The sequence below is a fragment of the Schistocerca americana genome, chromosome 3, assembly GCF_021461395.2.
Source record: "Schistocerca americana isolate TAMUIC-IGC-003095 chromosome 3, iqSchAmer2.1, whole genome shotgun sequence".
Classification (NCBI taxonomy): Eukaryota; Metazoa; Arthropoda; class Insecta; order Orthoptera; family Acrididae; genus Schistocerca; species Schistocerca americana.
In genome coordinates, this window is record NC_060121.1 from 243,963,813 (window position 1) to 244,107,991 (window position 144,179).

General features: G+C 42.1%; 1 protein-coding gene across 1 annotated transcript; it reads left to right on the plus strand.

Annotated features, from left to right (window-relative positions):
- Positions 1-23,135: 23,135 nt before the first annotated feature.
- LOC124605554 (peroxiredoxin-like) lies at positions 23,136-64,379 on the plus strand. The gene is made up of 7 exons (XM_047137312.1): positions 23,136-23,299; positions 24,113-24,158; positions 39,382-39,523; positions 48,774-48,909; positions 49,079-49,207; positions 58,119-58,224; positions 64,091-64,379. The coding sequence occupies exons 1-7, from the start codon at positions 23,246-23,248 to the stop codon at positions 64,174-64,176; spliced, it is 699 nt and encodes a 232-aa protein (XP_046993268.1). The 5' UTR covers positions 23,136-23,245; the 3' UTR covers positions 64,177-64,379.
- Positions 64,380-144,179: the final 79,800 nt, after the last annotated feature.

Consider the following 144,179-nt stretch of genomic DNA (forward strand, 5'->3'; position numbering starts at 1 on the left):
GCAGTAGGTAGCGGTACAACGCATCTAATATGAAAAACGTATGTTTTTGGGGGTGTCCGGATACTTTTGATCACATAGTGTATATATCCGACGAATATATATATATATATATATATATATATATATATATATATATATAATTTTTTTTTTGTGGAACTGTACGGCCGGACGGAGAGGCCGAGCGGTTCTGGGCGCTACAGTCTGGAGCCGAGCGACCGCTACGGTCGCAGGTTCGAATCCTGCCTCGGGGATGGATGTGTGTGATGTCCTTAGGTTAGTTAGGTTTCATTAGTTCTAAGTTTTAGGCGACTGATGACCTCAGAAGTTAAGTCGCATAGTGCTCAGAGCCATTTGAAGCATTTTTTTGGAACTGCACGTTAATGGTATGTGAATGAGAATATACTTATTACATGAGTGAAATTTGAACTAGAGATAGAAATAGCTTTTGGGGACAAGCAACAAAAATCTTCATAGCAAAAGAAGAATAGAAGCATAGATGGGAGTATCAGCACCTACATGACAAAAAAAAAAAAAAAAAAAATGGTTCAAATGGCTCTGAGCACTATGGGACTTAACATCTGTGGTCATCAGTCCCCTAGAACTTAGAACTACTTAAACCTAACTAACCTAAGGACATCACACACATCCATGCCCGAGGCAGGGTTCGAACCTGCGACCGTAGCAGTCCCGCGGTTCCGGACTGAGCGCCTAGAATACATGACAAAAGATGGCAGTAATTATTCAGTAAGAGAGTCATCAATATTTGGCACCAGTGACAGTGCACCATGTCACCAGGTCACAATTGGTCGTGACTGGCCTGAAGAACATTCTGGACAATTCGAGAGAATGATATGAATCCTATCGAACATTTGTGGCATACAATCGAGAGGTCAGTGTGTGCACAAAATCCTCCACCAGCAATACTTTCACAACTGAAGACGGCTATAGAGGCAGCATGGTTCAATATTTCTGCAGTGGACTTCCAACGACTTGTTCAGACCAAGTCACGTCGTGTTGCTGCATTGCACCGGGCGAAAGGAGGTTTGTCATGGTGTTACGAGGTATCCTATGACTTTTGTCATTACAGTATAATCCTAACATCCAAACTGGGCTGCAGTAGCGCTAATTATGGCTCTGTTGCCCTACAGGGAATTTACATGTAATCAAACAGTACTGGAAACGGCTTGAGGACCTCAAAAGCTTTAATAAATCGAAAATGAATAAATACTGTGGCGGCAAAACATTAAAATTCCTTGGCCCCTTTGGCCTCAACAAATAGTTTATTAATTTACCAAACAATTACACTATGACCCTGCGCACTATGCCCCTTACGAGAGCTTCTACGTGAATGCCGTACAAATGATGGCTCTGTGGTCTCAAAACAATTTACATCAAATTAAGCACTGAGGTTCTTAGGCCTGTAAATATGACTTTATCTAAGTTATGTACCAATATGAGTTGGGATCCATTACCCAAAAAATTCTGTTATAAGTTCATATTCCTGTATTTGATGACCAAGACAAATAAATCCTGAAAGATTAAAATCCATTAAAATTTATGTTTTTGTTCAGTGGGAGAGGAAGTCGTCAGTAGGGACGGCTCACAGTTAGTAGACACGCTAACAGTGGTGACAAGCATGCAATTTCATTCAGTTGTTATTGGCGCACCCTACGGTCAACTACTGTGATAATATTGAGTGCTTATATTCCCTGATTTACGTGGTGGGTCGACATCTCGCTCTTTCTTTGTCTTTTCACCTTGTTACCCAGCTCAAAACACTCCTTTTTAATTTACAAATAATTTTCGACTTCAGTCCTGAAACATACAATGATCACGAACGTAATATACGTTTAATTACTGTACAAAGAACAGATTTTCCTAGTTGTACACTACAAGATCCAAGAGTTTAATACATATACTTCCTTGTCATACCTGTATTGGACTCAATACTACCTTTGTTCCTGCTATTAAGAACTTTTCGCTTGTGGACGGTATTACTACTGTAAGAATTTTTAATCATTGTGGGGCAAACTTCCATCGGACGGACATCGCAAACACTGCGAACAGTATATTCAAATAACAAACAGACAGCCACCCATTTTCTTATTTCTTGGACATATGTACTTTTACGTGTGGTGGCGCGTTACATAACTATTTTTCCTGAAAAATGTTGCTCAATGCATTTCGCTGCTGAAGTACAAAAGCTTGGCGCTTTTCCTCGCCCGACGACAAAACTGCGGCGCTCTCTGGCTACCGTCAATGCATCCCACTAATCAGCAGAATCACACAAGGCCTCCCTGTCGGGCAAATAAATCCAACTTCTCGTGCAATACCCTCATTAGTGCGATCCTTTCAATACTGCCTAAAGCGGCTTAAATCTCCCGGAAACTCGCCCACATCATTATTCCTCACATCTGCCTTCGCCCACGGCTGTAAATATGGTTATATATTGAACAAATCTCCTAAAGTGCAAAATGTGTCGTCTACCTTAAGATTTTCGACTTCTGGTTGTCTCAGTTGCCACAACGTTAGTGTGCGTAATTTTCCCGACTCGGTAAGGCCCAGATCGTGCACAGAAAAATTTGTGGCTGATAAATTCGTTTTCTCGTGACCTCCTTCTTGTTTACAGTAACATTTTATCATTCAGAAACGCTCTTCTCTTCGGTTATCTCATGACGGCTCATCATCTCAAACAAATATTTATATTATGCATACACAAACATGTCCTCCTAATAATGATTCGCATCTCGTCATCTCCTTTACAGCGCTTCCAGCGAACATTATATTTTTAGATTTTTCTGGCGTCTCATCAAATCAAACAAATCTCCATTTTCTGCACCCGCTCAGGTGTTCAAATACTAATTTTTCATTGATCACGACTTCTTCTATTGCACATCCAGTATTCAAAATACCTTTTATCTTCTCTTATCGCACCTCCAGTGCTCACAAAATATTTCCAACCTGCTTAATTTCTGAACTTACGTTAGCTAAAACTTATCAATTTACAAAGAAAATTCCTGCGACAGAATTTCGTGTAACGGCAAAGTCGAGCAATCGGCTGTCGGCCAGTTTCGCTTTATCACACTATGGTTACATGCTGAGATTCGCAGCGATCTCAGTGTAAGTATTACCATCTTTGTGTCAAATTTTCTTGAGGTTGTAGCCTGCTGCACTTCACTGGCTGATTTCGACAAATGAAACAACAGGGAGGCGCGTGGAAACACTTGTCAGTAATTCGCTAACCTTCCTGTACACTAAAACGCTACTGTTCTTCGTATTTTCATTACCAAATAATCCGTTCACTTCCACAGTCACCCGATGTTATGTCTTACTTCTTGCGGCAGGCTACCAATCCGTTTGCAACATTTATATGAAACACTAATATTGGTTCTAACCGACGTATAAGCGCTACAGGTCCATCTGCTATTCCTGGTAACGGAATTGGGTTTGCAACAGGCACAACCTCTACGATTTCGTTAACTCTTTCTGTATCATTACTGTCCCGATCCTCTCTTAATACAACCAGCTGATTCAGATCTGCAGTAGGTGTAATCTTGTCTGCTTCATTAACCGTTTCTCTATCATTATTTTCCTGGCCTGCTTCTAACACAACGACGTTTGGTAAATTTGATTCAGCATTAATTACTTTAAATGGAATTAGTCATCTATTTCGTGGCTAACTCGCACCGTATATTCATCACGTACATCAACAGTCTCCTCTTAAACAACTTGAACCTCCTGCGTTTCAGTGTGCTCTTTAGTTTGATTTGCAGGCTCCTGAACAACTGTGACCTTATGTTCTGCTTCAATCTGTTCTCTTCTATTATCATTAGCTTCCTGTTCCTTCGCTACATCTGAACTCTTTTCCAGCAATTCTAATTCCACATTTGCATTTTTAACTTCTTGCGTTGCTCTACCTGACTTAGCTTTGCCGTTAATGATCCAGTCCTGAATGATTAATTCCGTTCGCTCCTAAGAATTCTTTACTTCTTCCCCGTTATTTTTGTCTAGTTTTTCCATTCATTCGTCACACGCTTGTGCAAGACCGGTGACCTGTTGTTCTAGTCTCTTAAGACGATCGTTCTGTTCTTTAAATTCATCTGCAATACTCATGAAACGCGACTCGTTTTACTCTTCTGCCTTCTTAAAATGTTCACCTGTCCTTTTAATTCCTTCTTCCATCTTTTTGTCCGGCTCATTCGCCTTTTTGTCTCTTTCCTCCTCCTTTTTTGACTGTTATTCCACCCATTTGGACTGTTGTTGGATAGTTGGCAACACTTGATATAGTGACAGTGTAGCATCATTTGAAACTGTAGAACACGTAGCGGTATCAGCAACACACCGTGTAACGTTTTCGCGGCCAGCGGTTGCTGAATCATCCGTTGCTTGTGAAACTGTCACATTCTCTTTCACGTAATCGCTCTGTTTCTGCTTGTTCTACGTTATTGTGTAATTTAACGGATTCACGATTAGTCAATAATGACTCGTTAATATTACATCCCATTACCTCAGAACTTGGTGAACTGTCTTGTTAGATCTCTATATTAAGTTCGCGATTTACATAATAAGTCGTTTCCTGCACTCTACCGTCGTCACCATCTCTAAACTACATGCATGCACACGGGTTAGCCTTGGCTGTACCAAATACTGACATTAAAATCACGCATTTCCCCCCAAATAACTAAACTTCTTTTCTACACGCCACGAAACCCAATGAAGTTTCTAACCATATACATAAACATATAAAAATTATTTCCCCAAAAATTACAATGACGAAAATTCGGGACAATGACTTCGTGGTTGACCCATCAGCTTCATGGTGGGTAATGCTTTCGGTATGGTTCTTCCATTCTGTCTCCATGGCCAAACACAGCCAGTTGGCTGTGTAGTGTCCAGTTCACTCTGCTGAGCCTAAATTTTGAGACTCTTCTGCCTTCTTTCTGACACTGCCCTATGTGAAAGGTGAATCCATTTGCAAAAATTGTCATTAAATTGTAATTCATCAACCACTTCTCACTGAGTAGTGTCTGCAATGTTAGAACGTGACACGTATCTTTATTTGCATATACCAGTACATTAGGAGAGGTACTGCAGCTGTGCTCCTTTCAAAGATACACTTCAGCTGAAGCATTTGGGTGAGGCCATATTTTATCTCATCAAGCTCGTATTTGGTGTGTTTTATATTATGACCACATTATAACTCAAGTCATGCAAATGCGTAAATGCTGTTCCAAAACACTAGCACATTGAGGATCTGTCAGATAATGAGTTACCAGCGTTAAAGTTTTCACGAGGCATATAGCACAGGCAAAATTATTTGTTGCACGTCGTCACTGTGGTGTAGTGGATAATGTCCTCAGTAGTGGATGAAAATGTGGATTTGCAAATGTGGAAGTTTTGGTTCACATCTTGCCATCTTATTATTCACCTTCAGTTCCTGAGAGCTTCTGAAACTTGTCATTGACAACAATTTATAAATTAAGCATGAAACACTGACATGTGAGTGAATGTTCAAAACACGTTGATTATCTGGTAAAAAAATTCCACTCATCCTCAGAACAAAAAGCATGCAGACTGATACGTGTGGCAAAGAATTTAAAGATGACTTAGTCTCACTGTGAGCTACCTATAAAGTACATGTAAAATAAGACTTACAACCCAGTTGCTTCATGAGGATTCTGTTCCAAACAAGAACATCTTCAAATTAAGCAGACAAAATATATTCTGGTACTGGTGCAGGCATATTTCTAGTGGCATTTTTTTCTAGTTCTTTCGGTTACGCGGCACCCCCGTCAGAGGTCCGAGTCCTCGCTCGGGCATGGGTGTCTGTGCTGTCCTTAGCGTAAGTTAAAGTTGGATAAAGTAGTGCGTAAGCTTAGGGACCAATGACCTCAGCAGTTTGGTCCCATAAGACCCCACCACAAATTTCCAAAAAGAGCTGAAATCGCCGGCCGCGGTGGCCGAGAGGTTCTAGGCGCTTCAGTCTGGAACCGCACGACTGCTACAGTCACAGGTTCGAATCCTGCCTCGGGCATGGATGTGTGTGTTGTCGTTAGGTTTGTTAGGTTTAAGTAGTTATAAGTTCTAGAGAGCTGATGACCTCAGGTGTTAAGTCCCAAAGTGCTCAGAGCCATTTTTTAGAGCTGAAATTTCTAAGTTTTCGCGCAAGTTAGAACATACTTCACACAATAGCACATTTATTTAGCAGTAAGGGAACTTCTCCTTAAGTATATCTGTGATATACTCCACTGTGTAAATAAATGGTATGTTGTTGACAGGTTCTCACTTTCAAAGAAAGAAAATAGTTGTAATTTTTCACACAAATTGGAGAACAAGCTTCACACAACAGCACCCTTATTTAACGTTGGAGCTTCTTAAGTAGGCTACTTTTAGTGCTACGTGTTGCTATGTAAATAACAGTAATAGGGAGATGGGGGATGGTACAACACTTTTGATATCAAATTGATATGCAAATTAACTAAATTGATCAATTAACTACCCCCCAAATACGCCCATCCCCATCATGTGCTCTTCTCAGTCTGCACGTGGGTCCCAGACCTGTCCCCCTCCCTCCCCGTCACCCGTCTCCGCCCTCCCCCACCAACCCTACTGGCGCGAATATCGAATTTTGGTGGGAATTTCCTTGCCCAGGGCTGTGCTGACGTCCCACCCCAACCCACTGCTCTGGAATTGGCGAGAAGTGAAAAATGGCGGTCCCCCTCCCTTAACTTGAACCATAGTCCTCCTCGATGGAAAGCTCAAGTGCACGCCCTAACACAATTAAAGCACTAGAGGTGACTGGAATTTGCGGGAAATTAAAAATGGCAGTGCCCATTCCGGGGCTCATACCCTGGTCCTTCTGGACGGAAAGCCTAAGTGCGCCCCACAACACATGGGAAACTGCTCAGATATAGGGTGGTTAGTGTGCTTTATTTATTTCGGTTGGGACACTGAAGTAAAAATCGTCCGTAATTAAGTAATTGAACATAAAGATTGGGTCTAATTATACAGCTATATTCATAACGTTACATAAGGAATGCCTAAAATCGCAATATAGTTCAAAAATTGACGACGCCATACAACTGGTGTAATCCTGCTGGGAGAAAATTTCATAATACCACTCGAAACAAGTGACAGACAAACTCAAACTCTACCCTTCACGTTCAAGCTGGCGGGAAAAAAGCTGGGGTGTAAAGAAGTATCTTTATTCTTTTTGGTGGGAAATATGTTCAACTGACGAGATGCTAGTGTTGGACAGAGTGGAGTTTAATATGTGTCTTACCTGTAGGCATACAGCTGAGGACTGTATCTATCGCTGTTTGACGTGAGAGTCCGCTACAGACACTTGCTCGACAATCACCCTGCAGCCCAGGTTATCGAAGCTAATACATGCAACCACAACTGGTGCAAAAAATGTATCACTGTTTTAATTACACTTCGAAATTGTCATGAAAAAACCGGCACTCGTAATGAAAAAAAAATGGTTCAAATGGCTCTGAGCAGTATGCGACTTAACTTCTGAGGTCAACAGTCGCTTAGAACTTAGAACTAATTAAACCTAACTAACCGAAGGACATCACACACATCCATGCCCGAGGCAGGATTCGAACCTGCGACCGTAGCGGTCGCTCGGTTCCAGGCTGTAGCGCCTAGAACTGCACGGCCACTCAGGCCGGCTCGTAATGGATGGGTCGTAATTAAAGACACATACTTGGGAAAATCGTGGTTCTAAAAGACTGCAGAGAGGGCAATAGTTGAAATTTTCCTAGATGGGCGCCCACGAACTAACCAACTTGGAGGCAGTGTTCCCCAGTTTCAACCCCTCATTCGTACCCCCCCCCCCCCCTCTCATCACTGTAAATAGGTATAGATCCCTATTCTCTCTTGCCACTGGTGGTTCACAGAGTTCCTTCATGTGACATTGAAATACTTTTGTACAATCTGTTAAATGTATTTCTCGGAAAGACTACACCTCCTTGAAATAACAACGTAATTTCGGAGAACTCTCCAGATCGCGTTTTCAAACGGTCAGCAGTTCTGCCAATTGCCTCGCGGCTTTTCTGCGGCCCGAGTTTGCCGCAGTCTCTGACCGCCTTGAGCCGACAGTCCTTCGCGAACATAAAAGCATGTGTAGTCAACTAAACAATAGGAGATAAAAGGACCGCCACCCAGAGTGCAACTTGTTCGCCTAAAATATAGTGACACAGCCCCATCCCCACAAGTCACACCCGTGGTCAGGGGACGCAACTGTGTTGGCAACCGCACACAGACTAGGCCTGCCCCCAATGCCCCCAATACGTCTGTCATTCTGCAATGGAGAACACTTTTATTTAACGTCAACTAAGTCTTTCTTGCAATCTGCTAAAGGTATTTCTCGGAAAGAGTGGACCCCTCTGGAATCACAACGAAATTCCAGAGAACGCTCCAGATGGCTTTTTCAAAAGTCGGCTGCTTGGAAAACAGGAAGCCCTCCGCCTAAAGCGACCGCAGACCCCAGAACAGAATCACACTGCAGTGTCTTCAGTACAATGCATCCCCGCGAGCATGTGGCTGGCCGGTCAGCGTTATAGAGGCCGACAAAAGCTACTCATACAGTATAGAGCACGCCGGCATCCCTCAGAACAAAACCGTGGTAATGAGGGCTATCCTGACTGCAGGTTGTTCGTCTAAAAGAACATCCGCGACCTCCTAAGGAACTCGTCTAAAAGGACAGCCGCGGCCTCCTAAGGAACTCGGCCATTACGCCATTCTGAGCACTGCTCTGTAGCATTTGTATTTAACATTAACGCATCTCCTGTAATCAATTATGTATTAAAAAAGGAAAACACAACTTCAAAATCGGTATAGTGTTTACATTCAACTGCAGGGTGCAATTCGTATCTAATTATTTTGCGACATTCAATGAAGTGCACCGCCGCCGATTACAGATGATCAAGAGAGACACGTCCACCCAGCAAAATCTTCCACTATTTTGCTGCGAAAATTACCGATCACCACAGAATGTCCTCGTTATTTCGAAACCATCGTCGGAGTAAAGAAAAAGGGAGAATTTAAACTCTGTAGAGAAAACGTCTATGTTAAGCAATTTCTTTCACCTTCATGGACAAATTACACGACTTGAGAGCGTCTCTCAAGTGCAAATCAGTGTCTGTAAATGAACTGCCATGCCCGTGTGTTTTATAAACATTTCAGGCACGTGAAATAACATCAGAGAATACAGTCGTTCACGCCATTGGCTCACATGTCGGAAAAACCTCAATCAGTTTACTTTCGACAACAAGAAGCTATAATTAAGAGGACGTAGCTGTTTTGTACACAATGGCAGGTCCCATTTTACCAATGCGATGCCACATCATACTAGCATTTGCGAAACAAATCGTGAGAGTCTGTCTCGCCCTGTGTAGGTGGGAGATTGAAATTTTGTTAAAAGATGTCGACGCAACGAAAAAAAAACCGCCTGTCAAGAATCATTCTGTGGTGCCCCAGCCATCTCTTCCACCCACCAGGCAGTTAGTTACTGACGTCAAATTGATAGTCTAATCAATTAAAGTGATAATGAGAGTCACTTTGCATGCCGAGTAATTTTGTTTTCAGCAGTCGTATAACACTCACCAGGTAGGTCAAATGGAGATCATTGGAGGGAAGATGATATTCTTTCCGAGAAACGCTATTGGGAACCGACATTTGAAGCTGATGACAGAGGGATTGTACAGCCCACAACATACATTTCGTGTAAGGACCGCGCTAATGAAAACACACGATCATAGCGGCTATGTTACCGTCACCCCACATAAAAAGCAGTCTTGGGTCTACAGGCACACACAAGAGTCACTGACAGTGTTACTCTTCCTGGTAGAAATGCTGCCTGTGATTTGACTAGACCCAAGTTAGTGTTCGAGTGTGGATCCGCCATGAGTTATATATGAAGCGATGTTCGGATGTGGATGCACAATATGCCACATCCGGGATAGGGTTAGCAAGTGGATCCACCAAGCGTTGTATCCAAAGCGATATTCAGAGATAGATCCACAATGTGTCACATCTGGGACAGGGTTCAAAGGTGAATCCATCACGTGTTACGTCCGCAGTTGTGTCGCACGTCCAAAGTTGGATCCACCAGCTGGAGGAATGGGTCACTGGATCCATCTGCGACACAGACATCCAGAAAATAGAGCAAACGCACTGCAGATGAAGAATATTGGTGGCGGTGACTGGATGCAGTCGAGAACAGTGCTATACTATGTTCTCCAATCAGAAGACTAGTGCATTTGCACTAGGTGTTGACAACTGTAACACATTTACAAGCAATTTTAAAATACGTGGCAAGAAGCGATGTCATGATCCTGTGTACAGAAGGGACAGAAAATCGATAAAATTACGAAAAATAATGAAAAACACGTATAAATTGAGGGAAAATACCCCAAAATAAGCAGGAATTGAGAGGACTGAGTGGGTACTTGCATGTCTTCTACTTGGAGGAGGAAAATTCTTGTCCATGGGAACTAGTACGTGACAGAAAGAGGAATACGAGAAAAAGTTGACATGAAAGCAGCTGAAACAAGGGAAACAGTCATCTTTTCGTCGACGGCGATAAGACGGTGTGGGGTAGAATGTTTAACGTGGATGACCACCAGATGTAGAGTAATAGATTTATGTATGTTGGGTCTCAAGCCCAGGTGTGACCCCGAAGTTCTTGGTAACCGCCTTACAAATTTTTACAAGGGTAATGCCAAAAATAAGGTTTCCTATTTTTTTCTTTTATAAATACAGAACTCCGTTTGCATGGCAGTTGGTCACACTGTTATGAAGAGTGGTTCACGCGCTGCGTGTAAACATGCGCACGCCGCGCTGAGGCGCTCAGTCTTGGCTTGGCACACGGGAGTGGAAATGCGACCTCCCACTCCTTTATCCGCCATGATGAATCTCGAGCTGTGACGTCACCTGGCAGCTACTGCAGTTTGTTTACAACGGTGTCGCTCAGTGTTTCTATCGAAAGTGTGCATGTGAGTTCGTGTTACACGTTAGTTTGTGTGTAATTGTTGTCCTGCCGAGTGTTCAGTTGGAAAGGAATTGTTCCGTGAGTTTTGTAGCTTAGTTCTTGGAATTATGTCTACAAATACGTCGTATTGTGCAGTTGCTGAATGTAGTCATAGTGGACGTAAGACTGAAGCTGTAATTTATCATCGTTTTCCAAAAAAAGGTTGAACTACAGCGTAAGTGGATTGCTCGTTGTAAACGAGAAGACAAAATTAATGTTAATAATGCAAGAGTTTGTTCTGAACATTTTTGTGAAAGCGATTACAAACGAGACTTGCAGAATGAATTGTTAGGTCTACCTACACGGAAACTGCGACAGGTTAACGCTGTTCCGTCTCTAAAAATACCAAACTGGCACGCAAATATATTCGAAGTTCCAGGTCCTAGCACCGCAAATGTTACCGGTAGTGTTCTAACAGAGAGAGAACGTCGCTGTGACACTAGAACAGTAAAAAAAAGAGTTCTCTCAACGTTGAATACTTTTTCTCCCAAGAAAAGTAAGCTGGACAAATCCAACAACACAGAAGCTTTTACTGATCCGCTAATTTCACTTAAAGACCATGAAATTCAAGCACCGAAGAAAGAATTGGTTAGTTTGAAGATTAAAAATGTTCGACTGGAACAAAGAATTAAGTCCATGAAAGAAGTTATAAAGCAAGCTACATCTATAAAACGTAATGTGTCTGACACTAAGAAGCACAAATGTGTACGCTTGGATGTGAGAAGTACACTTTCTCAGTGTTTCACACCAGGACAAATTCGTTGTCTGTTAAAGAAGAGGTAGCAAGTAAAGTGGTGCTCAGAGGACATTGTCTCCTAAAGCATATGCCTACCTGAGGAGGAAGAATTATCCTTTTCCCTGCAGGTCAACACTCCAGACATGGACGAAACAGTTCAAGTGCCAACCAGGTATTTTGAAACCAGTTTTGGAGTTAATTAAAGGTAGGTCAGAAACGTTCACATCATTAGACGCGATTGGTGTCCTAAGCTTCGACGAGATGAGCATTGACGGTCGTGTGACTTACGATTCGTCCGACGATGTAGAACTCGGATCACACAACAATGTCCAAGTCGTCATGGTTCGCAGCTTGTTTTCAAAATGGAAGCAGCCAGTGTATTATGACTTTGATGTTGCAATGTCTAGTGATTCGTTGCAGAATGTCATAAAAGAAGTTGAAACACCAGGAATCCGTATCGTAGCTGTTACGTGTGACATGGGACAAAAAATATGAATGTGTGGAAGCAACTTGGTGTGTCTACATCCAAGACCTTCTTTTCAAACCCTGTTGATCATAAAAGAAAAGTCTGGGTTATTTTTGATGTTCCACATTTGCTTAAGTTATTAAGAAATCATTTTCTTGATGACGGAATTACTTTGCCTGATGGTACTGTGATTACAAAAATGGTTATAGAAGATCTTCTTCGACATCAGAAAGGCGATCTTTCGATCAATCACCACATATCGGAGGTTCATCTTAACGTTAGTGGACGTGATCGTCAGAATGTCCGAAGGGCTGCACAGATATTTTCACATCGCACTGCCCAAGCTGAGAGATATGTTCTGCATAAAGATCGCGAAGGAAGCTTCACTGAGCTCGTGAATAAGGTTTTCGATGTGCTGAATTCGAGATACCCTCAAGATGAGAAAGCTCCCCTTAGAAGTGGTTACGGGTTTAATATCAGAAGCCAGGAAAACTCTCTAAAAAGATTTCTTGAAATGTGTTCTAATATGCGAATAGTAAAATGAAACAGTCTTCTCCCGTTTCTGAAGGGATTCATTATATCAATAAATTCATTTTTTGGACTTTACAATGATATGAAAAATTCCGGAGCTACTTATATATCGGCAGCCAAACTTAATCAAGATTGTCTGGAAAATTTGTTTTCCAGAATCCGTGGCCTTGGTGTCTTCTACAACAATCCCACTCCTTTCGAGGTGAAAAACAGAATTTCGTTTATTGTTACTGACTGGAAGTGCAATGAAATACCTTTGTCTTCTGGTGCTTCGACTTCAGAGGACAGAAATGAGAATTCTGCTTCTGAAAACTACCCGACACCAGCTGATGAAACTGAGGAAGATTTTGCACATTTTCTCTCGAGTGATTTATGTATAAGAGTAACTGATAAATCATTTGATGTCGCTACAGATGACGAAAACTTGCTCTTAGATTTCGAGCTCAGTGATTCAGTGTGTACCAATGAAGACGTGAATGATGATGCTTTAAAATATCTAGCAGGATATATAGCATTCAAGTGCAAAAACTTTGACAGTTCTTTGGGAAATACAGCAGGGCAGTGCGTTGTTGATACAGAATAAAGTCTGAAGCAAGACTGGATTACTATTATTTCAGAAGGGGGCCTCATTTCTCCCTCTACTGACTGGTTTGCTGAAATACGTGAATTAGAAATTATATTTGCTGCTTTTCATGGATCAAATATTTCTCATTATAATAGAGTGATGGCAACCTTGTTAGATCATATAAGTGCGAAATTTCCCGAACTTAATAGCAAAATAGTTCAGTTATATGTCAGAACAAGAACTTTTATACGGATTAGACATTTAAACAAAAGAGCCAAAATTGATGCAATGAAACCGAACTGGTCAAGGAAGAATCGGCTCTGGTCAGCGTCGCCTTCAGCATCTTCGGTGTAGCTTCTGCATCAGATTTGTAAGGTAAGTTCGAAGATTACTATCTTTTCATTTACAAAAACATATGTAAAATAGGCAGTACCCAACTGTAAAACATTTACCGTAGTCAGATGCCTAAAACACGAGCATGAATGCGGATGCGAACATCGGCCACTAGTTTTGCGTGGCGATATATCATCATTGCTACGAATATTTAACGTATTTCTTTCGGAAACCTTGTATATAATATTAACATGAAGTGTGTTCACCCCTGTGAGCGCGAAACTTTAAGTTACATGAGAAGAGAAGAGTCATGAAAACAGTTATTTTGCAATCTCTCATATTGTACAAACAGAGATTGCTGCCATCTGGCTGCTGGGTGACGAAACAAGTCGCTGGCCAATGAGAGCACACTAAGCCAATCTGGCATACCTTTTTTATTCTATGTTCCTTGGCTTGGCAGCCGTTGAGGAAGGAGCTCCCGTTGGATGTTACCGCCAAATGCGACCTGCACGCAGCTATTCGGTTTTTGAACGCAAAGGGCACTTCGCCAATTGAAATCCACCGCCAATTGACGGAAGTGTATGGTGAGTCGTGCATGGATGTCAAAGATGTTCGTGAGTGGTGTAGAGAGTTTGCACGACGAACAAAGGAGCGGGAGACCATCAATTTCTGGGGAGACAGTGTTGAAGGTTGAGCAAAGCATGCATGAAGATCGGCAGATCACCCTGGATGATCTCTGCACGTTGGTTCCTGAGGTTTCCCGAAGCACCGTTCACAGAATTTTAACGGAAACCTTGAACTACCGAAAGGTGTGCGCAAGATGGATGCCACTTGTGCTGACTGAGGACCACATGCGGCAATCAGTTGATAATTCCCGCACATTTCTTCGCCGCCTTGCATCCGAACAGGACAACTTTCTGGACTCAATTGTCACGGGTGACGAAACCTGGACACACCACTTTACGCCTGAGACCAAGCAACAGTCACACCAGTGGCGGCATCCTTCTTCGCCAAATCCGCGGATATTCAAACAAACACAGTCTGCCATTAAAGTCATGACAACTGTTTCTTGGGATCGGAAAGGGGTATTGTTGGTCGACATTATGCCCACTGGGACCACAATTAACGCTGACAGGTACTGTGAGACTCTGAAAAAACTCAAACAGGCATTTCAGAACCGGAGAAGAGGAATGTTGAGCAAGGGCGCACACATTCTCCATGACAATGCTCGCCCACACATCGCTCGGCAAACCGTTGCTCTCCTGCAACAGTTTCAGTGGAACGTAATCACCCACCCACCTTATAGTCCTGACTCCCTAAGTTAAAAGAACATTTGGCCAGAAAGCGATTCAGTTCCAACGACGAGGTGAAAGAAGATGTTCATAACTTTCTGAACAGCATGGCGCCGAGCTGGTATGACATGGGCATACAAAAACTGTCACAGTGTCTACAAAAATGCATCGACAGAAATGGTGATTATGTCGAAAAATAGCTAAATGTTCAAGCTGTACAATGATGTAAACCATTGTAGAAATAAACACGTCTATGCACTTATAAAAAGTAGGAGACCTTACTTTTGGGATTACCCTCGTATAATGTGTCCTTAGCTAAAGAGCGTTGTATTACCAGCTGGCTTGACTGCAATATACAACTACAGCATGGATCACATGTTTGACCCCGTGCAGGACTGTTTAGGTGTTTTAAACCCTAACAAACAGTATTTGGAATGTGCTTCTCTGTGATCTCCACTAGTCACAGCCCTGCGGTGTAATCAAACAAAAACCGTACAAACAATTGCTGTGTGGCTTTTTAACAACATTCTACTGCATGTCTATTGCGGTAATAATGATAAATAGAAGTTAACTGCTATCATTGATGCTTTCCTGGAAAAAAGAGCCACCTGCCTCTAAACTGACATGGATCTGCATCAAAGGATGATACGAAGTGGATGGAGTGATAGGCTGAGAGGGGTTGTAGCGAGGTATGATTTAATGGTAGACTGATGATGCATTCTAGGGAAAGGGAGATGTTGCTGCATGCCATTTATCACGCATTTAACCATTTTTTTCCGTTGTGCTCTCGAGGTGTATCAGTTGTGTGGTATATCCTGCGGCTGATTAGTCTGCAACGGCGTGTTCTGTGTGAGTGAGTAGATCACCTGCGATAGTTAACAGCAAGCATCTCCATACCACAGTCATCAGAGGGCTTCCAACGCATGTTTGGTGGTGAACCATATCTATGAATGGAAAATCTGGTTCGGCATCTAGACAAACGAATAGGTGTGCGAAGTGCTCCATTTCTCTGTCACATCTTGCACATAAATCGAATCTTCAGTTTCATATAGGTATGAAGCGGCTGTTACTATACTTTTTATGTTCGTCCTATCCAAAATGCATTCTCGTGGATCATCAGGGAGGAGGCAGGACGTTTTAGTAGGTCGGTGTATAAAATGCGCAAATATTATCGTAGAAGATCAAGCAGCACGTGGGTATGTCAGCAATATGACCACATACATAGGGAAAATTGTGGAAAAAATATGGAAATAGAATCGCTAAAAGTCGAGGAAATGTTAGTATGATCACGAAAAATTGACGTGGTCTACATAAATACTGAAGAAGTCATATGACATATGTAAAATCGCGAAAACCTAGTAAAATCATGGAAACTAACTGAGAATACATAAAATTAGAGACAAGTGCCATGAAAAAAGTACTTAGCAAAATCAATAGAATTGCATATTCTGGAGGAGGAGAATAGGCTGATGTTACTTGTACACACCTAAATAGTGGAGAGGGGAGGAATTCTAGAGGCGTGGCGTCAAGGCGAAACGGCAATAATATCCTGCTCATGAGCAATACAACCTAACATTGGGCCATGACTCCTGTGTGCAAGAGGAAAGTTACCAGAGGTGGTGGTATCCTACGGTAATACTGTTACATCTCCTCTGGCAACTGATGATGGTGTTTATTTCTTCGTATGGAATTTCTGCTACCGACGATCATTTTATAGGGTTGTTATTAGCGTATCACAATTTCCGAACCGTACTCAGGCTTGAACTTCGTAAATAAGATGCGGCGTACACCTCTGGAAACCTATGTAGTGTTTGTATTACAAAGAATCGACGTTTTCTTTGTTGTGCAAGGTAGTAGTTTCGTGCTTTGCTGTTTCTCACCATAGATTACGATAGAGAAACTTGCAGGGAGAATGTTCGTGATGCGCTGTCAATATATTTTTTACATTGGAATATTTAACAGCATTGCATTCCACATAACTAATTGGCCGGAAGCCACGCCGCTTTAGCATTACAGTGTGTTTTAAATGAAGATCCGTGTAGCCTTAGGGATGTATGTGTTTATGTTCCACGATCATTTCTCTCTTACTAATACCTTCGCAGTACAGACCTCAGACACTGGAACAATACTTGTGGATTGATAGCGCAGTTAATGTACGTGAATTGCTTCAAACTCCGTCCGTCTGGACTTCCATAATGCATAAACAACTCTTTTCTTCTTAGTAACCGCCTGTTATGTCGTCACAACACTCTCATATCTACTATACACCGATAAGGGGTGCTAACCTCCTCGACATGCCGGCATCTGGAGAGATCTTGTACACTTAGGTGGGAGCTATGAGCAAAATTAGTGTGGGACAGTTTTAGCTGAACTTCAGTTACGGATTTGGTTCGCTCTGTTCCTTCATGAGTCGTGGAATGTAGTGCATATAGTAGCCTCCTACTTCTGGTCAGCTGGTCAATGTCACAGTTACAGGGAGTGTTGGTCAAAGAGAATGCTGGTAGATCTTTCAGTCTCCAGCTTTGTCTTAAGAATTCAAGAGTTCCCTGTGACTCCGATCCGCATACGGAACTATGGGAAATCGTAATCGTAAATAACGCGCTATGGTCGAAGTGTTAGAAATATGTACACTCATGCTCATAAATTAAGGATAATGCTGATACATAGTGAAACAACGCTCTGGTGGGCGGTTTGTGGGTTTAAATCACCTCGGGGTATGACCATGCGGTGGATTTGACCTGTGGTCGTCTCACAGTGCCGCTGGCAGCAGTCCACATATGCAGAGGTGTGTTGGTGCATGTCAGCGTATGGTGCAGCGAGTAAGTATGCAGACGTTTCCAGACGTGCTAATGTGTGTTGAAAATGGCTCAAAGAACACATATTGATGACGTTATGATTGTTAGAATACGAGGGTGACTGGAGGCTGGTCAAACACAGCAGGTCGTAACACGGGCCCTCCATGTGCCACAAAGTGTGATCTCACGATTATGGCAACGATTCCAGCAGACAGGAAACGTGTCCAGGCGCTGCAGTAAGGGATGCCCACAGTGTACAATACCACAAGAAGACCGATATCTCACCATCAGTACCCGCAGACGGCCATGGAGTACTGCAGGTAGCCTTCCTCGGGATCTTACCTCAGCCACTGGAACAGTTGTTTCCAGACACACAGTCTACAGACGACTGAACAGACTTGGTTTATTCGCCCAGAGACCTGCAAGGTTAATTCCACTGACCGCTGGTCTCAGGAGAGCCCATAAAGCCTGGTGTCAAGAACTACATGGTCGTTGGAACAGTGGTCCCAGGTTATGTTCACAGACGAGTTCAGGTATAGTCTGAACAGTGATTCTCACCGGATTTTCATCTGGAGTGAACCAGGAACCAGATACCAACCCCTTAATGTCTTTGAAAGGAACCTGTATGGAGGTCGTGGTTTGATGGTGTGGGGTGGGATTATGATTGGTGCACATACACCCCTGCATGTCTTTGACAGAGGAACTGTAACAGGTCAGGTGTATTGGGACGTCATTTTGCACCAGTATGTCCGCCTTTTCAGGGGTGCAGTGGGTCCCACCCTCATTCTGATAGATGATAATGCACAGCCCCACCGAGCTGCCATCGTGAAGGAGTACTTTGAAACAGAAGATATCAGGCGAATGGAGTGGCCTGCCTGTTCTCCAGACCTAAAGCTCATCGAGCACGTCTGGGATGCTCTCGTTCGACGTATCGCTGCACATCTTCAAACCCCTGTGACATTGCAGAAGCTCCAACAGGCACTGGTGCAAGAATGGGAGGCTATACCCCAACAGCTTCTCGACCACCTGATCAAGAGTATGCCTACCCGTTGTGTGGCCTGTGTACGTGTGCATGGTGATCATAGCCCATATTGATGTCGGAGTACATGCACAGGAAACAGTGGTGTTTTGTAGCACATGTGTTTTGGGAGGGTTTTCTCAATTATCACCAATACTGTGGGCTTACAGATCTGTGTCGTCTGTGTTCCCTATGTGCCTATGCTATTAGCGCCAGTTTTGTGTAGTGCCACGTTGTATGGCACCACATTCAGCAATTTTCCTTAATTTATGAGCGTGAGTGGAGATCAATGTAGGACGCTGTCTGGTATACTTTGGTATATACATGTTCGAGAATTAAAAATGATTGGACATACTGCACAGTCATCTATCTATATTCGCAATCTTGTATATTATACTAGCAAAGTAATGGAGGGGTGGTTTAGCGATGACACAGAAATTGGGAAGCACGCTGCCACCTCATTGGTCAGTGCTGAAATATAGAAAAACTTGTAGAATTGCTAAAATTGTTTGCATTACCAACTGTGGTGCTTATTACAGTAAATCGACAGCGTCTCCTCCATCCCACCTGTCCACTGGTACGCTGTTGACTACCTTATGATAATAAACTGATATCACTTGTTTGAGATGGAGAGAGAGTCTTAGTGGGAGCAACACCCTCCTGGAATGGCCTGCACCAAAACAGTGATCGCGTACATGGCTGCAATACGACGGATCAGTCGAAACAGGGCCTGTAGACATCTAATAGCACGTCACTGAGAAAGAAGAGTTTAAATGAAGAGGTCATCAGTCACTATTGGACAGCTGTTTGGGAACACTCCTCAACGTCGCAAAACTCTACCAGTTTCCGTAAGTCACAATGTCTTCCACATTTTTTCTGTTAATAAGAAACACTGCCTCTGTCTTTTATTTCAATCATTCTGTGTGTATCATGGAAGTAGCAGCAACATAATTTACACCATGTGATGTTCAGCTTTCGGTGAGATCCAATGGATCGAGACATGCTAATGTTGGTTTAGTATCTGTCACAGATCGAGGTCTGTGACAGATGCTAAACCAACATTAGCATGTCTCAATCCATTGGATCTCATCAAAAGCTGAACATCACATGGTGTAAATTATGTTGCTGCTACTTCCGGTGGAAAAGACAAAATTATGGTGGTGTTTGTAGTTGTATTCATGCACTGCTTGGATTTGTTACAGCAGAAAAAAATGTATCAAGCAACAACAGAGGCACCCTGTCTTCCGATTGATAGTCTGTGGGATATGGTCCTCCTAAAGCACAAGTGACGATACTTTACACTGATCTGTGGAAACGACTTCAATCACGAGTCGCCTACTGCAATAAACAAATACCTGTATATTTAATAGGATTGCTACATATGGTCAATGCCGGCATGCAGACTGTACTTGTTTTCGATATATCAGAAGACAGGGACGCATTAATATGTTATCGAGTTCTCTAACGGATGACAGTAGCAGAGTTTTTATAACTCGTAGCTTTTCTCTGTTGGATGTTATGAAATAACAAGGTGGGAGAAAAATTTTAAGTGACAGACATGAATGCTCAGTGAGAGTCGCATATCTCTTTCGGACTGCAGTATCTGTATGTAGTTTGGAGATGTACCGCAATGCAGCAGCAAAATCCTCATCCTTCTTCCGTGCCCCGTATGATGTGCAGTCTTCCTCATTTTCCCAACAGGAAACACCACCATAATTGCACGTACTACCTTTTCTACTACCCCATGTTGCAGGGAAAAGCTTTGTTTGGCGCCGGCCTTACACACTGTACACAGTTGGCAGAGCTATCAAAACATGTTCCCATTTCCACCAAGTGGTCAAAACGCGGTCCTGTCGCATAAACTCAACTCGCCCTGTTTCTCCACAGGCTGCCGAAGGTCTCAGATATAGCACTTTCTGACTAATGCTCGGGTCTGACTTAAATTCGGACGATCACATGGACAAACCCGCAGAAAGGGTGGGGCAGCGTCTGAGGAGCAGTAAGCAAGACGCAGAGAGACTGTCTAAAAAACAGCACTGGAATTTTTGCTGTATGGGATCCTTAGCAGGTAGGTTCGGAAAAGGTGACTCGTTTGGGATTATGAGAGTGGCACGGATATGATTCACCAGTGGCTGTAACCATTAAAAGACGTCTTTACAGGATCCAACACAAGTATGTGGTTGAATAGATAGACTTGATTCCAAATTATAGACAGGATTTCTACCAGAAAGCGTAACACAATCAGCGAGTCTTGTGGGTGATTCTAGACCCAATACCGCTTTTTACGCAGGGTGACGGCAACATAGTCGCTAAGATCGTATGTTCAATAGCACGATCCTTACAATAGAAGGTTTAAAAAAAAAAAAAAAAAAAAAAAAAAAAAAAAAAAAAAAACCGCTGATTGGAGTGAAGTGAACAATGAGTCTAATGACAGCTCTAAAATCGACTATTCCTTAATAAGTTTGAAAACAGTTTTTCAAAATAATAATTAAGTGTAACACAAGGAAGTCATCAAAGTAATCACTACAGGTATTAAAGTACCTTCAAGATGGAAAAGGAAAATCTACAAATTACCCAGAACGAGTAAGAAAGCTGAAGTATTTTCATGTTATATACAGTATTGTAACATTTAAGAAAATGTTTCACACTAATTCATGAGTATGAATATCTTGCCATAAATTGGCAGATTAGATGATAATATCAAATCAATACAGAATGCAGTTAAAACAGACACAGGGAAATAAGCCTTGAATATGGGACTATTTCTACTAAAGAGAAAGGCCACATTAAAAAAGACATTTGATCTGCAGTGGATATTTTTAATAATTTCTTATCAGAAGCATATGAGAAAATCTGTTCAAGAAACTCAGAAGTGAAAGCAAAAATATACAACAAAGAATCAGTACAGAGGAGATTTAACAGAATGAGCATTTTTCACACATTCCCATCTGAAATAAACAAGATTATCATAATCTTCAAAACTAAAAGTTCTTAATGAGTTAGGAAATCTCCAATAAGATACTAAAAAGTTATGGTCCTGTAATTTCTTATGTGCCGAGCCACATGTGTAATAAACAGTTCAGTATATTTTGGTATACACTTTGAACCACATCATTGTTAGGTCTCTCGATAAGAAAGATGACTTCACTGATCGAGCCTCATATTTTACATCATTGTTCAAAATTAATCAGAAGATAGTGTATTCAAAGATTGTCACACCTGTCCAGTAATTGAATACTTACTCAGTCACAGTTTTGATTTCACAGAGCTACACTACAGATGGAAGCTGTTTAGGTCTTCACTGAGCACATAACAAAATTTGTAAACAATAAAACATCCTCGGTTGGGATCTTCAGTGATTTATCAAATGCATCTGTCATCCTAATATTCCGTTAGGTAAATAATATTTTTATTGGTTGCATGGTTCAGCACGCGCTTGGTTTCGTTGCTGTTTATGGAATGGGGTACAGAAAGTCAATCTAGGATAGATGAATGATACAGCGATGCGATATCGTCTTTATGAGGCAAAATCGCAATGAGAATCCACTGGATTTGAGCATGGTCCCATTACTGTTCTTCCTCTATGCTCACGATCTATCACTTTATTTGAATGAGGAGGCTGTCAAGCTGATCAGTGAAGCATCCACAGAGAAAACATTAAATGATGTTTTCATTAAAACTATTGATCGGTTTGTTATAGATAGAAAAGCTTCAAACTTTTAAGAAACCTGGTTTGTCTAGTTTTTTACTGTCAAAAATTTCCCACGTACATACAATGTAGCCCATTAAGTTAACTGTAGGCCTACCTATAACAAATAATAAACAGTGCATATAGTTCTAAGCTTTTGGGTGTGCACATTGATAAAACTGTAGATTGAAAAAAAACACATACTAGACATGCGAAAACACTTAGGTATGGTTGTTTTTGCCATAAAAGTAAGTAAAAACTGTGAGCACAGTAAATTTGCACATTTTTATTCACTGATGTCCTACAGTATAAAATCCATAGACAAAAATATTTATTGCATAAAGGAAAGTACTCCTATATATTTTCACTATTAATTAATGTATTCTCATTCTATTGGATGTACGCTATATTGTTAATTACTTGTATTCTTAATGTTGTATTCTTTCTATTCGCGGCTGCTAAACGATTAAGGTCTGGTAATAAACAGCGATAATATGAGGATGTCCATTCCATATAATTACTGTTAATTTATCCCATAAATTATTTGGCTGTCAGGCTCTTGGTGTATTTCGTTTGGATGTATATTATCTATATCTATTTGAATTCAGTAATGAGATATCGACTAAAGTTACATTTTATCGATATGCGGCATATGAAATTCTGTCGTCAGTAATATCGCAGGATCGATGTCGGTCGTCGGAAGTTGAAGTGTAACTGCATGACTTTTGAAGAGTTGTGTGGTTGTTACAACTTTGTTTTTTTAAAGTAGTGATTTTTTTTAACATGGCTGGACTAATCAAGTGCATTGCGACAAGGATTCTGCTCTCTAATTCTACGGTAAGTCTAGAAAAGAACAGCTAGGGTACAATGTCAGACACCGGTCTTCACGCATTTCTTCATTCATTTTATGATTACATGCCGATCATATGTTACGAAATTAGATTTTGTCACTGCGTTTTTATTTAATTCATGGTAGAAATACATAATCTAGACCAGGATCTTTAATTCTATCGCCCCAGAGATCACATTGCTACTTCCAGTGTGTGTTATTAACCACAATAGTATTTGACCATTTTTATTTCTCATGTTGAGCTGACGTAGACTTTCCTTCTATTCAGAACATTTGTAAGTTGAGTTCCTAACGACGATTAGATGTAGCATTAAGAACAAGTTGTACGACATTTTGTTGTATTTTAGTTCGAAAAACCACAAGGCAATAGTAAATTTTATCCTGAGGTCACTGTTACTGTCGTAGTTTGAGTCGGATAATCCTTTAACTTACCAATTGCAGATGTAACTTGACTGCAGTTTAATCGGTTAGATCAAATAATTCTAACTAATAAATTCCAATTTACACGAGTATTTGAGTGGTATATGTAATAAGGAACACAGAGCAGGTAACTTCAATCTCAAGTCACCTTTTCTTTACTTACAGCAGGAACGGAATGGATTTGCTTCTGCTAGAATAACACCAGAGTCGATACTAGTTCAGACAGAATATAGTAAGACAGAATAAAGAACCAGTTGATATGTGCTGAATTCTGTTGTAGTGAAGTGCAGTTATACCCGTATTCTGACACTTTCCTTTTTGTCCACAGAATAATCCTGTCATAGATAAACTACATTTTACTCCTTTTTTTTTTCTTTCAGAAATCAAATGTGATTTCTTCAGTGTTCAGCCGCAATATACAACTGGGTAAGTGTTTTGCTTTAATTTCTGAGTTGTGTATGTTTGAAGTTGTATTAAACAGATCTTGATGTCGCCAGTATGTAAATTAGCTGTTAGTGAGCTGTGTTCAGTGAATGCTTCGTTGCTGTTTTCAATAAAAACAGCAGCTGATAGTATAAGAGAAGCAGTGGTTATTTTTAATGTTTCAAAGTACCTGTTTTCTTTTAGTAAACATATGTAAATCAGTCAAGAAGGAACTCCCGTAAGTGTCAATTAGAGTAAGTTTGCAAGATCATCATGTTATTGGTTTACTTTACTGAAGGGGCTGGTAGCATGTGCCTATTTGTTCCTGGTTATGCATAATTTGACTTACGCTTTATCTCTGAAGGCTCTCATTTGTAAGGCTGCTTCTGGCATACCCTTGAATGGGTAACTGCTGTCTAGTGTGTGGTTGTTATAGAGGAAGAAATTCATCAGTAACTTCAAATGTTGATTTAGGAAGTATCATTCTATCGTAAATGACGTGACTCTCATGGAGGTGGCTGTAAAAGAAGCTTTCTTATGGGATAGTATGTTAAGAGAATAGTCTTATGTTATTGAAGCACCAAATGACACTGGAGGAACCACATACCAAGCCAGTGTAATTTTCCCGTTGGTCGTTCTCTAAGTTTAGGTTTTATCTCGAGCAGTAAATGCTAAATATTATTCTACTCATGTTTAATCAACTGTGGATGTGTCAGTTTGTGAATGTCTTCACTGAATAATGTGCTAAAGCTTCTGACATACATACTTGCAGTTATAGGCTTCAGATTCAGTACTGTTGCTTCTGAAAGAATATTTCCAAATATAACTCAGTTTGTGAATCTCAACTTGACAGTTCTGTCAGTTTTGATTAGAGTACAATCTTCATATATCTTCTGATGTCGATCACATATTTGCTCAGCTTTGGCTTTTATTCCTCGGCCAATGATACACAAATGCACAACCAGGTAATCTCTCTTGCGGAGTTAATACTGCGATTGCTGTCTCACCTTGAAGATATACGTCATTTCTTAGACATAGCTTGCATGTGAAAATAAACAATAAATTTGCACAGTAGTTGTGATATCCTATACAGGGTGTCCAAGGAGGAATGGTCAATACTCAGGTACATGACAGGAACGATTGATTGAAGCAAAAGATTCATATTGACGTACGCCCTATTCCAAGTGGTTTATTTTCTGTATTATTCAACACACAAAGGTTTACACATGTACACACATTCAACAGTTAGTAAACATTACAACATGTGTTTTCTAAAGTATCAATTGAAAAATGCATATTTTTAACACATTCACCTCTAAGCCTTACTGCACATCACATTACAGCTGTTGTAGAGTTCACAAGAAATTTTTGACCACCCCACTGTCAGTTGCTGCCTCTGCACATCCCCTAATGAAGGCAGCAGTGTCCATGTTGCAGCCAGGCAAATCATCTCATTTATTCACCTTTCGTTTGTACACCTCGTGCTTCATCCAACCCCAAAAACAAGAATCCAATGGCATAATGTGTGGCGATCTTCGTGGCCAGTAATTTGAACTACCATGACCAGTCCAGCAATTAGGGTAAGAGCATTTGAGATGTTCCCCCACATGTCTAGTAAAATGTGAAGGGTCTGTACCATGCGGGAAGTACGTTGCAGTTTGTGTGGCCAAAGGAATGTACTAAAGGTGATCAACAAACGAATTTTCCAAGAAATGCAAGTAATCTGTCCTGTCATTCACTCTTGTAAAATGACTGGACTGAACATATTACCCATCATGCAGCACCAAACACTGGTCTAAAACCAGATCTGGAAATTAGTTTCCACTGTAACATTTGTATTATCCTGAAGCCGTCAATGATTATTAGATGTGGATTCCATTTCGTGTAAGCACAGCTTCATCAGTGAAAGGTATTATTGGAAGTACATGACAATTGACATTTGGCTGGTGACAATTCTGTTTGTGTGGCATTGTTGCAAAGTTGAAGATTGTGGTTGAAATGCATACGCGAAATGCACAGGTAATGTTTTCCACAAAAGTATTGGTGGGAAATTAATATGGTGAGCATATCTTTTTGTGCTGGTAGTGGGACTGGTGCAACATTTCAACAATGTGTTGCTGTTCCAGTGCACTCTGTTGAACTGTATTTCAGAAGAAAAAATGGGGACTTTAAAGAATACCTTTTTCGTGCAGTTTGCTGAAAACTCTGGTAAACACACTATGATCAGGAATTCAATGCGATGGAAAGTGCCAGTGGTATTCTTCAACAGCAAGAGGAGCACTGCGATCGCAGGTGCCATAAACATACACTATATTTGCATAATCTTCATTGTTTTAGATATGTGGCATTTTAGCCAGTGCATGTACAAGCACAGTTAACCAAAGCTTCTCTTTGATACGCTCAATGTCTTGGACTACTGCACTCACAATACACCAAGGAGAACTATGCATTCCATAGATTAGTTTAATGGCAGAAATAACTCAAGTCAAAAGGTTGAAAGAATGAAGTATGTTGGGCTAGAATAAAACATGAGATGTTGGATGGGTAAAATGCATATGTGCATGCCACTAGCCAAAACAAGTGTATATTAAATGTGTCCTATCTTGGAAATCATTTGGAGTAGAGCATGCATCCATATGAAGTTTTTTTGCTTCAAACGAGTGTTCCTATCATATCTCTGAATATTGAATATTGACACCTCATGTAATAAATTATTATATTGTTTGTTAGTATCATTCATTGGAAAGGTAAATATAGGATTACGCATCAACTGGGACTTTTGTGGAAGGTTGCCAGATTTATTGAAATCCTTAACTTCAAAGCTATATTCCACTACCAGATCAGAGACATGTTCTCAGTCAGTTTTGTAAGAAAATGGTTTATGCTTCAGAGACTGGAAGCATGGACGCAAAAATGCAGGTTTCAAGTTTGCAATTGAAAAAACCAAGTGTGTTAATTTAATTTTATAAATCATAACTACAGTGAACCAGAGCTAGATTTTAATGGCAGCATTTTTCATTTAGATCAGTCAGCTAGGTTCCTTCATCTCATTTGAGAAAAGGCTCACCAGTAAACATCAGAGTATATCTGTGGTACAGTTTGGTATGTAGAAAAGTTCTGTAGACAATAGTTTTTAAAGCATTGTTCCAGTACTGTCTACACTAAAAGTGTAAAATTTATGGCTTGGCTTAAAGATTTTGCACATAGTGCACAATGTTGGCAGGCAAGTGGGATTTACTGAACAATTCCTATCCCTGGCCTATTTATTGAAATGGGTGAACCTTTACTATTTGATAGCAGCTGTTGTTGTGATGTGCAAGCACAACTACTGCTTGCTGCTTCACTTCTCAATGGTTACCCTGTTCGTGTCGAGTCCCATAGAACTTTGAATTCCCCCACTGGTGTAATTTACACCAGGCTGCTCGACGGTCTCACCAAGGCCGAAATCCAATCTTACCTCTCTGATCAGGGTGTCATTGCTGTCCATTGTGTAATGAAAAAGGTTGATTCCTCCTTAGTGCCCACCTGCACACTCTTTCTCACCTTTGTTGGAATGGTGCTTCTGTCCAAGCTCAAAGCAGGCTATGAAATTATCACAGTCCGGCCGTACAGTCCAAACCCAATGCACTGCTACTAGTGTCATCGTTTCAGCCACACTAGAAGGTCTTGTTGACACCCAGCCAAATGTGTCAGCTGTGGTAGGGATGTCGACGAGGCCAGTTTTCCACCTCCTTCTCCCCATTGCCCATTGTATCAACTGTAATGGCGGCCATGCTGTCTCCTCTTGGGATTGTCCCGTGTATCTTGATGAGCGGGCTGTTCAAGAGATCCAGGTAAAGGAAAAGGTGCCTCACCCAGTTGCTCGCAAGTTACTGGCTAGTCGCAAACCCTGCATTCTCCCATCTGGCACCTATAGTTCTGTTCTTGTTACCCCTCGCTCCATGAAGGACATGACCACGCAGACGTGCAGCCTCAAATTCAGCTCTGAGATTGTGAAATCACTCGGTGTCAAGGTAGCATAGCCATCCGTCCCATCCAACTTTGCAACAATGTGTCGAACTCTGGCCTCAAGGGGTGCAGCCACCACTACACAACCATTAGGCCAGGAAGGACAGAAGTAGTACTCCCGTTAAGACTTCCTCCGTCACTCCAGCCAAATACCACCCAAGTCTTCCTCTAACCGGAAGGGCTCGAAGAAGTCCACCAAAGCCAAATGGTATTCTCCTTTGCCAACTTGAAGACCCTCTTCGCTGGTGTCACCATGTGGCACCCTAGCCTGGCCGGCTTCTGTATCGCCGGTGTGCACCACCAACCATTTAATAGCGTTGGACTCCGCAGACCGACTGCACAAGGAAGCTGATGCTTCTGTGGACCCCCATGGAGAAGACTCCCTGCTTCTGTGTCCTGTAGTAATGACTACACCGGCTGTCACTCGACAGCTGCCGAGTTGACACCCCTACATCTCTTCCTCATCATGACTCTCCTCCAATGGAACATTTGCGGCCTTTGGTCTCACAAAGAGGATTTACAGCGGCTTTTAGCATTGCAGCATCCACTTGTACTTCACCTTCAGGAAACAAAATTACGCCCTCATGACTGCTTTGAGCTTTCACTTTACCTCCTGATTCGTTTTGACCTTCCCCCTGAGGTTGGCATTTCATCTCATAGGGGTGTCGTGCTGCTCATGCAGGGATGACATCCATAGTCAACCCATCTCTGTGACTAACTGTCTTCAAGATGTTGAAGTTCACCTTTTCCTTCCCCAGCTGACTTTTTTCCCTCTGTACCATTCATGTCCTTCCATCATTTGATGTCAGCAGGGCAGACTTCCTTCAGCTTATTGGGCAGCTACCTCCTCCATTTTTGGTACTCAGTGACTTTAATCCGCATAATTCCCTTTGGGGTTCTCCCAGGACCTGTCAGATAGGTGCCCTCTTCGCTGACCTTCTTAACCTACTTAACCTCTTCTGCCTTAACATTGGAGCACCCACTTTCCTTTCTGACTCCTCACACACCTATTTCCATTTGGACCTATCATTTTGCACTGCCCAGCTTCCCCATAGTCTTCAGTGGTCCATTCTTCCTGACACCTACTCGAGCAACCATTTCCTGTGTGCTCTTCATTTGCTGACTCCTGCCCCATCTGCATGCACGCCCAAATGGCAGCTTTACTCCTCCCCGGTGACCTTCGAAGAACAAGATTTTCCCATTTGTGATGACCAGGTGGACTATCTCACCAACATTATCCTTACTGCTGCAGAATGTTCCATTCCTCGCACTTCCTCTTTACCATGCCGTGTCCCTGTACTGTGGTGGACTGAGGCATGCAGCGATGCGATTAGCACACAGGGGTGTGCTCTCCGCGTATTTAACCATCATCCTACAGTGGCAAACTGCATTCGTTATAAACAGGTGCGTGCTAAGTGTCGTCATGTTCTTCGGGATAGCAAATGAGCTAACTATATTTCATTCACTAATTCTTTTAACAGTTCCACCCCTTCCTCTGTCGTGTGGGCGAACCTCCGGCGGCCCTAAGGGACCAAGATCCATTCCCCAATTTTCGGCCTCACACTAGCAGACAGCGTTATCGTAGATCCTATTGCTATCTCCAATACCTTAGGCCATCATTTAGTGGAAGCTATCAGCCTGTCTTCCTCCATCGGAAGTGAGTGGAGGCAGCTTGGGCGATACCCTTCTCTTTTCCGAATTGTGAATGCTACAATTCCGCCTTTATTATGAGAGAGCTCGATCATGCTCTCAGTTTATCCTGATGCTCCGCCCCAGGGCCGGACGCGATCCACATTCAGATGTTGCAGCACCTTTCTCTTGCGGGCAGAAGGCACATTTCCCAGATGCTGGCGTGAAGCCAGCATCATACCCTTACCTAAGCCCAGTAATGACAAAAACCTTCCTTCTAGCTACCGCCCCATCTCTCTTACCAGCTGTGTTTGCAGGGTGATGGAACACACGATTCATGCCATGCTGGTATGGTGGCTCGAATCTCAATTTGCTGACCAATACACAGTGTGGATTTCGAGCACGGTGTTTGGCAGTTGACCATCTCATTACTTTGTCCACTCATGGCATGAATGGTTTTCTGTGGAAATTCCAGACTGTGACCATGTTTTTCAAGTTGGAGAAGGCCTGTGACACCTGCTGAGAACTGGTAACCTCCGTACTCTTTCCACGTGGGGCTTCCGTGGCCGCCTGCCCTGTTTGCTTCATGCATTTTTAAAAAATAGTTTTCAGGGTGTGTTTGGGTTCTGCCTTGTCAGACACCTTTATACAGGAAAGCAGTGTGCCCCATGTTTCTGTCCTGTGTGTCATGCTCTTTGCTAGTGCCATTAACCCTGTTATGGCCTGTCTCCCACTGAGCATCTCTGGCTCCCTTGTTGTTGACGATTTTTCCATCTATTGCAGTTCTCCACGGACCTGTCCCACTGAGCGGTGTCTTCAGCGGCGTCTCGATCATCTTTACTCGTGGAGCATCAACAATGTCTTTCATTTTTCCACTGACAAAACCGTCTGTAAGAATTTGTAGTGACACAAGTGGTTTCTCCCATCATCATTACATCTTGGGCCTGTAGCCCTTCTGTTCATTGAAATTACGAAATTTCTGCGGCTCATGCTCAATAGGAAACACTCTTGGTCCTCCCAAGTCTCTTATCTGGTAGCCCGCTGTCCGTGGTTCCTCAGTGTCCTACATGTCTTCAATGGTATTGCCTGGGGTGCCGATTGAACCACCCTCCTCTGTTTGTACCAGTCCCTTGTCTGTTCGAATCTTGACTATGGGTGCTTTGTTTATGCGTCTGCACACCCATCCATCTTATGCCATCTCAACACTATACACTATCATGGCTTCCACTTGGCCATGGGCCTCTTTTACTCCAGCTCAGTTGAGAGTCCGTATGCTGAAGCTGCTGAACTACCACTGTCCTACCATCGTGACTTTATCCTCAGCAGATATGCATGCCGTTTGTCTGCCACATGTGACTACCCTTCTTATGTCTCCTCCTTTGATGATTCCTTAGATCATCAGTATGGGGCTCGTCCCTCTTCTCTGTTACCTCCTGGAGTCCTCTTTCAGCACTTGTTACAGTGGCTTAACTTCACACTACCTGCACTTTTCCCGGTGGGTGTGAACCCTTCACCACCTTGGCTTCGTGAAGCGGCCCATGTTAATCTTGGCTGTCATTTGCTTCCTAAGGACACTACTCCAGCCTTGCTCTATTGCCTTCAGTTTCAAACCTTTGCATGGAACTTCGTGAGTGTACCTTTATATACACTGATGGCTCTCAGACTGACCGTGGGGACAGGTGTGCCTTCATCATTGGCACCCGTGTCTTTCGATATCGGCTTCTGGCACACTCCTCAGTATTTGCAGTCGAGCTTTTTGCCTTGCATCAGGTCACGGAGTACATCTGGCGACACAGCCTTCCTACTTGTGTCCTCTGTTCAGACTCACTCAGCGCCCTCCAAAGTCTGTGCACTGTATACTGCTCATCCCTTGGTGCAGTGGGCCCAGGAAAACTGTCACTTGCTCACTCTTGGTGGAGTCAATGTCATGTTTCTGTGGGTTCCTGGTCATGTTGGTCTGCCAGGAAATGAGGCTGCTGATGCTGCTGCCAAATCTGCGTTCCTAGTACCTCAGCCTGCGAGTACCTATATTCCCTCCAATGATCTCTGTGTTCTGTCTGTCAGGATGTGGTGCCCCTTTGGTATCGCCAATGGTCCACCCTTCACAGGAATAAGCTCCGGCTTATTAAGCCTCTCTCAGCGGCTTGGACGACCTCTTCTCGGCCCTCCAGCTGGGAGGAGGTTATTTTAACTCAGCTGCATAGTGGACACTGCCTTTTTAGCAACCGTGATTTGCTAACTGGTGCTACCCCATCAATTCGTACACATTGCACCCAAGTGTTAACCGTCCGCCACTTCCTGAGGCAATGTCCATTTTTTGACCTTTTACGTTCCCGTTTGAGTTATCGGCCGTTTTAGCAAATGGCACTTGGACTGTTTACCGTGTTTTACTGTTTATCTCCCAAAGCAGTGCGGCAAAGGCCATTTAGATTTTAGTTTTGGACATCCGTTTCTGTATGGTGTCTTTTTTGTCCTTTTTCCACGTGCCTGTTTTTAGCCATCTTCTATTGTCAGTTGGGAGTGGCGTATCGCCATTTAACTCCTCTCTGTCTTCGAGTTCTATAGTTTTGACATGGGCACATGTGACCCCAGTTGTTTTTGTGCTCTAAAACAAAACAAAACAAGCTGATTTGTTCAGTCTCCAGCATCTGTCTTTGTTCAACATCCAGTAGGAAGACTGTCCCTGAACTTCCCATGAACCACCAAACCATTAAGAGTTCTGGGCAAAACAGTATTTATTAGAGAACAACACAGAAGATACCATTGTTCTCTGTTGTGCAGCAAGCAACCACCTCAGGTGATACGGAGACCAAGATAAAGTTTCAATTACTTGAACACAAGAAGTTGAATAAGACATATTTTTAGTATCAGCATTTATATCATTGTAGCAGCACTATAATGACTCAGTGGCTTACATGGAAGACTACAAGCAAGGAGACTTTACCTGGCTCTTAAATTGCTTTCCCAGACGGTGACATAGGGATTCGTCTACCAACAAAATTCAGTGTGTGCGCTACAAAGTTATCTGCATTCATATGGCTATTGAGGAGATAAGTGCACGTACAAAAATGTTCCTCTTTTCCTCTGGCTCCCAGAGTGCCCTGCCAAGCGTCTAGAGAATCTTATCCAGCAGGGAACCTTGCCAAGAAAATCAAGGATATGCTCTGCACAGGCAGGTCAAGGAAGTGTCACTCTGTTGGGTATCTGGCCATGTTGGAATTCATGGTAACGAGATTGCTAGAGCTGTAGCTATACAGGCTAGTAAATAATTAAGTCACATCATGTGACGGCACTATTGGCTATATGGGAAAGAGGGTTGTTGGAAATGAGTGTAAATAAACGGGGCAGATAAGCAAACGATGACATCTTTACATCCAGCCACTCAGATAAAATCCTTCTTTTAGGCCACAGCCTGTTAACTGCTGGTTTCGTCCATTGCCATGGTGGGCCTCATCATGTGATGTCTGTGGCATGATTATAACAGTGTCCCATACTTAAAATGACTATCATTTGTATGCTGATAAGAGAGCATTCATTCATTGGTTGGACTGGAGACATACCATCTGTTTTAATCAATGGTTTTGTGAGTGTAGCACAGGTTTTACATTTTTGTGAGGAATGATTTCTCCTCTCTCAGTTCTAAGGGAGTAGATTGTAATGATGGAGTGGCAGGCTTTTTTATTATGTATATTAGTGATCAGCGAGTCCTATAAATCTGGACCAAGCCTTGTCATGGCTGAGGGCCCAGTACTCAATGGTCCAGATGACCACTGCAGAGCAGTTTATTTCTAATAGCTAATCGCTTGGTAAGAGGAGAGAGAAAACCAGTTATTCGGCATACTGAGAGTTGATGTGAAGAAGATCAACGACTTCTGATGTGAATGAATATATTTACCTCAATGGCAAAGAAGATGGACAAGTCATTATCTCCTGACAGTGATACCTCAACGGGAGTAAAAGCGGAGAGAACGTACCTCAGTATGGCGGAACTAGTGTTAGAGGCAACTCACCGAGCAGAAGAAAAATTCACGTAGCGTCTGACTTGCAACAAGTGGCTACATGGTCAGCATCTCTACATGTTGATGACAGCTGCAAAAATAAGTAGTGTCTGTTGTCAAAGTGATCAGCTACAAAAAGGCATCTGTTGCCATATTGGGCGGCCTATTAAGAACTATCTGGCAATTTGACCACAGCTATAGCATCCCATAAAGGGGTTAACACGCCTTCCTAATTTACTTCCAACCAGGACATGATTGTAAACACTGAATGGAAAGTTACTCCAAGAAGTAAACAATCCTTCATCACTGGAAACAGTGATGCAGCTAGGCCATCAAATTGTGGAGAGCCTAGAACATTTGTAAGGAAGAGTTGGAGCTTCCTAGAAATTATCATACAGTGTAGGCTTTCGCGGCCAGTATTGTCTTTACTTAGAACGTCCAGGCTGATAGGCCATGATTGATGTATAAAATTCTCCCGACATTTCTTCTCCGACTGCAGGAGACATTGTCTAAGGTTAGGCGGCGAACTGCTGGAAGTTTTAATTGCTTCCTAGAACTTATCACACGCAGCCTAAGAAAAAACATCTGTTAGGCACATTGAACATCAACACTTTACTAAAGACTGGGAAATTTAACTATTGACAGATTTGTTAAACAGATGCAACACACACATCCTAGCACTTCAAGAAACCAGATACACTGATGAGAATGCATTTGAAACCGATGGCTACAGGATTTATGAAGGACAACCAGCCATAAAGAATAAACAAAGTCACTATGCTTGGACAGCTTTCCTGGTCAACTGGAATCTAACACAACCCATAACAAATTTTACATCACCATCAGAGCGAATATCACTTCTCTCATTTAGATCGGCAAACAAGGGCTATACCATCATAAATGCACATCCACCTACCAACAATGACAATGAAAGTCTAACAATTCTGGGAAACGCTAGAAAATAAGACATCAAAAATACCAAAGCACCACATAAAGCTACTCGTAGAAGACTTCAGTGTACAGATTGGTAGAGAAGAGAAATAAAAGGCAATAGTAGGAAATTTTATAGCACTCATATGCCAGTAAGAATGGGAAAAGGCTCATCAACTTCCACAGACAATTTGGTTTAAAAGTAATGTCAGCATTTTAGAGAAAATTACCAAGGAGAAAGAACACCTGGTCTTCTCCAATACACATTTAGGCCCATATCAACTGGATCATTGTGCAATAACCAAACAAGAATGTAGAGAAATAGTGAACATACAGGTCAGTCAGAAGAGGATCTAGGCATAGATTTGCACCATTTTTTAACGGAGATCAAAGTCAAATTTCAATGTAAAAAACCCAAATTTAAAAATCTCCATAGAATTGACACAAAATATTGGTCAAACAACAAGAAGTAATTTGTTAAAAAGCTTTGCACAAAGATGATGAGAAATTGGCATGAAGTCAGAGAAGCAATCATAGATACAATGAAAGAACCAGGATGACCACAAACGAGAAGGAAATATAGGTGGTGGAATCAGGTGATGGAATAAGATGTGATGAAGCAATAGGGTGTAGACTAACCAGTTGGAAAAACAGAATGCTTGTGCAAGAAGGAAAGAGCCTGGAACTAATTCACTGAGACCATAAAACTGACGGCAAAAATTATTTGACCAGAGAAACGGAAATGTGACAAAGTGATTATTGGATATGGATACAGATTTCAGACAGAATGATACTAGGGATTTCTACACAGTTTTCAGAAAAGAAATAACAGGTTACAAGCTGATGAGTCTACACTTCAAAGATTCAACAGGCAAATAATTACTAACCATGCAGACAACTGTGAGTTGCTAGCAAAATACTTCAAACATCTTCTAAACTGCAAGGAACCAACATGACGAATAATTTGCAGGCAACCTCAAAAGGAAATTCCACCTTTACAACCACTGTCATTGCATACAATTGTACAATATATTGGCCAGCTGAAAAACAAAAGAGCACCAGGTAAAGATGAGGTTTTAGCTGAGATGTAGAAACAGAGGGAAGTGGGCAGGTGAAACCGTATGAGGTCATCAAAAGATTGCTGGGAAGTAGGAAGAATACTGGATGACTGGAAACAAGCCATAATCCGTCCACGACATAAGAATTGTGACAAGACAGACACCAACAATTACTGAGGCATACCGTTGTTTCCAGTCAGCTACAAAATTATATCCAGAACTCTCCTGAACAAGATAGAAGATTAAGCAGAACACACTATTGGGGAGTAACAAGCGGGGTTCAGAAAAAATAGCTTGTGCTTGGACTGAATTTTTAACTTGAAAGCCATCCTCAGGATCAGAACAACATGGAACCTTAACTCAGTCATTACATTCATTGAGGTAAAAAAAAGGGTGTATGATTCTGTGGACAGACAGACAGACAATATTCGAAACATTGGAAGCAGCACGTATCAAGAAAACCAGCAGATTGTTGAACATAGACTCAGACACAACTTCAAAAGTTAAATTTCTAAAGGTTTCTGAACCTTGTAGAATTAAAACAGATGTTCGACAGGGTGATGGGTTTTCACCGATTCTCTTTAATGGGCTTTCACTGATTGTCTTTAATCTGGTCCTCATGAGAGTAAAATAAATAACTACATGAGAAAAACATCAAAGAAATCCATCTAGGACAAGGAAGAGAGAGATTTGAGGTGAAATGTCCTGCTTTTGCTGATGATATTTCAGTAATTTCTAAGGACAAAACAGATGCAAAGATAATGATAGAAACAATTCACGAAATTGTAGCTAAAACAGGATTATTAATATATGAGAAAACAGAATATATTGAACATAAACACAACAGAGAGAGATTGACAATATGGAAACATCAAGAGAGTTGATAAGTTCAAGTGCTTGGGAGATCAAAAAAAGTGGAATTAGCATACAACCTCATCCGAAACTGATATAATAAAAGATCAGTATCATTCCAGGCAAAAATTAAACACTACTCAACAGTAATTGAAGCAGCAGCACTTTATGGATTTGAATGCCTAACACTGAATAAGAGGTGAACAAGAAGAACTGGGAAATAAAGAAATGAAAATGCTCAGAAAAAAAATTAGAACCAACAAAGATAACAACTGGATGATGAGAAGAAATGATGATCTTCACAGAAACGTAGAAACAATCACAGACCCAATAAGAAAGAGGAGACGAAAGTTTTACGGTCGTATTTACAAAATGAATGACAGTAGGCTAAACAGTCATATTTCCACAATGAATGATGATAGGTGAATGAAGAATATTTTTGATTTCATTTCCAAATTAAAAAAAAACACAATAGGATGGCTGGAAAACTTAACGTCACAGAAGACACTGTACAGAACAGGGAAAGTTTCTGGCTACTGATCAATGCTGAAAAATTTCATGACCAACAATGAAATCCACAACCTAGGGGTGTGATATTAGATGAACAGAGGCAGGCGAACAGGCAACACATGAGGTAGTTCTGTGAAAATAAAAAGATTATACCTTTGTCTTAGGTTCCAAGCAGTCTGTAATTGGCCAAATTCTGTAAGTAAAAAAGTCTGGGTGAAAGCTATTGACTTTTATACAGCAAATCTTCATTTCACAAAGCTGAATTTTATGTTAAGACTGCCACAATTTTGTAAACCTGTGATGATATTTTCTTAAGCGTGTGATGACATACACTCATGCATATTTTTGTTCTTTGTTTTAATACACCTGTTATTTAATTACATTTTTAATTATGTAAGAAGTAAAGGTTTACAAATTATAGACTTGCTCGACCGAAATAATTCTTAACTTGATGCAGTAGTGAGCTGGGCAATAGTGGCAGAGGTAGGGTTTCCCTTGTAGGTCTGTTCGGGAAGCGTGCCCTTCACCCCAGATGTTCTCGGACATTGTCGATATGTTATGTAGGTGACACCTCAAATTTTTTTGCTGTAGATGTTGTCGTGTTTTTGTAAAGTTTTTAAAATATTTGAAAGTGTTATTAACAAGAACGTCTCCACACAAAAACCTTTTTTATTCTTGCGGTCAGCCAGGCCATCTGCTATGTTATTTTAATATCTTCCAGTGCTTTTTTCCCTAGTAATGCATGTTTTCCCATTTTGGTTTGTTGCTTTCGTTAGTATTCGGCCTTTTTACTTTCCCTGACTCCTTTTGGGACAGGTTTTAACACGAGACCTGTTTGCATGAGGAAGAAGGGACTGATGACCCTGTAGTTGGTCCCTTTACTCTCCAAACCAACCAACTGAACACAATTCCAGTGCAGCTTCAGTTAATGTGTCAGTTTGTGTTTTGGTAATGTTTTCATGTTAGTTGCATGACCCATTGGACATTTCTTGAGGCCACCATATTTATGATGTCATCAGTCCACCAGTGCAGAACATGTCATTTACTGATCTTCTTGTATTTTCCACAGAGTTGTTTACTTGCAGTTTTTACTAGCTTTTTCAATCTATTTTGTACGAGTTACATTTTTGGTAATTTTAAAGATTACTTGTGAGCGATGTATATCGAGCATGCAACTGTCAAGGTGTGAGATTTTGATTTTGTTTAGTGTTAACAACAACAATAAAGATTTATCAAAAAAAGTGACAGTAGTTTAACTTACCCGCTCGTGGTCCAGATCTTCATAATTGACAATTCTTCATTTTGTGTGTGCATTTGGGGGCAGTCCTACTCACTGTCCAGTCTAGCTTTATCTTTCACCAAGTTTGATTCACAGCAATCCACGCAATCCCTAATATTGTGATTTGGCAATAAATCAAGTCTAAATCATTTTCCACAGTACACAGTCTCAGAAATAATTCCTATCAGGTAATAGTCATGCAAGCTGACAGAACCAGCATCACTCTTCTCTAGAACAGTGCTGACAAGATGTTCTGTTGTCAACAATACTGTAAACAAAATCATGAAAATTGCCACATTTTGTGTTTGTATGAGAAGCAAAATTCAGTTGGGCAGAGGAAAAAAAAACCTGTTGACATTAAAAGACAGATTGGCTGGTCAGTTGTTAACTTCAGGAGGTGAAATTCCAACTAATGGTAATAGAGACATTTAAAATTGGAAAATAGTTTTCTTTGTTGTCTAAACTTGGATGTTCCTTCCTCAAGGATGAAAGAGGGATTGAATGTGCAAGGTAGGAAAGGAGAAGCAAGTCAATAATAACCTTACGTTGTGAGGGATCAAACTGTTGTGTAGATTTGGGGAGATGAATCTTTCCTTCCTCTCATCCTCACAACAGGTGGGTCCCTCACAGCCCAAGGTTATGACTGACGTACCTTTCCTTTCCAACCTTCCCCATATGTATTTTGAGAGCTATGCTTTGTAGATTTCTACGTTGTCTATCAGCAGTATTTGGAATTTCGTCTCCTGAAGGTAAGCTAGACCAGCCAGTCTGGTTTCTTGTAATTCTTCTGTAATTGTATTAGTTCTATCTTGCAGTGTAAAGACAAAAACAATTTACACTCTTAATAATTAGATATTAATTACAAATCAGTGAAAGAGATAATAAAAATGTGGTCAGAAAAGTAGTTGTGGTACACAGATTAATTAGTGCACAGTTAAGTTGGATTGTTTCCACATTTCCAGGTGCTACTAGTTTTGCACCAAGAGTTCAGGCGCCAGCTCCAGATTTTCGTGGAACAGCTGTTGTAAACAGCTCTTTTGAAGAAATAAAATTGGCTGATTACAAAGGAAAATATCTTGTACTTTTCTTCTACCCACTCGATTTGTAAGTATTATATGTAATTAGTTTATTATTACAACTTAAGTGATTTAATATAGGGATACTAATTTAATATTTTAAGCAATATTTCTGCTTTTGAAAAGAACAATAATTGTCATGTTCGGTGCAGGATGTGATAAGGAACACTGGTTTGAAAATAGTGTCAACAGGAAATGTGTTCTAACTTATGTAATTATTTGTAGGGAGCTCCAACAACAAACTAGTCGCTCCTCTCTTACCCCATCCAATTCACTATCCAAAAGAGAAATGTCTGGAATTAGCTTATTGGGAGGAGTATGAGTAAGCCTATCATTCTATGAGGTCACTTCCCAGGAGGCTCACCACTCTTGGGTGAGTTCGTGCTTGGGTACCGAGGGGCCCCAGCCTTTGCAGCATCTTTACGGTTTCATTTTGCATGTATTTCCTCCTGTTATTCTTTTTCCCGTCCCTTGCCTGGGATATTTTTGGGAATGTGATCTGTATTTTCAGTAGCCTGACATGAGAATAGCCCTTACACTGTTTCTTTCTTTTTTTCGTTCTCCATCTCCTATCCTTCCTCTGCATCGGCATTAGAGGTTCCTCTTTGTTTCTTCTTCCTCCGTGTGCTCTCTTGAAGGCTGGCCCACGCACCTGCCACATAACGGGTGACTGGGTAATGCGTAATTCCCAGCCCTGGGTCAACAGGTAGAGTTCACGTGTACCCGCTTGTACAGGCCTGGCCCAGGGAGGGGTGATTGTTTGAGCTGTTACCTTACCAAATTGCTACTTAGCCCCTTTGTGACGAGTTTAGGAGGTGTGACCTGAGGTGTGAACAATTACCTCCTCTGCAGGGGCCCTAGTTGGAAGGAGCAAGCCATTGGAGATATTGGCAATCATGGGGGATTTTCTCACAGGGAGCCGTTCACCATCTCAGTCTAGATTTTTAAATGCAAACAGAATGAGGCTAAAGATTTCAAGACTCTCCTAGCTGCACCTTGCTTCCTTGTGGTATCACATACTGAAGGAGGTCATTCCTTTGCTACGGTTAATCCATTTATAGTTCAGAAATGTTTAGATGCAATTGCTGGCCTTGTGAAGTCCTCCTCTTGTTCATTTAATGGCACATTGCTTTTGGAGACGAATTGTGATTCTCAAGCCCGCAACTGTTTGCAACTTCTCTCCTTCACAGCTACCCTGTTTGTGTTCAGGCCCATTGAACACTGAATTCTTGACATGGTGTTATTTACACTACGCTGCTCGATGGTCTAACCGAGGGAAAAATCCAGACTTACCTCTCTGATCAGGGCGTCACTCTAGTCCATTGGGTAATTGCAACCTTAACACACACACACACACACACACACACACACACACACACACTCTTTTTCTCATATTTGTGATAGGATAGGCTATGAAGTAATCACAGTCTGAGCGTACATTCCAAACCTGACATGCTGCTACCAATGTCAACGTTACAGCCACACTTGAATATTCTGTCGAAACACAGCCAAATGTGTTACTTGTGGTAGGGATGATCACAAGGGCAATTGTCTGCCCCCCTCTGCTGTATCAGTTGCAATGGCGATCATGCAGCCTCATCTCGAGAATGTCCTGTGTATCTCCAGCAGATCTGGGCAAAGGAAAAGTGCCTTACCCTGTTGCTCGCAAGTCATGTTTTACCATCTGGCACTTACAGTATTGTTCTTGCTGCACCTCACTCCAACGAAGGACTCAGTCATGTAGACATACGACCTCAAATTCAGCACCACGGTTGTAAAGTTGTCCACATCTTCGCTTCTGGCGGCAAAATCACCTGCTACACAACCAGCAGGCTAGAAAGAACAGAAGGAATACTCTCGCAAAATCAAACAAAGGCAAATGGCCTTCTCCATCTTTTCTGACTCGGCGATCCTCTTCAACGGTGTCATCGATATGAGGGTACCCAGTCAACCTCCATTTCGCTGGGGTGCACCACCAACCATTTTTCTGTTGTGGAATCCACAAGCTAACCCAGCGAGAATGCCAGTTCCTCTGTAGATCTCACGGAACAAGATCGTCCAGCTTCTGCACCCTGTAGCAGTTCGAAGGCTGGCAATTGGCAGCTGCTGAGGTGACTTTTTCTTTTTTTCACCCCATTTCCCCATCATGACTCTCCTCCAATGAAATGTTTGTAGCATTCGATCCAACAAAGAGAAATTACAACTGCCCATGGAATCGTAGCATCCACTTGTTTTCTGCCTCCAAGAAACAAAATTGCATCCTCATAACCACTTTTACCTTACTCAGTTCTTTTTGGTCCGCTTTGAACTTCCTCCTGAGGATGGCATTCCATCTCGTGGGGAAGTCGTGCTGCTCATCAGAGATGACGTTCATAGTCAAACTATCTCACTGAACATCCAGCTGCAAACTGTAGCAGTCTGCATTTTCCTTTCTCACTCCACCTTTTCTCTTCAACGTCTACATCCCTCCATCACTTAGTGTCACCAGTGAAGACTTCCTCCTGTTTTGTGGTCAACTCCCTCTCTCCTTTCTGCTGTTTGGTGACTTTGATGCACACCATCCCCGCTGGGGCTCTTCCAGATCCTGTCCATGGGGTGTCCACTTGGCTGACCTTCTCAGTTGACTAAGCATCATCTGATTTAACACTGGAGCACCCATATTCCTTTCAGACTCCACACACACCTATTGCCATTTAGGCCCCTCATTCTCCAATGACCATCTTGCCTGTAGTCTCATGTGGTCCATTCTCTCTAACACGTACTCAAGCAACCATTTCCCATGTGCTATCCGTTTGCTGACTCATACCCCACCTAAGTGTAAACCAAATTGGCAGCTTTCTAAGGCTGACTGGAGGCTTTATTTCTCCCTGGCGATGTTCGATGAACAATATTTCCACAGAATGTTCCATTTCTCGCACTTGATCTTTACCGCACTGTGTCCTGGTCCCTTGGTGGACTGAGGCATGCTGCAATGTTATTCGCGCACGGAGATGTGCTCTCTACATTTTTAACCATCATCTTACAATGGTGAACTGTATTAATTATCAACAGTGCATGCGCAATGTCGTTGCATTCTTCGGGCCACCAAAAAAGGTAGCTGGATTTAATTTACTACTTCTTTTAACAGTTTTCCCTTCAGGAATTTTTAAGAGACAGAGCTTTTAAAGTCCTTGGGGCTTCTGCCTTGTTGGACACCTGTATCCAAGGAAACAGGGTGCTGTCCTGAGCATTGTCCTCTTTGCTGTAGCCATTAACCCCATTATGACCTGTCTCCTGCCTGGCATCTCTGATTCCATTTTTGTCAAAGATTTTACGATCCATCCATGGACTTTTTTCCTTGAGCAGCACTTCAGCACTGTCTCAATTGTCTTTACTTGTCGAGCATTGACAATGGCTTTCGCTTTTCCACTGACAAAGCCGTTTGTATGGATTTCTGGCGGCGTAGTGGGTTTCTACCATTGTCCTTACATCTTGTGTGTGTTCTTTTGTTCGCTGAAACTTTGAAATTGCTGAGGCTCGTGTTTCATAGAAATCTTTCTTGGTCATCCCTCATGTCTTACCTGGCCGCCCACTGCACCCGGTCACTCAATGTCGTATGTGTGCTAAGCAGTACTCCCTGTGGAGCAGATTGGACAACTCTCCTCCATTTGTTCTGATCCCTTGGCCATTCAAAACTAGACTGTTGGTATTTCATTTATGCATGTGCACATCTGTCAATCTTACGCCATCTAAATACAATCCACCATTGTGGAATCTGTTTGGCCACTGGTTCTCTATGCAGAAGCAGGGGAACTACTGCTGTCATACTGGTGTGGTCATACCAGTGTGGTCATACCAGTGTGATGTTCTACTCAGTAGGTATGCAAGCCATTATGCTGCCTTGCCCAGCCACATGTCCTATGCCGCCTTTTTTGATGACTCCTTTGACTGCCAGTATGGAGTGTGACACTCTTCTCTGCTGCCCCTAGAGTTTGCTTTAGGCTATTGCTTTGGCAGCGCAACTTCATGCTATGTGCTGCTTTCCCAGCGGATGGGAACACCTCTCCACCTTGGACTTAATCCCCTTCCTAAGGAAACTACACCAGATTTGATCTATGACTAAGTTTCTCGATTTTTGCATGGAACTAGTGATAGTACCTTTGTGTACACTGATGGCTCTTGGCCTGACTTTGTGTGTCAGTTGTGCCTTCGTCATTAGCAATGATGATTTTCGGTATTGGCTTCTATCAGTATTTACAGCAGAGCTCTTCATCCTGTATCAGGCCACACAGTATGTGTGACAACACATCTGGCCTGAATTGCCGTGTCCTTCAGAGCCTCTGTGTGCTGTACACAGTCCATCCCTTAGTGTGAGTTCAAGAAAACTTCCACTTGGTAACTTATGAGGGAGCCACTGTGATGTTTGTTGGTTGCTGTTCATGTAGTCAGATGGGAAATGAGGCTGCTGATGCAGCTGATAAGGCTGCAGTCCTTTTACCTTGGCACAAAAGTTCTTCTGTTCCTTCCGATGACCTCCTTGTTGCCACTTGTCAGCAGGTGGTGAAACTTTGGTCTTCCCTTCATGGATACAAGCTTCGGCAAATTAATCCTCTTCCAGCTGCTTGGACAACTTCCTCTCGGCCCTTTCACTGAAAGGAGATCATTTTAGTTAGGTTGTGTATTGGGCACTGTCAGTTTAGCCATTGCATATTTGTCTAGTGGTTATCCCCCACCACTTTGTACTCATTGTCATCAACCTTTGACGGTTCACCATTTTCGTGAGTGAAGACCCTTTTTATAACCACTTACTTTCTAAAGTATGTTTGCCATTTGAGTTATTGGTCGTTTTAGTGAACAATGAGTGCGCTGTTTTACTTTTTATTCATCTTTAGTTCAGAACCTCCGTTGTCTCTATGGTGTATTTTATGGACCTTTCTCCATGGGGGAAGTCCTTGTCCGTAGCTCTTTTTCCTCCCATTAACTGGGCTGAACGTTTAGTTGTTTCTAACTCCTATTTCTTATTAGTGTTCTAAGGTTCTGACAGGGGCGCGTATGACCTTAGTTCTTTTTGTGCCCTAAAACAAAAAGAAAAATTATATAAGGCCAGAAATGAAATGTTGGTGGTTTGAATGTTGTTCAAGAATTAGGAAATCTGAAGAGAGAGATTTAGAATATGACGAAAGAGAGAGATTTAGGAAATGACGAAATGGAATGGACTAGAAAAGATGTGTTTATATGAATGTGTGGTGTCTGTCCTTTCTGTTACGTAAATTGAAGGTGGAGGGGTGGAGGAGGGGGGGGGGGGGGGGAGGAGAAAGGGAGGGATGGAATCATTTATATCAGTTGCATCAGGACTTAATACGGGATTAGTGGTGACAAGTGAAAATGTGTTGCAGACTGCGGCTTGTACCCAATTCTCGTGCTTAGTTGGCAGTCGCATTAACCTCTGCGCCATCCAGACACAATGTTAGTGCAGATATGTGAACTATCTTGTCACGCTCCCTGGCCAACTTACATTCGCACCTAATGCCACCTGTCCACAGTATCTGTCCGTGCCCTCCATGCTCTTTACTTTTACATTCCCGCCGGAGTGTGAACAAATTAATTGTATGGTGTCTGTTCTTTTGGACATGTTGATGGGCAATGAACCCACACTCTTCACTGCGGATGCACATTTTCTTCTGTCTCCGGCAGGGATCTAGAATTACTGAGCATGGGGGATATGGGCGGGGACTGTGGATAGTGGGAATGTGAGTCGGCCAGGACACGAGCCAAGATAGTGTGCACATTTACGGTAAACACCATATCTGGATAGCGCAGTGGTTAATCCAGCTGTCTAGGAAGTAGGAGATCCTGGGTTTGAGGCCCAGTCCGGGACATATTTTCACTCGTCGCCACTGACTTCAGTAGTTTCTTCCCTTTCCTTTCGTTTCTCCCCCCTCAACCTTCAGTATGCATGAAGATCCTTTTGTTTTAGAGGCTGAACAGGAATGACCTTGAGGACCAAGTGTAACAGGGCCTATAGTCTTTATGGATTAGCATGTGGAGTGGAGGGTGGTTTGCTGAAGGAGCTATGAGACTTCTCAGGCTGAACTGAATTTAATACTAACAGTGACTGTACTAGCTTTGAAACCAAAATCAAGAGGTAATGTTGACAAAATGAAGCATAATGGTGAAATTGGGGGCCAGTAAAATTCTGGTCCTTCATTCCCTTTTAACAGCCGTATAGACAGACTGCGGTCAATAGATGCTAAACAGAAATGTGAAGAACTCAGTAGGGGAGAAGAAATTGTAGTGTAACTTCATAGATTATTGCAGTGATTACACAGTCAAGACAAATTTGCAAAGAATTGGCAGTGTGGGTCCATTCATCAGTATGATGTTGCACCCAACGTGGCCTGAATGCATGAACTGATTCAGTAGGGAAGGGTTTCATAAAGCTGTTGTATCCTCCCCTGAAGCAAGTTTGCCTGCAACTATTGTAACTGATCCTTGATATCCCAGATACTGACAGTGGGATGGAGTTGACATCTGAGCTGGTCCGACATGTTCTATTGGAGACAGATAAAGACATTGTGTAGATGATGCTTTTCAGAAAGTCATTTCTTTGCCCCTTGCTCCAATAATTTTAGACATTCTGAAGGAACACTTTCAATCCCATGTGCCTCATTTGATCACAAGTCTTCCATAGCTCAGTCTGTCTCTGACTCTACTACTGGCTCTCTTATGTCATCCATATGAACTCTAGTTCTTCTGTCACATCCTCAAACGATTCCTCCCCTTCATAGAAACCTTCAGTGTTCTCTTCCTAGTTATCTGCTCTTCCCTCTGAATTTAACAGTAGAATACATTTTTTACTTTTAATGTTGACATCTGTGCTTTTAATTCTTTTAATTTCACTCTCTGTTTTGACTTTTCTGTTCACTGAATCCATTTCTGTTTCAATTTTTCCCTAACTTCCTATTTAATGGCTTGTATTGCTATATTTTTATCTTTCTTGAACAAATTTGTACTTCTTCTTTCTTCTATTTGATGTATTTCTTCTGTTTCTCAGTCTTTCGCTTCTCTCATTGCTCCTATAACTCTGTGTTCTGCACCATCCTCAAATAGTGTTCCAGCTATCCATGAATACTAGATTTTCATCTCCTCTTACTTACTGCATCACATACTCAATATCTTCATATACTTTCTCTCTCTGTTCATGTTCTGCTTGCGCTTTTGGCAAAGCACTAATATTGTTGGCATTATTTTGCTGTTGATTCTGACAAGAACAATCCTATCATTGAACTGTTTGCAGTAACTCACAATCTGCCATACCTTCCTACTCCCATTATACCATTTTCTTCTTCTGTTGTTAATACCCTACACTCATCTGACCGCAAATCCTTAGCATCTTTCCATTTCACTTTACTGACTCTAACTAGGTCTAGACTGAGCCTTTGCATTTTGCTATCAGTTCTTCCAGATTCCCTACCAAGTACCTCACTCAGACTTTTAGAACATTATCCTTTAGTGTGATTTTCAATCTTTTTCCCACAGTAATCTTCACCATGGCAGTCTGCTCTGATATCAAAATAGATGACTAATCTGGCATCTTTTGCCAGTGAAGAGTTCATTATGCTTTCCTATTACAGACCACTTGTGCTGTGGGTGTATATTATTTTTAATGCATTAGTGTCCATTGCCTTCTGCATCCTCATATTGTTGATCATTGCTGATTCTTATGCCTTTTAGGGCAGTTTCCCACCCACAAGGTCAGGGAGGTGCTCCCTATCTCCATTGACTTCTCCGCCCTCTTTGACAAGGCCGTTGGCAGAACAAGGGTGAGTTCTTATACCAAAAATATGTGGCTGCCGTTGCTGATGATTTTTATTCATATTTTAAGCAGTGGCTAATATCAAATCAAAGTCTGAGATTACTAGACAGTTACTACACCGGTTCTAAGGTGACAAACTATTGAGATAACAGAAGAATTAGTCAAATTCTCTGAAATTGTTATGAGGCTGATAAGGAAATATTTGCATTTTATTTGACTCCATGTTGTTGAGCTTTCTGTGTAACAGGTCAACCAAAAATATGATCAATTTTCTTCATTTCTTTCGTCTATGTGTTACACACTTTTAATTTCTTTATAAATAGTTTATATTACTGCGTGTCAAAAGTGAAATGTAAGATATTGATATGTGAAGTTTGCGAACTAAAATTTCTATCCTCTTCAGCTCTTACTTAAGGTAATGTGTTTGTGTTACTGTGTATGAGGCTGCCTCCTGCATCAGGGGGATGCTGTAGTTCTCATTCCAAGGTCGAACTTGCAACTTAAGTCTCTTCCTCCCTCTCCCCCCCCCCCCCTCCCCCCTCCCCCACTCCTCCACCCCTCCCACCAAGTGTGTGAGATCCTTAGCTTCTTCCCATTTCACTTCACTGACTCTATAAACACTATATATTAACTTTCTGCTTAAAATAGACTACTTGTGAGTTACATTCTAGTGTTTAGATCAGCTGCAAACCACATTGCATGTGGGTCAGTAATGTCAATGATCAATTGACTCTGCCAACTATTGAGTTCTAAAATCTTGAGCATACTGCAGACTGCATGTATGTGAACAGGGGACTGTGGCTTTGTTTGCTTAGATTGGAAGATAACCTGTTCTTATTGAGATCACTGCATTATGGTGGTAGATTTTGTGCTTTCATATCTTCTTAATCTTTATTGCTGTTGATTTTTGTGACACATTGCAGATGTTGTACTAGATCATGAAATTTTTCATACTAGTATTCTCCTACAAGAAAGATGAAATATCTAAAAGCAGCAAAGTGTTTGTTTCACTATACCTAGAGAGAAAAATTGTGTGCATGTCTAAGAATGTAAGTTAAAAAACATTTGTTCATGAAAATTCTTTCAGCAGTAAAAAAGAGTTGGATCTGTATAATGAGAAAATGATTTTTGATGTTATTTAGATCTTGGAAAGAAAATGCAAAGAATAAGTAAAAAAGCACTATTTACTGCCTTCAAAATATTGTTTGACATGTTTGTAAATATATTTTTTCTCGGGAGATAAATTTGGTTTTTTGATACATCTGGATGACTCGTCTCCTATTCCTTCAGTTTTCTGGCGTGCGGAGAATTTACCTTACGTCATTTGCCAAAAATTTTTGTCTGTCATCAATAAACATCATTGCTTGTCCCTACATTGTTAATATATTTCAGTTTTTTTTTTTTATGAAAAGGATGGTCCCTCTCAGTTTCACAAATGCACATATGTTTATGTAGCAGTTTAATGTATGTTTAATTTTTTCAGCACATTTGTATGTCCAACAGAAATCATAGCTTTCAATGAAAGGATACAAGAATTCAAATCACTGAATACTGAAGTCATAGGTGTATCAACAGATTCACATTTTAGTCATCTAGCTTGGATTAATACACCACGAAAGGTAAGAATTAAAGGAATAATTTCAGTTGCTTGTCTATGTGTGTGTCTGGAGGAAATGGATTTCGTTAGATTAAGGAGCTTGTAAGACATGAAATAAACCATTAATTTTCCCAGTTTTCCGGTTATGGTTTCAACCATAATATATCAGAAATTGTTATATTCTGTTCCAGGCAGGAGGTTTAGGATCGTTAAACTTCCCACTACTGTCAGATTTCAACAAGATTGTCTCCCGTGATTATGGAGTGTTGGTTGAATCTGAGGGTGTTGCACTAAGAGGACTGTTCATTATTGACCCACAGGTAAGGGTTTTGACCATTTTTTGAGATCAGCAGTGTGCACAACTTGCTGATTTGTTGAAAAGGCACCTGAAAAATCTCAAGATTATGGACCAAGGTTAACTATCACTTATATGAATTCTTTTGCATTTTGAAACAACTTCTTTGATCTACAGTTTTCGAGATCCTTCTCTGATTGTAATTTATTGGAATTCCTCGTAATGCTGTAGAGTCTATCAGTTTCCTTCTTGTCATTGTATGAGTATCATAAGTATATAAGTAAGTTACAACAACAAAATGAATCGATTATTGATAAAACTATTTAATTGGATACATAAAAAATCTGCTCACCAAGCGGCAGCGGAACACATACATAAGACTGTTAGTCTCTTGTTTGTGTGTGTGCTCTGCCACAGCTTGGTGAGTAGATTTTTTATCAATCCAATTAAGTAATTAGTAAGTTAGAATCTCAAAAAATACTTTGATTTGTAAGAAACTGCTACACTGCTGCCTACATAAGTGGAAGAGGTGTGGGAGCACTGAATATTTTTTAACATAATTATGTTACAGTAAGGCAGCTTTAAGAGCCAGATTTTATACAGAAAATATTTGTAGGGACACAGGTGCATTCTGACTGTAAGTTCAATAATTATGAAATTCAGGTTAAAACAGAAATTAAGATGGAATGTGGATAAGTTTTAACAACCTGAAATTGTTAACAGTTTAAATGTTGGTATTCTCAAATTACTAACCAATATAGGGAAAAATTCAATAGAAGATTAAAGGGTAGTTTGAGGGGTGTAATACTTAACGCAGAAGAAAAATTAGCCAAAAAGATGAAAGCTATTAGAAACTCCTGAAGACACACCAGGTATTAAATTTAATTGATGAAAGGAGAAAACATAAAAATCCAGTAAAGGAAGCCAGCAAAAGGGAATATAGACTGTCAGGAAATATAAAATAGCTAGATGAGACTGAGAAATGCAAACTAGTTGAAACATATGTGCCCATGGGAAAGATTGATGTTACATATTAGATAGTTAAAGAAACTTTTGGAGAAAAGAGGAGGAGCTGTATGAATATGAAGAACTCATATGATAAGGTAATATTAAGCTAGAAAGGGAAGAGGAAGTGGATGAAGATAAGGGGGGAGATATGAAACTGTTAGAATAATATTTTAGAGCATTGTAAGAATAAAATCAAAAAGCAAGCTACATTCCCATAGAATTATTAAGTTTATTGGGATAACTAATCATGCTTATCTGGTATGTAGGGTATGAGACAGATGAAACATCCCCAGACTTCAAGAAAAAAAAAAGATGCGCAGTACCAAAGAAGGCATTGGTGGAAGGTTTATAATTGAACCATCAGTTTAATGAGTCTTGTTTGTGAAAAACTAATGTAGATTATTTGAGTAACAATGGAAAGACAGAAGCTACATGGGGAGATGAGAATAGATTCATGTAAAAGCTAAGAACAGGCGAGGTGATATGACCCAACCTTAGAAGATAAATTTAAAAAGGCAAACCTACATCTCACGCACTGTTGAATGAATTATGAGGGTCGTTCAATAAGTAATGCCCCACATTTTTTTTTTCAAACCCCTTAATATACATAGACAAACATTCTTGTTGGTGCTTCACATTTGATGTTTGTTCTGTGTGTCGGTGAAGTTTTGAACTGTTCTGGCAGATGGCAGAGCAGTAGTACAGTGTCAAAATGGTGTCTAAATATGACTCACAATATAAGCAGCATGCTGCTGTTCAATTCTTGTGTGCAGAAAAAGAAACCGTGGTGAACATCCATAAACGTTTGTGTGCAGTGTATGGCGATGTTGTAGTTGATAGTAGTACAGTCGGGCAAAGGGTAAAGAAAGTTACAGCCTCAGAAAATGCAGAAACAGAGCTCCATGATCAGACACACTTGGGACATTCTGTCACAGCCACTACTCCAGACATGATGGATCGTGTGGATGCCATTATTTGTGCCGACCGGTGCAGCACAACTCGACAATTGGCTCTATAGTTGTCAGTCAGGGTTGGAAGTGAGTCTTTAATGATCAAGACTCGTGGATATTCTAAGAGGTGCTCATGATGGGTTCCATGAATACTCACAGCGGACCACAAGATTCAAAGAAAGGCCATTTCAGCTGAATTGTTGGAGCATTTTGAGACTGACGGAAAGGCATTTCTGTCACAGATCATTAAGGTGGACGAAAGCTGGGTGCACTACTTTGCGCCGGAAGCAAAAAAGGCAGTCCATGGAGTGGCATCATCCTCATTTACCACAAAAGGAGAAATTCAAGACAACCCTTTCTGCCAGAAAAGTCAAGGTGACAGTCTTCTGGGATTTGTGATGCCGTCATTCTTGAGGATGTGATGCCAAGAGGGCCAACCATCATTTCAGAGATGTACGTGAAGACTGAATAAACTCAACAACCATTTCTGACGTGTTCGATCAGAGAAGAATCCAACAGAAATCTTTCTCCAGCATGATAATGCACACCCACACACAAGTCTGACAACCTGGGAACACATTGCCAAATTGGGTTGGACATCATTGCCTCATGCACCCCACAGCCCAGACCTGGCAGCCTCGGGTTTCCATTTTGGGCCACTTAAAGATTCTCTGCGGGGACACACTTTGAAGATGACAAAAGTGTCAGTCATGCAGTGAAAACATGGCTATGCCTACAGGACAAGCGCTTTTACCAGCAGGGATTACATGCTCTTCCAAAACATTGGCATATGGTCATAGAACGTAATGGAGACTACGTAGAAAAATAGGTCATTCACAAGACATGTTGACGTGTTGTCACCAAATTCTGACTCTTAACAGTAAATATGTTCTGAGAAAAAAAAAGTGGGGCATTATTTGTTGAACGACCCTTGTAGATTAGGTCATCAGATACTAAAAATAGACCAGTTTTGCTATTGGTTAGTATTGTTATTGAGGATACCAGAAGTAGAGGGAACATACAGTGTAGACTAGGAACAGCAAGAAAAGCTTTTCTGTAAAAGAAAAATATGTGAATATCTGTTTAAGTGTTAGTAAGTCTTAAGAAATAGTTGTCTAATGTGTATCCTTATATGTAAGCAGAACATGAACAAAAAAGACGAAAAGAGAAACTTTGGACTATGGTGCTACAGAAGAATTCTGAAGATTTGAGAGGTATTGAATGAAAATGGATGAAAAAGAGTTTAAGACACAATTTGACTAGAAGAAGGGTTTGAGTAGTATGACATTAGGGATTCGTTAATTTGGTAATGTAGGAAAGTGTGAGGAGTTCAAATTGTAGCTGGAATCATAGGTGTGACTACAGTTAACTGATTCAAGTGGATGTAGGTTGCAGTAGTTGTATGTAGATGAAGAAACATGTATGGGATAGACGAGCATGAAGGGCTGCATAAAATTAGTATTCAGATTGAAGACCACAAAAACACCACCACCAATATGTGGTGGTATAATTGCAAGACTGTGTAGTTACGAGCTTGTCCTTGAGTTTGTTCTTTGTCAGTATACTGATACGTATAGATTCTCATTTATTTGTATTTTGTGTTCATACCTGCTCTTTTGTGCAAAATTAACTTCTGTGTAATGCGCCTGAAGTGTCCCCCCATGAACCATGGACTTTGCCATTGGTGGGAGGCTTGCATGCCTCAGCGACACAGGTAGCCATACCGTAGGTGCAACCACAATGGAGGGCCAGACAAATGTGTGGTTCCTGGAGTGGGGCAGAGCCTCTTCAGTAGCTGCGAGGGCAACAGTCTGGATGATTGACTGATCTGGCCTTGTAACTTAAAGCAAAACGGCCTTTCTGCAAAGAGCTGAAAGCAAGGGGAAGATACATTCCGATTTTTCCTGAGGCCATACAGCTGTACTGTATAGTTAAATGAAGATGGTGTCCTCTTGTTAAAATATTCCAGAGGTAAAATAGTCCCCATTCAGATATCCCGGTGGGGAATACTCAGGAGGATGTAATTATCAGGAGAAACAAAACTGGTGTTCTGTGGACTGGATTGTGGAATGTCAGAACCCATAATAGGGGAGGTAGGTTAGAAAATTTAAAAAGGGAAATGGATAGGTTAAAGTTACATGTGGTGGGAATTAGTGAAGTTCAGTGGCAGGAGTAACAGACTGATGGTCAGGTGAATACAGGATTATAAATACAAAGTCAAATAGGGATAATGCAGGAGTAGGTTTAATAATGAATTTAAAAAAATAGGAATGTGAGCAAACTACTATGAACTGTATAGTGAATGCATTATTGTAGCCAAGATACACATGAAGCCCACACCCACCACAATAGTACAAGTTTAAATGCCAACTAGTTTTTCAGATGAGGTGGAGATTGAGGAAATGTGTGGCGAGTTAAAAGAAATTATTCAGATTATTGAGGGAGACGAAAATTTAAGTCTTAGGGGGACTGGAATTTGATTCTAGGAAAAGGAGGAAGGAAAAGTAGTAGCTGAGTATTGACAAGGGGAAAGGTATGAAAGAGGAAGCCGCGTGATAGAATTTTGCATAGAGCATAATTTGATCACAGTTAACACTTGCTTTAAGAATCATGAAAGAAGGTTGTATAAATGGAAGAGACCTGGAGACACCAAAAGGTTTCAGATTCATTATGTAATGGTAAAACAGAGATTTTGGAACCAGCTTTTAAATTGTTAAGACATTTCCATAGGCACATGAGGACTCTTACCACAAGTAATTGGCTATGAACTGCAGATTAAAACTGAAGAAACCGCAAAAGAGCAAGAATTTAAGGAGATCGGACCTGGATAAATTGAAAGAGCTGTAGGTTTTAGAATGTTTCAGAGGGAGTGTGGGAACTGTTGACAAAATGAAGGAAGAGGAATACAGAAGAAGAAGAAGAATGGGTAGCTTTTAAACATGAAATAGTGAAGGCAACAGAAGATCAAGCAGGTAAAAAGACGAGGGCTAGCAGAAATCCGTGGATGACACATTAAGCATTGAAGGTGCGTCTAACATGGTAATTGGGTACTTTTATAGGGAGCGTCCGTCAGGAGCTGTAGTGAAGAGATACTGAATTAAATTGATGAAAGCAGAAAATACAAAAATGCAGTAAATGAAGCAGGCAAAAGGGAATAAAAAGTCTCAAAAATGAGAGAGACAGGAAGTGCAAAACAGCTAAACAAGGAATGCTAGAGGACAAATGTAGGGATGTAGAAGCATATATTGCTAGGGGAAAAGATAGGTGCTGCCTACAAGGAAGTTAGAGAGACCTTTGGAGAAAAGAGAACCACATGTATGAATATCAAGACCTCAGACTGAAAACCATTCCTAAGCAAAGAAGGAAAAGCAGAAAGATGGGAGTATACAGAGGGTCTATATAAGAGCAATGTACTTGAGGGCAATATTATGGAAATGGAAGATGACATAGATGAAGATGAAATGGGAGATATGACAACTGCATGAAGAATTTGACAGAGCACTGAAAGACCAAAGTCGAAACAAGGCCCCAGAGTAGACAACATTCCATTAGAACTGCTGACAGCCTTGGGAGAGCCAGTCCTGACAAAACTCTACCATCTGGTGAGGAAGATGTATGAGACAGGCGAAATACCCTTAGACTTCAAAAAGAATACAAAAATTCCGATCCCAAAGAAAGCAAGTGTTGACAGGTGAGAAAATTACAGAATTATCAATTTAATAAGTCTCAGCTGCAAAATACTAACACAAATTCTTTATTACAGAAGAATGGGAAAACTGGTAGAAGCCGACCTTGGGGAAGATCAGTTTGGATTCGGGAGAAATGTTGGAACACGTGAGACAAGACTGACCCTACGACTTATCTTAGAAGATAGATTAAGAAAAGGCAAACCTACATTTCTAGCATTTGTAGACTTAGAGAAAGCTTTTGACAATATTGACTGGAGTACTCTTTCAAATTGTAAAGGTGGCGGGTGTAAAATACAGAGCGAAAGGCTACCTACAGTTGGTGCAGAAACCAGATGGCAGTTGTAAGAGTCATGGGGCACGAAAGCGAAATAGTGGTAGAGAAGGGGAGGGAGACAGGTTTGGAGCCTATCCCTGATGTTATTCAATGTGTATATTGAGCGACGACTACTACTACTATTTGTATTTTCCTCTTTCCTCTTTGTACTTAATTAATTAATTAATTAATTAATGGTTGGTGGATGATCATCCAACTTGTCATGTTTTTTAGTAAGGTCTTCCTGCCACCAGTACTTTAATAAAAACAGAATTATTTGGTCTTGTCTTATCTTAAATAGAATGATATTTTCTAAAAACTAGAAAAAGTATATGCAGATTATCATTGTATCCTCTGAAATTTATTTTGCAATGCAAAAGATGTGTTGTCTTCATCATATCATTACATCTTCTGCTCCTCCCCCTCTTCGTGATCCTCTTGCTGCTGAAGCCCTAGAAAGCTATGTAGCAATCATAGTGAAAGTTTTGGAGTGAATCACTGTGCAATGTGGAAAAGTGGTAAGGCGTTGGACTCACTTTTGGGACTATGGTGGTCCTTCCCAAATAAGAGCCTGTGCTCGATCTTTAATGATCTTGTTATTAATGTGACATTAAAACCTAATACTGCCTTGTTATCTGAATTGAATCATAGATTGAAACATCATTTAGGTTCTGAAATCCTTGGACACTTACTATGTGGGTTTAAAAGGTGATAGTTCACTGCTAATAACCCACCCACTAGAAACAGTTATTCAAAAAGTGTTTTGAGGAGGCAGCATCTAGTAGACATTTCATTTAACTATCCGGAGGCTTGTGATTACTGTTTGAAAGCATATCTTTTCCACTAACCAGCTTTTTACATGGAGTGTCTGAGGTTTCTGTCTTTATTCTGTACTACTTTCCCTGATATTTAAGGTCTAATCAGTGATATATCTTCTGATTATGAGCAACAGAATGATGTTCAAGAAGGTAGTGCTGACAGTATGGTAGTTTTCTAGTTGTTACTCGTATTGTTATGTCCACGGCAAGGACAGCACTTAAGTGTTCCTAATTAATAGATGACATTGATATTTCTAGTTATGGTTTTAATATGGCATCTGGTATTTAAGAGGCTGGAACAGTGATCAAACATACTGACTTTTACTCTTAAACTGAGAAATCAGTTGCATTCATTTGTAGTTGGTCTGCTTCTTACTTCTGTCTTTTGTGAACAGTAAATGACAGACTTAGTTACAGATTTTAAAATTAGTCAAGTTTTTGTGCCTCACTTTTGTTGGCTTATGATGTTGCTACAACTAAGATATAGACCAATTACAGTCCCTCATGTCTTAAAGCTGCAATTAAATGGAGATCAGACACAGGCTATTCAGTTCAACTGTGAAAGTTTTCATGATCCTTATATAATATGGAAAGCACAGTGGTTGGTATGTCTTAGATCCTAATTCACGAAAATGCTAAATGCAGCAAACTTCAGCAGACTGAAATTGACCACAAGTGTATTTTCAGTTAACTCAGTTCCCAGACTTTGCACTGAGGCTACTGAGTTGCCATTTTGCATCTACTAGTAGTGCTTCATGGAGTGAGAGACCATTGTCCAACTTTTTGTGGGATGACATTCTCACAGTTTCCAGCCAGATATGAGGCCATGCAAATCCATGCAGAGATCAGGTTATTAAACTGGACACCGCATGTTAATCATTTGCACCATTATTTGTGCAGATACCTAAATTTGTTACCTCGGAAGCAGAATTATATTAAATTCTCCAAAATTAAAGAAACTGTGTGATCCTTGACGTAGTTTTCAACTTTTTCTGTAATAGTTGTTTGAAAGTTAGTATACACCAGTGGATCAAAGCAAGTGACTCCCTTGACTATTTCTAAGTGACATGCCAGAGCAGTTAAGACAGTTTGCTTGTATTTGAGCAGTGTGTGTTCAAATCTTTGTCCAGTTATCCTGCTTAATTTAATGGCAGGTGCCTCCACAAGGTTAGCATGTTGTGTTCTGCATTATTGACTAATTGTACCAGAACTCCAACTCCGATGTTCTTGATATTATTGGAATGTTAAACACTAATCTTTTTTCTCTTCATTCTTCAGTCATTTTCGTTTGTACTTTACTCACATCCCCCATTGAATTTTGTGTTCATAGTACAGAGTCATATGTGATCATGAAGGCCCTAAGTGAAACAATGTGTGTTCAGAGGCAGAATTTTTCATTTGTTCTAATCCTATAGTGCTCTAAAAGAGCTGAAACAGATGTTCTTAGTAAAGAAAATGGACAAAACCTTCTGTTGCTACAAAATCAGAGAAACGATGTATCTCTGCCACATACCGGAGCATATTGGAGACCACAGAAATAAGCCACATGATGCAGCAGTGGGTCTGAATGGGGTATAGAGGGGCAAAATATGTCATTGTCCTACAGGCTGTCATTTCACTATTGAGTCATTAGAAGATTGGAAGAAACTGTAAGTGTTGAATAATAAGTTGTGGTTGTTTTAATAGTCATAAATTCCTTATTCAGTCGGACAGGACAGTAAGACCGATGTGATTCCACATAAGACACTGTTCCCCTGTGGTTGCATTCATACTCTGCCGAAGGGAAGGGAGACCAATTCTTACAGCTTGTGGAGTGTGAATTGTTTGACAGACTGTTTTCTATTGTTATGAGAGCGTCTGTAAATTTAATTCATAATTGCCCACTGTTTAGATTCCTTCCTCCCACTTCCTCAAATCCTGTGCTACCTAGGTTTATACTATTTTGTGTCTCCATGATGTCTCATATAGTCAGTGATCTCAAACAGAAATAGCACTAATGCAATATTTCACTCTCAAAAATGTACTTTACTCTGTTTTGGATTTTTATTGGTTTCAGTTGTTTGTATAAAACTGAAATTTAATAGACTGATGATGAATTAGATTTTCTATATAAGTTTAAATTATTACGTGTATTAACTGTGTTTATCTAATCATACAGGGCATCCTCAGGCAGATTACAATAAATGATCTTCCTGTTGGCCGCAGTGTTGATGAGACTTTGAGGCTGATAAAGGCATTCCAGTTTGTTGAGAAGCATGGTGAAGGTAAGAGGTTTTTAGTTTACAAAGATTTGTTTCTGTATCACTTGTTTATGAGTTTCTGTGATTTGATGTAGAGTGGGCATAAATTGATTACAAAATGTTTTACTTAAATAAATTTGCCATGATTTTGTTTGCACAGCAGCAATAGCTTTTATAATCAATGTATATTGTCTGAGTATGTGCAGATGTATGATTATCACATCAACTGGATGCTTTGCAAGCAGTTGGCTGTGTTTAAATCCATGGTAAGTTTTAAAAATATAGGCCACGCTAAAAATATGGTTAATCATGAATCCAGGCATGTATTTCTTGGATTAAGTGAACAGTCACTTGGCAGTCAGCATGTGGTTAGTAGGGACACTGCAACTTGAGTTTAGACTACCTGCAGAAAATCAGGTCTAGATTAAGTTCCAGGAAGTTCTGTAGAGGACAAAAATGGCATTTAAATTGTATTCAAAATTTGAGAAAACAATTCTGTACTTGCCGAGTGATTTTGAGTGCTTCAACAGTGGTCAGTGATAATGAAGTAGAGGTCTCCTGTAATGAAGCCTTAGTCATAACATGGACAATTATAAAACATTTCAATAACATAATTTCCATTAAGTTGTACTGTTGAGATGTTGTGGAAAGGGTTTTGTGGCTTAGATCAGTGAGGTTCTTTCATTATGTAACTTTTAGATTCTGCATTATCTTAGTGCAGAAGTTTGTCATTAACAGATCTGCTGAAATATATTACAGCACTTTGAGTAAAATTGAAGTACTTCTAGAATTCTTCCGTTTCTGGATGAATTCAGTATTAGCCAAATAATTATTAAGATTGCCTCAAGAGGTAGAGAATTCGGGTTAGCTCATACTTCATCTTTGATGATCTTGTTGTCACTATGATGTACAACTCGCTGCAAGGTCTGTTAAAAGCTGTTTTAATATTTGTATTCAACTTTGATTTTTCGTTTTTGTCTCTTTCTAAGTTCTCTTCTCCTCCACACATCTATTCCAGTGGTGTTTACAATATCATGCAGTTCTAGAAAGCTTATTTTGGAATGGTGTGTTCGTTAATGTCATCAATGTTATAAACAAGAGGAAACAACATGGATTGGGTTCTGGGTTATGATTTGTAGTGCAGAAGTATTGGGAAATGAAATATCAATGGATACTGTACCTCTATGTCAGGATAAATTGCTTTGTTAATGCGAAAAAAGGAATTTTCAGTGACCTTACTAACAAGCTTTTGGGAAATATCAAGGGATAGATACTTCGGACAAATGTGAAAGAAAAACGCACTGTGCTGCACCTTCAAAGACGGCTAACCACTTGTTATCTTCACAGATCCATATGGCTCTGCCATAGGTTCCTGTTAAACCATGTAGTGGTGGTGGTGGTGGTGGTGGTGTCTATAAATGCTGATACGAGTGTTACATATGCCTGTAATGGCAGATATCAGCTAGCTAGATGTTACAAGGGGTTACAAATCCATTTTATATACTGCAAAATTAATGTTCTATATCTGCAAGATATATGAACATTGTAAAATATTTGTTGTGCTGAAGGCAATTAGTCAATTGTGCTGAAGTATAGACTCTAGGTGCCTGTCTGGATACAATAGTGAAGTGTTGACAGATTGCCAGCATGCAGTCTCAGAAGAGAATTTGTATGTTACAGCAATGCTTTCTTTTCAAAAACTTTGTTGGGTTCAGTAGCAGAGTTTTTTCTTTGACAACATTTGAAAGTTTCAACATTTTTTGAATAATATAAACAAGTGTGATGTTAGTAAATATAATGTAACTGATATGTTTAAAATGAAAATATACCAAATATTGTAAAATGATGAAATAAGATGAAAATGATTGTATGTTACTTCTAAAATAATGACGAATACTAAAACTGGCAAGGAAGGGAACATTAAAACTGGCGAGAAGATAAAATGTTTTCACTGTCCTTGTCCATTGACTGTTGTTCTATAAGGGATTTAAAAAAAAAAATGGTACACTGTCGTGGAGACTCTCATTGACTTGTGAGCTTTAATTTTTATTTATTTTTGACACAATCAGATAACCATTATACAATACCAAAACTGATTTCAGCCAGTCAGCAGTCATCTTTAGAGTAAACATTTTTGACAACACTAAGGAAATCGCTAGCAGAATGTGCCCTTAGTCTGAAGATGACCACTAGCTGTTCGAAAGCAGTGAAGGCATTGGGAAGTGCTCATTTGATGGTGTCGAAGGCATTTAAATAGAAAACTATTAGGGCTTTATTGAGACTCCAGTCTTTCAAAAGCATCTGTGGAATGAGTGTGGTCTTTGGGCAGAATTGTTGTGTGTCCTCCTGGTTGGCCAAAAATTGCCAAAATATGACTCTGAAACTTGGTTTTACATCCTTCTCAATAGAGGACTTCACACTGGCCACAGCAAACCATTCAGGAGATGGACAACAATGAAAACTCATAATTTTGGCTTCTATTCTGCAAGCCATTTTCTTGATTCTTTCTCTTCAACTGTGGCTCTAAATGATGTGTTTGTTACACAATTCTGTGTGGTATTAGAATACTGAAAAATTATGCAATAGGAATTGTACTTCCTTGCACACTACATATGAAATCTTCCAATTATCTGATGTCTTAGGAACACAGGTGCCAGCTGACATAAATATTTGTTTTGAATAGTACCTGTTAACGAAATTTGCGAACTGAGTGAGGTGGCACACTACTCTCCAGTCATCTTGAATTTGATTGTCCATTGTTACCCTAAAATACTACAAATAAATTCTTTAAGGGACAACTTCATTTATCTCCTTTCCCAGTCGTCTCAATTCTGGGTTCTAATAAGATTTATGTCAGTGAGATGTTAAACTAAAAATTTTGTTCCTTCAGGTTTTTCTGATTTTGAAGTGGTACACCATAATGAGAAACTGAACATTGTCTATATATGAGACAGTATGTAATTTACAAATCACCTGATGTTCACTCTGTCTTCAGGTGTGTAATTGAATACGTAGTTTAAAATAAGAATGCAGAAACAGTCATTAGTTATGAAGTAGGATGAGTTTAAAATAAAAGCCTACAGAACCTGGAATTTGACCATAACGATCACCACCATCTTGTACAGTACCCCATCTCTGGTAGGGTTTGCTTGGAATGCTTCTCCAGTCATCCTACCACTTTTATGTTGCTATTTTGAGCCAGTCTTCTCCCCTAAGCCAGTATCCTCCCCTATTTCACGTATTTTCTTCCACTCCATTTAGTGAGATGTCCTGTTCTCTTCACCTTGATCTCTTGCGTTTTATCTTCATTTCATGCATCACCATTTGATTTACCCTCTGTATAAATGTTTCATTTAAAAAGCAACTAAAGTATGTAGCTTCCTTTTTTCGTGTAACATGTTGTTGAAATCATGCTGTGACTTATTACGTTTTTTAAATACAGCTTACAGGAGAGGATCAAACCTTGGAATGAATTTAACAAAATGTTATAAATTTGCTTCTTAAATAAAACCCTGATACTGAGGATAAAATGAATTAACTTAAGCATTTTGAATGAAAAAAATCCCCTGCAGTTGATCGAATAGAAAAAATTATGTAAAAGTCCATTAAATTTATGTTGTAAGAATTATTGAGGGACTTTTAAAAAAGACTACAGCATATTCAAATCATATAAATTTTGTTATTAGTCTTTTTTAATAACCTCCACAGTAAATTTTTTCTGTCTGTGGGAAATGAGAAACATACTTTGCTGTCATTAAATGAGAATTTTTTGTCGTTCATTGCATCACCGTTCAAATATGAAACTCTTACATACATAAATATTTCATGTTGTCACCAGAATCAAGCCCAAATTCAAAATCAGGATTGTAAGTAAAATACAACACTTGGCACTGAAAGCACGTTTCTTATGAACACCAGTGTACAGCCAGAACAGAACTGACTTCGAGGATGGAGAGTGCAGCTATTTATAGAAACTTTGCATAGTTCAGAATGCTGATACTTATAAAAACATCAAATATTCCAGAATTTACAAACATTAAGATAATCCAAGAACCTTAGAGAAATGGTGATTATAACAGATAATTGGTAATGGTCAGATTTGAACTGGCTACCTGCAGCACGTGAGACACTCAGTGCACTGTGTGATGTACTTGCATCTTCAGCTCTCATGTTCAGTATATATCATCATACTAAAACTGTAATGGTCCGGTGTCTGTCTAAACTGTTCATTGAATCAGAATTTCTTTAAAATACTCACAGGCTTCTTTCTTTTCAAAATTTATTTTTCTTCTTTCTTGTTACTGTTACAAAATTAACTATAAAAATTGTAACAACAATGTCAAATATTCTAGAAACTTCAAATTACATGTAACTATTTAGCAGGTAAAATATTTTTTGGTGAATGAAGTTGATATCCAACTTCTTACTCTCAAATATTTTTACACCATAGAAGTATATTGAAGTTTCATCACCAGAACTGTCAATATTAAAGTACAATATAATGCCGCTTCTGTGTTCTGTAACTAACTTTTTCCTGTTGTTTATGACATTTTTATCGCTCCCATCAAATTTTCTATTTCCACAATGTTAATTAACACCCAATTTTGCGTCAACATGTTTATAATTTTCCTGCAATGTACACTGTATGAAAAAATGTTTGTGGAAAAAAACTGACGTAAAATGAAGCTGGCATGATCTTGGTCATCAAGTAGTGTTTACAAAAATGAATAAAGATATCAAGACCAACATAACCATTTTTGAACTGTCTCTACAGTGCATGCACAGTTTTGTGATTGTCGTAATCATCGGCACACCTCTGTCGAACCATATTTAGTGTGTTTCGTGTTTTGGCTGCTTTTAGCACTAGTTGACAGCTTCATTCAGTTTGCGTTGCTTAAATGTTTTTGGTTTAAACACAGTGCGAATTATGTATGTCCTCATGCTGAGCAAAACGTGTTTCAAGGAGTTATTCTCATTGTTAAGTGCAGTATTTACATATGTATTTTTTGTGATGTTACACAGGGAAAAAACAATAAGAGTGATAGCTTGCATGTGTGGCTTTCTACATAACTGAGGAAGCGCAGTGCCGGATAACCTCAAAACGACAACTACAGTTCAAGAGATGCAGAACAACACATATACAAACACAACCAAAAATACTTATGTAAATGTTTGCACTTGATATCGAGAAAAAATTCTCGAAACACACCGTGCTAAGCGTGAAAAAATATGTAACTGATGCACTGTTTCATTATTTAAATAATGAATGACAGCTGCAGGCGTTCCAAAAACCTCGGTAATGATGTATGAAATGGGGTCAAACGTTTCTGCTTCCCAATAATTAGTTCCCATTTTATGAGTGGTTTTTATAAGATAATAAACCTTTATTAGATAAGAAAAAAGTCCCTGACAAGAGTATTTGATGCCTATTATGCGCATATACATGAAATATGAAAATGCGAGGGGGTATCCTATACATAACTTTTACAGCTTAAAACATTATTCCCCACATTTTGCACTTTTTGTTTTGTTTTTTAAGTCCCTTGAAAAGTGTAAAAGTGGGGTTTCACTGTAGTTGAACTATTGCTGGAGGACATAGGTTGAGGCTCAATGAAGCATTCAGCATCCAAGATATTGTGCTGGAATCTATGTGAGGTTCAAGGAGGCAGCTTTTTGGTGTTTTGCTGTGAAGAGCATGAAGTGAAATGCTAATGATGTTACTTCAAAGTATGTTACTTATAGAATTTGAGATTTTTTGTGTTTAGTATGTTCGTTGTGTTCCTTATATTCTATTTTCTGTTTCAGTTTTTATGATTTGATTGTATGTCCATCTTGCGAATTAGTCACATTCATTGTCTCTAATTTCTTTCATTATTTTTTTTTTTTCCAGTCTGCCCTGCTAATTGGAAACCTGATTCACCAACCATCAAACCTGACCCTGTTGGTTCAAGGAAGTACTTTGAAAAAGTTAATTAGAAATGGAAACACCACAACAGGAATACATTTTGTAAGCTTTGTCCAAAAGTGGTCAAACATCCTGATTTGCGGGATTATTTTCTCAATGGGTGCTACTTGCCAACATATGTTGTGATGAATATAAACTTTTACGAAATGTTGATACACTTGTTGATATGTTTTGATTGTTTTTAATTAGTAAAGAAATGTGCTCACTGTTTGTATATCTGGTAGTTTTTTTAATTATTAGTCACCTTATTCATGACTGAGACATTACCTTAATAATTCCTTAAAATTTCATTAAAAATTGATGCTAAAAATTTGTATGTGTACACAATGACTTGAAAACCCTCTTGCACTCATTTGAAATCTGCATTTGTTATCAGCCATCATTGAATTGAACAGTGAACATGATTGTCCTATCTGGTGTACTCTGTAATTCTCCCTGTTTTATTTCTAGTATTTCACGTAATAAACACACTCGTTCTTTTTATAGTAGTATGCTGTTGTTGATTGTACTGTATTGACAGTTTGTGTAATTATTTCATGCCCTATGGTGCTCTTTATTTCACTTCTGTTTAACTTCTAAATTTATTCTATTTTAATGCATAATATCTTAATAAAGAACCTCTTCTCTTTTATAATATGCACATTACCCAGCTGTGGAAATCTTTTTCTGCAGTATATGAGCTTTATTCTCATGTAGCTTTTACGCCAGCTTAGTTAATGGATAGAAGTTTCAGTATCAGGACAAAGAAAACTGGCATTCTACAGATTGGGTTGTGGAACATCAGATCCCTTAATCAGCCTGGTAGGTTACAAAATGGAAAAAGGAAAATGGATAGTTTCAAGTTAGATATAGTGGGAATTAGTGAAGTTTGGTGGCAGGAGCATTAAGACTTCTGGTCAAGTGAATGCAGGGTTATAAATACAAAATCAAATAGGGGTAATGCAGGAGTAGGTTTAATAATGAATAAAAAATTGGAGCACAGGTAAGCTACTATGAACATCATAATGAACACATTATTGTAGCGAAAATAGACACGAATTCCATGCCTACCACAATAGTAAAAGATTAGCTCCAGAAATGGAGTGATTGAAGAAATATATGATATGACAAAAGAAATTATTCAGATAGTGAAGGGAGACGAAAATTAATAGTAATGGGGGACTGGAATTTGATACTAGGAAGAGAAGGAAAATTTTAGGTGAATGCGGAGTGGGGGTAAGGAATGAAAGAGGAAGCCGCCTGGTAGAATTTTGCATAGAGTGTAACTTAATCACAACTAACACTTGGTTCAAGAATCATGAAAGAAGATTGTATATGTGGAAGAGACCTGGAGGCACCTGAAGGTTCCAGAGTCATTATATAATGGTAAATGAGAGATTTGGAAACCAGGTTTCAAATTGTAAGCCATTTCCAGGAACAGATGAGGACTCTGACCACAAGTAATTTGTTATGAACTGCAGATTAAAACTGAAGAAACTGCAAAAGAGCAGGACTTTAAGGAGATGGAACCTGGATAAACATAAAGAACCAGAGGTTGTATAGAGTTTCAGAGAGGGAATTGGGGAACAATTTACAAGAATGGGCGAAATAAATACAGTAGAAAAAAATGGGTACCTTTGAGAGATGAAATGGTGAAGGCAGCTGAGAATCAAATAAGTAAAAAGACAAGGGCTAGTAGAAACCCATGGGTAACAGAGCAGATATTGCATTTAATTGATGAAAGTAGAAAATATAAAAATGCAGTAAATGAAGCAGGCAGAAAGGAATACAAAAATCTCAAAAATGAGATTGACAAAAGCGCAAAAGTTCAAAATGGCTAAGCAAAGATGGCTAGGGGACAAATGTAAAGGTGTAGAAGCATATATTGCTAGGGGGTAAGATAGATGCTGCCTACAGGGAAGTTAGAGAGACCTTTGGAGAAAAGAGAATCGCTTGTATGAATATCAAGAGCTCAGATTCAAAATCATTCCTAAGCAATGAGGGAAAGCAGAAAGATGGAAGGAGTATACAGAGCGTCTATACAAGGGCAATGTACTTGAGGGCAATATTATGGAAATGCATGAGGACATAGATAAAGGTTAAATGGGAGACAAGATACTGCTTGAAGAATTTGACAGAGCTAAGTCGAACCAAGGCCCCAAAGTAGACAACATTCCATTAGAACTACTGACACACTTGGGAGAGCCAGATATGGCAAAACTCTTAAGTCTGTTTAGCAAGGTGTACAAGACAGGCAAAATACCCTTGGACTTCAAAAAGAATACAATAATTCCAATCCCAAAGAAAGCAGGTCTTGATAGGTGAGAAAATTATCAATTTAGTAAGTCACGGCTGCAAAATACTAACATAAATTCTTTACAGAAGAATGGGAAAACTGGTAGAAGCCGACCTTGGGGAAGATCAGCTGGAATTCGGGAGAAATGTTGGAACACGTGATGCAAGACTGACCCTACGACTTATCTTAGAAGATAGATTAAGAAAAGGCAAACCTACATTTCTAGCATTTGTAGGCTTAAAGAAAGCTTTTGATAATATTGACAGTAATACTCTTTCAAATTGTGAAGGTGGTGGGGGTAAAATACAGAGAGCGAAAGGCTACTTACAGTTGGTGCAGAAACCAGATGGCAGTAGTAAGAGTCGTGGGGCATGAAAGCGAAACAGTGGTTGGGAAGGGAGTGAGACAGGGTTGGAGCCTATCCCCGATGTTGTTCAGTTTGTACATTGAGCAGGCAGTAAAGGAAACAAAAGAAAAATTTGGAGAAGAAATAGACTGTGAGGTTTGCCGATGATGTGATTGTGAGAGAGAGCAATGGACTTGGAAGACCGGTTGAATGGAATGGACAGTGTCTTGAAAGGAGGATATCAGATGAACACCAACAAAATCAAAACGAGGATAATGGAATGTAGTTGAATTAAATCAGCTGATGCTGAGGGAATTAGATTAGGAAACGACACTTAAAGTAATCAGTTCGTTTTGATATTTGGGAAGCAAAATAACAGATGATGCTTGAAGTACAAAGGATATTAAATGAAGTCTGGCAATGACAAGGAAAACATTTCTGAAGAAAATAAATTTGTTAACATCGAGTATACATTTAAGTGTCAGAAAGTCGTTTCGAAACATATTTATATGGGGAGTTTAGCCACGTATGGAAGTGAAACATGGACAGTAAATACTTTAGATAAGAAGGAAATGGAAGTGTTTGAAATGCGGTGCTACAGAAGAATGCTGATTAGATGGGTAGATCGTGTAATGATGAGGGGGTACTGCATAGAATTTGGGAGGAGAGGAATTTGTGGTACAACTTGACTGGAAGAAGGGATCGGGTTGGTAGGACACATTCTGAGGCATCAAGGGATCACCAGTTTAGTATTGGAGGGAAGCGTGGAGGGTAAACATCGCAGAGGGAGACCAAGGTATGTATACATTAAGCAGATTCAGAAGAATATAGGTTGCAGTAGTTTTTTTGGAGATGAAGCTTGTACAGCATAGAGTACCATGGAAAGCTGTGACAAACCAGTCTGGAATGAAGACAACAACAACGTAAGTTTTAGGCAGCCAGTCATTTGGTGTTGAATGAATTGTACTTACATTCTTTACATGAAAAATTTTGTAACTGCATTTTATCTTACTTCGTGAGAGTATTTATTGTTTTCCTTGTTCAGCCTTTCTTTCACTCGCTGTTCTTATTGCCTCCCCCACTGTGCGTTTGGTAGAAAATTATACTAGCTATTGTTATAATGCATGATTCGGCCTTTAGATTATCTTCTCACCATCTATTAAAAATCCCTAAGATTTTTCATACCAATACCTGCTGCCATGCATAATGCTTACACGTGTAATTTTATGACTTGCTTTGTATACATTATAATGCTACTATAGTTCAGATGTGCACACACAGCCATGAAGAATAGCACCTGATAGAAAAATATCAATCATATACATATATCTGATCAATATTTCATAATATTTAGGCATAAGTCTACAGTTAAACAAAATCTGCTTTGGTAGAGATCAGTATCCTGAAGCTAAATATGTGCCTCCGTGTGTAGAGCTCAGTAGCTTCTGAACAAAGAAGCAATCAAAATTTGAAATGATCTAAAGGAAACAAAGTAGGAAAGTCACTAAAAATGCTATCAGTTTGTGCTTCTGACATTACTACATTTTAGTGTTGAGGCCTTGTGTACAAAAGGCACATTTTCCAGTTATAACAATGTCAGACTTTTGACCAACATATCTCCTAAAACAATTCCAGTTCAATGTGGGTACTTTCAGGATAAAGGTAACAACTCACTTGCAGCAGAGGTCCCCTCAACTTTTTCCGAATAGTTACTGGTTTTCACTCACCCGGCATAGAGTTCTAGTTGTGTTGGTGAGCGAATGTGTAATCAGTACCAGAGGACCGCACTGGTGCCAGCAGCATCGAATGTTGGTTTCAGCATTATCGGCGAACGGATGTGGAGTCGGCACCGAGGAGCAGCAGCTGGTGCAGTCGGCGCCAATGGCTAGTTACTGTGTCAGCGTCGGCACAAGGTACGTGTGTGAAGACTGCTTACTCTCCGCACCCAATCTTCTTAGTCGAAAAGTTGAGGTCTTCTCTCCAGTTTCCCCACAATTACTTTCTCATGTCTTTTACTGTGTTGCACTCGCAACTTTCTTCCATTGATTTGGTGGGCTCAGTGTGATTACTGGAAACCATTCTCGTATGTTGTTAGGCCTGGTTGCTATGCCAATACCTAATATCTTCTTCCCGTTTCTGTCTTGAAATCCCCTTTTTCTTCGGGTCCTGTCAACACCATGTGGAGAAACAAAATAATCTTCTTATTTCTGTAATCTATTGATCACATATATGAACTTAAGTGTTCACGTATTCGTTGATTAATGATGTACTAGAACTGCTATGCAGAACAAAATTCTCTCACTCGTGTCTTGAGCTTCGGAAATAATTAAGTACATTGAGTTGGTTTAGAAACCATATGAAAATATGGACATGTATCTTGATTTCTCAGAGTCCAAGACATGAATGTGCATAGAAATCTATCTTCAGTTGTTCATGAGTCTTTTTTACTCTGTGGCACTGGCGGCAAACACTTGTCATAGCCAGTGGCTTGCCCTCTTACAGTCTTCTAATAACAAACTTCCGACCTGCACGTAGAAACAGGTGGATCGGTAGAAATGTTCTCACTCTCTTGCACTCGTACCTAAAATATCAGGTGTTCAAGAGTCTTTCTAGAATTTACACCAAAATTCTGGAGGCACTACTAGCAGACCCATTACTGTATTTTGGCAATTCTAAATTCGCAATTGTGATTGCATAACTGTCAATCAACACGTCAAGATCATTAAATGTTACAGATGTGTGGCGTTAAAGTCTAGACATCAAAATGTTGTTAAACTGAACAGAGTTTGGAGACTAAGAATGTACGTAGTGAAAGTATTAGGGCAAGTGGAAATACCTGTGATGATATGAATTTAGAGGAGGATGTACCTTTGATTTCAGTGTTAGATAATGAGTTGCTGAATATTACATTAAATACCAAAGTTATCAATGAGGAACCAGAAACAGTTGAGGGGCCAGCATTGAAGGTGTCCAGTGTCAAGGGAGAACAAAACATCGGCGCTGATCAAATTAAAACATTGCAACTTTCTGGAGGTGGGGGGGTCTCTGCAGAACAAATTTGCGAGAATGTGGAGAAGCGTGAGAGAGGTAAGTGAGCACTGCTGATAAAACAGGCATGTCCAGGTTTCAGTGAAAGGATTTCAACAAAAGGTAAATAAAAAAGGAAAACAACTGGGCAAAGGAAAACAGAAACCATATCCTTGTTATGGGAAAAAATGTCAAAATTACTGCCTATCAATTGATGGTGATAGGTGAGAATAATTGTGTAATGAGTACCATAAATTTAAATCTTTCAAATTAAGAGAGAATTGGCTGTTAAACAGCATGACTGAAAAGTTAAAAGAATAACTACAAAATCTGCACCATCTTGAAGGAATACAGTAGGATATAAAGTTAACAAAAATGGTGTTAGCAGCTTTTATTGAAAACTTTAAAGACATTAGCTAGCTGATTTTAAGGCATACTATTAAAACAATTGCATATTCACGAGGCAAAACTGGATAACTGGGATAAAAATAGGACCATGGACACCCAAATTGATTTCATACCTGTGCTACCATCTTATTTCTGCAGAAAAAGTCTAAAAGATGATATTTGTCCTATGAAAATGACAACTTATCTTGAAAGATTTTGTTGCAAATTGTAAAGAAAAGAGCATTCAGCCTGTCAATCAAGGCATTTTTTGTAGTACCTTAAAAAAATACAGTTAGGTTTTCATGGCATAAAGGAGGGAAGAAATCCAAAAATATTGGAATACTTTTGCATATTTCAAAGATTATCTCAGTCGTAATGAACAAAAGTTCTAAATCTATGACTGTGAAATACAGCTGCATAAATTATCATGCAAAGTTGATTGTTGGAGAACGTAAAAGTGTTAGAGTGAAGAAAAGTTACCCTTCAAAGACTTCTAATTTCTCCTGCTAAGTACAATGATTTGCAGGAATTGTGCAAACAAAATATCATAGAGGAATATCATTCTGAATACAAGAATTTTAATTACAACAAGGATAATGTTATCAGATACAGATGAAGAGGGTGCTATTCCAAAAAATGCAGGACTAAGGGATAAATGCATTACTAGGGTTCAAATCTTCTTGTTGTTGCTGTGCTCTTCAGTCTGAAGACTGATTTGATGCAGCTCTGCATATTACTCTATCCTGTGAAAGCCTCTTCATCTCGAAATAATTGCTGCAACTTCTATAGCACCATATTTCAAAAGTTTCTATTCTCTTTCTGTCTAAACTGTTCATCATCCATGTTTCACTTCCACACGTGGCTACACTCTATACAAATACTTTCAGAATTAAGGTTTGCTGACAATTAAATCTACATTTGATGTTTAACAAATTTTTTTTCTTCAGAAATGCTTTTCTTGCCATTGCTAGTTTACGTTTTATGTCCTCTCTGCTCTGGCCATAATCAGTTACTTTGCTATCCAAATAGCAAAACTCATCTACTTTAAGTGTCTCATTTTCTAATCTTATTCCCTCAGGATTACCTGATTTACTTAGGATACATCAGATTATCCTTATTTTGCATTTGTTGTTGCTCAATGTATACCAACCTTTCAAGACACTGTCCGTACCATTCAACTGCTGTTCAAAGTTGTTTGCTGCCTTTGACAGAGTTAAAATGTCATTGGCAAACTTCAGAGTTTTTTTTTCTTCTCTGTACCTGCTTCGTGAATGTGATGTATGACATGTCGTAGTTGGTCTAATTTCTTATGAATTTTTTTGGACCTGAGTTTGGTTATTTCTGCAAGAGATTCCACATTAAGCTCCTCATGCAGTGTCCGGATGCTCGTGTATCGCGAAGCTCAAAGTATCCACCACAGGACTTTATTTTGTAACACCTGGATATGGTGTATTTGAGTCTTGCTAGTGAGACCCCATGATGTGCTCCCCATCAAGGATTTTTGATAATATAGCGGCATTTTAGAATCTTAACTTCTGTTAAGATGTTGAGCTGCCTACAGCAGAACAGTGGCATCAGTTACCTCGCCGTGCCAGAGGCTTTAAACTTTACATCTTGCACCTGTCTATGAAAAAAAGTTGCCAGTTCATTGTGACTCCCAAAAACTTGACAGTTGCACTCTGTGGTACCCCTCTTGCCGTGAATAGTAAGGTATCTGTCTAGTGTTGACGTTTTTGGCTAAAGAATCTTACCGTCGTTTTGGCCAGGTTAATTTTAATCTTGTTATGTCTGCACCACTCTGTGATGAAGTTCAGTTGTTTCTGTAATCTTCTGATGTTGCTGTTATATTGGCGTCCATTGTAAAGTACAGTGTCATCAGCGAATTGTGCTAGTTGAACTTTTGCTGTCATAGACATGTTGTTGATGTAGTTCGTAAAGAAGAGTGATGGCAAGACCGAGACTTGCGGAATTCCAGCCTCTGTGTCCGTACGTCCAAGCCCAGTCTACAGTGGGTGTTTTGGGATTTTACATCCCTCTCAGTCTTCTAACAAGTTACCACTCACCTTTGGGATCTGGCCGATTGTTCGACATCCTGTCTTCCCATTTCTCAGTTTCCCATTCCAACAGTTACTCTCGCAATTGACACTGCAATCTGTTTAAGTTCTCTCTGTCATTATAGCTCTTTGGATTTTTACAGTTACTGGATGCTGATCAGAAGTAAGGCTCACCACTGTCGTCAACTTGGGCTCACTGTTATGCCCGTAAGTATCGCTATTTCCAATATACCATGTCGATGATTAGTTTGTAGTGGACTATGGGCAGGCTCGAGAGGTCCCCATAAGGTGGCATCAAGGTCTTCCTCCAGATTCAACAGCTGTTCCCCCTGTGGACTTGTTCCTGCTGAGTGTCATATCGGATGTTTGGCACAGAGGTCGCTACCGAGAAATACTTTGTAGGAATCGTGAAATATCATATGTAGGTCTCGAGGTATTGGCTGAGTATTTAGTCTTGAAAATGCTGCTACCAATGTTACTTGTCCTGTTATTGCCCAAATGGTTACTGCTGTTGCCTCATGTTGTAATGATCACAGCCTTTCTTCCTGATGCGTGATGTTGAGAAGGAAAACTGTCATCCCACGTCCTTTTTTATTTTGTCTGTCCGCTCTATAACTTGTCATATTCCGTAGTCGGAAAGTTTCAGACCTGCGGAGATGTGTTTCTGTTAATAACAGAGCATCAGTATCGTTAGTGGAGACAAAGTACTGTGGTTCTTCTTTCCTGTTTCTAACTCCATTTGCATTCCAGAAGAAGATTTAAAAATCTTTCGTGCATCATCTTTCCATGGTATGTGGTTTTTTTCAGTCATCGATGTTCATTAGTTCTTCGACTAAGATAATCATCTCAGTAAAGGTGAAAAGTGCTTTCCTCAGCTTCCTACCCAGGTCGAACAATTTTTGGAACAAGTTGCTGTTTTTAGCAAGGTTAACAGTTCGGTTATTTCTGACAGGCCTTCACCAGCTTCCGGTTTTTCTGCATTGTTGTCTGAGGTGGTTGCAATCTCGTCGTCTCGTTTGCTCATTACACTTGAATACCGTTTTCCTCTTGAGGGCTTTCTTCTTGAATCTTGGTGTTTGGTTGCCCCCACTGACTGATGTGCTGGTTGGTGTCGTCACAATTGGTTCTGTCGTCATTGATGGTGTCACTGTTTTCGCTGCAGGCAAAGTTGTAGCTTTTGGTTTAACATTGGTTCGTGTCTTGTGGGCTTGTACGGCTTCCTGGGCTTTCTTGCATCCTTTCCAATCTGCTGGATAAACATCCTCTGTGCAGCTTGCACATTTGGCTGGTTTGTCCTTCAGGTGGCTACAACCTTCACTGTTGTGGGGTCGTCCACATCTAACGCAACTTGCCTGTAGCCAGCAGTAGTTTCTTGTATGCATTCATCTTCGGCAACTTTTACACCGAGGGGAGCTCTCGTGGAATATAATTCTCTTTTGTGACTTTTACGCAACTCAAATATATCTAGTTTCTGATTTCCTGGATTATTTGGCAGAGTAGCCATAAATAAAGGCTGCAGAATTAGCTGTTCAGTTTTGGGATCCTTCTTGTGATACTGATGTTCTCGGACCGTGAATCCTTTGTTTCGAAGTTCTTGTAGGACTATTTTTTTTCCTTCTGTGCCTCGTGGCAACTATTTGATGGCAACTTTCAGTTCCGTTTTGTCCGGTTGTTGATGGGTATAAAACGGTATTTTGTTGACTTAGCAAAAGTTGAATCATCATGCGTTGTCTTCTAAGCTGTCGAAACGGTATACATGGTATGATATGTTGTCTCAGCTGAGGATCGCTCTGAGCTTTCCTTCTATCAGGTTTTTGATGGCCTTTGTGAGTTTTTCATGGTTTGACCCATAGTGGATGACTAGTGGTGGTACCCAATATTTCTTCTCAACACTGTCTTGTGGCTCTCTGGCCTGTGGTGCAGGTGGCTTGTTTGACGCTGTTTCCAAGGCGTCGTATTTGTTAATTGTCTCGATGTTCATCTTTTTCTCTGTTCATGTGTCCTTTCCGCTGTCGTCCCGCGTCTGGATCTTCGAGAGGAGACGTTGATGACTTGTTATTGGTAGTCATCTTTTTCTGTGGTGTCTCGTTTTTTCATGTGAGTGTCAAACGTCGCTCGATTCCCCTTCGCTGCATTCCCCTCAACTGCTTTCGTCCATAGAAGCTCTTGTTGGATTCTTCTGATTTCTTCTAATGCCTTTTTCTTCGTCGTCTTCTCGCGTTCTCTGCTTAATTTGTTGACTATTTTCCTTCGCGTAGGTGGATCTGCGTTTACTGGTGTCTGGGCCATGTAGGTGATTGGTTCTCCATTGTTCCCATTGGTGGTGGGAGATTGTCCTTACTTGCGTGCATATTGGTGTCTGATGTAGCTTCGCGTACCTGCTGGTCCCGCCGCGGCAGGGAGCCTGGACCTGAGTTTTCCCTGTACCTACGTCCGTAATGTCCACTAACCTGGAAAATCTCGCACCTGCCACTCGCTAACACTCTACAACACGTCGTCACAGGTAGAGCGACGACAATTATTTTGCTCAGCGTCTCGTGAAAGTCACAAATTGTATAAGCTGCCAAGACTCCAGCCTAACTGACGCATTTTGAGCAGTTTCCACCTGCAGATAAGGTGATCGTAGGATAGCCAGATTTTGGACCATTTTGTTAATAGGACTGACCCGTGCTATTTTCGTTCTAGAATGCTGAGAACAAAGCCAAAACATATCCCACAAGGAAAGCAATATTACAAAGAGACGCAACTGAAGAGAGAATTTCTGCTAATCCCCTTAAACAAAACGCTGTGAAAAAGAACTGAAATTAAAGAAAAGGGTGTGAAATCTCACCCAAAGAGTGAAGTAAGAACTAGACAATTCGTCTTGATGGAATTACCGCGGTTGTTAGGCCTATTTACAAAGAAGTACCCAAATTAGTCTCCAGATCGCTTTCTTTTATTTCCACGACCGGTTTTGGGCCAACTGCCCATCTTCAGATTTAAACAAAAATTATTTTATAACATCAATTGGTGTAAATTACAAATGGTTTAAAATTTGAGTTCAGAAAGCTTCAAGATTCTTAAGAAATTACATTTGCAGAGAGTGGAAATGTTCCTAAGTATAGCATAAATCACTGAAGTGGAATTTAATAGCATTAAAATACTGTTTTTTTTCAGTTTAGTATAAAGTCCTTCTAAAACATTTTAATGCTATTAAATTCCACGTCAGTACAATACTTAAGAGCATTTCTTATAAATTCCAACGGTCCACTCTCTACAACTTAACTAATTTCTTAACAATATTGAAGCTTTTTAAATTTTAAACCATTTGTAATTTGCATTAACTGTAATTATAAAACATTTTTTGTTGTAGATCGGAGAGGAGAGACACTTGGAGCATTAAATTAGAACGTAATTTGTCAGTTATTATTACTGCCTTCAGTAACTAGGATGCTTTATTGTGAAGAAAAAAATTAGACATTTTCAGACAGACATTAAACCCACATATAGGCCTAAACATTTTTGTTAGGCGTCGGGAGAGTGTTGTTTTAATCTCTCCCTTTCTTGAAACCTGAGTTAGTACTCACACCGCTATAAAATACAAGATATACCTACGTGTCTGTGGAATGAACTATTTTAACACTAGCAGACTGGCTACCGTGTTAAAAATTGCTGTTCCTTGCAAGACTTTATTTTTATGCAGACGTACAGTATATTACAATAAATAAGTCACACACAACACACTGTTTCACGTTTTGAAATGTAGGGTGGTCCACAATATTATTACACATACTATTCTCAGTCATTGTCGATTGCTTGCTGATCCATTTCTTACATGATGGGAGGTTCGTGAATAATTTTTTAAAGCACCGTCCATGGGAAAAACACTCACAGGTAATGCATTTTGATTACATAATTGCTGAAAATATCCTCATATTTCTGGAATATTGTAACAAGAAGTTACTTCTGTCACATCCTCACACTGAAAATAGGCTGAGGTGACAACTCATGGGCTACCTCAATACAGTGTCGGACCTCCTTTTGCACGGTGGTGCAGCACTCGGCTTGCCATAGACTCAAATCCCAGGAAGTCTCCTGCAGAAATATTGAGCCACGCTGCCTCTACAGCCGTCCATAGCTGCGAAAGTGTTGCGGTGCAGGGTTTTGTGCACGAACTGACCTCTCGAGTATGTCCCATAAATGTTCTATGGGAGAATGGCGGGCGATCTGAGTCGCCAAACCATTCGCTCGAATCGTCCAGAATGTTCTTCAAACCAAACACGAATAATTGTCACCCGATGACATAGCGCATTGTCATCGATCAAAGCTTCCATCGTTGTTTGGGTACACGAAAACCATGAATCGTTGCAAGTGGTCTCCAACTAGCCGAAAGTAACCATTTCCAGTCAATGGTCGGTTCAGTTGGACCAGAGGACCCAGTCCATTCCATGTAAACACAGACCACACCATTAGCCACCACTAGCTTGCACAGTGCCCTGTCGACAACTTGGGTCCATGGCTTCTTGGAATCTTCGCCACACTCGAACCCTATCATCAGCTCTTACCAACTGAAATCGGGACTCATCTGACCAGGCCACGCTTTTCCAGTCTTCTACTGTCCAGCCAATTTGGTCACGAGTCGAGGAGAGGCGCTGCATATGACGTCTTGCTATTACCAAAGGCACTCGAGTCAGTCGTATGCTGCCATAACCCTTTAACGCCAATTCCCGCAGCACTGTCCTAATGGATACATTCGTCCTACATCCCACATTAATTTCTGTGGTTATTTTATGTAGTGTTGCTTATCTGTTAGCACTGACAACTCTACGCAAACGCTGCTGCTATTAGTAGTTAAGTGAAGGCCGTCTGCCAATGCGTTGTCCGTGGTGAAAGGTAATGCCTGAAACCTGTCTTTCTCGGTACACTCTTGACGATGTGGATTTCGGAATATTGAATTCCTTAACGATTTCCGAAATGTCATGTCCCATGCATCTAGCTCCAGCTACTGTTCCGCCTTCAAAATACACGCGTCAAAAAAAGTTTTGCATCATCCCGGTTCCCAGAACGCCTGAAGACAGACGTTGACGGTGGAAATAGTATCACATACACAATCATTTTGACTATTCAGAGATGTCACTAAACCCGCCCAAGGATGTAAACAACCGTGCATGAGCAGTGCCTATTAGACGGAAGGGGTTCGACAGCTGATCAGTTCCAGTCATTCCAACAGGAAGGAAGTACACGGCTCGTATTGTCTGTTCAACCATGCCTAGACGGTCAATACTGCCGTTCGATCGCGTCCGCATTGTTGCTTTGTGCCAGGAAGGGCTCTCAACAAGGGAAGTGTCCAGGCTTCTCGGAGTGAACCAAAGCGATGTTGTTCGGACATGGGGGAGATAGAGACAGGAACTGTGGATGACATGCCTCGCTCAGGCCGCCCAAGGGCTACTACTGCAGTGGATGACCGCTACCTACGGATTATCGTTCGGAGGAATCCTTACAGCAACGCCACCATGTAGAATAATGCTTTTAGTGCAGCCACAGGACGTCGTGTTACAACTCAAACTGTACGCAATAGGCTGCATGATGCACAACTTCACTCCTGACGTCCATGGCGATGTCCATCTTTGCAATCACGACACCATGCAGCGCGGTACAGGTGGGCGCAACAACGTGCTGTATGGACCGCTCAGGATTGGCATCACTTTCTCTTCACCGTGAACCAAAGCGATGTTGTTCGGACATGGGGGAGATAGAGACAGGAACTGTGGATGACGTGCCTCGCTCAGGCCGCCCAAGGGCTACTACTGCAGTGGATGACCGCTACCTACGGATTATCGTTCGGAGGAATCCTTACAGCAACGCCACCATGTAGAATAATGCTTTTAGTGCAGCCACAGGACGTCGTGTTACAACTCAAACTGTACGCAATAGGCTGCATGATGCACAACTTCACTCCTGACGTCCATGGCGATGTCCATCTTTGCAATCACGACACCATGCAGCGCGGTACAGGTGGGCGCAACAACGTGCTGAATGGACCGCTCAGGATTGGCATCACTTTCTCTTCACCGATGGGTGTGGCATATGCCTTCAACCAATCGTCAGAGACGTGTTTGGAGGCAACACAGTCAGGCTGAACGCCTTAGACGCACTGTCCAGCGAGTGCAGCAAGGTGGAGGTTTCCTGCTGTTTTGGGGTGGCATTATGTGGGGCCGACGCACGCCGCTGGTGGTCATGGAAAGCGCCGTAGCGGCTGTAGGATACGTGAATGCCACCCTCCGACCTATAGTGCAACCATATCGGCAGAATATTAGCGAGGCATTCGTCTTCATGGACGACAATTCGCAGCACCATCGTGCACATCTTGTGAATGACTTCCTTCAGGATAAAGACATCGCTCGACTAGAGTGGCCAGCATGTTCTCCAGACATGAACCCTATATAACATGCCTGGGATAGATTGAAAAGGGCTGTTTATGGACGACGTGACCCACCAACCACTCTGAGGGATCTGCGCCGAATCGCCGTTGAGGAGTGGGACTATCTGAACCAATAGTGCCTTGATAAACTTGTGGGTAGTATGCCACGACGAATACAGGCATGCGTCATTGCAAAGGACGTGCTACTGGGTATTAGAGGTACTGGTGTGTACAGCAATCTGGACCACGACCTCTGAAGGTCTTGCTGTCTGGTGGTATAACATGCAATGTGTGGTTTTCAAGAGCAATAAAAAGGGCGGAAATGTTGTTTACGTTGATCTCTATTCCAATTGGCCATTATCACATCGGGACCATTCTCACATGAATCACCTGCACTGCAGTTTTATACCTTTTGTACGCGATATTATCGCCATCTATGTGCGTACATATCGCTATCCCATGACTTTCGTCACCTCAAAGTACATCGTGAGTAGCAATGGTAACAACACGCTTCTCTGTGTCACGTCTGATGCTACTCATACAGCTGTCGACGACTCGCCAAGTTAACATGCTGTGTCTTCCTCAGCAAAAAAGCCTGATTCTAATCACAAATTTTGTTTGATGCCGCCTGTGATCACACATTCGTCAAAAAGCATTGCGTGACACTGAGTCAAATTCTTGTCGCATCTCAAGAAATACTGCAGCTACCTGACTGCCTAGCTCCATGGCTTTCAGAATTTTGTGTGAGCAAAGCGCGAATTGGCTTTTGTATGATGCACCGATGTTTTCGGGATTCATGCTGGTTGGCGTGGAGAAGGTCATTCTGTTCGTCATACCTTATTTAGTTTGGATTCATAATATGTTCTAAAATTCTACAACAGATGGATGCTAGAGATAATGATCAGTGGTTATGAAGATATCTTCTGCTACCCTTCTCGTTAATGGGTGACTTGTTCTTTCAACTGACTACTTTGCACTGTTTGTTGCTCGAGATCTACGGTACACTTTAACAGAGAGGGTAACTCAAACATAAAATGAATTTCGAAAGTCTGGACACTAACTTTGGTGCGACTGACATATAACCAGAATTTCTTTGGGTTTTGTGTGAGGTGTTCAGGTAAGATTCTACTACATTAGTCATTGAAGGCTCCATGCATCGTCGTCTCGTATGTCCTCTGGCATATACATGAACACACTACCTTTATCAGCATAAAAAAATGACAGCGAGTTGTTTACAGGACATCTACCATGGCAACAACGAAACAGAATATGGAATGGTTTCCTTCTTCTGTTCACTGCTGTTATACCGCTCTGCCCCTCCATTTCAGATGCCACTACGAATAATTTGCAGAGATGCTTGCGCATTGTAACGTAACCCTCTTGATTAGTTTTCGCTGCATGCTTTATTTCTGTTTCTGGAATGTCAATTTTACACTACAGAATATCTGAAGCTAGCAGTGGAAGGGCGCAGAAAAACAGAAAGTTACTGATCAGCCCACATTTTGCGTAGTTTGACGCGTGAGTTTTTGTCTCTGTCCGGGAATTTTTCGAAAAAGAGACCAATGGAGTCCCTTATGTGTCTCTAAATGGAAAGATCTGCAGATAACGTGGAGATAACTAAAGGCACTTACTGATGGGCGCAGAGTTTTGTGGAACGAAATGATATTGTTGCGTGGCGCTGTCAATTTTAAGGAGACATTATGATCGTTCCAACTGAGGAATTGTGTGACTGGGTGAAACGCGGATTAACATCAATCATTCTGACAGAAAAGATGGGCCGGTGAAAGTTCCCGCGGAAGCACTGATTTTCGGGAGTAAAGGGCACAAGAATTATTGCACTCCACGCTGGATCTACTTCTGGTTTCATACGGAAGTGTTTATATGTTAGGTAAGACAAGCGAATGTCATGCAGCGATGAGTCACAAGAGTTTTTGTAGAACTTCACATTTGTTCCAGAAATAAATTATTAATAAATCTTGATCCAATCTAACAGTTCCGATAAAGTTTTTGGAAGTTGTATTTGGTTGTAAGGCAAACGATGGGGTGGTTAATCATCCCCTCCCAGATGGGAAACTCGGTTGCCAGAACAGGAAATCCCTCTCAAATATTACCAATTGGGGAAACCCTCTGTCCCAGTCCTAGACTGCTGAGATTTGGCCTAAAAGGAATCGCGATCTATATGGTGCAGACCTCAGACAGCCCACTGTGTCCTTCAGGACAGGAATACAATAATTTCGTGTGGATTAACCTTCCGGCGCAAGTCCTTCAATTGGATGCCTCTTCGGCGACTTGCATGTCCCCAATCTACCCCAGTAATATTATGGAAAGGGGACCTACAGTTTAACGTGGACTCCGAACCAAGGGTCGTTTTTGGCGAATATTCACGGTCCGACTGCGATTCGATGTTTGTTTCCAGTCACGTGCTTTGCCGCTAGACACCAGGCGCGACAGGACACAGTCTAAAGTATTTAAAGGTTCACTGCGAGATGCACAGTTACACATAAGCGTACAATCAACTGCGTTGTGTCACACACTAACAGCTATACACGCATACACTATATGTGTGGTCTGCAGCGTAATGTTGCAAAAACTAATTAAAGCTACCCATCATTTTACAGTTCTGATAAAGTTCTGGGAGGCTCTCCGTGGATCTCAGAAAAACACAAGAATATTCTCAATTGGGAATCCCCCACCCCACTTTCAGCTCGTTGGGATTTGGTTAAAATGAATCACTCTCTCTAATGGACAGGATCTGAACCGACTTGCAGTACTTCATGAACACAATAAACTATGTACGATGTTTTATTCAATGTTTGTCAGTTATTTTTTCAGTGCAGTTTCAGTGAGTAACTACAGGAATTCGTTGAACTGTGGCAAGTCAAGTATAATATATAACAGTTTAGTACTGCATGAAAAAGAAGAAAAGAAAAAGAAAACAGCAAGTTGATCCACATGCAGTGGCAATAAAATTAGGTACTAGCTGGGGGTACCAGGTTTTGATCAGGGAGTTGATATGAAATTGTATGGTAGTTGAGATAAAAGGATGAACTTTAAAGCACAAGAGGTAAAAAATTATTGAAAATGTATTATTACTACTTACAGTATTATTAGAAACATATTCTAACTACTTACAGTTAACAGGATCCTGATGTTTTTCTACTGAAGTTTTTCGCATTGCAAAATTGGAACATGTTATCCATTTTTCCAATTACAATGTTTGTCATATTATTTCGTCGGGTCGCAGTGGGATACTCTAGTTGTTCGATTGTACTGTTTACTTGTCCTCGTCCGCTCTTTTCGTAGGGTGATATTTTAATGGCTGGTTTAAGTTCGCAGTCTTTTAGTATAAGATTGTGTCGCAATTCTTGATTTTTCAATCCGTTCATTTCTTCGTTGTCGTTCTTTGAAAGTTAAACGCGCTTCGCGCTCTTCGCCTGTTTCGTTTTCTTCGCTGCCCTTTTTGTTTTCGCCGTTTTTCTTCAGAACTGGCAAGATCTCCGCCTCCTTTGCGTTTGGGCATTGTCTAAAAGATAAATAAACTTTTTATTAACAAATACACTAAGTACACTTTATACACTTTTCACAATTTATTTTCGATTTACATTCAGTCACTGTATTACTTTGATTGCTCGCACTTCACTGTTAAACATTCACTCACAGCACTACTTTTTCGCTTCCTCCCTTTGTCACTGGTAAGAAACTGACGTTCGAACCCACTACGGGTCTTTACCAATGAGTAGGTAGCCCCACCCGTGGCGAATTCCAGAACGTAACAAAAAGGTTTCGAATAGTCCACAATGTTCCTGAACATTCCACAACATTCGAGTGTTCTAGGATGCTCCATAGTGATGTGGGATGTTCCGGGTGTTCCCGAACATTCTGGAATCTTTCCGAATGTTCCAAATTATTCCCGAACATTCCAGAACATACTGAATCATTGTTAAACATTCTGGAGCATTCTGGAATTTTGTGGCATGCTCTTGAATGTTCTGAAATGTTCTAGAAATTTCTAGAAGGCGAAATTTCCCAGCCCTTATGTCTTCAAAAGCACGCCCTTCAGGTGAAAACAGGAACCTTCTTCATTTATGGGGGGGACAGAGGGCTACCACATCATATAACTCTCTTGATCGTACCGGTACTCGTTTCTGAGCTTTAGTGGCGCGCACGTTGTACACTTCCTTTTTTAAAAAAATATATATTGATTACCGTAATGTGAATTTCTTCAGATGTCTATGCTATTGATTTATGAATAATATTTGAACGATTACCACGTTGATTGTTGGCATCGATGGTTTATAACGTGGACAACAACGTGATGCTTGCCATTCCAGACGATGAAAGTGTTTTAAGGATGAAGATTTTGGTATAAGAATAATCAGAATAGCTTTGATATAAACTTCATTATGTAAATATTTATGTCGGTCAGTAATTTAAAATTTTTCCTACCAGTCTATGTTTGAAGTCTATAGATTTATTAACTACTTCTCTTAGATGCTTAAAACTTTGTTCACTCATTTATGAAACTGTTATTTAAAAAGTGGAATACAATCAAATGATTTCAATCAATAGTTTTTATACTATAAGTACATAAATGAGACAATCAAAATTAAGGTAATGTTTTTATAATTAATAAGGCTATATTTTTCCTCTTGATAGTAAACTACTTTTCTCCAAATGGTACTCGTAGCCTGAAATACCACAAAAAATTTCAAACCTCTAGCTCAATTTTTTTTTTGCGTAAAATAAACGTCAGAAAATTTGATTCTTGGGAAATTCAGTTTAAAGGTACATTTAATCTGTTACTCATCTCTGTTGTTCTTAAAACCCTCCAGTTACATAATATTCTTGGTTTGTGTGTTCATCTTCTCTCTTCCTTTTCTTGCTCCTCTTTGCTATTCTGGCCTCTTTAGTTGCCCCAAGAACCAATTTTTCGCCTTCGGCCACTCTCAGGGAATCAATTGCCATAAGTGCTTGTCTCATATTGAAACCAGAAGCTAGTCCCGACAACACTAAAACATCACATATGCTAACTGCCCCATCATTACAGCAAATAACTGCATCTAATAACCCAATCTCATGGTATTGAAACCAACACACACAGTTTTAGGCAGGCGTTTCCATATCACATGGTTGAAACATTCATTAACATTTTGTGTCTTTCCATGTAAGCACCGTGACAATAGTTTAGTGTCACTTAGGTCCCTGTATATGGGCTTAATTGCTTCCATTACCTCAAATGGCAGGGAGTGATGGTGTGCATAAGTCTCACCATTTGCTGTTCCTTTTTTGTATCCACACCATGTGTCTACACCACTGTCGCAGAGAGCATACTGTGGGTGGTCATCCGTAGAAGCTTTATGGAAAAAGGTAGCCCATACTGCTTTCTTCATGGCCTCAACATTGTCTCAATTCCTTCTTATGGCTAAACCTATTATTAGAGCTGCAGTTTGTCCACCTCTGCCTTAGTAAGACGACCCCGACCACCAATTGCTTTGCTGTAACTGAGCTTTTTCCCCTTCATATCTTTTATTAGTAAACGTGTGCCCATCCTCTTTTGGACATGACCATCACGCTCTAACTTTTCAATTTCTACAGTTCTTCCATAAGGCATATTTTCCAACACATTTGCCGGCCGCGGTGGTCTCGCGGTTCTAGGCGCTCAGTCCGGAACCGCGCGACTGCTACGGTCGCAGGTTCGAATCCTGCCTCGGGCATGGATGTGTGTGATGTCCTTAGGTTAGTTAGGTTTAAGTAGCTCTAAGTTCTAGGGGACTGATGACCACAGATGTTAAGTCCCATAGTGCTCAGAGCAATTTGAACCAACACATTTGCAAACCCTCACACATTGACATATATTTAAATTTGTTTTTAAAGATGTTTCCTATTTCCGAATCGATTCATTTAACTACCATTCTGTTCTTAAAACTCTAAATATTGATTTAAGATGGAAAAAATCGAAATTTTGTAGCAGATTCAGTAGCAAATGACCTTAATAGACAATTAGGACAACACGATGTGCAAGTTGTAAGGCGAACTACTTAGGCTGCTTCGGGAAGATCCCAAGGGAAGATTTAATCATCGATGATGTACCGGCGCGTTGCCACCTTCAGAGGGGGATGGTAGCGGTCATGTAGTTAGCGTTCAAGCTCCGTAATCGCTCGATCGAGTCCCGCTCATATTCTTTCCTCTTCTTTAATTTATGTATTTTCAACACTACTCGTATTATTTCTCATATAATATGTTTGAATGGCAATATACTGAAAAGACACGTGTATTTGCATGTACTTTTACTGAATTTCCAACGTCATTTGGCTGTTTACTAATTTTTATTGTTACAAGAAATATTACTCGACTTTTATTTCTATAGGCAAGTTAAAAACTTTATCTGGCGCGTTCTGAAATCCTGCCACGTTTTGCCAACAGTCACGTGGTTTATGTTGGAGCCACACTAGCCCTATAGCTTCTGCACAGCAAGACCAGTCTACTAGTATCTATGGTCGAAGGGTGCAACCGGATGTAACGTCGAGAAAGTCGAACAAATAAACAAGGAAAGTTCCGCAACTGTCATCTCCTTAATCTCTTTGTATAAAAGGCTACGTCCTGATTGGCTCATCATCGCCCAGCCCAAACCACTAAGCCAGCCGAGCGGTTCTAGGCGCTACAGTCTGGAACCGCGCGACCGCTACGGTCGGAGGTTCGAATCCTGCTTCGGGCATGGGTGTGTGTGATGTCCTTAGGTTAGTTAGGTTTAAATAGTTCTAAGTTCTAGGGGACTGATGACCTCAGAAGTTAAGTCCCATAGTGCTCAGAGCTATTTTGAGCCAAACCACTAAGTACAGAAACTTGGAATTTGGAAAAGATGTGGGTCTTATACTTTAGGGGTTTTTTTCGAATTCCGACCCTAAAGGGGTGAAATAGGGGATGAATGGTGTTTTTTGAAAAAAGTCGCTATTAAGATAATTTTGAAGGCAGACCAACGAAAATTGGTATTTGGTATCTCTGTCAGGAATAAAGAAATTCATGTTTCGGCGTTTTTGGAAATTTAACGCTATGGGGGTGAAATAGTGAATGAAAGCTTTTTTTTAAAAAAGAATATATCACTATTAAAATACTGCTAAAGTATTTTTAAAGCTACCTCTGTGAACATTGGTATTTAAATTCTCGGTTACAAATAAAAAATACGTTTCAGTGTTTTTGGAAATTGAACCCCCATGGAGATGAAATAGGAGATGTGATTTTTTATAAAAATATTTTATTATGAAAGCATTTTTAAAGCTAAATCTATGAAAATTTACATCCGGCTTCTCAGTTGGATATATAAAATACGTGTTTCACTGTTTTTGGAAATACAGGCCCGTAGGAAATGTTTCATTGTGCAGCCATTGTTGAAGCTAAATATATGAAAATTTGTATTTGGCGTCTCTGTTAGAAAACATTCGCAATCACTATTTTTGGAAATTCAACCCCTAAGTGTGTGAAATAGGGGAGGAAACGTTTTATGAAGATTTTTCATTGCGAACGCATTTTTAATGCTAAATCTTTGAAAAGTGGTGTTTGGCTTCTCGGTTAGAGACGAAAAAAATATGTGTTTCACTGTTTTTGGAAATCAACCAGTAATGGGGTGAAATAGGGTCAGACTGACCCACTGACTCATCATTGCCCAGCCCAAACCGCGAAGGATAGAAACTTGATGTTTGAAGAGGGTGTGGATCTTATACTGTAGGAATCATTTAAGAAGAGATTGTCCGAAATTTCACCCCTAAGGGCGCTAAATAGGGGATGAAAGGCTTTTTGAAAGAATGTCGCTATTAAGGGAATTTAGAAACTAGAACTACGAAAACTGATATTTGGTTTCTGTCAGAAAATAAAAAAATACGTGTTTCAAAATCTATCTATGACCATTGGTATTTGACTTCTCGGTTAGAAATAAAAAAATACGTGTGTCAGTGTTTTTGGAAATTCAGCACCTGAGGGAGTGCAATAGGGGATGAAAACTTTTAAGAAAATATTTCGTTACATTAAAAAAAATTATAGATTAATACATGAAAACTGGAAGTTCACATCTGGGTTAGATATAAAGAAATATTTGTCGGGGGTGAAAGGTACTATGGAAATATCTCCACAAGAACGCAAAAGGCATAATTAACAAAAACTTTGGACTTCAGCTACCAGAATCGTTTTATGGTCAGAAGTACATTCGGAAAACACAAACCTTATATGGACATAATTATCGTAAAAATCGTAGATGTTGCGATTTGTGAACAACATAAAAATTCGATTGAATAAAAACAAAAAATCTCTGCGTCATACAGTCTACGCGATCGAAGCAGTTGGCGTTAAGCTACTTGGGAGATATTTATCACCGTGGATAGTATCTTAGCAGAGCTCGACCATTCTGTCCACAGATAGCTGACTAACGTTTTCGGCAGAGAACTGTAGAACTGTTGGCGCGGCAGAATTTGAAGAGACGAGGAAAGTTTAGACTATAAACACCCGCCAACCTGCAATTGAAATGCACAATTCAAAGAATACGATGCAGAGAAAACTGTTTTGCACCCCTACCACGAACAATGAGCGTAGGCAATGGAGCCAAATGATTATGAGCCGAGATACAGTTTTGTCAGTGGATTACATTGTGTGTTCAAAAGTATACGGACACCCCGAAAAACATGTTTTTCATGTTAGGTGCATTGTGCTGCCACCTACTGCCAAGTACTCGATGTCAGCGACCTCAGTAGTCATTGGACATCGTGAGAGAGCAGAATGGGGCGCTCCACGGAACTCTGTTGACTGACGGAGACCACCGACAGTTGATGTTGGCTCTGAGCACTATGGGACTTAACATCTATGGTCATCAGTCCCCTAGAACTTAGAATTACTTAAACCTAACTAACCTAAGGACATCACACAACACCCAGCCATCACACCGACAGTTGAAGGGGGTCGTAATGTGTAATAGGCAGACGTCTATACAGACCATCACACATGAATTCCAGACTGCATCAGGCTCCACTGTAAGTACTACGACAGTTAAGGGGGAGGTGAGATAACTTGGATTTCATGATCGAACGGCTGCTCAGAAGCCACACATAACGCCGGTAATTGCCAAGCAACGCCTCGCTTGGTGTAAGAAGCGTAAACATTGGACGATTGAACAGTGGAAAAACGTTGTGTGGAGTGACAAATCACGGTACGCAATGTAGCGATCCGATGGCGGGGTTTGGGTGTGGCGAATGCCGGGTGAACGTCATCTGCCAGCGAGTATAGTACCAACAGTAAAATTCTGAGGCGGTGGTGTTATGGTGCGGTCGTGTTTTTCATGAAGGGGGCTTCCACCCCTTGTTGTTTTGCATGCCACTACCACAACACAGGCCTACATTGATGTTTTAAGCACCTTCTTGCTTCCCACTGTTGAAGAACAATTCGAGGATGGCGACTGCATCTTCCAACACGTTCATAATGCACGGCCTGTGGCGGAGACACAGAGAGACAATAACATCCTTGTAATGGACTGGCCTGCAGAGAGTCCTGACCTGTATACTATAGAACACCTTCGGGATGTTTTGGAACACCGATTTCGTGCCAGGCCTCACTGACCGACATCGATACCCCAGTGCAGCACTCCGTGAAGAATGGGCTGCCATTCCTCAAGAAACCTTCCAGCACCTGATTGAACATATGCCTGCGAGAGTGGAAGCTGTCATCGAGGCTAAGGGTGGGCCGACACCATATTCAATTCCAGCATTACCGATGGAGGGCGCCACGAACTTGCAAGTAATTTTCAGCCTGGTGTCCGGATACTTTTGATCACATAGTAACACGTGTTCTGAGACCGGCCGTCGCTAACTTGGGCAGATTCTACAGGGTGACCGAGAATTAATTCCCTATTGGAAATTGTTTATAACTTTTTAAATACTTAACTAACTTTCATAAAACAAAAAATTGTTCTTTTCAGTGGTAGAATGGTTTCAAAAATGGTTCAAATGGCTCTGAGCACTATGGGACATAACATCTGTGGTCATCAGTCCCCTAGAACTTAGAACTACTTAAACCTATCTAACCTAAGGACAGCACACAACACCCAGTCATCACGAGGCAGAGAAAATCCCTGACCCAGCCGGGGATCGAACCCGGGAACCCGGGCGGGGGAAGCGAGAACGCTACCGCACGACCACGAGCTGCGGACAGAATGGTTTCCGTCGGTTCTTTGTAACAGCTTAAAATAAGGCTCGTCACAAAGCGGTTGTTACTGAGGTGAAAGTTTCGCTCCATTTCTACGAATTCCGCCGAGGCAATTTCAAACAGCTGGGTGTTGTGTACAAATTTGTACACAACAGCGGGAAGAGGTAGGCTGCAGAGTCGTGCGGCGACTGTCGTCGTAGGAAAGCTGGACAGGAGCGGAAACGACTAGCGAACAAGATAACAGTAAACAGAAGAGTTACTTGTATTTCTCCCAGGGCACAAAGACATTACAAATAAGGCAGCAAGAAATAGAGTCCAGTTATGACAAGGAAGAGGCTCGTTGTACTAAGCACGAATGATGGTGTCTTAGTGAAGAGGCTACAAGTGTAATTGGGATCGAGTGGCTGCCATCGGCCGTCCTGTAACGCGGCAGCTGAGTGTGTTCGTAGTCCAGAGCCACGGGAAGCGCGGCTCAGCAGGCGCGCACCACTGGCCCCACCAGATACCGCGCGACCACGAATGGTCTCTAACGAAAACTTGCAATTCCGTTGCCAACTTCGCGACGCCCGTGGGGTGATATCGATACGTGATACCACAGTGGGCACAGTTGTGTTGTGCTCTCTTTGTTTCCCCAAATTCCTTACATAGGCTGATCCTTATAAGATACCTTATAAGATGCTAAGGATCTACTTTTTCTCTTTTTGTCTTTTCCCAATTCTCCGATGGTGTTGGCACTGTTATAAGGATTTTGGCAATGTTAGTGATTGTTGGTGGCCAGTTGCCCTTCCTGACACCACTACTTCCCCAGAGTCAGAATATGTAGACCCCATCTGCCTGAAACTAGATAAATCTGTATTTAAGTGTGAGAACGTTTCCTAAATGTTGGTGTGGCGTGGATCTGAGACAGGACATGGGTACCAGCGTGGCATTTACTTAGTTGGATCTGGGAAACCCCAAAGAAGCTCATCCTGCTTGGCCAGCTCACTAGCCTCTGTCATTAACCCTCCACGTGACAAAATACTCTATACAGCACAACAAGGAAATTCATCTCAGTATATAGTCTTTGGGAATGATAATCAATAAACCTGCTCAATTTATTATGTACATCTAAGTCAACAATGAATTTTGGGATGGCGAATCAGGAGCACAAAATCAGTGCTGAAATAGTTTGAAAAATCTGCAGGAAGTTAGCAATATCAACTTCTGTTGATAAGCGTGTGTTTGCAGGAGGAAGACATTTCCACAAAAAATTGGGGTTCACAACCAACTTAAGACCATGCATAAAAACCCACATTTGCAGCTACTTCAATATCAGAGGCAGTTTCTTCAAGCACAGGATAACAGCACAGGATAATAGGCACAGGATAACAGGCTATTTGTGGACGTAACGTTAGCGACAGCCCCGGACGGTGCACAAGTCCCGCCCAATCACCCCCCTCCACACCAATCCATAACCTAAGCTCCGCGCATGGTCTACCGCATGTTCCAACATCAAAGTTGTTCGTATCACAGATATGCCAGTCATAACAAGGGAGAAAATCAGTAGTTAGTACGAAATACAGTTTTTTCGGTACCATTGTGAAAAGAATTAGAAATATGTTCATTGAATATGCGAGTTGAAAAATCATCAATAAGAATGAAAAATATAAATGGTATCCACACTGTCTTTTTTATTTCATGAGCTTTCATCTGCACTATATTAAAAAAAATCTGTCATTTGTTAACTGCAGTGACCGCAAATTTCCGTCACCTCGCGTAGTGTAAGAAATTCTGTTGGGAAATATTAATTGGTAGTATCGCCAAGGATGCTGTCCATTATCTCGATTGTCTAAAGTCGATGTCTTGGTTTCTTTCTGATTACCTCATTAAGACTAAAGAATATAAGAGTGGGATAATGTAGAAATGCGTAATGCAAGCAGTCAGATATTTATACAGTGACATTCTTCATTAATATTTGCCTGTGTAATGGGTGAATTTTTACTTGTGAACTCTTATGACTGCTTGCTTATAGCAGACACGAGATTACTTTGAGTTCTTCTTCAGTGTTTGAGAGCTTTAGAGCTGCCTATTGTTAAACATATGTACATAATTTCGTCAGTGTCATTCCAACACATCGTATCGTACTTTAATGTCTGTTAGATATCAGTTTTGACAGCAGTTGGCCACAACAGTCAAGATTGTACTACACAAAATGCTAAGAAGTACTAACAACACAACACTGCTAGTATGAACAACTACGGTAAAACAAAAAACGACGAACAAAAACACGACAGCGACGAGGACTACCAAAGATCATATTGATGCGCTCTTGGTTGGTGTGGCGGGGGTAGGTGTGGAGGGGCGTAAATGGGCAGGCCTTGTGCAAATGTCCGGGGCTGTCGCTAACGTTTCCTTATTTGTGGAGCATCAGCACAAATAGGATCGCTGACCAGCGTTCTGACGCAGAAGAGTGGAATGTCTGTGACTTTGAGAGGCAGTTCGCCCTATCACCCTACAGATGTACAGAATGCGTTGTGTCATGTGCGAACAAAAACTTCATGTCTATATAATTATCGCGTCCAGTGTTTTAGTGGTACGTTCCCTTATCCTAAACGACGGAAACCGTCTATATTGGTGACCTCGACCACAGTGAACGCTGCTATAATTACAAGATTAAGTCCTGAGTCGACTTATTGCATATTAACAGTGCGGACATTTGACATGAAACCTGTTTCTTTAGCCGTCCAATGCGGCTCTACTGCTCTGATTTCATCAGGACCTGCGGCCGCTCATTGTTGTCACTGCCTTCAACAACAGACAGTGTGGACAATCGGCGAGGATGCTAGGGTAAATTTTGCTTGGTAAGAGAAGCGACGGAGTGAGGTGGCGCAGTGGTTAGCACACTGGACTCGCATTCGGGAGGACAACGGTTCAATCCCGCGTCCAGCCATCCGATTAACGTTTTCCGTGATTTCCCTAAATCGCTCCAGGCAGATGCCAGGATGGTTCCTTTGAAAGGGCACGGCCGACCTCCTTCCCCATCCTTCCCTGATCCGATGAGACCAATGACCTCGCTGTTTGGTCTCTTCCACCAAACAACCCAACCCAATCCCAAGACGAGTGAGTGTGACAAAACAGTGGCTGTCATGAATGAACTTGCACCCCTTACTTTCTACGGCAAGTTTCAGTGATACCCCGCGTTTGGTGTTTGTGAGAAGTGCCAATCGCGTCTTCCGTTCCTGCCTCCCTGCGATCGCCATCATTCGATGCAATCGCTTCGCACGCACAACCGTTGTGCTCAGTCGACGCCATGTCTGGAGCTACTACTGCGTTGCTGATGCCGTCAGCGAGGCTGGTCGTGCCTTACTATTCGGCTCGCACAGTACATCCATCCCTGGAGTATACAGCATAGCTCCGATCTACACCTCAGACTAAACTTCCACCTTTCCATCCCAATCAAGTGACATTGAGGTTTGCGACAGCAGAGTGCGTCTTTTCAGTGCTGGGGATAATGGACGACAATTCGAAGTCTGTTATACTGATCTAAGATCTTGCCGAAAATGCTGAACTAATTAGTGACATCATAACTCGGCCCACCTATCTTCACGAAGTCCGACGCCGCGAAGGCAGTGTTGCTACAATGGGTCGCTTGCACCTTGAAGGAACAAGTGAGCAAAGTGATCTAAAATAAGTAAAAAAAATTGGCAACTCGTTATTTGTTTATAACAATATTTTCAAAACTAAAATATCATACAAAAAATTAGACAGCCCTTCCACATATTTTACAGGGTGCAAGAATATTAATAGTGCGTAATTACAGAACTTCCATAATTACTCTTTTCAATAATGTAATGTCCCCTGTATTGTGCATGTTGCTTCCTACACGAACAGCAAAGTGCTAAGCTCTCGTCTGGTCCTGGCTTAACCCACAAAAACATATCTTCCCAATTATTCAGATATATTTGGTTATTCTTGCCTTGAGATTTAAACTTTTTTCGCAGAGAAGTCTCTGATGGATGTTCTTCACCCTCAATCTGTTTTAACTTGAAAATAATTTTCTAGCGAGGACTAACGGATCAAGAACACACTCCAAAATTTGCTTGCATCAGACTGGACTCGCTGGAAAAAGCAACGTAACATTGTATCGTTGTTTGTTGCTTTGGTTTGGAATCTCAAGCATTGGCAGGATTCACGAAATTCAGCTTAACCAAAGTAACTCTAACAAATTATTTTTCAAGATAGTAAATATTAATATATTTATTCCACAAAATTTCAGTCTGGATAAAAAATTAACAGAGGAAAAAAAATTGGGCAAAAAGATGGGAGGATCCATCACCAATGAAGTGTCTGGGAACCCTACTGAGGTGGTCTCCTTCTCAATTGTGTGGCGTTGAGTACGTTTCTTGGTGCATCCTGTTTTGATGCTGGACCCTACACTCTGGACGCTGTGGATCACTGAACTTCCATCTCAGCTACAGATATCCATGAATGTGCTTGAGGCGGAATTGTTGGACAAGAATCTCGACTTAGTGAACAAATTGTTTACGGTTATGCAGTACATCATTATCACCTGCCATTTGGCCTGACAACCAGGAGTCATGGTTGGAGTGCCATTTCATATCATAGCAGGACCCCATTGGTTGTCAGCCACAGCATCCTCACAGCTCGTCGGTGCGTCGACAATACTAAACGCCTCGTTTTGTTCCCCTTCATGGCAAGCTATCCCAGACCTACATTTCACCAAGATAAAGCCCACCTGCGCCCGGCGGGAGTTTCTATTGCTTGTCTTCGTGCTTTCCAATTCCCACCTCGGCGAGAAAGGTCGCCAGATCTCTCCTCAATTGAGAACGTTTGGAGCATTACGGGCAGGGCCCTCCAACTAGATTGGGACTTTGACGATCTAAGACGCCAGTTGGACGCAATCTGCACGATATCCCTCAAGAGACCATCCAATAACTCTGTCAATCAGTGCCGAACCAAATAACTGCTTGCATAAGGGCCAGAGCAGGACCAAAACGTTATTGACTTTCTCAATTTGTGAAGCTCTTTCTCTTGAATAGAGCATACAATATTTTTGAAACTCTAATCATTTGTGTGTCTGTACATGTACGTCACATCTACTGATTTCCGTCCATTTCAGATAATTCCTTCGTGGTACTTTTTTTTTTGTGTTAGAGTGTATATGACTAGTATGCAGATGCCAGACAGATTCATAGGAAGGATCCTCAGAAAGTTTATTTCATCCACGAATTAGGTGGCTCAGAAAGTCCTCGTTCAGCCAATACTTGAATATAGGTCGTCAGTTAGGACTCAGAGATCAAATAGGGAAGGTCCAAAGTGGAGCACTGCGCTTCGTCAAAGTCCGTTTACTTAGCGCGAAAGTGTCACAGATATGTTCACCCAACTCCAGTGGCAGACGTCAGGACAGTGGCGCAGTGCTTCACGATGTGGTTTACAGTCTAAATTCCAAGAGCGTACGTTCCTGGAAGAGTCAAAGATATGCTGCTTCCCCCTAGGTTTATTTTACGAAAGATCATGAGGGGAAGATCAGAGAGGTTCGAGATCGCACGGTTGTTTACTAACAATGGTTCTTCCTACGTATCAAATGGTTCAAATGGCTCTGAGCACTGTGGGACTCAACTTCTGAGGTCATTAGTCCCCTAGAACTTAGAACTAGTTAAACCTAACTAACCTAAGGACATCACAAACATCCATGCCCGAGGCAGGATTCGAACCTGCGACCGTAGCGGTCTTGCGGTTTCAGACAGCAGCGCCTTTAACCGCACGGCCACTTCGGCCGGCTCCTACGTATCACTCGCAACTGAAACAGGAAGAAGAGTGGAGGAGGGGGGGAGGTAATGACAGTGGCATAGAAAGTACCTTCCGCCCTCCATAAGGTGCATCTGCGTAGTACAGATGTAGATCTCGGATAGGGCTCATGCCCAGAGATGAAGTGGACAAGAGACGTTGTATGAACTAAGTGTTTAATTTTGTTCCGCTCTTTAACATTTGGCAGAAGTGAACGCATCTTATTGGCAGGCCGGCCGCTATGGCCGAGCGGTTCTAGGCGCTTCAGTCCGAAACCGCGCTGCTGCTACGGTCGCAGGTTCGAATCCTGCCTAGGCGCATAGATGTGTGTGCTGTCTTTAGATTAGTTAGGTTTAAGTAGTTCTAAGTCTAGGGGACTGATGACCTCGGATGTCAAGTCCCATAGTGCTTAGAGCCATTTTGAAACTTTTGGCAGTAAATACACTGCCTGACAAAAAAAAAAATAAAAAAAAAGATGAGGCATCTAGGGCAAATGGGCATGTAAATGATTAGAATTCAATTCTCTGTGATAGGGAGAACGACCACTAGAGTCGATCAAGTTTTAAAAAAAAATTATGTCAAGGATTGAAAACAATTGGAGTCCAGATCGCACATGAAATCTTCTTTATTTGGATTGATTACTAGTTTCGGCTAGCAATTCAGTAATCTTCTGCTCATAAAACATTATAACTAGTGTTGGTACCACTACGGCTTCATACATCGTTAAAATCTTTCTTAAAACGACAACATCAATACATGACATAATGGAAACCAGCTTTTTACCGTTCGTGGCTAGAGTAATTGAACGATGGTCATAAAACAAAGAAGTTATGCCGTCATAACTTAGTAACTAACACAATCAGTGTTTACATCATTCGTCAGTGAGTCATTGCTAAGTTGTAACGGCATAACGCCTTTGTTTTATGACCATCGTTCGATTACACTGGCCACGAACGGTGAAAATTTGTTTTTAATTATGTCATGTATGGATGTTGTCTTTTTAAGAAAGATGTTAACGATGTGTGAAGCAGTAATTGCACCAACACTAATCAAGAATGTCTTATGATCTGAAGATGGCTAGATTGTTAGCCAAACTACTAATCAATCCAAATAAAGAATATTTTCAATCCCTAAAATAAATAAAACATTCACAACAGATCGAGTGTCTTCCGGTTGACAACGTCGACAAACTTGATCCATTGGTGTTGTCGGTGTTTACTGCTTCTACCAGATGTGACAGGGTACATAAAGGGACGTTAACAGCAGCAAATGTTAAGTGATCACTGTGAAGGACGCGAAGATATCGCCTACTAATGTGAGACAGCGTAATCAGCACCTAGCAGAGTTTGAAAGGAGTCTCACTGAGGGTCTCCACTTGGCCGACTGATCGAATCGTGCGATATCCAGATTCGTGGTGCATGCAGATGTGACAGTGGCCTCATGTTGGACACCGTGGGAAAGTGAGGGCAGGTATATTGGCCATTAAGGTTCCGCTCGACCGTTCACAGCTGCTTCTGTCATCCGAGAAAAGTAGTGGACTCCCGGCAACATTATGTGTCAACTCGTGAGCTGGTGAAAGACTAGCGGCAGCCAGACGATGGAATTACTCTCCCACGAATGGGATGCTACCTACACTACTGGCCATTAAAATTGCTACACCACGAAAATGACGTGCTACAGACGAGAAATTTAACCGACAGGAAGAAGGTGCTGTGATATGCAAATGATTAGCTTTTCAGAGCATTCACACAGGGATGGCACCGGTGGTGACACCTACAACGTGCTGACATGAGGAAAGATTCCAACAGATTTCTCATACACAAACAGAAGTTGACTGGCGTTTCCTGGTGAAACGTTGTTGTGATGCCTCGTGTAAGGAGGAGAAATGCGTACCATCACGTTTCCGACTTTGATAAAGGTCGGATTGTAGCCTATCACGATTGCGGTTTGTGGTATCGCGACATTGCTGCTCGCGTTGGTCGAGATTCAATGACTGTTAGCAGAATATGGAATCGGTGGGTTCGGGAGGGTAATACGGAACGCCGTGCTGGATCCCAACGGCCTCGTATCACTAGCAGTCGAGATGACAGGCATCTTATCCGCATGGCTGTAACGGATCGTGCAGTCACGTCTCGATCCCTGAGTCAACAGATGCGGACGTTTGCAAGACAACAACCATCTGTACGAACAGTTCGACGACGTTTGCAGCAGCATGGACTATCAGCACGGAGACCATGTCTGCGGTTACCCTTGACGCTGCATCACAGACAGGAGCGCATGCGATGGTGTACTCAACGATGAACCTGGGTGCACGAATGGCAAAACGTCATTTTTTCAGATGAATCCAGGTTCTGTTTACAGCATCATGATGGTCGCATCCGTGTTTGGCGACATCGCGGTGAACGCACATTGTAAGCGTGTATTCGTCATCGCCATACTGGCTTATCACCCGGCGTGATGGTATGGGATGCCATTGATTACACGTCTCGGTCACCTCTTGTTCGCACTGACGGCACTTTGAACAGTGGACATTACATTTCAGATGTGTTACGACCCGTGGCTCTAGCCTTCATTCGATCCCTGCGAAACACTACATTTCAGTAGGCTAATGCACGACCGCATGTTGTAGGTCCTGTACTGGCCTTTCTGGATACTGAAAATGTTCGACTGTTGCCCTGGCCAGCACATTCTCCAGATCTCTCACCAATCGAAAACGTCGGGTCAATGGTGGCCGAGCGACGGCCTCGTCACAATACGCCAGTCACTACTCTTGATGAACTGTGGTATCGTGTTGAAGCTGCATGGGCAGCTGTACCTATACACGCCATCCAAGCTCTGTTTGACTCAATGCCCAGGCGTATCAAGGCCGTTATTACGGCCAGAGGTGGTTGTTCTGGGTACTGATTTGTCAGGATCTATGCACCCAAATTGCGTGAAAATGTAATCACATGTCAGTTCTAGTGTAATATATTCGTCCAATGAATACCCGTTTATCATCTGCATTTCTTCTTGGTGTAGCAATTTTAATGGCCAGTAGTGTATTTATACCACAACACAAACGGCTGCGCTTGGCGTGCTGGCATGACCAGAAGAAATGGACTGCTGTTAATGCCGTCGCATTGTGTTCAGTGACGAATCGCAGTCCTGCGCTATCCCCAATGACCAACATTAAGGAGTATGGTGGCGACCTGGGGAAACGTTCCAGTCTTCCAAAGTTTTTCCGAGAAACAGCGGTGTTACTCCTGGTGTGATGGGGTCGGGAGACATCGGGAATGACTTGCAATGACTGAGGGAACTCTGATGGCACGGCAGTATGTCACGGACATCCTGTGTCCTTATGTGCTACCTCTCACGAGACAGCAAATTGGTGCCATTTTTCAACAAGACAATGGTCGTCTATAAATGGCGTATGTCTATGAGCTTCAAACAGTAATATCAGAAATTGAGTCCGCCTTGGTGGAAAACAGCTTGGTATTCGTTTATTTCTTTATTATTCCAAACTAGTTTCGGCGACAAATATCACCATGATCAGTGGGGTTTTTTAATCTAAAACATGTAGAAAATGGTATGGTTGTACAAGCACAGTAAAACATTATTACATTTTTACAAATCGTCTTTTGAAATAAAGTTTTATACTGATACTTTCATACTACCTTATTTATTGTACGCTACAGCATGTTTTAAGTAATTATTGGCGCTGTTTGTCACATATTTTCTGTGCTCTTTTTACTTAGCGAACATCATGTCATCTGCAACCATGTGACCAGCTGTTAGTAAACAAATACTCAAAGGTGAACTTCGTATATATAGGCCTACTGCTGACAAACCACGAAGCCGGACGGGGTGGCCGAGCGGTTCTAGGCGCTACAGTCTGGAACCGCGCGACCGCTACGGTCGCAGGTTCAAATCCTACCTGTGGCATGGATGTTTGTGATGTCCTTAGGTTAGTTAGGTTTAGGCAGTTTTATGTTCTAGGGGACTGATGACCTCAGATGTAAAGTCCCATAGTGCTCAGAGCCATTTGAACCATTTTGTGTTTGTACAACCATTCCATTTTCTGCATGTTTTAGATTACAAAACGCCACTGATGATGGTGATATTTGTCGCCGGAACTAGTTTGGGACAAGAAAGAAATAAACGAATAACAAGGTGTTTTGCATGAAGGCGGACTCATTTTCTGATATTACTGTTTTTCTATGCAAAGACGGACCAAACGGAAGAGTTTCAAGATAATATTATTGTCTATGAGCTTTCTGCGTGATGATGAGGTACTCGTGTGGCCAGAAAAAAAGCACAGATCTGTCCCCAATAGTTCGTGTGTGGCGTCAGTGCAGACCTCTACTCCGTCCCAATTCCAGCATCTAGGATATCAAGGATCAGTTACAGCAACTGTGGGCCAGTTTGCCTAAGGAGAGGATGCAACAGCTCTCTGACGCCGCTCCCAACCGAACCCAGAGGGGGGTACAGCTTCATACTGGTAAGTGGGCTCATAATGCCAAGTTCTTTGTCACTTTGGGTCTATTTTGTAATCACTGAAATAACATTACACGCCCTCTCAACCAGTTAAGTTTCATTTCGTTTCCTCGTCCCCTTCTGGGTACTTCACGTTTTTTGCCTTTTTGTGTATACAGGGTGTCTCAAACCTTCAGGGTATAATTGAAACGGGCAATAGTGGGTACAAGACCGATTACATTGCGACATGGAACCACAGGTCAGAAATGTATATTTATTGTGTTATGGACATACGCAGCGTACATGTACAACAACAGTGTAATTCATAGTAAACTGTTCAAAACGATGACAGCCATTGTCAAAGCATGCACTGCAATAGCACATTCATTTCTGCTGCGCTCTTGCAAAGATCTAGGGTGTCTGATGTACAACGAAACAGACGGCAGGTGATAAACAGACATACTGTACACAACTTACTTCACAACACGTGTGTCGTGCGACAACCGCGTGTGTCGTACTGGGACATTAAAGTATGCCGCATGCACACAACTATTTCTGGTGTCAGTTGTCCATTACATCAGACAGCGTGTGATGTGTCTATAATGAGGTGTGTAACTGTCTACAGCGCATGATTCGTAGTCAAGGACGGAACGTTACTCGTCACGGTAGTTGGCAGATATGTATCTAATGTGTGATATGGCAGGATTTAGTGCACGTAAAGCAACACGAACACCTAAAAAACGCTCTCCCAGCAGGCGTCATCCTAATTGGAAGAAGTTCATTTATGTTGATACCAACTTGCGACAGACGGGATCGTTCACGCTACAGAGAGCCGGCCAAGGTTCCTGCCAAAAAAATGGCCGAGCACCAGACTATGGGATGATGTTGGAGCTTGTGGTCGACCACCCAGCAATAAGAAACCTTCAGCATGCCCGTGAAACGCACATTTCGCAGTGTGGAGAGTACTGGTGGAACAGGTATTACGGTCCTACCACAAAGAAAGTGTGCAAACAGTGGGACCAACGGATTTTGAGCCCCGGGTTCAATTCTGTCAGTGGATTATCCACTGCAGTGCTGTAATGCCGAAATTGGTACAGTTTGTATTGTTCACGCATGAGGCCTCATTTGCCCGTAATGGTACTTTCAACAGCCGCAATAGCCATGTCTGGAGTGAGGACAATCCACACGCCACCCATATCGGTGGCCACCTGCAATGATTCTCTGTCAACGGATGGGCGGGCATTGTCCTGGATCACTTAATAGGGTCTTATTTGCTGCCTCCCATTTAAGCTGTGCACCAATCCACTGCGATGTTAATGTCCATGAACACCAGAACGAGACATACCCTCATCATTGGATTGGAAAGGGAGTCCTGTCCCATGGCCAGTGCGATCACCGGATCTCACGCTTCTGGACTTTCTCCTCTGGGGTTACAAGGTGAGAACTTTGATATATGAAACCCCCTAGAAACGAATGAAGACCTGCTTGCTAGGATCCAACCTGCGTCTCTCTCAGTTCAACAGATAGCAGGGATTTTTGAGAGAGTGCGCCGTTGCCACACATGCATTGAGAATGGCGGTCGTCACTGTGAACAATTACTATGAGCTACGTTGTTATTATCCAGTGTACGCTGTGTATGTCCATAACACTGTAAATGTGCATTTCCGACCATCTGTTGCCTATCGCAGTGTAATGCGGTGTGGAATGGATATCACCTGTTTCAATTGGATCCAAAATGTTTGAGACAAAACCTGTATTTGGCTATATACATTGCTATATCTTGTTCACCAATCACTGTAATGTATCTCTACTGCTCAATACCTTTTCAGCTATTGCCGTTCTTTCTCTGCGTTTCTACTTTGTATCTTGTAACGACTCAGTTAAGCCAATACAATAATATACATTTAAAAACACTCACTTTTGTAACATAAAGACACAGTGTTATAGTCTGCGCACGAACGATGGGACACAGCGTCTCCGAGGTAGCGAGGAAGTGGGGATTTTCCCATACGACCATTTCACGAGTGTACTGTGAATATCAGGAATTCGGTGAAACATCAAATATACGACACCGCTGCGGCCGGAGAAAGATCCTGCAAGAACGGGACCAAGGACGACTGAAGAGGATCGTTCAACGTGACAGAAGTGAAACCCTTCCGCAAATTGCTTCAGATTTCAATGCTTGGCCACCAACAAGTGTCAGCATGCGAACCATTCAACGAAACATCATCGATATGGGCTTTCGGAGCCGAAGGCCCACTCGTGTATCCTTGATGACTGCGCGACACAAAGCTTTACGCCAAGCCTGGGCCCGTCAACACCGAAATTGGACTCTTGATGAATGGAAACATGTTGCCTGGTCGGACGAGTTTCGTGTCAAATTGTTTCGAGCGGACGGACGTGTACGGGTATGGAGACAATCTCATGAATCCATGAACCATGTATGTCAGCAGGGGACTGTTTAAGTTGGTGAAGGCTCTGTAACGGTGTAGGCCCTGTACAGTTGGAGTGATATGGGACCCCTGATACGTCTAGATACGACTCTGACTGGTGACTCATTCGTAAACATCCTTCCTGGCAGATTAAAACTGTGTGCCCGACCGAGACTCGAACTCGGGACTTTTGCCTTTCGCGGGCAAGTGCTCTACCATCTGAGCTACCGAAGCACGACTCACGCCCGGTACTCACAGCTTTACTTCTGCCAGTATCTCGTCTCCTACCTTCCAAACTTTACAGAAGCTCTCCTGCGAACCTTGCAGAACTAGCACTCCTGAAAGAAAGGATATAGCGGAGACATGGCTTAGCCACAGCCTGGGGGATGTTTCCAGAATGAGATTTTCACTCTGCAGCGGAGTGTGCGCTGATATGAAACTTCCTGGCAGATTAAAACTGTGTGCCCGACCGAGACTCGAACTCGGGACCTTTGCCTTTCGCGGGCAAGTGCTCTACCATCTGAGCTACCGAAGCACGACTCACGCCCGGTACTCACAGCTTTACTTCTGCCAGGAAGTTTCATATCAGCGCACACTCCGCTGCAGAGTGAAAATCTCATTCTGGAAACATCTCCCAGGCTGTGGCTAAGCCATGTCTCCGCTATATCCTTTCTTTCAGGAGTGCTAGTTCTGCAAGGTTCGCAGGAGAGCTTCTGTAAAGTTTGGAAGGTAGGAGACGAGATACTGGCAGAAGTAAAGCTGTGAGTACCGGGCGTGAGTCGTGCTTCGGTAGCTCAGATGGTAGAGCCCTTGCCCGCGAAAGGCAAAGGTCCCGAGTTCGAGTCTCGGTCGGGCACACAGTTTTAATCTGCCAGGAAGTTTCATATCAGCGCACACTCCGCTGCAGAGTGAAAATCTCATTCCGTAAACATCCTGTTTGACCACCTGCATCCATTTATGTCAATTGTGCATTCCGACGGACTTGGACAATTCCAGCAGGACAATGCGACACCCCACACATCTAGAATTGCTACAGAGTTGTTTCAGGAACACTCTTCTGCGTTTAAACACTTCCACTGGCCACCAAACTCCCCAAACATGATCATTATTGAGCATATCTGGGATGCCTTGCAACTTATTGTTCAGAAGAGATCTCCATCACCCGTGCTCTTACGGATTTATGGACAGCCCTGGGGGATTAGTGGTGACAATTCCGTCCATCGTTATTTCAGGCATTAGTCGAGTCCATAGCACGTTGTGTTGCGACCCTTCTGGGTGCTCGCGTGGGGCCGGCCGAAGTGGCCGTGCGGTTAAAGGCGCTGCAGTCTGGTACCGCAGGACCGCTACGGTCGCAGGTTCGAATCCTGCCTCGGGCATGGATGTTTGTGATGTCCTTAGGTTAGTTAGGTTTAACTAGTTCTAAGTTCTAGGGGACTAATGACCTCAGCAGTTGAGTCCCATAGTGCTCAGAGCCATTTGAACCATTTTGCTCGCGTGGGCGCTACACGATATTACGCAGGTGTACCAGTTTCTTTGGCTTTTCAGTGTATTATTAGCACGTGTACTTGTAATTTTGTAATAACGTGGCGTTTGGTAGTCCGATACGTGCAAGCGTATACTTCTAATAACTCGAGACAGTTATATAGTAAACCCTCATGGCCGCGTTGTAAGCTAGTAAGAGGTGTGGTATGACGTATTGATACTACCCAATCGGCGTCCAAGTTGGCAGTGGAATTGGAAGTTTCCGTCAGACGCCGATAGTGGTCATTAGGGATCTGGCAGACCCAATGATGCATGCCCGCTGAGACACAGTTCCAGTGGCTCCGCACAACCAGCGCCCTCTGCCGCCTCGATATAGGACAGCCAGTGGCAGCTAAACAACCACTCGCACTTGGAGCCTCTTCGCTCTGCGATGCTACACCGACGCCGCCTAGTCGTGGCTCGGACACCGTCATTCGTGATTTTGCGCAGAGAGTCTCATCCTTGTTGTTATTGTTCTAGCTGGACTCAACAAAACAAAAGGGTTATCTCCTTCGAATCAGTGAAAGGAGTGACAAGTGACATACACAGATCTTAGTACTCACCTTGGATCGAAGCGTCATCTGGCACTTAAACACTGAGTCACTCGAAGAGGGGTGCAGTTTAGCTTAAACGTAATAGGGGTACGTGTTGGAGGAGTGTGTGTGTTTTTCAGGTCAAGAGGGAAGAGGTTCTTATACAGGGTGCCCGAAAAGTCTTTCCCTGATTACATAAATTGATAACTCAGGCTAGAAGTAAGATACAAATATGAAACTGGTGTCTAATTGTTTACAAACTATCAAAGTTTTTTTCACATATCAGTAAACTTCCACATGAGCACCCTTGGTACCACGTAGCACATCTAAGCGATATTCAATTTCCGTCCACACATTAGCCAACATCACTGGAGGGATCTATTCAACGACTGTGGTTATCCGTTGCCGCAGGGTTTCAAGATCTGGTACACGTGTTCAGTAGACCTCGTCCTTGACATAACCCCATAAAAAGAAGTCTAATGGACTTATGTCAGGAGAGCTTGGAGGCCAAGCCGTTGGCCCATCACGACCAATCCATCGCCCAGGAAAGGTCATATCGAGATAGGCACGGACGTCCAAACTCCAATGAGGCGGTGCACCGTCTTGCTGAAACAAGACATCGGGGTGATACTGAAGCAGCTGAGAAACAGCATACAGTTGCAACATGTCCAGATTCAAAGCAGATGTGATAGTAGCCTCAGCGAAGAAGAATGGCCCGATAATTCGATCGTGCAATAGCGCGCACCAAACATTCACCTTTGGACTGCCTATGGTGCATTCCATGACCTCGCCAGGGGGTTGTGAACCCCAAATGCGCACATTATGGCAATTCACTACTCCACTGACAAAAAAGGTCGATTCGTCGGAAAAGGTAATTCGTCTGAGATAACCATAATCGTCCTCAATACGTGATAGCATTTCGACCACAAAGTCATATCGACGTGTACTGAACGATTTGCACGTTGTGTGCACGAAAAAAATAAACGTTTGTGTAAAATGTCGTGGAGAGAGCTTTCTGGCATCTGTAATTCACGCGAGGCCCTGCGCACCGATTTCTTCGGACTTCGCAGAAAAGACTGCCTTACAGCTTCCACCCTGTCTGCTGAGTTTCTTGGTCGACCAGACCTCGGAAGGTCAGCAACCGATCCTGTGCTCTTGAACCTCTCATACCAGGCTTTAATGCTCTTGACATCAGGTGGAGTCCTTCCAAACGTTGTCTGGAAGTGTCTCTACACTGTGGTTGGTGATCGTGTCTCATGGTACCACAGGACACACTGTGTCTTCTCCTGATTGGTTAACATGGCTTCTTGGGCACTGCACCTCATCCACTACTTACATACTGCGAACCTAAAACAGAAAAAAACTTTGATAGTTTGTAAACAATTAGACACCAAACTTCCTGGCAGATTAAAACTGTGTGCCGGATCGAGACTCGAACTCGGGACCTTTGTCTTTCGCGGGCAAGTGCTCTACCAACTGAGCTACCCAAGCACGACTCACGCCCCGTCGTCACAGCTTTACTTCCACCAGTACCTCGTCTCCTGCCTTCCAAACTTTACAGAAGCTCTCCTGCGAACCTTGTAGAACTAGAACTCCTGAAAGAAAGGATATTGCGGAGCCATGGCTTAGCCACAGCCTGGGGGATGTTTCCAGAAGGAGATTTTCACTCTGCAGCGGAGTGTGCGCTGATATGAAACTTCCTGGCAGATTAAAACTGCAGCGCACACTCCGCAATATCCTTTCTTTCAGGAGTGCTAGTTCTGCAAGGTTCGCAGGAGAGCTTCTGTAAAGTTTGGAAGGTAGGAGACGAGGTACTGGCGGAAGTAAAGCTGTGAGGACGGGGCGGGAGTCGTGCTTGGGTAGCTCAGTTCGCACGCCGGCACGGTAGCTCAGCGTGTTCGGTCAGAGGATTAGCAACCCTCTGTAATAAAAAAAACTGAGTTAATGGAAAAACAGTGAACTGAAACGGGTGTCTTCCGACGTCCGCCCCGAGCAGATGCAACGAACTAAAACGAACAAAATAAGACTATTAAAAAAAAAAAAACAGAAAAAGTTGGTAGAGCACTTGCCCGTGAAAGGCAAAGGTCCTGAGTCTCGGTCCGGCACACAGTTTTAATCTGCCAGGGAGTTTCATATCAGCACACACTCCGCTGCAGAGTGAAAATCTCATTCTAATTAGACACCAGTTTCATTTTTGTATCTTACTTCTAGCCTGAGTTATCAATGTATGTAATCAGGGTAAGACTTTTCGGACACCCTGTATTAATGTAGGACATAGAGAGATGGTACGGTAAATGGGTAGTCTCTTTCGAATCGGTGAAAAGAGTGATAAGTGAAAGACAAAAATCGTAGCGGGCCGCGGTGGGCGAGCGGTGATAGGCGCTTCAGTCCGGAATCGCGTGACTTCTACGGTCGCAGGTTCGAATCCTGCCTCGGGCACGGATGTGTGTGATGTACTTAGGTTAGTCAGGTTTAAGTAGTTCTAAGTTCTAGCGGCTGATGACGTCAGATGTTAAGTCCCATTGTGCTCAGAGCCATTTTTGAACAAATATCGTAGGACTCACCGCAGGCGTTTCGATCCGTCCTCTGGCCCGTAACTACTGAGACACTGGGAAGTAGGTCACAATTTAGCTTAAACGTAATTGGGGAGCGTGTTAGCAGAGTGTGTGTGTAGTAGAGTGGGCGGGACGCGATGTGCGTGTGTGTGTGTGTGTGTTAGGCCGGCGAGGCACACTTTAGGCGTCCCTGGCGTCTGCGTCGGCGTCGGACCGCAGCGCGGCGCCGACCGAGGGAGCACTCAGCCGACGCCGGCTGCTCCGGCTCAGTCCCTGCCGGCAAATGGCATTTTAAGAGGAGTGCCACGCCGCGCAGCTGTGCGCCCTCGCGGACTAAGGAATAAGAATCGACAAAAGGGATAAGAATTTTTCCAGCGGGGGAAGGCGGAGATTTTCTTTAGCGTTTAAAAGGTATATGTATGGCGGAGTGTCTGCAGAGATTATGCAGAGCAGGCGCGCGCTTCCATATCCCCCTCTGGCCCGGGCGTGTTGACTGTATAGCGGAGGCGGCGAGAAGTTGGCGCACGCGGCTTGCCGCAAAGGCGGGCCCCGTGTCTGTGTCGCCGGGGCTTAGCGCTTTTACCGAAACCTCGCTCCCTCTCGCGCTGCTCGGCGAGGAGTCAGCGCCGTGATATCCGAGATGTGCATTTTCTGCTGCTGTCGCGCCGAGAGGAGAAACGATCTGCTTAGTGAGTAGAGAAGCGCTGTGGCGCACATCGCAGCAACTCGCAGTTACGAGTGTAGACGCAAGTAAAAAAAAAAAAGTTTTTGGTGCAGAATGAATTATTGTTCTTCAAAATATTTGCCTTTGAAATTTATGAACTTTTGTATAGGTCATCTACATTACTGGCCATTAAAATTGCTACACCAAGAAGAAATTCAGATGATAAACGGGAATTCATTGGACAAATATATTATACGAGAACTGACATGTGATTACAAAATGGCTCCGAGCACTATGCGACTTAACTTCTGAGGTCATCAGTCGCCTAGAACTTAGAACTAATTAAACCTAACTAAACTAAGGACATCACACACATCCGTGCCCGAGGCAAGATTCGAACCTGCGACCGTAGCGGTCGCTCGGTTCCAGACTATAGCGCCTAGAACCGCACGGCCACTCCGGCCGGCGACATGTGATTACATTTTCGCGCAATTTGGGTGCATAGATCCTGAGAATTCAGTACCCGGAACAACCACCTCTGGCCGTAATAACGGCCTTGATACGGCTGGGCATTGAGTCAAACAGAGCTTGGATGGCGTGTACAGGTACAGCTGCCCATGCAGCTTCAACACGATACCACAGTTCATCAAGAGTAGTGACTGGCGTATTGTGACGAGCCAGTTGCTCGGTCACCATACACCAGTCGTTTTCAATTGGTGATAGATCTGGAGAATGTGCTGGCCAGGGCAGCAGTCGAACATTTTCTGTATCCAGAAAGGCCAGTACAGGACCTGCAACATGCGGTCGTGCGTTATCCTACTGAAATGTACGGTTTCGCAGGGATCGAATGAAGGGTGGAGCCACGGATCGTAACACATCTGAAATGTAACGTCCACCGTTCAAAGTGCCGTCAATGCGAACAAGAGGTGACCGAGACGTGTAACCAATGGCACCCCGTAGCATCACGCTGGGTGATACGCCAGTACGGCGATGACGAATACACGCTTCCAATGTGTGTTCACCGCGATAACGCCAAACACGGATGCGACCATCGTGATGCTATAAACAAAGCCTGGATTCATCCTAAAAAATGACGTTTCGCCATTCGTGCACCCAGGTTCGTCGTTGAGTACACCATCGCATGCGCTCCTGTCTGTGATGCAGCGTCAAGGGTAACCGCAGCCATGGTCTCCGAGCTGATAACCCATGCTGCTGCAAACGTCGTCGAACTGTTCGTACAGATGGTTGTTGTCATCCAAACGTCCCCATTTGTTCACTTAGGGAACGAGACGTGGCTGCACGATCCGTTACAGCCATGCAGATAAGATGCCTGTCATCTCGACTGCTAGTCATGCGAGGCTGTTGGGATCCAGCAGGGCGTTCCGTATTACCCTCCTGAACCCACCGATTCCATACTCTGCTAACAGTCATTGGATCTCGACCAACGCGAGCAGCGATGTCGCGATACGATAAACCGCAATCGCGATAGGCTACAATTCGACCTTTATCAAAGTCGGAAACGTGATGGTACGCATTTCTGCTCCTTTCACGAGGCATCACAACAACGTTTCACCAGGAAACGCCGGTCAACTGCTGTTTGTGTATGAGAAATCGGTTGGAAGCTTTCCTCATGTCAGCACGTTGTAGGTGTCGCCACCGGCGCCAACTTTTGTGACTGCTCTGAAAAGCTAATCATTTGCATATCACAGCATCTTCTTCCTGTCGGTTAAATTTCGCGTCTGTAGCACGTCATCTTCGTGGTGTAGCAATTATAATGGCCAGTAGTGTAATACAGAAAACTTTTTTCTCCACTCTTATTTTGGCGGAGTGAGAACAAAATAACTTGGCCTGCATCTGTGTGGATGGTGTGACGGCGGAGGGGACAACGGCAGTGGTGGGGGCACCTTTGTGAATGGCCACTGCGCTGTAGGCTCGGGGTGAGAGGAGGGGGGGGGGACGCATGTTGACAGCTGAAGCCTATGTACAAGTGCATATCTCGTGTAACTTGTAAGTGCAGGAGCGACAGTGTTTACCACCAACTGCTCATGGTGCTGAAACTGAAACCTCACTTCTTCTCATGGCGCTCAGTGAGGAGTCAACGCCGGCCGCGGTGGCCGAGCGGTTCTAGGCGCTTCAGTCCGGAACCGAGCTGCTGCTACGGTCGCAGTTTCGAATCCTGCCTGGGGCATGGATGTGTGTGATGTCGTTAGATTTAAGTAGTTCTACGTATAGGGGACTGAGGACCTCAGCTGTTAAGTCCCATAGTGCTTAGAGCCATTTGAACCATTTTTTGAGGAGTCAACGCCCTGATATTCGAGATGTGCATTTTCTGCTGCTGTCGCGCCGAGAGAGAGGCAACGATTTGTTTAGTGGCATATATCGCAGCAGTTCGCTGTTACGAATGTCGATGAAAGTGAAAAAAGCTTTTGGTACAGATCGCATTGTTGTTTTTCAAAATATTCGCCTTTAAAATTTATATACTTTTTATTATGTTTGAACCAGGACAGAAAAATATTTTTTCCATTCCGATGTTTCCAGAGTGCGCACAAAATAATTTGGTCCATACCTGCACAGATGACGGGACATGGGAGGGGATCACGGCTGTGGTGGGGGTTCTGTTGTGAACGGTGACAGAGCTTGGGAAGGAGGGCGGGGGGTGGAGATCGACAGCTGAAGCCTACGCACAAGCACGTATCTCGCATAACTTATAAGTGGTGGGTGGACAATGTTTACGCCGACTGTACACGATGCTGGAAACGTGCTACTCCATAGTCAGTTGTGCGACTGGATTCGTGATTTCCTGTCAGAAAGGTCACAATTCGTAGTAATAGACGGAAAATCATCGAGTAAAACAGAAGCAATACCCGGCATTCCCCAAGGAAGTGTTATAGGCCCTCTATTGTTCCTGATCTGTATTAACGACGTAGGAGACAATCTGAGAAGCCGTCTTAGATTGTTTGCAGATGACGCTGTCATTTACCGTCTTGTAAAGTCATCAGATGATCAAAACGACTTGCAAAATGATTTAGATAAGTTATCTGTATGGTGCGAAAAGTGGAAATTGACCCTGAATAAAGAAAAGAGTGAAATTATTCACATGAGTACTAAAACAAATTAGCTAAATTTCGATTACGCGATAAGTCACACAAATCTGATGGCTGTAAATTCAACTAAATACTTAGGGAGTATAATTACAAATAACCTAAATTGGAACGATCACCTAGATAATATTGTGGGTAGAGAAAACCAAAGACTTTGATTCATTGGCAGAACACTTAGGAGGTGCAACAGGTCTACTAAAGAGACTGCTTACACCACGCTTGTCCGCCCTATTCTGCAGTACTGCTGTGCGCTGTGGGATCCGCACCAGGTGGGACTGACGGATGACATCGAAAAAGTACAAAGAAGGGAAGCTCGTTTTGTATTGTCGCGAAATAAGGGAGATAGTGTCACAGACACGATACGTGAATTGGAGTGGCAATCATTAAAACAAAGGCGTTTTTCGATGCGACGGTGTCTTCTCATGAAATTTCAATCACCAGTTTTCTCCTCCGATTGCGAAAACTCTCTGTTGGCACCCACCTACATAGGGAGAAATGATCATCATGATAAAATAAGAGAAATCAGGGCTCGCACAGAAAAATTTATGTGCTCGTTTTTCCCGCGTGCCGTTCGAGAGTGGAATGGTAGAGAAACAGTTGGAAGGTGGTTCATTGAACCCTCTGCCAGGCACTTTATTGTGAATAGCAGAATTATCACGTAGATGTAGATCCGAGTATGGTAACTCTAGGCTGGCTGCCAGAGGGTGCCACGTTCTCTCCAGATTCTCCATGATTCGTTGCAAGACTGACAGATGACACCACATCTGAAGATAGAGGTCGTCGTTAATACCGCGGCTACAATGGAGGTAAATGTACCGATCCGTGTGTCTTTATAACTCAGTGCACATAGAGATACACCAGAAGACAAGCAGATTACACGCAGAAGACACACTGAACCTTGGAAACATTCCATTGAGCTTATGCCACAGTTATCACTACAAGCAACAGTTCAGAACCTAGGACAGTATTCAGTAAGATAAACCGCTGTAAATCCAATAGAAGAAGTTGAGTGTTTGTTATGCGTCTTTGCCACCTTCGCGACATGTAAAAATTGTAAATAAAAGTGTGTGAATCGCACCCATGCAGCTGTATGTCTTTGTGTTTGTCGCATAAATACACTGGTGTCCAAAATTAAAGCAACAAACCGCTATTTCCCCCTTTTGTGTCTAATCCGGGGCATAATTATGAAAAATGTCAACAAATGTCCGTACAGTCGTGTTCTGCACGGAAGATGGCATTCCGGTCAATGGACAACTATATAAACAACGACGTCAGGCCACCTATCAAACAGTTTAGTGTTTGCCGAGGAGTCCCACATCCACAATCGCTGCGTAGATTCACAGGCTGTACAGTATGGAACAAACAAGACGCCTACCAGACTTTCTGCGGTGGAGGGCCATAAGAAGAATGGAAGCAGGACAGTCGCTAATTGATGTGATCCGAAGGCTTAATGTGAATCGTTCTGTTGTTTCTGGGATGGGCGACAATCTATAGAGGCCGAAACAGTAGCCCAAAGACCAGGTCAGGACAGACAACTTGTGATGTCAAAAGCACAGGACCGTTATTTGGCCGTAAGGGCACGGCGGTATCGCCTTAGTACTACAAGGCAACTGGAATCTGACATCGCAGCATCCACTGGACGTGTTGTATCGAGGCGAACGGTGTACAGAAGGCTTCGGAAAGGCAGCCGGTATTGTCGGAGACTTTCTGTGTGTGTTCCTCTGATGCGCCTTCACAGAAGAGAGCGTCTAGAGTGCAGTCGTCAACATGGCACCTTCAAGTTGGAACAGTTGGCCGATGTTCTTTTCGCAGATGAGTCCCAGTTTGGTCTCTAGGCTGATTCTCGACGCATTCGCATCTGCAGTGAACGTGGACCACGATTTCGGAATCCAAACATTGTGGAAAGAGACCGATATGGAGGAGGATCCGTAATGGTGTGGTCAGGGATTATGTTGTCCGCTCGAACACCTCTTCGTGAAATTGTGCGGGTGAATCGGCAAGGTTTAACTGCTGCCAGGTATCGCGACGAGATCTTGGGACCTCATGTGCGGTTGTTGCGAGGTGGCGTGGGCACAGACTTCGTACTGATGGACGACAATGCTCGACCTCATAGACCACGGGAGGCTGATGTTTTCCTGGAAACGGAAGATACTGCATGCTGCGCGTGACGTGATCGCTCTCCCGATGTGAATTCCGTAGAGCAGACGCGCTAGGGACACAGGTTGCATCACGTCAACAAACAACCAACCACTCTCCAAGACTCGCGAGCAGCTCTGCAGGCAGAACAGGTGTTACTGCCTCAACATGAGACTGATGACATCACTAACAGCATGCTCCGGCGTTGTTAGGCCTGTATTGCTGCCAGAGGTGGTAGCACCCCATGCTGAGCACAGTAAACAGTTGTCGGAATGTGTGTGCAAATCCCTTAAGCTGGAAAAACGGAGAACATTTTTGTACACCATTACGCGTGTTGCAGTTGTTTACATTCTGTATTCTTGACATAGTTTCCTCTTTACTATCATCTGTTTACACTGTTTTGTGGCAAAACAAACGCAACCCTGCAAAATTTGCGTTTGTTGCCTTAATTTGGACACCAGCGTATCTGCCTCACGTCCGCTATCTACAGCTGCAGACGCAACACTAAGCTACAACTAACAAGTCTTTCAAATGGCTCTAAGCACTATGGGACTTAACATCTGAGGCCATCAGTCCTCTAGACTTAGAACTACTTAAACCTAAATAACCTAAGGGCATCACACACATCCATGCCCGAGGCAGGATTCGAGCCTGCGACCGTAGCAGCAGCGCAGTTCCGGACTGAAGTACCTAGAACCGCTCGGTCACAGCGGCCGGCAGTTAACAAGTCTCAAAACAACAGTTTGTATCAGCACGGCCAGTAATTTCACAAATATAGACGTTCAAAGTCAATAGTTTCTCACTAGAGCAGCGACAAAAGAAATAGTTGTACAAACAACAGCCAATACTTACTTTACACGATCAGGCCCAATAGACCGCACGCTGTTTTGAGAGACTGCCTCCATTCATCTTCTTTCTGCCATACTTCCAGCAGTCTCACTCTCTGAAGGTTTTTGGATACGCAGTCACTTCATAGAGTTTTAGGTCTTCCTACGTCTCTTCTGCCAGTTGTCTTGGTGTTGAGTACAGTTTTCGGCCACCGGTTCTCCTGCATTCGAGCAACATGCCCTGCCCACTGGAGTCGTCGTGTCTTCATTATAGCGACGATGTTTGGCTCTTTGGAAATATCATACAACTCTGTATTGTGACGAATCCTCCATTTTTCACTCTCATTGTCGAAAAAGGATCAGCCAGTGCATAACAAATCTATCAGATGGCAATCCTATAACACAAGAAAGGGGTACAAGATGTAACATGATGACAATGTCGTTTCCTACAGTACTGACAGTGTAAAATAAAGAATATGTGTCACATGGAAATTATAACAGTCCCTTGACAATCTGTTCGTCAAAATTACCTAAATATAAAATTTTATTCTCCTTCTTAAGACTCTTTCCTGAAGTAATAAAGCCTTGAGAAGTACTTGTAGCTTTCTTTCCCAACTCCTCTCTTTGTTGTGCGATTGAAATAGCTAGTGGTTCACGCAACCTTCTCAAAAACACTTCTAAATGAGACTTTTGCTTCTTCGTTTGTCTATTCAGACAAAAATTTAATGAAATTTTTTATAATCATAGGTGCCTGGTAATGAAGACCTTTTACCTGCACCTACGGTGCCTGAAGACTGAGGTAACAGGCTACCTATTAAAGAGATGGCCATGGAAATTTTCGAGGTGTGGCAGTGAATTGAGGCGGCCACCCCTCCAGAACAAAGCGATGGAATCGCCCAGTGTTCAGGTCGAGAATGTGTTTCTGCATATGCGCCAAGTTCTGTTGCGTGAGCTCTGTCTCAGAAACAAGGTTCTGGAAAGATTCAACAGCTTCTGGAAGCGATGAAACTCACTTTCGACACATGTTTTGGTTGACATAAAGGTAAAAAAGGTAAAACAGTCATCAACCAAATGACTGGCTTGAACACCTCAGAGCTGCAGTATACTAGACATGGTTTTGTTGGAGGTGATACGCCCTTGCCCTTCTCCGAACATTTGAATGAGTTCTCCAACATGTTCTAAGTGGACAGAAACACTGTTTAATATAGCCTCTGAACCACAGTGCTACTTGACATTTTTCACAATAACAAATACTGCCTGTCCCGCATTTCTTGGCTACTTTAAAATAAGCTGAAGCAACATTTCTTTTTTAAAACCTAAAGAAATTCCCAGAAATCCAAAAAGGTCTCCTTAGTATGATGTAAAGTAAAGGATCTTGCGTAAATAAAATATCATTGCAACATTTATCTTGGAGTCTGCACTGCAATTCAAAATAGACATAAACATCACTTCTTACAAAAATTAAAGATTCGTCGGAACTGACTATTTCAAGAAAAACAAAATAAAATTCTGGTGGGCAAGTAAATACGTTTGATGGACATGACGAATGCTTCTGCTGAACTAATATTTTTTCCTCGATAAGTTACCACAGGTTGGACAAAATACAATTGGCCGAGAAAATATTTCATGCACTTTAAGATAGGCAACCCAGCTTACAACATTCATTACACCTGGGACACACGATTTAAGTTAGGGTGTCTATCTTAAAGTGCGTGAAATATTTCTCTATGCCAGTTTTATCTTATTCATTCTGTATTTCCTTATTCCTAAAACACCTGGGAGAAAGGATATCCTCTAACCTTTTTCTTGACAACAAATTCGTAGTGAAAAGAGAATCACTTTTTGGTAAAATTAAAAAGAACCGTGTTTAAGAAACTGTTGAAATTTTTTTATATCAACGTACTCACGGCATTCACAACCACCTACTGGATATTAATATTATAAATAACACAAAAACTATAGAAGTTAGATGATCACACTAAATAAATATTCTTACAATAATCATTGAAAATTAATAACTGCTGAATGTTAATGCAAACTTAATAAACAAGGCATAGGATGATAGTTTAGGACTCTAGCTATCACCCCTAAAAACCACACACTTCTACATATTTTGTTTATTGAGTTATTATCTTTTTTATGCTAACTTATTGCGTAAATTTGTGAGAGCGTTGAACTCGCCACAGTTACACAGCAAATGAAAGCATTATGGAAGTTCCCAGAGCTCACCATACATTACCATGTTACATTTATCTAAATTATCAACTGTTTCTGATTTATTTAACTATAAGTTGGCCAGTCTTTCATTTAAGCCATAAGTCTAATTTGTAACACTGCTATTATGCAAATGTTGGTTCATTTTATATATTGTTAGTAAATTATGCTATTTTGACGAGGAATGAATGTTCTCATTACAAGAGAAGCGCTTGGGCATTGTGATTTGTGGAACGGTTTTGGGGAGCAAGGAAAAATATTAAGGAGAAGTTGAATTGGGAGACATTTTGTGTCGAGCCAGCAGAGTATTTGAAAGTCAAGTCGTGAATTTGATAACGCGGTAAAGTGTTGGTTTCTGGGAAATAAGTGGCTTATGCTATTTTGACGAGGAATGAATGTTCTCATTACAAGAGAAGCGCTTGGGCATTGTGATTCGTGGAACGGTTTTGGGGAGCAAGGAAAAATATTAAGGAGAAGTTGAATTGGGAGACATTTTGTGTCGAGCCAGCAGAGAATTTGAAAGTCAAGTCGTGAATTTGATAACGCGGTAAAGTGTTGGTTTCTGGGAAATAAGTGGCCACGCAAATACACTCCTGGAAATGGAAAAAAGAACACATTGACACCGGTGTGTCAGACCCACCATACTTGCTCCGGACACTGCGAGAGGGCTGTACAAGCAATGATCACACGCACGGCGCAGCGGACACACCAGGAACCGCGGTGTTGGCCGTCGAATGGCGCTAGCTGCGCAGCATTTGTGCACCGCCGCCGTCAGTGTCAGCCAGTTTGCCGTGGCATACGGAACTCCATCGCAGTCTTTAACACTGGTAGCATGCCGCGACAGCGTGGACGTGAACCGTATGTGCGGTTGACGGACTTTGAGCGAGGGCGTATAGTGGGCATGCGGGAGGCCGGGTGGACGTACCGCCGAATTGCTCAACACGTGGGGCGTGAGGTCTCCACAGTACTTCGATGTTGTCGCCAGTGGTCGGCGGAAGGTGCACGTGCCCGTCGACCTGGGACCGGACCGCAGCGACGCACGGATGCACGCCAAGACCGTAGGATCCTACGCAGTGCTGTAGGGGACCGCACCGTTACTTCCCAGCAAATTAGGGACACTTTTGCTCCTGGGGTATCGGCGAGGACCATTCGCAACCGTCTCCATGAAGCTGGGCTACGGTCCCGCACACCGTTAGGCCGTCTTCCGCTCACGCCCCAACATCGTGCAGCCCGCCTCCAGTGGTGTCGCGACAGGCGTGAATGGAGGGACGAATGGAGACGTGTCGTCTTCAGCGATGAGAGTCGCTTCTGCCTTGGTGCCAATGATGGTCGTATGCGTGTTTGGCGCCGTGCAGGTGAGCGCCACAATCAGGACTGCATACGACCAAGGCACACAGGGCCAACACCCGGCATCATGGTGTGGGGAGCGATCTCCTACACTGGCCGTACACCACTGGTGATCGTCGAGGGGACACTGAATAGTGCACGGTACATCCAAACCGTCATCGAACCCATCGTTCTACCATTCCTAGACCGGCAAGGGAACTTGCTGTTCCAACAGGACAATGCACGTCCGCATGTATCCCGTGCCACCCAACGTGCTCTAGAAGGTGTAAGTCAACTACCCTGGCCAGCAAGATCTCCGGATCTGTCCCCCATTGAGCATGTTTGGGACTGGATGACGCGTCGTCTCACGCGGTCTGCACGTCCAGCACGAACGCTCGTCCAACTGAGGCGCCAGGTGAAAATGGCATGGCAAGCCGTTCCACAGGAGTACATCCAGCATCTCTATGATCGTCTCCATGGGAGAATAGCAGCCTGCATTGCTGCGAAAGGTGGATATACACTGTACTAGTGCCGACATTGTGCATGATCTGTTGCCTGTGTCTATGTGCCTGTGGTTCTGTCAGTGTGATCATGTGATGTATCTGACCCCAGGAATGTGTCAATAAAGTTTCCCCTTCCTGGGACAATGAATTCACGGTGTTCTTATTTCAATTTCCAGGAGTGTACTTTAAGATATTCGTTCGCACTAATAAAATTTCCGAGTCAAGTGGGACTTAATCTCTGAGAGGAACTGGAACTTCATTGTTTTGTGACTATTAGAGGATGTGCAAGATTGAATTGTAATTTATTTTGGTTGTACTTTTGAATTCATATCGGATAAAATACGAGAATCTGCTCGTGAATTTGCGTGTGTTGGTATAGTGATTGCTACAATAGAACTTTAAGTATTTATGAACTGACGACCAAGTTTTGTTTAGTTAACGTAATGAAAGCTGTTTACGTGTATCATTGATATCTAGGAAGCATTTGGGGATTCTACTACCATTCTAAATGGGCGTATACACAAGCTTAACTGCATCTGAACATTTTTATAATTTCATTTCATGTTCAAGTCATTTATCGCGGAACCACCATTCTTACCAATTTCTATGTTTGGATAACCGATTACGTCAGTTCATTCAGTTTGAACCTTTTGGTGTCATCTACACCAAATATTCGTTGGAATAAAACCCTTTTTATCATTTATTGTTGTACAGTTTTGTTGCTATTTGTTTGACTTAATAATTCGCATTACATGACAATGCTCAGATAATTAGACTGCAAGATCACAGGTGTAACTATTTTGCAACGAGTTTCGCAGCTGAGCATGAAAGCAGACGTGTACGGCATGACCCTATGACTACATCAAGCCACAATTCAAAATAGAGCCATGTATTGCTCAAGCTTTGTGGTCTTGCGGTAGCGTTCTCGCTTCCCGCGCACGGGGACCCGGGTTCGATTCCCGGTGGGGTCAGGGATTTTTCCTGCCTCGAGATGACTGGGTGTTGTTGTGTCGTCTTCATCATCATCATTCATCCCCATTACGGTCGGAGGAAGGCAATGGCAAACCACCTCCACTAGGACCTTGCCTAGTACATTAGTGCAGGTCTCCCGCATCGTCCCCTACGCTCCTCGGAGTATGGGACCTCTTCATCATCATTGCTCAAGCACTACACACATAAGGTACGTCACAAATGGGGGTTTGTCCGGCATATGAATTCAAACGCTTTTTGCAGTCGCAAAGGAGATATGATTAGAACTGATAATATTCTGTGATCCAGGAGATGAATCCGAAGTATCGTGGGTAGTTTTGGGTGGGGGCTCTGAGATAAAGATTTTGCAGCAGTTGTGTGCGTAAAGGTATGTAGTAGAAATCTGGTATGGAGAATTAGGTGTGGAGCGTAGTTTCAATAAAGAAGAAGGCAGCTATGCAAAGTTTTGCTGAGTACGGGGCTTTGGCAGCCGACAGTGGACACACAGTCGGAAGCTCAGACATTGGCAGTAGCTACGGCCGCAACTCGGAGTTCATTGTGGATACTACCTGCGGCTTCAGTGTCAGCAGCGACTTCATGTTCGGCGACAGCAGGATAACAGAGGAATGGGTGATAAGTTAAGTACTGACGCCAAAAGTCTGAATATGTGTGAATTCGTAGCTTTCCTGTCAGATGTGGAGAGTGGCCTGATTAAACAATCACCAAATTTATGAGAGCGTGAAATGCTAATGTGCCAGACAGCCTGAGATCAGAGCAGGAAAATTTAAATATGGAAGATCCGAGAGCAACGTTATTGCAAACGGTGTGGGCATTACAACCTACTATGGGACGTGTAACACCTGATGTTAATTCTAAGATTGAAAGTGGAAATGCTGAATTAATTTCAAATATTGAAAGCAGAAGGTAAAGGATAAAGAAGAAGAAATGAGCAAAATTTCGGATGATGTTGGTCTTATTATCAATAAATTTGGCGAAGTTGAAAAAAATAGTAGTAAAGATCGAAAAGATACAGACTGAGCTAAATGGCAGTGTAAATGACTGTGTGCAGAGGCAAAATAGGTTTAAGTTTGAGATGAATAAAGCATTCAGCAGTTTATGTGAGAGATCTGCAGGGTTTCAGAAAGAGATAGTACATAATAAACAGAGTTGCGAAGTAGTATTCCTTGCTGAAGCAGTGCAGCACCAACAGAAGATTAAACAGATGTACATTGAGTTACATTCATTTGCAACACGTCAGGCCTGTACCATAATTAACGTTTCATGGAGTGGATTAGGAGCTCCAAAAGTTTTGCAAATGATGGCAAATATCGTATAGTAAATTTTCTCATGTCTTGTAGGGGCCATTTTACCCCAGGATTGTCAGGCGAAACAAAAATTAGATTTGCAGAAAGGCAGTTGGAAACCGACGTTCAGTCCTTGGCAGATTTAATCAGCTATGGCATTCTGTTTTGAGGAACAAATGCACAAAATATGAACACAATTTTCAAGCTCCAGAAAAGAGCCATAAGAATAATAACCAAAAATAGTAGTCGAGCTCATTATAAAGATCTGTTCAAAACACTGGTGTTTTTAACTGCACCATGTGAATACATTTACCAGTCAGTCGTACACATCAAAAATAACATTGGTAATTACTGCACAAACAGCTCTGTCCATGACCATGGAACAAGAGCTAGACTCAACTTACGTTTGCCGGCCGCGGTGGTCTAGCGGTTCAGGCGCTCAGTCCGGAACCGCGCGACTGCTACGGTCGCAGGTTCGAATCCTGCCTCGGGCATGGATGTGTGTGATGTCCTTAGGTTAGTTAGGTTTAAGTAGTTCTAAGTCTAGGGGACTGATGACCACAGATGTTAAGTCCCATAGTGCTCAGAGCCATTTGAACCATTTTTTTCAACTTACGTTTACCAAGAAAAAATAAACATAAAACTCAAAACAGCATTTTCTACCAAGGAGTAAAACTGTACAATAAATTAGCAAAAGAGATTAAGGAAATTGCAAAAATACACTTATTTAAAAAGGCAGCTAAAAAGTACCTGTTATGCAATACGTTTTATACATTGAAGGATTACTTAGATAAAACAAGGTAGGGGTTAGGTAAAAAAAAGTATACAAGTAATAATAATAATGATTATAAAACATTCCCCATAACACATTCACACTATGTTTTCTCCCTTATTTTTCCTATTGTATAAATACTTACCCCCAAGCTATGCATAGCACAACACTAACACTTTTTCCTCTTTCTGAGCCTCAACATGTCACTCATTATAGAGGGATGTTGACTCAGTTTTAAGAATAGCAAATAGGAAGTTGTGGTACGGCAAATGGCCCAGAGATCACCAGTGTGTGTGTGTGTGTGTGTGTGTGTGTGTGTGTGTGTGTGTGCGTGCGTGTGTGTGTGTGTGTGTGTTTATGTGTGTGTGTGTTTGTATTGAGTGAAGTGTTATGAAACAATGTGTGTATAGTGTGTGCAGTGACTGATAGTGAGATATGAGTGAACAGTGTGGCATTACATTATTTAGTAAGTTATTTGTAAAAAGGTATTGCATACCAGGAGTAAATCTAATGATAGTCTCTAACTAGAAGTCTGTAAATGTATGTGTATACGAATTAGCTTATTTAAAATTGGTCTAAACGTGTAAATACTTTGAAATGCCCTATATCCTTGTAAAAAGAGATCTACGGATGAATAAAGCTACTACTACTACCACTACTACTAGTAGTATTTCGTTCACCAGTTACGATGTGTTCGCGAAATATTTTTTGAACGATTTCTAAAATGAAGCGAAGCTAATGTGACTTCAGAATGAATTCTTAAACAGACCGAATTACATGTGACGACAGTGTTTCAATGTGAGAGTCCTGTGTGCGTGAACTGGCAAAATTAATGCACGTAACTGGCCGCTTGGTTTATTAATAGAAATTACGACGCTCAGTAGATGGTTACCGGACTGTCTACTGTGGAACCTGATATGCAGGCCGTCCAATTCGATAGACGAATTTTTAGATTTTGTTGAGAAACTGGAACGGGTGTTAAAATTCAGCCAAAGAATTTTACCAACTTGGAGGGAAATGAGAATCAGAACGCAAGTCACAACAATCAGAACAACAATTTTAATAGAAATAATAATAGCAACAATTAACAGATGGGTCATAATGATGACGGAAATTTTGAAATCACAATAGGGGTCAGCGGTATGAGGGACAGGTGATTCACATACCGTAAAACAAAGACAAAAGGGCAGAAAATTGATTTTCGCTGCATTTCAGGTCGGGGGGTGCAGAATAAACCGGTGAGGAAAACGACAAGATACGTGAGAAATCCAAAAGTACGAGTATAAGGATAGCTGGTAAAAAGGGCTCAAATAACGGAGATGGCGATGATTAAAAGTTTGCAGCAGTTTGAAGTGGTACAGAAGAAACGAGATGCACAGAAGTTAGAAGAACGCAATTTTAATGTAGATAATGAGGATATGGGGCTGAACATTTTATTTTATCTGGGGGGACGGGGGGATGGGGGGAAAGGACAGAAGATAGAGAAGATAGAAAGTATGGTGGAAAATTATATCTCCAGAATAGAGGAAGAAGTTGATCCAAACTTGGAGATTAAATGTATGTAGAATTCCGGTGAGGCAATAGTCCATAGTAACAATTTTAGTTACGTTGGTGGGAGTAATTTATGTGAGGTGAACATTTTTTGATGTTCCTGAGTAACAGTCATTCAATAATTTTTAAATGAACGCACCGCCATTTGACTGTATTCTTGTTTATTTAATTACGACCTAGATTTCGGTATTTTATGCCATTTTCAGGTGATTGAGTTTATGTCATTAACATATATGATGGTGGTGAATCGACTGCCCCATCAGCCAGAGACGAATTTGATTTTGTATCGGCGGATGTTATTGAGAAGTTTATGCCGTATAGGCGGAAGTAAGCGATTCATTGTTGTGGGGAGATGTATGTGATGCTTTATACACTCCTGGAAATGGAAAAAAGAACACATTGACACCGGTGTGTCAGACCCACCATACTTGCTCCGGACACTGCGAGAGGGCTGTACAAGCAATGATCACACGCACGGCACAGCGGACACACCAGGAACCGCGGTGTTGGCTGTCGAATGGCGCTAGCTGCGCAGCATTTGTGCACCGCCGCCGTCAGTGTCAGCCAGTTTGCCGTGGCATACGGAGCTCCATCGCAGTCTTTAACACTGGTAGCATGCCGCGACAGCGTGGACGTGAACCGTATGTGCAGTTGACGGACTTTGAGCGAGGGCGTATAGTGGGCATGCGGGAGGCCGGGTGGACGTACCGCCGAATTGCTCAACACGTGGGGCGTGAGTTGTCCACAGTACATCGATGTTGTCGCCAGTGGTCGGCGGAAGGTGCACGTGCCCGTCGACCTGGGACCGGACCGCAGCGACGCACGGATGCACGCCAAGACCGTAGGATCCTACGCAGTGCTGTAGGGGACCGCACCGCCACTTCCCAGCAAATTAGGGACACTGTTGCTCCTGGGGTATCGGCGAGGACCATTCGCAACCGTCTCCATGAAGCTGGGCTACGGTCCCGCACACCGTTAGGCCGTCTTCCGCTCACGCCCCAACATCGTGCAGCCCGCCTCCAGTGGTGTCGCGACAGGCGTGAATGGAGGGACGAATGGAGACGTGTCGTCTTCAGCGATGAGAGTCGCTTCTGCCTTGGTGCCAATGATGGTCGTATGCGTGTTTGGCACCGTGCAGGTGAGCGCCACAATCAGGACTGCATACGACCGAGGCACACAGGGCCAACACACGGCATCATGGTGTGGGGAGCGATCTCCTACACTGGCCGTACACCACTGGTGATCGTCGAGGGGACACTGAATAGTGCACGGTACATCCAAACCGTCATCGAACCCATCGTTCTACCATTCCTAGACCGGCAAGGGAACTTGCTGTTCCAACAGGACAATGCACGTCCGCATGTATCCCGTGCCACCCAACGTGCTCTAGAAGGTGTAAGTCAACTACCCTGGCCAGCAAGATCTCCGGATCTGTCCCCCATTGAGCATGTTTGGGACTGGATGAAGCGTCGTCTCACGCGCTCTGCACGTCCAGCACGAACGCTGGTCCAACTGAGGCGCCAGGTGGAAATGGCATGGCAAGCCGTTCCACAGGACTACATCCAGCATCTCTACGATCGTCTCCATGGGAGAATAGCAGCCTGCATTGCTGCGAAAGGTGGATATACACTGTACTAGTGCCGACATTGTGCATGCTCTGTTGCCTGTGTCTATGTGCCTGTGGTTCTTTCAGTGTGCTCATGTGATGTATCTGACCCCAGGAGTGTGTCAATAAAGTTTCCCCTTCCTGGGACAATGAATTCACGGTGTTCTTATTTCAATTTCCAGGAGTGTATCATGAAGTTGTGAAGGCTGACGCTACTGGGAGAGGTATTTCGAAGAATAGGAATCTGTGCGTTTATTTCTGTTGACGAAAGCGAACCGATGGCTCTTGATGGAGATGTGAATTTTAAGTGGACATTGAAAGTTAAATATGAAGCTAATGTGGTAGACAGTTGGTCAGTTTCCTTAATGCAAGAAGGATGTTATTCCTTTATGGTGGTGTAAGGTGGCAGAATAAATGAAGGTCAGTTTTCCACCGTACATAAGAGTTTTATACGACGTAACTGGAAGGTGAATATGACGCCTAACTTACTTCAGCAGTAATGAGCAGATTTGCCTTTAGGTATGTAATGCAAAAGGGATGACACTCAATCGACGGTATTAACACACCACTCCTATATAATGCATATCAATGAACAGAAGATGAAACAAGCAGCGAGAGGAAATGTTTTGTGTGGAAGCCAGTGTGGGCAGATGCAGAGGCACTACAAAAAGCTCTTAAGGGGGCGCGTCCCACAGCGAGAGTCAGTGACCGGACAGGTGACACATACTTCAGGACAAGTAACGGGGCCACCAGAAATAGGACAGAAAGAAGCTTTAGAAAACTGAGTTTCAGAATGTCAAAGGGGTACGAACAAAACCAGTGACGCATTCGATCACGTTGTAAGTAGGCTGTTTATGTTTTCTTATTGGTAACGCCACGTAGCGCTCTGTGTGAGAATCACTGGCTGTGCTGTGTGCAGTCTGTGGCTGGTTTGCATTGTTGTCTGCCATTGTAGTGTTGGGCAGCGGCAGCTGGATGTGAACAGCGCGTAGCTCTGCGCAGTTGGAGGTGAGCCGCCAGCAGTGGTGGATGTGGGGAGAGAGATGGCGGAGTTTTGTAATTTGTCATGAACTGCTATATATATTATGACTATTAAGGTAAATACAGTGTTTGTTCTCTATTAATATCTTTCATTTGCTAACTATCCCTATCAGTAGTTAGTGCCTTCCGTAGTTTGAATCTTTTATTTAGCTGGCAGTAGTGGCGCTCGCTGTATTGCAGTAGTTCGAGTAATGAAGATTTTTGTGAGGTAAGTGATTTCTGAAAGGTATAGTTTAATGTTAGTCAGGGCCATTCTTTTGTAGGGATTTTTGAAAGTCAGATTGCGTTGCGATAAAAAATATTGTGTGTCAGATTAAGGACAGTCGTGTATAATTCTTTAAAAAGGGGACGTTTCATATGTCGACCCTTAGAAGAGGATACCTCACTGGAATCTTCTGATTTTTTTCTTGTAGTTTGTGTAATTAGTGTAGCTTTTGTTTATTGCCAGCACGTAATTATAGAGAGAATTTCCATTGTAGTTGTAGTTTTTCATTGTTGTACAGTAAAACAGTTGTGGCATGCACGTAGATTTGCACCAAGTATTTTGCTGCTGCGCTTGCAATTAACGAGATATTATGTTCAGTGCTATGTTAATGTGTTCTCTTATTGTTGCTCTTCAAATTGTGTTTTTCTGTGTTATCGTGTGAAATATTGTGACAATAATGGCGTGTGAAAAACGTAATACTAGGCTCCAAAGTAAACTGAGAAATGACAGTGAAGACGAAAGCAGTGTGTTAGCGCCACCGAGTAATGAATTAACTAATGTTCAGAATAGTAATTTGATAATTGTGCATAGGGAAATGGAGCGGGCTGCAAATAATGGTGTAGGCAGTGAAACAATTTGTAAAATTTTTTGTGGGGAGCATGGGGGCTATGTAAGTAGGCTGTTTATGTTTTCTTATTGGTAACGCCACGTAGCGCTCTATGTGAGAATCACTGGCTGTGCTGTGTGCTGTCTGTGGCTGGTTTGCATTGTTGTCTGCCATTGTAGTGTTGGGCAGCGGCAGCTGGATGTGAACAGCGCGTAGCGCTGCGCAGTTGGAAAGTCAGATTGCGTTGTGCTAAAAAATATTGTGTGTCAGTTTAAGGACAGTCGTGTATAATTCTTTAAAAAGGGGACGTTTCAACGTGAACTGCAAGTGGTACACAAGTGATAGACACATGTAACTTTTTAGACGTCTGGAGCAGGCACAAAACGTCCCATTGGCGGAAACGCAATGGGAAGGAGTAAAGTGCCGAGATTTCGGTGCAGTTTAATGGTAGGACTCTTGCTATTGGGAGAGAGTTTCCACAAAATAAGAGGAACTCTCCTATTGGTCGAAAAAAGCCGTGATGTAGAGAATGAAAGAAACCAGTTGGGGAGAGAGTTTGGCTACGAGAAAGATGAGAGCGAAATTTTTGTGGACTCTTCTCTGAACTAGAGTCAAGGGCAGAATGGAGCACATAATGCTCTGTATGACACAGAGAAGAAATTTGTGTGAATACTGCATTCACTGTGGCTGACCTCCAACTAGAAATCAGCTGTAGCGTTGTTGTGCTCCAACTGTGGAGAAACGAACCAGCTAGTTAGTTAATTGTTCTTGCGAGGAGAGGGCATTATGATATGCACGCTGCTCCAACCATGTGCATGTATATCGTTATAGTCTGAGATTAGGGATGAATTCATGTTTTCTCGCATATCGAGAAATATAGGGAGAGTTTCTACTGGAAAATTCAGCAAAGGCTTAATTAGATTTTTAGGAATTTCAGTGGGCGAGAGCAGCCATGCTGACAACAACTCATCGCAGCTAAGGTAAGTACCACGTGCAGAGGCATAAACTTGTTGGTTCGCCAGCTTGCGTCCACTGTAAACTCGAGCGACCTTGGGTAACCTTTTGCTCGACTTGTCACAAATCTAACCATCCTCCATAGAATTAATTGTCATCCTAAAAATAGTACCGACTTTGAACTCGAATCGGGTGACTTATCGTGGTACTGTCCAATGTCATAGCGTAATCGTAAGAATAATTTTGTAAAGAAACTTCTAGTTAAAAATTTAATATTGTTGTATTTAGGATTATTTAACTTTCTGAGAGTTACAATTTAATACAGTTGTATTTAGAATTAGTTCACTTTCAGAGATCGAGATGCGTCATTTTGACAACTGTCTTGACATTGTAAACTGTGTAAAAGCGTGTATTGCTGTGACAAATTCGCAATATTAAATAATGTCATTACAGCTTACACAGTTGTGTTCAGTCATAGAATAAGAAACCACCTAACAATAACCTTACAGTGGAAAGATAATGAAAATGAAGTGGTAAGTGAGAGTGAGAAGAGAGAAGATGAAATGGGGGCTACAGAGAAGTATCCAATGAGTTATTTATGGGAGGGCGTAATACTGAAGATTTGTCGGTAGTTGGTACGTATGCCCCAGGGCAGCTGAAAATAAAGACAGTTATATTATAAATGATATCTTAAATGAAAAATATCTGAAGAGAGGAGAAATTAATATTGTGCAGTCTATTTTCGAGAGTAAGGTATGTAATGGGTTTCTTAAATTAAGTTTAGTTGAGAGTAATGTTATTAATGAGAATGTGTGTGGGTTTCCTAGTTTAAAAAAAAGTTTCAAGAGTGTTAGGAATTTGTACATAAGGACAATACTGCATGAATGTACGAGGAGCCGGCCGCGGTGGTCTCGCGGTTCTAGGCGCGCAGTCCGGAACCGTGCGACTGCTACGGTCGCAGGTTCGAATCCTGTCTCGGGCATGGATGTGTGTGATGTCCTTAGGTTAGTTAGGTTTAAGTAGTTCTAAGTTCTAGGGGACTAATGACCACAGCAGTTGAGTCCCATAGTGCTCAGAGCCATTTGAACCATTTTTTGAATCTACGAGGAAAGATGGCTCGAATTTGAGCAGATCAAAAAGCGGAAAAATATGAGGCTCGTAGGGTACTCAGACTAGAGAGAAAAATGTTATGAGAGACATAGGTGACACTGGTGCACCTTCTGAAAGAAGACGTAAATTGTTTAAATACAAACATGTATATAAGTACAGGGTGACTATTATTGAACTATAGAAAAAACGTAAATTAGTTAGAAACAATGGTGTGCACACACTTCATTCAACATGTAAACGTCAGTACAGATATTCGGATTTATGTTATAACATATTCGATATGCCTGGCATTATTGGTGATGATTTGACGCAGGCGAACAGTGAAATTCTGCATGACCCGCAGAAGTGTCGGAACATCGATGCTGTCGATGACCTCCTGAATGGCTGTCTTCAGCTCAGCAATGATTTTTGGGTTATTGCCGCACAGCTTGTCTTTAATATAGCCCCACAAGAAGGAGTCGCATGTGTTCAGATCCGAAGAATATGATGGCCAATCGAGGCCCATGCCAGTTGCCTCTGGGTATCCCAAGGCCAGAATGCAGTCCCCAAAGCGCTCTCCTGCTTCGATGGGATCGAGCTCCGTCTTGTATGAACCACATATTTTCGAAATCAGGGTAATTCTGGATAATGGGGATGAAATCATCTCCCAAACCTTCACGTACCGTTCTACATCTACATCTACATCTACATTTATACTCCGCAAGCCACCCAAAGGTGTGTGGCGGAGGGCATTTTACGTGCCACTGTCATTACCTCCCTTTCCTGTTCCAGTCGCGTATGGTTCGCGGGAAGAACGACTGTCTGAAAGCCTCCGTGCGCGCTCTAATCTCTCTAATTTTACATTCGTGATCTCCTCGGGAGGTATAAGTAGGGGGAAGCAATATATTCGATACCTCATCCAGAAACGCACCCTTTCGAAACCTGGCGAGCAATCTACACCGCGATGCAGAGCGCCTCTCTCGCAGAGTCTGCCACTTGAGTTTATTAAACATCTCCGTAACGCTATCACGGTTACCAAATAACCCTGTGACGAAACGCGCCGCTCTTCTTTGGATCTTCTCTATCTCCTCCGTCAAACCGATCTGGTACGGATCCCACACTGATGAGCAATACTCAAGTATAGGTCGAACGAGTGTTTTGTAAGCCACCTCCTTTGTTGATGGACTACATTTTCTAAGCACTCTCCCAATGAATCTCAACCTGGTACCCGCCTTACCAACAATTAATTTTATATGATCATTCCACTTCAAATCGTTCCGCACGCATACTCCCAGATATTTTACAGAAGTAACTGCTACCAGTGTTTGTTCCGCTATCATATAATCATACAATAAAGGATCCTTCTTTCTATGTATTCGCAATACATTACATTTGTCTATGTTAAAGGACAGTTGCCACTCCCTGCACCAAGTGCCTATCCGCTGCAGATCTTCCTGCATTTCGCTACAATTTTCTAATGCTGCAACTTCTCTGTATACTACAGCATCATCCGCGAAAAGCCGCATGGAACTTCCGACACTATCTACTAGGTCATTTATATATATTGTGAAAAGCAATGGTCCCATAACACTCCCCTGTGGCACGCCAGAGGTTACTTTAACGTCTGTACACGTCTCTCCATTGATAACAACATGCTGTGTTCTGTTTGCTAAAAACTCTTCAATCCAGCCACACAGCTGGTCTGATATTCCGTAGGCTCTTACTTTGTTTATCAGGTGACAGTGCGGAACTGTATCGAACGCCTTCCGGAAGCCAAGAAAAATAGCATCTACCTGGGAGCCTGTATCTAATATTTTCTGGGTCTCATGAACAAATAAAGCGAGTTGGGTCTCACACGATCGCTGTTTCCGGAATCCATGTTGATTCCTGAATAGTAGATTCTGGGTTTCCAGAAACGACATGATACTCGAGCAAAAAACATGTTCTAAAATTCTACAACAGATCGACGTCAGAGATATAGGTCTATAGTTTTGCGCAACTGCTCGACGACCCTTCTTGAAGACTGGGACTACCTGTGCTCTTTTCCAATCATTTGGAACCCTCCGTTCCTCTAGAGACTTGCGGTACAAGGCTGTTAGAAGGGTAGTCACTGTGTCATCAAGGAGTATCGCACCGATTTTTTCGTGACCGGACACTGCACGCCACACCTGGTGAGGGTGAAGAGACTTCTCGATCGTGAAATGTGGATTCACAGTCCACCAAATGCGCCAGTTTTGCTTGTTGACAAACCCATCCAAATGAAAGTGGGCTTCGTCGCTAAACCAAACCTTATTCACATACTATTTTCCATCGTGCCCCACGGCCAACCTTGCAGTTTGAACGTCCTAACGCAAACTTTTCAGAAGTTATGACGATGTTATTACGTATAGTTCAATAATTGTCACCCTGTATATTTTATGTAGAGCGAAGTACAAGTTTGGTAGTATATTTATGTTTTGTAATATCGCGAAAACTAAAAGTACTGTGAGGTACGAAAACAATAAAGAGGCACTTAATCTGGTGCAAGGAAGTAAGAAAAACAGTTAGCGTAATTTTAATTTATGAAGGACGACGGGTCGTGATATTTTGTTGGTTTGTCATAAAAATAAAGCTCAAAGTTTTTGCAGAGTATATATAAATGTTTGAAGGTAATTTTATTAGTGTAAATTGCTGGGGTAACTGAAAGGTGTAAAATTAAGAGAGGAAATTTCTTTTTGGTGTAAAATTTTATTGAATACATGAGAGTATGTTAAAGTCTGTGTAGAACAGGCTGTCTGCAGATGAATGAAAGTTTAGTGGGAGAAATCTTGCCCAGAGTCTTTTATTTAAAGTTATAGTGCTGTATGTGACAAGAAAGCCATGTTTTCAAGGGGAACCGTGGAAAGAATATTGGAAGAACTTTTGCGGTAAATCAAGGGTATTTTTCCAATGTCAGCTTGCAGTGTTGCTTTGTCTTGCAGATTTATCAATTCGACTGAGAGGGTGTTGAGAGAGTCTAGTAAGTATTCACTATTACGGGCGTCCATACCTGGGGGCAAGGAGGTCGCCGAACCCTCCCCCCCCCCCCCCTCCCCTCCTCACCAAACTTTTCTCTCAGGGAAAGGAAAAAATATAGTGTAGTCAGGTCTTTTTCTTTCCAGAACATGAATTAAAAGTCGATATTACGCAATTTTTTAACAGAGAGGAAACTGGATGATTTTTAAGGCTACTTACAAGTCGACATTCATCTTCCAAAATATTAAAAATATTTCATCCCGCTGGTTTGTTCCCTTCCTACAAACTATCGTATAAGTGCTCTTGTTCACTATGGCATTTTATTACTGGGGACTTACCAAAGTCGTATTTCAACAGTGATCACTCTTCAATCCTAACTGTGACTAAGAATCGACACATGCGTGGACGCACTGTTGGAGTCGTGGAAATTGATAATAGTTACCAGAGCATGGACAACAATGATTATCGACGCCAGAGCTAAGCTTTTGTAATGTAATCGTGTGAAAGTGAAGTGAAGTGACGTGCTATAGTGTTCAATGAATAATAGTACAGACAGAATAACTGAGGGCTATTTCAGATTCATTGACGAAAGTTAGTATAGCTACTATTTAATATTACGTATAAAAAGAGCGCCACAGGGCAAAAAATAGATATTTTAATAAATTTTGTTATGTTTTCTTCGTATTCGAGTCATTGCTGAAGCTTATTTTGACATTAACAACTCAGTTGTTTTCTAAAATTTCTTGATACACTGAAGCGCCAAAGAAACTGGTACAGGCATGCGTATTCAAATACAGAGATATGCAAACAGGCAGAATACGGCGCTGCGGTTGGCAACGCCTATATAACACAGCAAGTGACTGGCGCAGTTATTAGATCGGTTACTGCTTCTACAATGACAGGCTATCAATATCAAAGTTGGCGGACAAGTGATGGGACACAGCATCTCCGAGGTAGCGATGAAGTGGGAATTTTCCCGTACGACCATTTCACTAGTGTCCCATGAATACCAGGAATCCAGTAAAACATCAAATCGCCCACATCACTGCTGCCGGATAAACATCCTGCAAGAACGGGACCAACGACGACTGAAGAGAATTGTTCAACGTGACGGAAGTGCAGCCCTCCGCAAACTGCTGCAGATTTCAATGCTGGACGTTCGACAAGTGTCAGCGTGCGAACCATTTAACGAAACATCATCGATATGGGCTTTCGGAGACAAAGGCCCAATCATGTACCGTAGATGACTACATGTCACAAAGCTTTACGCCTCGCCTTAGCCCATCAACACCGACATTGGATTGTTGAAGACTAGAAACTTGTGCTTTGTCGGACGAATATCGTTTCAAGTTGTATCGTGCGGATGGACGTTTACTGGTATGGAGACAACCTCAAGAATCCATGGTCCATGCATGTCAGCAGGAGACTGTTCAAGCTGGTGGAGGCTCTCAGTGGTGTGCGGCGTGTGCAGATGGAATGATATGGGATCCCTGATACGACTAGATACGACTCTGACAGGTGACACGTACGTAAGCATCGTCTCTGATCACCTGCACCCATTCATGCGCATTGTGCATTCCGACGGACTTGGGTAATTCCAGCAGGACAATGTGACACCCCACACGCCCATAATTGCTATTGAGTACTCCAGGACAGTCTTCTGAGTTTAAACACTTCCGCTGGGCACTAAACTCCCCAGACATGAACATTATTGACCACATCTGGGATGCCTTGCAACGTGCTATTCAGAAGAGATCTCCACCCCATGATAATCTTACGGATTTATGGGCAGCCCTGCAGGATTCACGGTGTCACTTACCTCCAGCACTACTTCAGACATTAGTTGAGTTCATGCCACGTCGTATTCCGGCACTTTCTGCGTGGTCGGGGGGGGGGGGGGGGGGGAGGGGGGTGGGGGGGGGCTACACGGTATTAGGCGGTGTACCAATTTCTTTGGCTCTTCAGTCTATTTGTTATGTGTTTAGGTATGTTAGTTTAAGTTCATGTTGTACATAGTGATGCTCATGCTGCTTCATACATGAGCACAAAGTTATTTCACACTTTTGGTGTGACACAACGGATATATTTCGTTTTAAGTAAGTTAAAATTGGTGCTACTGAAAGTACCTATTAAATGCCACATTAAGTGCAGGTGTGTAACGTAACCCATGTACTTACGAGTAATCAGCCAGACTGAAGTTAGAGATGTGGAATGCAAGAGATTTTCACAGCTAACCGAGCGCGCCGAAAAGGGGAGCGGTCAGCGGCATTGAAGAGCCAAAGAAATTGGCAATATGTTTCCAGTCATCAACAGCAAAACGTCGGTGTTGAAAGGCCCAGGCGATGGGTAAAGCTTTGTGTCGTGCAGTCACGAAAGGTACACGAGTGGACCTTCGGCTCCGAAAGCCCATATCGATGATGTTTCGTTGAATGGTCCGCACGCTGACACTTGTCGAAGGTCCAGCATTGAAACCTGCAGCAGTTTGCGGAAGGGTGCACTTCCGTCACGTTGAACGACTCTCTTCAGTCGTCGTTGGTCCCGTTCTTGCAGGATGTTTTTTCGGCCGAAGCGATGTGGGAGATCTGATGTTTTACCGGACTCCTGATATTCACGTATACTCGTGTAATGGTCGTACGGGAAAATCTCCACCTCATCGCTACCTCGGAGATGTTGTGTCCCATCGCTAGTCTGTCATCTACAACGCCACGTTGAAACTCAAATCTTGATAACCCGTCATTTTAGTGGCAGTAACAGATCTAACGACTCCGCCAGATACTTGTGTTATATAGGCGTTGCCCGCCGCAGCGCCGTATTCTGCCTGTTTACATATCTGTATGTTTGAATACGATGTGTGTTTGAATACGTAGCCTATACCAGGTTTGGAGCTTCAGAGCAATGTATCCGCCTGCTTAGCTGAGTAGTATCACGCAGCGTGTCCGTGTTCGATTCCGGGTAGGGTTGGGGATTTTCTCCACTTGTGGAGTGGGTGTTGTGTTGTCCTCATCATCCTTCATCATCATCTCGGGCACACATATCGCCCAAGGTGGCGTCTTCTAAAATAAGGTTCGCTACTCGGCCGCCAAACTCCCCCGAACGGGGCCTTCCGGCCAACAATGCCATACCGTTATTTCATTTCATAATATGCATGGATTACACGATGTTTGGAAAGTTACTGTGAAGTTCGAATATACGTTGGAAATGACGTCCACGGACGGCTGTTGAAGTCTGAACCCCTGAAATTTTAATGGAAGCTAATTTCTGCAGATCTGACTGTTATATGCTTCTCAGCGGTCTAGGGCGCTGCAGTCATGGGCTGTGCGGCTGATCCAGGCGGAGGTACGGGTCCTCCCTCGGGCGTGGGTGTATGTGTTTGTCCTTAGGATAATTTAGGTTAAGTAGTGAGGAAGCTTAGGGACTGATGACCTTAACAGTTAAGTCCCATAAGATTTCACACACATTTGAACATTTTTTTTTTTTCAGTTTGTAAGTCACTAAGCGTGCGTGAGCGATTGCGGTACACTATAGATTTCACTGCTCTTTAAAGAAAAAAAGTCTGGAGGAGTAAGGTCGAACGAACGAGGGGTCATCCTTCAGCTGGCCACTGAAATCTTGGATCATTAAACAATAACATTCACTGTTCACGATTTCTTTAAAAAAAAAAAAAAAATCGCACGGGCACTCCGATTTCCTGATCATGCAGTGGCGTTTCAAGCACAACACGAGGATTCTGCGTTGACCACAATCGCGTGTTACGTGTGTTAGCATTACCGTTTGTATAGAAGGTTGCCGGCCGGTGTGGCCGAGCGGTTCTAGGCGCTTCAGTCTGGAACCGCGCGACCGCTACGGTCGCAGGCTCGAATCCTGCCTCGGGCATGGATGTGTGTGATGTCCTTAGGTTAGTTAGGTTTAAGTAGTTCTAAGTTCTAGGGGACTGATGACCTCAGATGTTAAGTCCCACAGTGCTCAGGGCCATTTGAACCAATTTTTTTGTATAGGTTATAGCAGGAATATCAAAGGTATTCCTCTCAACAAAACATGTATAAACCATTAGCAGTAACGAATTTGCTTTTTTTAAACGCTTGTCGAAACATGCACTGCTGTCACTTTATAGAGGAAGAGTTTCAATATTTGCCGAACAGTGTTTTTCGCGGTGCAAGCCCGGTATCTTTTTCTTGTGCCAACTTGCACAATGATTTCGCTTGGGCTCTGCTGCACAGAATCAGATACATCCAACAACTGCTGTTCCGTTCGTTTAGGTGTACTACCAGTTCGTTCTGCATCTAACAATGAGACTCTCTCTTGAGAATTTTTAATAAGTCGACGAAGTACATTACGATGAGGTACAGCTGTTTCCGGGAATTTTTCAGCAAGTACCTCCTGCTCTAAACCTGTGTATTTATCACCTAGTAAAAACACTCGTTCACGAAGAAAAATATGCTCTACAGTTGAAAGCACCGTAATTTAAAAACAAACAGAACCTCTAAAAACTACATATCTCATTAAAAACAATAGAAGAAATTAAAAACTAATCGCGTATCTATGAAAAACAGTTCTGTCAACTTGTGTCCTGCCAACTTTATCCTGAACTTACAGCGTAATCTATGTTCTTAGTCCGTCGTTCAGTGCACAGCAACTTCCCGAACTCACTGTATTGTTGCTGAGTGCTTCTGAAGAACGTCAAAAGGAAGTTCGTCGAACATTATTCAGCGATTACGCTTGGTGTCGCTCTCTTGGCCAGAGGATTGCTATACGAGGTCAGTGAAGAGAAATGGTTTGCGCGTTACCTGCCTGCACCGTCAACAATTGATTTGATAATGGTCCCAACCATGCTGCTATTGTTGATAAGACTCCTACCACGGCAAAGCGAATGGGGGAGATTACGGGCCTCAGTGTCGAAACATGGAAATAATAAATGTAAGGAGGTCGAGCATACGGATCTATTCTGTCTCCATTAGCCACGGTCCATCAAATACGAAATTGACGAGCCGGCAGGAATACGGGCTTATAGTCATTAGGCTGCCATATTGCCATTCGCGATTCAATCCAACAGGAGTGACATGGAGCCAAGTTACGGGTTAAATTGGCAGAGACAATAAGAAAAAGTTACTCTTCTGCGTTCGATGCTCTCAGCAACGGAGCTGTTAGAAAAGTTACTTCTAAGAACTGGACGATAATCGTCAGTCCCACGCACCATATCAGGGAAAAAGCATGGCAGAAAGAAGCTATTAAAAAATCGCTACAAACCGTGATTGTCACTGCAAGCATGGCTGATAGCGACAGGAGTCATGTCAGTAGAGTTTTTCCACTGCCTTACAAAGAAGATGCGTGGGCGGATTCAGTTGAAAGTATACTATGTGAGCAAAAGTATCTGCATAGAAAAACTATACACTCTGAGACAAAAAATGACGCACACGAAGAATTATCCAAATGGGACAGAAATCGCTAGATGTGATGTACACGTACAGACGAACAAATGATTACAATTTCAGAAAAATCGAATGATTTATTCGAGAGAAAGAGCTTCACAGGTTGTGCAAGCCAAATGACACGTTGGTCCTCCTCTGCTCCTTATGCAAGCAGCTATTCGGCTTGGCACAGATTGATTGTTGGATGTCCTCCTGAAGGATATCGAGCCAAATTATGTCCAATTGAGGTAGTAGATCCTTAAAGTCGCGAGCTGGTTGGAGGGCCCTGTCCATTGTGCTCCAAACGTTCTCAATTGGAGAGAGATGTACGGGTGGGTATTATCTTGCTGAAATGTAAGTCCAGGATGGCTTGCCATGAGCGGCAAGAAAACAGGGCGTAAAATATCGTCGACGTACCGCTGTGCCGTAAGGGCGTGCGGATGACAACTAAAGGGGTCCTGGTATGAAATGAAATGGCAGAACAGCCCATCACTACTGGCTGTTGGGCAGTATGGAGGGCGAAAGTCAGGGTGGCATCCCACGGCCGTCTGGGGCGTCTCCAGACACGTATCTGTTGGTCATTGGAGTTCAGTTCGATGCGGGACTCATCACTGTAGACAATTCTACTCTAGTCAATAAGATTCCTGGCCGAAGACGTGTCTGGAGACGCCATGGACGACGGTGGTATATCAACCTGACTGTCGCCCGCTCTACAGCCCAATGATCAGGAGTTATGGTTTGGGATGCCATTTTTCTTCATGCCAGGACTCCTTTGTTTTCATCTGCTGTACCCGTACAGCAACAGCAGGCCGTAGACGATGCTCCGCATCCCATTCTGTTCCTCTTCATGGAAGGATAGTTCGTTATTCTCATTTCCTGAAACGGTAACTACATTTCTGTCCCGCCAGCCACCACGGAGCGTATTGCAAAGGGTACACATCGTACTAGATCAGCATGTTCAGGCAATGATGATGGAGTGATGAGCGATCACGCACCCTTCTCTCCAAAGTAAATCAGAGTGGTTCGATGATATTGAGATTTGATGACTGTGTTGGTCAAGGCAAATGCGACAACTCAACCTCATCCTCACAAAACCAACCCTGGACGATGCAAACTGTGTCAACAGGGGCACTGTCGTCTTGGGACACATCACGACTTGGGAACAAACATTGTAACGTGGGGTGAACCTTATCATTAAAAGTGTCAAATGGTTCAAATGGCTCTGAGAACTATGGGACTTAACATCTATGGTCATCAGTCCCCTAGAACTTAGAACTATTTAAACCTAACTAACCTAAGGACATCACACAACACCCAGTCATCACGAGGCAGAGAAAATCCCTGACCCCGCCGGGAATCGAACCCGGGAACTCGGGCGCGGGAAGCGAGTACGCTACCGCACGACCTTAAAAGTGTCACATAATCCTTAGCAGTAATGCGATCTTGCAGAGTAACCATGGGACTCTTGGATACAACGATAAGACTGCAGAAATCATCACCGAACCCCTACAATGTTTTACTCTTGTGACGTCAACTTGGGTAGATGTCGGAAAGATATGAAACAAGATTATGCAACCAAAGAATTTTTAGCATATTGCAGCCCCGTCAGCAACTGTGATAGACTAATATTTTATGGAATCAGCCTCAGTTGCACAAATTTTCTGGTCTTTACCAGGTTTCGGCTAAATTAATCTAGCCTTCTTCAGAAGCATAAAATTACTATAACATGCCAGAGTAAGGCACAGTCAACAATAAAATGTCGAATAAAACTACTTAGCTGAAGTCTAGCCCCAGCATATCTTCACCACGTGGTCGGTTGGCAGCAGCAATTAACGTTAGTTGTCCGACGGAGGACTCGAACCTTCGACGGGTGTAGCCATGTGAACCATGGCAAGGCACCTAAGACCACACGGCTACTGTGCACAGCACAATCAATCGGACCATTCTTTTGCAAAGAGATCAACCTGAGGATTTAGATGTTCTTTTGCTGTCGGGCGTGGTCGTCACTTGGATGGGTGACCATCCAGGCTGCCATGCACTATTGCCATTTTTCGGGGTGCACACAGCCTCGCGATGCCAATTGAGGAGCTACTCGACCGAATAGTAGCGGTTTCGGTCAATAATACCATCTTATGACTGGGAGTGTGGTGTGCTGACCCCACGCTCCTCCTATCTGCATCCTCCACCGAGGATGACACGGCGGTCGGATGGTCCCGGTAGGCCACTCGTGGCCTGAAGATGGAGCGTTTTTTTTTTTTTTTTTTTTTTTTACAACAATTTAATGGCATCAAGTATTTGAGGAGCTTAGACCTTAGAAGCAGTTACTGGCAAGTATTAATACATCCAGAAAGTCGAAATTACACTGCATTTCTATACAGCAGTAGGAACTATCAAGTCAAGAGAACTCTATTTGGATTGAATGTATCGTCTGTCGCATTCATGTCAGCAGTTGATCAGGTATTAAGGCCAGAACTATTTAAGTCCATTATTGTCTACGTTGATGATATTTTAATTAGTTGAGAATCGTGGGAGGAACATATAAGCGTCTTATATTGTGACTTTAGTGAGTTGGAGTCAGCCTTTCGTCAACTCAGCTATTGAAATTACTAAACTAAGACGCAATCTGCACCTTGGAAGAGAAGCTGCAGAAAATTTGTGAAGATATTCGTTTCGACTTATCAGTATCAATTCTATGTTGTTCAGAATGAACACCGTAATCTCACCTAACTCAAATGGCAGTGAATTTGACAATGCTTCGGTTCCCAACCATTTGAAATATGTGAGGTTGATGGTTGAAGTGAGCACCACACGACTGCCTTACTGTGTGGAAAATATAATCCACGATTAGTAAGAGAGAAATACTGATCATCATTTGGGGTTTTAATAAATTTCGATTCCATCTACTTCGCACTGCCTACAAACCATTATCATTTTTAGTGAAATGCAAATGGCTGGCAAGATGGTCACTCGCACTTCAACAATGCGATTTAGAAGTTGAATATATAGCAGATAAAGATAATATTACTCCTGACGTGCTGTCCCGATTACCTGAAACTCGAGGAGAAGTAAATACAGAACACCCAACGGCGAAAGAAATTTGTATGAACTACGTGAAGCGTGTAGCAAATGAGGAAGATGTTAAGAAGTTAATGAGGAACATTAAATTCGAACAGGATGCACATGAGGTCTTGAAGATGATCAGATACATGTGTGACGATCCCTTAGAAGTGAAGATCCGCATCAGGATTTATTATACCAGAGTAAGCCCACTGATATAGCGACTCTGACAAAGGATATATTGTTACGGCCTGGCGCGTGGGAACAATCATCTCGGGAACGGCGAAGCTCGTGTGCTGTTCGCTTGCTACTGTCTTGAGCACCTATGGAAAGTAGTTGAAGGACAGTGAAACCACGAGTAGGCGACAAGGTGTTGAATCCACGCCTAATCGCATCGAGGTCTGATATTGGACAATGCTACCTACTCAGATGATCACATTTCTTGTTACTCCAGGTCGATGGAGGTGTCCAGGTAAACCGTCATCTAGGAGAGTAACTGCTCGAAACATACACCGTACTATGGATGCAGCTCGGTGGTAGCAGTATTATTCTCTGAGGTAGGCAGTATTATTCTCTGGCCTTCCGTTGGGCCTGTGGTAGTAATAGAAGGCACCATGACGGCTGTTGTCTGCATGAACACTGTTGAGGACCACCTGCACCTCTTCATTTTTGATGTCTTCCCCGACAACGATGGAATCTTCCAGTAGGATAATTGTCCTTCCTAAGGTCAGAATCGTGCTACAGTGGCTTGAGGTACACGACAGTCAAATCACGTTGATATCTTGGCCACCAAATTCGCTTGATATGAACCCGATGGAGCACATCGGGAACGCTATTGGGCGCCAGCTCCGAGCCCACAAAAAACCAACACGAAATTTACTAAAAATGTGTGACATGTGCGTTGATACCTGGAGCCACATACCTCTGGAAACTTACAAAGGACTTGTCGAATCCATGACAAGCAGAATAATTGCTGTATTGTGTTTCAAAGGTGAAACAAAACGCTATTAAGCAGGTGGTCATAATGTTTCGACCAGTCAGTGTGTTTTGGGAAGCAGTAGTTGGTGTCCCTAATTCCTTGAGCGAACGTCAGCAGGACGTTTTTGAGTTCACGCCACAAATAATTCGTATTACATGCCTTTAGAGTCGGAAAACGTCTGCATGGCTTGATGAGTTAACTTGAAAAATGATTTTTTATGACGTTATGGAATGCTAGTTTTTTTACGTTTAAATCACCTGTGTTTGACAACTAACGTATTGCAGATAAAGATTTTTTGAGCTGCTGCAGCAGATTTTTGGTATGTTCTTCCAAAGTGAATTATTATCCAGTTGTAGCCCCAAGAATTAAAAACCCTCAATGTACCCTGTAGGCTTATTATTTATTGTATGGATATACATATACAGTTGACAGCAATACTTACACAATGAAGTACAAAAGGAATATGCAAGAGCTCTGGTTTCATTTGACCTTACAGTGTCATGTCAAGAGATTTTATACCTTCCAGTGGTGTTGGAGAAGCATTGATGATATCTTTCCAATCTCCACTGAAACATCTCTTGGGACATTCCTCTTCAATGTCACCAGTGGTCTACTCTGAAGCTTGGCAGTCACACAGTGGGTGTCCGAGAGTCCCCATTTGTTCACAAGGACTTAGTTCTTCCATGTCCAGATCGGATTGTGTTCAGTTGACTTTAGGTTCTTCTATCAGTTGCCACTCTGATATACTTGTGGGGTCTTCGAGGACATGACAAGGCATACAGGTGTTGTTTTTTCACGTATCCTTCCTCACATGTTCAGTCGTCAGTGGTTGGATCTCAAGAGCTATCCAGAAGGGTTTTCTTGACCTGAGAAGCATGATGGGTGGACTGAGCACAATTTCCTGGACGAATAACCTTTGGGAACACTTTTAGTTATCAGTCATTTCCCATTCATGGGTCGCTGCTCCTTGTCGTTTCAAATGTGGCGGAGCAATTTCACCGAGAACAGACAATCAAGGCAGAGGAGTTGACCTCAAGGTGCCTGTTACGATATTCATGGTATCGTTCAAACGAACATCCACCTTACTGACAAGGGTACTCTTGTACCATACTGCTGCGCAATATTCAGCCACAGAATGAACAAGAGACAAGGCCGCTGTCCGGAGAGCGTCAGCTTGAGAGCTTGAGTCTCCCCCACCACCTCCCCCCTAAGAAGTTCCAGCTAGTTTCCGGATAATGTTGGTCCTGGTCCTTAACGTTTCTGCAAATGACGTGAGGTGAGTCCTGAATGAAAGTGAACTATACAGTGTTATTCCGAAATACTTAGGCTAAGGACTGTTCTGAACCATTTTGTTGTAGAAGGTGGCTTTTAGCGCCTGGTTTGCTATGCGGTTGTTGAGGTGGAAAGCTTTCACATCGGGTTTTGTAGTTTCAGGGCACGATCCCCAATTTCTGTAATAATCGCCAAATGTTCTCAAGTCTTGTGTGAGCACATTTTCTTCATCCTCTAGATCCTTGCTTTGAAATGCAATGGCAGCATCATCTGCATAGCAGAATTTCTCGGATACAGTCACTTATATACAAGTTTAACAACAGTGGAGCAGGACTGATCCTTGTGGTAGACCGTTCTCGATTACATATTGAGCCGTGCGTGGCTCGTGTTCCCGCCATCATGTGTTTTACAGCCTGTTTGTAACGTACTTTCACCTCACAACGTTAATTTAAATTACTACTGTCATCGAGTTGCTGCTTTGCCTGACCGTGAGCGGCGCTAGCAGAGCGTATCGATATATCCCCTCTTGTAGTATCTTTTCTCGACTGCTATTACTTCCAGCTCGTTGTCTGTCGTAAGCCAGCTCCGATAGCGAGTTCGAGCTGCCAGTCAGTTGGAACGCGTCTGGAGCACAGTCCGGACCTGCGAGTAGGGGAGTTGCAATGCGGCACTAGTGCAGTCGGGTTAGAGCTGTGAGGTCTGCGTCGACACGGCTCGCCCGACCACTGCCGCCACGCATCACATGAGCTGAGCCACAGTCCTGGTGGATTGGCGGTCGGTCATCCTACCGGTCGACGCGTCTTGGCTCGCCGATCGTTCATGAATCGGCTGTGTGTGTGTGTGTGTGTGTGTGTGTGTGTGTGTGTGTGTGTGCGCCTCGACTCCCGATTTATCTTCGTGTGTGCTTAGTTACTGTTGGGTATCATCCAGGTCTTCGTGCAAGTGTTTGTCAGGTTGTGTGTGTAGTTGGCGTTATTTTCACTGACGACTATTTTAGATGTTGTCGGCTTTATGAGGGTAGTCGGTCGGTTGGTGCTGACCAGGGAGGATATCTCCGTGCGGCGCAGTCGGCTGGGTCCTCTCGCGGTCCCTGTGCAGTGTCGGAGCGTGTGTGGAGCTGTCCGATCGCTACTTTTCGTGGCTCACCGACTCAGGACGTCAAAGTTGAGTGGTGTGTTAAGTACCCAAGCCACGTCCGTTCATGTTGTCTTGTTCGTTTCGGTGGTTCGCTGTGAGCAACACCGAGTGTTTGTAGTGGTGAAATCGAGCCGCCGTGCAGTGGAATTAACAATATTGGTTCACTACAATTCAAGTGCACCAGCGGAATTTTCTGCCTTGTGCCCGTTTGTGTTCCGGTTACCTGCCCTGGACACTAACGTAATTTCAGGCAGCGTCCTTTCCTCACCTGTTGTCACTGTCCAACACGGTGTGTAGTTTTGACAGCTTAATACATATTTCATTGTGGATAATCACGTCCGTGACAGTTTGGTCTTTGAGTTTTTATGTACCGATTGGTGGCTAGCAAGTCGTTTGGTCGGTCGGTCCGTGACTGTTTCTTGGTTGGGTTACTGACGGATCAAGTGTAGTTGTCTCACCTAAGTCTCTGGAGGCTTCTGAGTGCCGTTGTTTCCACTGTTGTTCGCATGGGTGTTTAATTGACTGTTTATAATCCATCATAGCCAACGATATAAAAATTTTTTGGTTTTACTGTGTTTTATGTAAATCAAAGTCCTTCAGCCGCATATAAGTAAGTTTGAATTCCGGCAAGTCGATATTTGCTGAAAGGTTATTGTCGTTGTGTTGTCTTTTCTTTTAGTGCGGTTTCAGCCACTTAAAACTTAAGGGGCTCCGGAACGCCCTATACTTGCAATGTTAAAATAACGCTTATAAATTACATCTTTCCTCACAAAGTATTTGAGGTAGGAAGTTGAACTTTTTACAGATTATTTATTGGAATATGGGCTACAACTTAACACAGGGATTTTACAAAATTTTAGTTCAGTTATTAAAGATGATTTTTTTTCAATTGTAATGAAAATTCACAACATTTTTTTGCAATTTTTTATTTATATATTAAAAAATATACAGTTTTTTGGAAAAAGGCTGTGTTAAATTATGCAGAAGGTACTGTGTAACATTTACTGAAAGTTTGAAACAAATATGTTTGGAAGATCCTTAGAAAACATGTAATTAGTATGAGAAAATAAAAGTTTTGGGAATCGAGCGACAAAGATTGGATTAACTTTTTAGTGCATTCCAGGTCCATAGGATGGATTATCTTCATCCTCTGCAAACTCCTCCTCCAGCTTCCTCTTGTTCCTCCTCCTGTTTACTCTTGCTTGTATTTCTAGACTCTTTACAGCCCTGTCTGCAGCCCGAAGGCGTTCCTTGTCTAAAGCAACCATCGCTCGTTGTTGTGTTCGTAGATTTTGCTACCATTTTCTTCAGTTGCAGTTAATGCAACACTGTTCCAAAAGGTGGTCATGTATGATCACCTATCACATTTCAGTTGTATTTCACTAGCAAGTCCTACGTGCTTTATTATGGAGAGTTCCAGACCAACTTCACTACAATGAATACATCTTACACAGATTGAAAAAGTTCCTTTGAGAACCGACATATCAAATATTTCATTCACATCCGATTCGCCCATAAAACATTCATAGTTTTCACTCACTGAACCAAGCTTCTTCTGTGAAGTATTTTCTTTCCCACTTTGACTGCTATGGGCAGGTGTACTTGAGAGGTTAGGTTCACTCACTTGGTTATCGTCTTTATTGTTTACAGTAATAACACATACCTTTGGCTTTCCAACATTTCTCCTTTTCTTAAAAGCCTTCAGAGGATTTCTAATAACTTTACTTTTACTCATTATTATACTTCAACAAAACAGAGACTCAAGAAACAGAATTAATTACGAATATTTTCGAGATGACGACAGAGTAAATAAACATGAAACAATCGACAATCATACCAGCGATATATATTGAACCATCACAGGTTAGCCACAACACATACTTTATCTCACATCACTAAAATGTACCTGATGAACACGGACGTTAATAATAACACCATTTGACAGCAGTTAAACAGCGCCACAGTGGGTCACGCCCATGTAGAACACATTTCAAAAAAAAATTTAAAAATAGTTGTAGTCTTCGGAATTAAATAAATTATATATCTATTAAAAGGTAATAGTCTGCAGATTCAGAAAACGCAAAAAAGTAAAAATTGAACTTTTCATGATTTTGAGCCTTTCCGGCTTATGGATATAGTTTTTTAAAATTTTGGTAAATTAATTGTGGGCCTTCATCCGCTTAAAACCTTATTCTTAAAATTACGCTTTAAGCAGGGACATTACGGCCTTCTGCCTTTGAACGGTTATGGTAATTTATTTTAAAATCTTGAAAAATTTATAGTGGGCTTTCAGCCGTTTGTATTGCATCTTGTTTATGTTTGTCTCTCCACTTTTGCATTGATGCTTTCA

Bases quoted from the DNA above. Each gene is read 5' to 3' on its own strand.
- LOC124605554 (XM_047137312.1), top strand. From the start codon at position 23,246: ATGGCTGGACTAATCAAGTGCATTGCGACAAGGATTCTGCTCTCTAAT. The intron at 23,300-24,112 runs GTAAGTCTAGAA...TTTTTCTTTCAG, and splicing joins TTCTGCTCTCTAATTCTACG to AAATCAAATGTGATTTCTTC. The intron at 24,159-39,381 runs GTAAGTGTTTTG...CCACATTTCCAG, and splicing joins CAGCCGCAATATACAACTGG to GTGCTACTAGTTTTGCACCA.